Source organism: Mauremys reevesii, linkage group 24 (genome assembly GCF_016161935.1).
Source record: "Mauremys reevesii isolate NIE-2019 linkage group 24, ASM1616193v1, whole genome shotgun sequence".
NCBI lineage: Eukaryota > Metazoa > Chordata > Testudines > Geoemydidae > Mauremys > Mauremys reevesii.
The window spans coordinates 12,831,933-12,974,414 of NC_052646.1; the positions used below are offsets into that span (position 1 = coordinate 12,831,933).

Genomic DNA, 142,482 nt, shown 5'->3' on the forward strand with positions numbered 1-142,482 from the left:
CTGTTTACTCTACAACCATGAGTGCCCATGGGAGGCGGGGCAGAGCAAGGGGGTGGGGTAAGGAGAAGAGACAGTGGGGAAGGGAGGCAAGGGGAGAGGAAGGGGGAGGGGATGGGGAAGACAAGGGGACATGGGAATGGCAGGGCTGGGGGTGGGGGAAGTAGGACCCCAGCATGTGGCATTCCCTGGGTGGCAGCAGCAGCCCCAGAGCAGTGACATCACTGCAGGAGCCAGTGCCGCAGTGGTCAGCAGCAACAGCTGAGGCTCCCTGTTCACTGTCCTGTCTCCCCCAGCACCAGCAGCCCAGGCACCACTGGAGGCAGGGGGAGAGAGCCAGTGAACCAAGAGATCTGGCTTCAGCATGCGTGTGTGTGTGTGCGTGCATGTGTGTGCGTGCTCCCCCCCCCAACATAGCAGTCACACTATGTCTGTGGGAGTACCCCATGGGGCTGGCAGCTGTGACTCCATGGTCCAGCTGTCATCGTGCCTGAGGAGTTTGCAGTTGCGAGCTGGTTGGTGAAATCAAAGTGTAGATCTCACAGTTCAGTCTGCCCTGAGGTTGGTTCCCACACTCATGAGCCACTGCAGGACAGCGTGACACACCCACAATTTGTCACAACAGCCCTGTAGCAGGTCGCTGACTCACAGGCACAGCGCCTCCTGCTGGTCATCCAGGAATTAGCTCAATTCCAGCACAGAGCACCTCCTGCTGGCCAGGGTCTCTCCTGCCTCACGCTCCCATGTCCTTCCTGGACCCCACTGCCCCTTACCTTGGGGTTCTGCCCCCCCAGCAGTACCCCATAACTCTGGGCCTCCCCTCCCAGGTGAACCCCCTCCCCCATGCCCACCTTGCCTCAGTGGCTACTGCCAGTCATCATCTAGCCCCCCCTCACTGCAGCAAACTGCAGTCTGTGATGGCCACTCATCACTGGCAAGGGGGTTAGACCAGCTGCCTTTCCCTGCAGCCCCAGTATCTCCCTAGGCCTTTGAGAAGATCTCAGCCTGGGGAAGCTGCTGGGCTGGAGCTCCCCAGCTCCCCTTGCCCTTGCCCTATTTCAGGTACCATGAACTCCCAGGCAGCGAGGTCCTTCTCACTCCAAGGCTGGAGTGAGACTGACCCAGCTCCTGCCTTAGCCTCTATATCAGGGCCAGCTGTAGCCTGATAGGGTGTGGCTGCCTCCCCAAGCAGCCTACCTCAGCTGCCCTCACTCCTTGTCTCCTAGGAGCAGAGTAACTGCCCCGCTGCAAGCCCAGAATGACCTTTTTTTTTTTGCAGCAGCAGCATCACCCTATTGACTTATCTTCAATGTTCGTGAGGCTCACACCAATTATTTGTTCTATCTGGCATCTCACCATCAGAAGCATGGGTCCAGTACAGTGGTGCAAAGTCCACATGCTAGTTTTAGAGACAGGGTGCCCCCTGACCAGTCCCACATGGGCCTGAGAGATGAGCAACTGAGTGTTTGGAACGGCGCATGAAGCACCAGCAGACACAGGAGTTCTGGCTGGGATGTTACCTGGGATTTTGCTGAACTCAAAGTTCTTGGTAACTTTTCTCTTTGCAAAGCAGTGGCAGGAAATAAATCAATGGGGACATGGTTCATCTGGCCAATAGTTGATGCAAGCAGGCAAACAAAAGAGCTTTCACTCAAAGCTTCTACTTGATTTAGCCTCCTGTCCTTATACACATCTGCAATAGGTTAGCAGAGCACCCCAAATTAACCCCAGATTAGTATTTACCCAAGATCTTGAGGAGGTCTCGAGTGGATATCTGTAGACATCCAGTGGCCAGCCTTCTGTCTGCAGGGGGACTTGAGAGGTGTCCAAGAAATGTCTGAGTTCAAGTGTCTACCCAGTTCAGATCTCTTCCTCTTTTTATACCCAATTTGTTAGCATCGCATACCTTGAGCATTTAAAAAAACAACAACCTGCTGAGCAGAAGCTAAGTTAAGTGTGGAGTTTTCCAGCCTGTCAGGCGGGGCATTTCCCATCAGTTAACCAGCTGGACTTCACATAGCAATAGCTACCTATTGCCAGACTTCCCATCTTGCACAACTGGATGCTTCGGGAAAATACCTCAAGTCAGGAGGGCACAGGGGCATGTTTATGCCTTGTGCCCACTCACTTCCCCTCCCCTCCTGGCCTATTAGTTGTGCTAAAGCAGGGGTAGGTGACCTATGGAACGGGTGCTGAAGGCAGCACGCGAGCTGATTTTCAGTGGCACTCGCACTGCCCGGGTCCTGGCCACCGGTCCGGGGGGCTCTGCATTTTAATTTAGTTTTAAATGAAGTTTCTTAAACCTTTTAAAAACCTTATTTACTTTACATACAACAATAGTTTAGTTCTATATTATAGATGTATAGAAAGAGACCTTCTAAAGACGTTAAAATGCATGACTGGCACGCGAAGCCTTAAATCAGAGTGACTAAATGAAGACTCGGCACACCGCCTCTGAAAGATTGCCGACCCCTGTGCTAAAGTTTCAGAAATGGCCTGTCTAGCTGCTTTAGCCATGAGTATAACAATTGGTATTCCAGCTGTGGGCAGTGGTCTAAGCTTGTTACTGGGCTCTAGGCTATCAAAAATTCCCCCTCCTACAGGGGGAGGCTACTGTGTCTGTGAGCTATGCTCACCCCAGCCCTCCCACCCAGAGAGCTGCTTAGGCAGTGCTGAAACACTGCGCTCCAGGAGCTTGCACTGGTGGATGGCTACTGATTGGGAAGCAATCGATTTGGGACTGGCGCACCCACAGCATTGCCCTCCGGGTGGGCAAGGCCGTCTCTGGCTGTGTGGGCTTGTGACTCTGGGTGAAGGGCAGGACATAAGAGAGGGATGTGAAGCAATGGGCTGCCCCAAATGCAGGGAGGCAATAGAGGGGAGGCCCTGCCCCACTTTGCTAGTTCTCCAGCCTGTGAAAGCTGGGATGAAGGTGGAGTTTTCTGTCATATTCTAGTGAACCCTACACCTGACTTGGGGTAACCTACCCACTGCCTATGGTTACCCACTAGGGACAGACTTATTCTCCTCCCTGGGACAAGGGAGATAACTGCCATGGGGTGGAGGCTGGGTTTGGAATGAGGCAGCTGAACGAGAACTGGCTGGACTTTCCACCCATGCATGGAAGACCTGGTGTGAACAATGGAAGAGCCAAAGAGTGGGCCAGGCTACTGGGGCAGCTGAAAGCTGGCGATTGCCTCCAAAGCCCTGCAGGGAAGGAGAGTGAAAACCTGAAAACCAAGGGGGTGTCTTTTAAGGATGCTGTGGTGAACAGACAGACTCACTCGGACAGAGAGAGCAAGGATGGACCTCTGTCTTATGCTTCCCTTTCCCATGCTAACCTAAGGTCTTTAGCATGCTGGATTCCGGGTGACTGATCAAAGCCACCTGGTTTTGAAAAGTCTGGGCAGCATCACTGCAGATCCTCGCTCTCTGCATTGCTCCCTAGGAAGGACAAGCCCCTATCTGAGGTCCGATTGCAGTTGGACTAACCAGAGAGCCCCGGTCAGACCCAGGAGTGCTGGAGCCCAACGGCCTGGTCTTGGTGGCACTGAGGCTGCATGGAGCAGTGCGACCCCCCCTTGGGGTCTCTGGTTCAATAAAGGTGGGAAGCCTGTTTCAAGGCCAGGGTAGCACCCAGATGCTGTGAATCTGTGACACTGTGCTGGTGGATCACCAGGGATATTTCACTGCCGTGAATGGCAGCTGGTCTGGGAAGGCACACAGAGCTTTCCCCAAAGATGCAAGTAGGGCTATGGCATATTCACATCGGGGTTCATAGATTCCAAGGCCAGAAGGCACCATTGTGATCATCTAGTCTGACCTACATAGCATAGGCCAGAGAACTGCCCCACATAATTCCTAGTTTAGATCCTGGAATTGCAATGCCAGTGGTGATTCTGGGGCACCTGATGTGACGAAGTGGGGTTTTATTCATCTTGTTATGTTGCATGTGAGTCTTACTGCAGTGAGACTGCCAGCTATTTGCACCCTGTGTAACCTGAGACCCAGGGGACCTGACTGAGGGGTCCTGTTCTCTATACCTACAAGCTCTCTTTTAGACCAAGTTCCTGTTATCTAATAAACCTTCTGTTTTACCGGCTGGCTGAGGGTCACGTCTGACTGTGGAGTTGGGGTGCAGGGACCTCTGGCTTCCCCAGGAGCCCTGCCCGGGCGGACTCACTGTGGGAAGCGCACGGTGGGCAGGGGATGCTGAATGCTCCGACATCAGACCCAGGAAGGTCGAAGCTGTGTGAGCTTCTTGCCCTGGAGACAGTCTGCTCAGAGAGAGGAGGCTCCCCCAGAGTCCTGACTGGCTTCGTAGGGAGTAGTTCCAGAGCATCGCCCGGTGACTCCGTGACACCTGGCCTACCCTGTGTTCCCTGGTTTTTGGAACCCTTCACTGGACACCTGGAGAGCAGCAAGGAGAGGTTTAGCTTCTGTCTAGGCAGCTGCAGGATGGCTGCAGGATGCGGGTTTGGTAGACTGAAACGGGTGCTTGGTGATGCTTTCTGGCTACTCTGGGGCACAGCCAGGCAGCTGTTCTCCTTGGTATTGCTGCATGGTGTGTATCACCTCACAGCTGTGAAGCAAAGTGGGGAATCATGGAGAGGTCGGGCTGGAAGGAACCGTGGTCCAGCCCTCTGCGCTGAGGCAGGACCAAGTAAATCAAGACCTTCCCTGACAGGTGTTTGTCCAACTGTCCTTAAAAACCTCTGTAATGGGTTGGACTCACCCCTGCGGCGCCTCCTGCTGGTGACTCCGGGGAATTAGCTTGGTTTCTAGCACGGAGCGCCCTCTGCAGGCCAGTGATCTGCCTGTTCCCTGGCCCCGAATCCGTCCCTGGATCCTGGTGTGGAAAATGGAAAAAAATAATTTTTGCATTGGGCCTTGCCTGCATTAAGTTATGCTATGCTATTGCCCAAGTCAGAAAGAAAACAGAAAGCTTACAGAAGACTGGCTGTGTCTGTGTATCTATCTAAGTAAGCTTAGCTATTTTTTTTTTTGTTTTTGTTTTAGTATATGGCTCCCCAAGTGTATGCAGCTGCGTTCACATGTATGCATGTAAAGTATCAGTATCAAACAAAGTAGTAACGGATGTGTGATGTGTCCCCCCAGAATGAAGAATGACAAATGTACAGCTGTATGCTGTATCCCTCCCCAACAAAACAAATATATATATGTATCTGCATATATCCCTAACAGATGCATGATGTACACAGGGTCAACAGGTCAACCAAATGACGAGACAGCTAGGTTGTTGTTGTTTGTTTTGGGGTAAGGCAGGCCCATCTGGCCAAGGGTGTGTCTTCTCTCTGGCACAGCTGAGAGGAACACACCGCTCAGCTGACCGATCAATAAGGGTGTGGTACTTGTCTTCCGAAACGGCCCTTTTGGCTAACACTGGTGCCCTTTTACATGGGGTGCTGCCCCCCGGCAGTAACCCCTTTCTCTCAGGTCTCCCCTCCCCAGGGAACCCCCACCCTCTATCCCCACCTTGCCTCAGTGTATGGCCACTGCCAGTCACTGTCTAGCCCCATGTCCTGGGGCAGGCTGCAGTATCAGCCTATTCATCACTGGCAAGGAGGGTTTGGACCTGCTGCTTTGGTCTACCCCTGGGCTGCCTCTGCAACCCCCAGTACCTGTTAGCCCAATGCTAGGTGGCAGCCTGGGGCTTTCCAGGCTGGAGCTCCACTCAGGTAGCCGGTCTAGCTCCCTGCAGCCAGGCCCATCTCCCTCTGAATGCAGAGAGAGACTGTCTTGCTTCTGGCTTCCCTGGCCTTCTTATAAGGCCCTGTTGCTCAGTTTGAGGCATGGCCCCAGCTGCATCCACTTCCCCCAATCAGCCCAGCCTAAAGGCTGCTTTCTCCCGCCACAGCCCCTTCCCAGGGCTGTTTTTAACCCCTTCAGGGCAGGAGCAGGGGACCACCCTGCTACAACCTCCAATGACGGGGCTTCCACAACCTCCCCTGGAAGCCTGTTCCAGAACTCAACTACCCTTAGAGTTAGAAAGGTTTTCCTAACATCTAACCTAAATCTCTCTTGCTGCAGATTAAGCCCATTCCTGCTTGTCCTGTCTTCAGTGCACATGGAGAACACTTGATGCTCTTTATAACGGCCCATAACATATTTGGAGACTGTCATCAGGTCCCCCCTCAGCCTTCCCTTCTCTAGACCCAACAGGCCCAGTTCTTTCTAAAGAACTGTTCCTTTTCTAGACCTCTGATCATTTTTGTTGCTTTCCCTAGGACTTTCTCCAATATGTCCTCATCTTTCCTAAAGAGCGGCAGCTGGAACTGGACCCAGGACTCCAGCCGAGGCCTCTCCAGTGTTGAGCAGAGCAGGACAATGACCTCCCATGCCTGACCGATGACACGAAGAAGAGCTTTGTGGAATTGGAAAGCTCGTCTCTTTCACCAGCAGAAGTTGGTCCAACAAAAGATATTCCCTTGCCCACCATGTCTCTCCAATACTACGCTCCTGACATGCTCCTGGACGGGTGGATGGGCAGAGTGGAAAGGCAGTCTGCCGATTTAGGACAGCCAGATGCGAGGGCAGGAATCAAAGCCCATGGAGGGGTGGTAGGGCTGAGGGTGGCCTTGAAAGATCACATCGCTTATGTGCCAGAAAGATCACTTGGCCCACAGAGCACAGCACTGCTGTGTGCTGCTTTGTGTAGTGTACTCCACCGTGGGATGTGTGTGATTTCGTCCAGAGAAGAGAAGGTTGAGGGGGGCCGTGATAACAATCTTCCAATATGTCAATGGCTGTTATACTGAGTGTGGGGATCAATTTTTTCTCCACGTCCATCAAGAGTAGGACAAGAAGGAATTGACGTAGCAGGTTAGATATTGGGAAGATCTTTCTAACTCTAAGGGATGGGTGATGGGTAATGGAGATTGGGGGAGGCTACGTCTCCTCAAACTTCCGCTATTGCTTCCTACCGCGGCCCCCTGGCCAGGCCGCTGTGAGGCTCAGAGCTCCTTTGGGTGGCCCGGGCTTAGGGCTCAGCCCTCCGGACTGCTCCAGGCACCAGCAGTTCTGGCTGGGATTCAGGGCTGCTCTGGGCACTGGCAGGGGTTCGGGGCTGCGCTGGTGGGCCAACTGGCAAGAGCAGAGTGGGGCGGGGCCTTGGGTGGAAGGGGCGGGGCGGGGGGTTAGCCTCCCCGAAGGGGGGGTGCATGAGTCATCCATGCTTTCAGGCTAGGTCAGCACTGGGACAGGTGACCTAGGGAGGTTGTGGGATCCCCGTCCCTGGAGGTTTTAAGAACAGGTTAGACAAACACCTGTCAGTGTGGTCTTGGTTTACTTTGTCTTTCTTGGCGTGAGGGACTGGACAAGGTGACCTCTCAAGGCCCTTCCAGCCTGACATTTCTCTGATCCTATAAATGTCTGCTGTGAATGTGATAGTTGGCATGGTGGGGGAGGAAGGGCAGGGGACATGGGAGATTTGGTTTGGGACACGTCTGACACCCAATCAAACAAACAGAGATTTTCAAAAGCAAACTTTATTGAGTGCAAAAAACCAGACGGCTTAAGAACAGCAAACACTGAGGGGTATCACCAGCTGGAAAACCTCACATGCAGCCTTATTAAAAGGTAGACCACTCACTGCGTTATTTGGGATCAGGAAGGAATGGTCCTCCAGGTCAGATTGACAGAGACCTTGGGGTTTTTTCACCTTCCCCTGCAGCATGGGGCACGGGTCATTGGCTGGTGTAAACTAGTGTAGATGGTGGATTCTCTGGAACACTAAATCTTTAAATCGTGATTTGAGGACATCAGTAACTCAGCCAGAGGCTAGGGGTCTATTACAGGAGTGGGTGGGTGACGTTCTGTGGCCAGCGATGCAGAGGAGTTCAGACTAGATGATCACGATGGTATCTTCTAGCCTTAAAGTCTATGAGTCTATTACACACCCCAAACTGAAACTCACTGGGAGCTCATTGTCTGACCTGGCATGGTTCACAACATGCATCGTGGCAGTTCTCTACCCATCTATCTTCCATCCACATGGAACGGGAGGCCGGCCGTGCAGGCGCCATGTGCACATGTGGCATGACCATCAGAGGAGTGCAATTCTGGAACAGCCTACCAAAGGAAACAGTGGGGGCGAAGGACCTCCATGACTTTAAGATTAAGTTAGATAAGTTTATGGAGGGGATGGTATGATAGGATAACTGGCTTAGTCAATAGGTCAATAAAGTGCCACACTGGTAATTAGTACAATGGGTCAATGACAGGATATTGTTAGCCTTTTTCCAGAGGGTCTGGCTGGAGAGTCTTGCCCACATGCTCGGGGTTCAGCTGACCGCCATATTTGGGGTCGGGAAGGAATTTTCCTCCAGGGTAGATTGGCAGTGGCCCTGGAGGTTTTTCGCCTTCCTCCGAAGCATGGGGCAGGGGTCGCTTGCTTAAGGAGTGGGTGGATCGGCTTATGTGGCCTGCATCTTGCAGGAGGTCAGACTAGATGATCATAATGGTCCCTTCTGATCTTGAATTCTATGATTCTATGATTCTATGAATGGCTCTGTGTACATCGCGCCATCCATGGCGCAGAGAGATTTGGGGGTGGTTTGCTCCATTATGTTCTGCAGCGATTGTTTGTGCTGCTTGAGAAGAGTCCTGGGGGACTTTATGTAGCTCTCTGTCCCCTGCCTCTCTTTGCTTTTCTTGGAGCACATGCTTCTTTCACTCCTGGTTGTTCCACCTGCTGTCCAGCATCCAGGTCCTCCAGTCCTTGCCGTCCCAACTGGCAGCCTCTGAGGTCTGGAGAAGCGTAGCTAGGCTGGCACAAACCCCTTGTGTAGACCCCAGCAGATGGAATTTTTCTGGTGGGGTAGGAACGCCATGCCACCAAATGCCATTCGCTGTGTTGGCAGAAGTGCTCTTCTGTTGGTATAGCTGGGTCTACACTGGGGTTTTTGGCAGCACAGCTATGCCACGAGGGTTTTCTCACTCCTGACCAACCTAGCTAGGCCTGTATATAGTTTGAGCGAGACTAGGCCATCCTCATGTGTGCCTTGTCCCCCAATCCCAGCTTTCACACTCGCCAGTCCTGTAGAGCAGGACTTCCCTCTTAATACTTTATTTGCCAGCTTCATGTTGAAACTGCAACTTAATACGAGGAGAGCACTTAGCAAACAAACAGGCCTTTCTCAGAATTCCAGCTCGGGGGACAGGGTAAACATGGGCAGCAGCCGTGGGGAAAGGATTTGCAAGGGAGATGTCTGATTTAATTCAGTGGGGCTTTTCCACATCTGTGATTTTGAGGCATGAGGAAGACCTTGATTCTAACTTGTATGTGAGAATAACCTCCTGTAGCAGAAGGTTCCCAAGCAGCATACTGGGGAATGGTGTTGTAATCCTGGCTCTGGGCGAGGCGGGCGGCTGGGAGCCAGGACTCCTGGGTTCTATCCCAGCCCTGGGAGGGGAGTGAGGGCTGGTGGTGGTTAGCTCAGGGGGGCTGAGACTCAGGACTCCTGGGTTCTATTCTGAGGGCTGCTACTCAACCTGTGGCTGTGTTACTCCTGTAATGCGTGAACCAGCTGCAGCCTTGGCTCTGGGCCCTAGGGTGTCTTACACTGTAACATGAGTAGGTAAAGTGCTGGGGGATTATCAGATTAGGGAAAAAAGATGAGTTTGCTCCAGGTCATCAGATAAATGCCTGAAATCTGGCAGATGAGGTGTCAGTGCAGCTGGAGTAGCTGCACCCCAGCCATAGGGATGGAATAAAGCAGTGGGGCCAGATCCCAGCTGGGGTCAATTGACTGTAGCGCCACTGAAATTAATGAATCCTTTTTGATTTACTCCAGCTGGGGATTTGGCCCTGGTTCTCATGGGGGACTTCAATCACCCTGATATCTGCTGGGAGAGCAATATAGCAGTGCACAGACAATCCAGGAAGTTTTTGGAAAGCGTAGGGGACAATTTCCTGGTGCAAGTGCTGGAGGAACCAACTAGGGGCAGAGCTCTTCTTGACCTGCTGCTCACAAACTGGGAAGAATTAGTAGGGGAAGCAAAAGTGGATGGGAACCTGGGAGGCAGTGACCATGAGATGGTCGAGTTCAGGATCCTGACACAAGGAAGAAAGGAGAGCAGCAGAATACAGACCCTGGACTTCAGAAAAGCAGACTTTGACTCCCTTAGGAAACTGATGGGCAGGATCCACTGGGAGAATAACATGAGGAGGAAAGGAGTCCAGGAGAGCTGGCTGTATTTTAAAGAATCCTTACTGAGGTGTCAGGAACAAACCATCCCGATGTGTAGAAAGAATAGTAAATATGGCAGGTGACCAGCTTGGCTTAACAGTGAAATCCTTGCTGATCTTTAATGCAAAAAAGAAGCTTACAAGTGGAAGATTGGAAAAATGACCAGGGAGGAGTATAAAAATATTGCTCAGGCACGCAGGAGTGAAATCAGGAAGGCCAAATCACACTTGGAGTTGCAGCTAGCAAGAGATGTTAAGAGTAACAAGGAGGGTTTCTTCAGGTATGGTAGCAATAAGAAGAAGGTCAGGGAAAGTGTGGGCCCCTTACTGAATGAAGGAGGCAACCTAGTGACAGAGGATTTGGAAAAAGCTAATGTACTCAATGCTTTTTTTACCTCTGTCTTCATGAACAAGGTCAGCTCCCAGACTACTGCACTGGGCAGCACAGCATGGGGAGGAGGTGACCAGCCCTCTGTGGAGAAAGAAGTGGTTTGGGACTATTTAGAAAAGCTGGACGAGCACAAGTCCATGGGGCCAGATGCGCTGCATCCGAGGGTGCTAAAGGAGTTGGCAGATGTGATTGCAGAGCCATTGGCCATTATCCTTGAAAACTCATGGTGATCGGGGGAGGTTCTGGATGGCTGGAAAAAGGCTAATGTAGTGCCCATCTTTGAAAAGGGGAAGAAGGAGGATCTGGGGAACTACAGGCCAGTCAGCCTCACCTCAGTCCCTGGAAAAATCATGGAGCAGGTCCTCAAGGAATCAATTCTGATGCGCTTAGAGGAAAGGAAAGTGATCAGGAACAGTCAGCATGGATTCACCAAGGGCAAGTCATGCCTGACTAACCTAATTGCCTTCTATGATGAGATAACTGGCTCTGTGGATGAGGGGAAAGCAGTGGATTTGTTATTCCTTGACTTTAGCAAAGCTTTGATACGGTCTCCAACAGTATTCTTGGCGGCAAGTTAATGAAGTCTGGGCTGGATGAATGGACTATAAGGTGGATAGAAAGGTGGCTAGATCATCGGGCTCAAAGGGTAGTGATCAATGGCTCCATGTCTAGTTGGCAGCTGGTATCAAGCGGAGTGCCCCAAGGGTTGGTCCTGGGGCTGGTTTTGTTCAATATCTTCATTAATGATCTGGAGGATGGTGTGGACTGCACCCTCAGCAAATTTGCAGATGACATAAAACTGGGAGGAGTGATAGATATGCTGGATGGTAGGGAAAGGATACAGAGGGACCTAGACAAATTAGAGGACTGGGCCAAAAGAAACCTGATGAGGTTCAACAAGGACAAGTGCAGAGTCATGCACTTAGGATGGAAGAATCCCATGCACTGCTACAGACTAGGGACTGAATGGCTGGGCAGCAGTTCTGCAGAAAAGGATCTAGGGGTTACAGTGGACAAGAAGCTGGATATGAGTCAACAGTGTGCCCTTGTTGCCAAGAAGGCTAGTGGTACTTTGGGCTGTATACATAGGGGTACTGCCAGCAGATTGAGGGATATGATCATTCTCCTCTATTTGGCATTGGTGAGGACTCATCTCATAGAATATCAGGGTTGGAAGGGGCCTCAGGAGATATTTAGTCTAATCCCCTGACAGATTTTTACCCCAGTTCCCTAAATGCCCCCCTCAAGGATTGAGCTCACACCCCTGGGCGAAGTAGGCCAATGCTCAAACCACTGAGCTATCCCTTCCTGTGTCCAGTTCTGGGCCCCACACTACAAGAAGGATGTGGAAAAACTGGAAAAAGTCCAGTGGAGGGCAACAAAAATGATCAGGGGGCGGGGGCACATGACTTATGAGGAGAGGCTGAGAGAACTGAGATTGTTTAGTCTGCAGAAGAGAAGAATGAGGGGGGATTTGATAGCTGCTTTCAACTACCTGAAAGGGGATTCCAAAGAGGATGGATCTAGACTGTTCTCAGTGGTAGCAGATAACAGAACAAGGAGCAATGGTCTCAAGTTGCAGTGGGGGAGGTTTAGGTTGGATATTAGGAAAAACTTTTTCACTAGGAGAATGGTGAAGCACTGGAATGGGTTCCCTAGGGAGGTGGTGGAATCTCCTTCTGTTACAGTTTTTTAAGGTCAGGCTTGACAAAGCCCTGGCTGGGATGATTTAGTTGGTGTTGGTCCTGCTCTGAGCAGGGGGTTGGACTGGATGATCTCCTGAGGTGCCTTCCAACCCTGATAGTCTATGATGGTAAGGTGACTGGTCCCCAAATAAACATTGGCATTGAGAAGAAGTAGAAGTTGGACTTGTGGGTTCTGGTCTCCCTTCTAGGAGGGGGTTGGGAGCCTGGGTTCTAGCCCCAGCCCTGGGCAGGGAAGGGTGCTTCCTGGTTAGAATTTGCCGTAGTGGCAGAGCTGACATCAGCAAGTATTTTGCACACGGAAGTATCATTCCTCTGAAGGTGCCATGAGTAGAACAGTATCCGCAAATATTTGACTAACACCCTGGGCTAACAGGGGTGTAATGTGTGCACAGGGCTGTGGGCTGCTTACACACACAGAGCCCCAGGGCTGAGTTCAGGAGCATGAGCATGACAACGCTCAGCATGGCTCTTCCATAGCCCAGTGAATACAGCCCCTGAGTCAGTTACACTGCAGGAATCAGGAGTCACTGGGTCCAACTCCCCCTCACTCACCCTGGTGTAAATCAGGAGTAACTCCCCTGGGATCAATGGGGCTCATTCCCTGCTCATTCATCTTGGATTAACTCTCTGGTAATTCCATTCAGTTAGCTAGTATCAGAGGGGTAGCCGTGTTCTTCACTTGCATCCGAAGAAGTGGGTATTCACCCACGAAAGCTCATGCTGCAAAACGTCTGTTAGTCTATAAGGTGCCACAGGATTCTTTGCTGCTTCAGTTAGCTAGTCCATCTCTGGACGGAAGTCAAGGTCGTGGAGATTAGCATCTGGCGCTACTGCTACTGGGGTGAAAGGGGTGAGGCTGATTGACACCAGCATAATGGACATCAGAATCTGGATTAAAATCTGTGGAGTTCCTCCTGGTTTCCTCCAGGCAAAGCATGACCCCATCACAGACCGTGAGCTACACCAGATTTACCCTGTGCGATTGAGAGCAGAATCCGGTGGTGGCTCCATTGCGCTCAGTGGGAGCTGAACCCAGGGTCTGTCTGTCCTGTTGGCACACAGCAGCACTAACTGCACTGAGACAGCGATGCCTGGATGGGGCGCAGGCAGGCATCGGAAGTCGATAAATGGTAATTGGGCATTAGCTGCCCTCGCTTTGTGCCTGTGTATATCTAGCTGGGGGAGATAAAAGTTACTGGCCTTTATAGGAGGGTAAATAGTGAGTGGAGCGAGATGCAACACTGACAAATCCTGGTGTAAATCAGGTGTGACTCCACTGTGGCTCATTCTCCTCTTGCTCATCCTGGTGTAAATCAAGAGTAACTCATGGTGGTCAGTGGGGCCGATTTTTCTATTGTCACTCCTGATTTACACGGGGGGGAGTAAGAGGGGAATTGGCCCCAGTGACGCCTGTGGAGTCACTCTGGATTTACCCCAGGGGGAGCAAGAGGGGAATCAGCCCAGTGACCCCTGTAAATCAGGAGTGACTCCACTGGGAGTCATTTCGGATTCACCCTTTGTGAGGGAATCCAGCTCCATAGCATCTCTATTACTCACTAAACATATTGAAACAGCTAAAAATAACCCTCAGGCCTCCCCTAGGGTTGTGCCTGGCCGCCTCTGCCCCTGTGGGTTTTGGGCCTGTTTCCCAGCTGCTGGCAGTCGGCCGTAGCGCCTCCGGAGTCACGGAAGCAGGGCTGATTCACACCTGCAGGGGATCTGGCCAAGGCCGTGGGAGGCAGGGGCACGCTAGCCGGGTGAGGGGGAACTCCCTGTGGTTGGGCTGTGAGAGGAGCTGCATGGGAACGTGGGCTCTCCTCCTTCTCAAACACCACACCAGGCAGGGGTTAGCGCTGAGCATACAGCTGCTGAGCCTCACCCACCTGCAGACAGGCAGGGGAGAGATTGTGTAAGGCTGGGCTGGGCACTGGGCTGCAGGAAGGGGGGGGTGGGGGCTCAGCAGGGGGTGCCATGCTGCAGGAAGGGGGGTGGGGGCTCAGTAGGGGCACTGTGAGCAGGTGCTGGGCTCAGTATGGGGGCATGCTGCAGGGAGCATGTGGAGGACTTAGTAGGGGGCACCGTGCTGCAGGGAGAGGGGTGGGGGGGTCAGTACAGGGCACTGTGCTGCAGGCAGTGGGGTGGAGGCTCCACAGGGGGCACTGTGCTGTGGGGAGCGGGGCGGGAGTCAGTAGGGGGCTGTGCTGCAGGGAGGGTAGCAGGAGGGGACTCAGCAGGGGCTGTGCTGCAGGGAGCAGGGCGGGGTCAGTAGGGGCACTGTGCTGCAGGGAGCAGGGCGGGGTCAGTAGGGTGCTGTGCTGCAGGGAGCAGGGCGGGAGTCAGTAGGGGGCGCTGTACTGCAGGGAAGGGACTCAGTCGGGGATGCTGTGCTGCAGGGAGCAGGGCGGGGGTGGCCGGGGGCGAGGGTCAGCAGGGGGCGCTGTGCTGTAGGGAGCAGGGCGGGGGTTAGTAGGGGGCGCTGTGCTGCAGGGAAGGGACTCAGTCGGGGATGCTGTGCTGCAGGGAGCAGGGCGGGGGTCAGTAGGGGTTGTGCTGTAGGGAGCAGGGCGGGGGTCAGTAGGGGTTGTGCTGTGCTGCAGGGAGCGGGCGGGGGTCAGTAGGGGTTGTGCTGCAGGGAGCAGGGCGGGGGTCAGTAGGGGGCGCTGTGCTGCAGGGAAGGGACTCAGTCGGGGATGCTGTGCTGCAGGGAGCAGGGCGGGGGTCAGTAGGGGTTGTGCTGTAGGGAGGGTGGCAGGAGGGACTCAGCAGGGGGTGCCATACTGCAGGCAGCGGGGTGGCGGCTCCATAGGGGGCTGTGCTGTGGGGAGCACCGTGGGGGCTCCGTGGAGGTGCTCATTCCACACCTCCTCTCATGGATGCTCACAGCCCTGGCTCCTCACAGCAGCGCCCCATGTCCCCCCGGCTGGGGGCAGGGCATGGCCCTGGTGCGCTCCCTGCAGTCAGGCAGAGAAGTTCCCCAAACAGAGGTGTTGTGCGATATAGTGTCCAGGCCGCGGGATCCCCTGAGCTGTGACGGACCACGGTCCGCCTGCCATTCACTCAACTGTGGCCAGTTTGCAGGGAACCGGCTGTGCCAGCGATGGACATGTGGGGCCTGCCGTACCCACTGTGTGAAAGGGCAGTGTGCTGGGGTCCCCAGCCCCGCAGCGACACCAGGCAGGGATCCTGGCAGTGGAGGAGGTGGGCAGCGCAGGCTGGGAGGGAATGGGGGGAACCTGGCAGCGGGGAGGCGGGCGGTGTGGGAAGTGCAGGCCGGGGAAGGGAATGGGGATCTTGGCAGCATGGGAAGTGCAGACTGGGGTGAAGGGGATCGGGGGCTCCTGGCAGCGGAGGATGTGGGTGGTGTGGGGAGTGCAGGCTGGGGGGATCCTGGTAGTGGGGGAGGTGGGTGGGGTGGGGAGCACACACGGCGGGGGGAGGGGAATGGAGGGATCCTGGCAGCGGGGGAGGTGGGCAGCATGGGAAGTGCAGACTGGGGGTGAAGGGGATTGGGGATCCTGGCAGTGGGGGAGGTGGGCAGCATGGGAAGTGCAGGCGTGGGGGGGGAGAAGGGGATCAGGGGAACCTGGAAGCAGGGGATGTGGGCGGTGGCATGGGGAATGCAGACTGGGGGTGAAGGGGATCGGGGGATCCTGGCAGCGGAGGATGTGGGTGGTGTGGGGAGTGCAGGCTGGGGGGATCCTGGTAGTGGGGGACAGGGCCGGCTTTAGGAAGTGCGGGGCCCAATTCGAACATTTTTGGCGGGGCCCCGGCAGGGATGACTAAAAAAAAACATGTAAAAAAAAGCCTTTCATTTCTTAGCAACCGGTTCCCTGTAAAAAGTTCTGCTTTAAGGGATGTGCCACAGTATGTATTTTTTGTACCAATAGGGTTACCATACGTCCGTATTTTAAAAAATTCCTCCCGGATGGCGATTTAAGAACCAAAAAGCTGGACATGTCTGGGAAAATACAGATGTACGTTAACCAGACCTAAAGTTCTTTTTTAAAAAGATGAGCCTGAACTAGAACTGAGCTCCGTTTCATGTGTGTGGATCCCGCCACTCCCTGGGGTGTGCTAGGTGTCCAGATGTCCAGATTTTATAGGGACAGTCCTGATTTGGGGTTCTTTTTCTTATATAGGCTCCTGTTACCCCCACCCCTGTTCCAATTTTTCACATTTGCTCTCTGGACACCCTAGGTGTGCCCATGTGTGGGTCCCAGCTGCTCCCTGCCCCCTCATTGAAGCAGGGTTACTGCCCTGGGAACTGCAGGGCAGCAGTGGACATGGGGCTGGCTGGAGGCAGGGCAGGGCGGGGTCAGTAGGGGTTGTGCTGTAGGGAGGGTGGCAGGAGGGACTCAGCAGGGGGTGCCATACTGCAGGCAGCGGGGTGGCGGCTCCATAGGGGGCTGTGCTGTGGGGAGCACCGTGGGGGCTCCGTGGAGGTGCTTATTCCACACCTCCTCTCATGGATGCTCACAGCCCTGGCTCCTCACAGCAGCGCCCCATGTCCCCCCGGCTGGGGGCCGGGCATGGCCCTGGTGCGCTCCCTGCAGTCAGGCAGAGAAGTTCCCCAAACAGAGGTGTTGTGCGATATAGTGTCCAGGCCGCGGGATCCCCTGAGCTGTGACGGACCACGGTCCGCCTGCCATTCACTCAACTGTGGCCAGTTTGCAGGGAACCGGCTGTGCCAGCGATGGACATGTGGGGCCTGCCGCACTCACTGTGTGAAAGGGCAGTGTGCTGGGGTCCCCAGCCTCGCAGCGACACCAGGCAGGGATCCTGGCAGTGGAGGAGGTGGGCAGCGCAGGCTGGGAGGGAATGGGGGAACCTGGCAGCGGGGAGGCGGGCGGTGTGGGAAGTGCAGGCCGGGGTGGGGAAGGGAATGGGGATCTTGGCAGCATGGGAAGTGCAGACTGGGGGTGAAGGGGATCGGGGCCCCTGGCAGCGGAGGATGTGGGCGGTGGGGGGAGTGCAGGCTGGGGGGGATCCTGGTAGTGGGGAGGTGGGTGGTGTGGGAGCACAGACTGCGGGGGGAGGGGAATGGAGGGATCCTGGCAGCTGGGGAGGTGGGCAGCATGGGAAGTGCAGACTGGGGGTGAAGGGGATTGGGGATCCTGGCAGCTGGGGAGGTGGGCAGCATGGGCAGTGCAGGCGGGGGAGAAGGGGATCAGGGGATCCTGGAAGCAGGGGATGTGGGCGGTGGCATGGGGAATGCAGACTGGGAGTGAAGGGGATCGGGGGATCCTGGCAGCGGAGGATGTGGGTGGTGTGGGGAGTGCAGGCTGGGGGGATCCTGGTAGTGGGGGAGGTGGGTGGTGTGGGGAGCACAGGCTGCGGGGGGGGGGGACTGGAGGGATCCTGGAAGCAAGGGAGGAGGGGAGGCATGGGGAGTGCAGGTTGGGAGGGGGATCAGGGGATCCTGGCAGTGCTGGAGGTGAGTGTCATGGGGCGTGCAGCCGGGGGCGATCAGAGAAGGATCCTGGCAGAGGTGGCTGCACAGGAAGGGGGAAAGGGGGCTCAGGGAGAAAGTCCTGGCAGTGGAGCAGCTATGACAGTGCCTGCCCTGCCTCCACTGGTGTCAACGGTGGGATGAGGAAGCTATGTCTGCGGTGGTCCTGACCTGACCCAGCCTGTGTGAAAACAGTCACAAATATTGACACTAATGCAGGAGTGCTGGGCCAAGGGGTGGGGCTGCATGGGGGTGGGTGGGGAGAGGATGAGGATTCAGGGGGGCAGAGGGATTGGGGGGCTGGGAGTCAGGACTCCTAGGTTTTATCCCTGGATCTGGGAGGGGAATGGGGTCCGGTGGGTTAGAACAGGGGGAGCTGGGAGTCAGGACTCCTGGGTTCTATCCCTGGATCTGGGAGGGGAATGGGGTCCGGTGGGTTAGAACAGGGGGAGCTGGGAGTCAGGACTCCTGGGTTCTATCCCTGGCTTTGGGAAGTGAGGGGGCTCAAGTAGCTGGAGGTCAAGCAGTGGCTTCTTTAATCGTGGGTGAATGGAGAGGAAAGAAATTGATGAAACATTTTCTCTCAGGAGAGGCATCCAACCCACATCCCCTGTCTCTGCCATGTCCACCCCTCACAGATGCTGCAGGGACCCATTACCTCAGTATCCTGTCTCTGGTGGTTTTAGGATTAGGGTTTGGCACAAGAAGGTAGAAACCTGATAGTGGCATTTGGGGGGGGCATTTCTCTTTAACCCAAAGCATTGTGGGGTTCTATCCCATAATACTTTGATGCTTCTTCCTCAACTGCAGCAACTGCATAAGAACTCTGCCCTTTTTGCAAGCCTTGCTGAGTCCTTGATCCCAGGGGCACCCTGTGGCGAGGAGTTCCACAGGCCTCTGTTGCATTGTCCCATCCCCTCGTTCTTTGAATTACAGGGCAAAGGGACCTGACTCTGCCTTCTCTCCCAGTCCAGAGATTGTAACCCTCTGACACAGCCCCTCCTATTTGTCATCTCTCTACACCTCATTCTCCAGCTCCCTTTGCCGACTCTGTGTAGAATTGCTCTCCTCCAGGAAGCTGTGATGAAACTCGACCCATTTGCCTCACCCATGGGTGTCACCACCCGCCCGGGGGAATCCCTTGCCATATAAGCCCCTCAGGCTCTGCTGCTGAGCTAGCCAGGTGCTCCCAGCAGGTGAGTCCAAATTCTTTCCTTCCTCTCTTGCCCCAGCCACTCACTCTGCAAAGGGGTGGGGTGGGGGAACCGGAGGGGACATTTGGGGGGCAGGAGATTTAATGCTGCTGGGATTCAAATTCAGTGGCCGTCAGATAGAGGGTGTGTATGGGGATGCGGGAGGGAGAGTTTGTATATAGGGATAGATAGAAGGTGTATATGTAGATAGATAGATGATGGGCTCACATGGGGATGGATGAGTGGCTAGCTAGCCACATGACAGGTATGAATGGACATAGACAGATCAATGGACAGACAGATGTGCACTGAGGCACAGCGAGAGAGACAAGAGGGGAGCAGATACTCAGCTAATGGAGGGTGACAGAGGAGACCGTGGGGTAGATGGAGAAGGGGGTTGCTCTGGAGCAGGACCAGAGAGATAAGCGACAGACAGGGATGTTTTGGGGTGGGGAGCATACTGCAGGGCCCATATAAGAGCACCTCCCTCTAGACCCAGCGGAACAGATCAGACCAATGGGCCCATCTACCCTGGTATCCCGTTGCCAACAGTGACCAATCCCAGGGCATTAGAGTAGGTGCAGGACACCACGTGATAGCCAATGAAGGAATGACGTGCCACAGGGGAAGTTGCTGATTGACCTCATGCCAGGAGGGATGGGTCTCAGGGGGATCTGTCTATATGGGACCACATGCCTGGCGGTCTCCAGCTCCTCCTCCCACCTCCATTACCACTTTGCTGTGGCTGGTCCTATTTTAACCCTTTGTGGTTGGGACAGTATTGAGGTGCGAGAGAGACTGAGGGAGGGTGAGTTTCAGCTGCATTAACCTGTAACAGACAGGAGACCCCCCGAGAGCTGGGGATAGAACCCAGAAGTCCTGGCTCCCAGCCCCTGTCTCTAACTCAGTAAGCCCCATTCCTCTCCCAGAGCTGGGAATAGAACCCAGGAGTCCTGGCTCCCTGTCGCCTTGGGAATCCCAATTCCCCATCAGTGCTGCCTCTCCCCATCCTCAGTAGGTCCCCTGGTCTGCCCACCTCCGCTCCCCCCCAGGCTCCCCAACTCCTGGGGCAAAGGTGACCCCAAGCCTCCCACTCTGTCTCCCCTGATTAACCCCCTGATTAACCACCTTGTGTTTCAGCCATGGTGACAAGGAGGATGCTGTTGCTCTGGGCCGGCCTGGCGCTGATGGCGGGTGAGTGGGGATCCAACCCAGGGCCAGGGGAGCTCAGGGTGAGGGAGGGTCCCGGGAGCGGAGCAGGGCATGGGGTTACTAGACTGGGAGTGAGGCAGTAAAGAGCACCCAGGGGCTGGGACCTGGGCAAGTGGGGAACCACAGGGCAGGGAGGGACGGAACATTCTCTAGTCACCCTGGGTAAATCAGTGGGGCTGATCTCTCTTTCACACACACTGCTGTAAATCAGGAGTGACTTCACTGGGGTAAATGAGGCTGATTCACCTCTTGCTCACCCCCGTATAAATCTGGAGTAACCCCACTGGAGTCGATGGGTCAGATTTTTCTCTCTGTGTAAACTCAAGCTCACTGTTGGGCCAGCCCCCCGAGCCAACCTCCCCGGTGCCCAGCACAGCTGGGGTTCTAGGGGTGCTGCTCCAGATCGGCACAGTTCACACAGCCTTGGGGCTGCTGTAACGTTTGCAAACTGCTCCTGCTTCAGGGGGTGGGTGGCTGGGACCACGCCCCGTTACCTTAGCCATGCCCCTATGTTGAGGAAGGGGTGTGGCATAACTTCAGTTACTGCTACACTCTACCCCCTCCGCCCACCCCAGCTGGGACCATGCCCCAGGTGTGCAAAGCTCACGTGGCTCCAGTTTGCACACTTGGAGGGTGCATCACACTCACTTTTCACATGTAATAGGGGAGAGGGAGCTGCACAGAGCTCATCAGCGTGTGTGTGCGTGCTCATGCACGTGTGGGCACGTATGCTATCATAGATATGTATGTCAGTGTGTGTAGGTCTTCGTGTTTGTGTGTCAGCATGTGTCTGTGTGTTTGTGTATGTCAGTGTGTCTGTGTGTGTCAGTGTGTGTGTAGATCTGCGTGTTTGGGTGTGTATGTGTGTCAGTGTGTGTGTGTTAGTGTGTGTGTCTGTGTGTGTGTCAGTGTGTGTCAGCATGTGTCTCTATATGTCAGTGTGTCTCTGGATGTTTTATGCATGTCAGTGTGTGTGTGTAAGTCAGCATCTCCGTGTGTATGTCAGTGTATGTTTCTATGTGTGTGTACGTTAGTGTGTGTACATCAGCATGTGTGTATGTGTGTCAGCATATGTCTGTGTGTCTCTGTTTGTGTGTGTCAGCGTGTGTGCATGTCAGTGTGCAGGGGTGGTTTAGCTCTTCCCTTCTGCCCTGCCCCTCCTGCAGCCTGGTTGCCTCCGAGCTGGGGAAGGGGCTGCAAATACAGCGGAGGATGGGCACAGAGCAAGGGTCTGCTGGCAATGCCCTGCTTCAATTTGACCACACCCCCTTTGCTCTTTGGCCACCCCTTTCCTCCCTGAACTCTCCCCTTTGCCTGCTGGTCACTCTTGCATTTCCTCTGACCACACCCCTTCTGCTGGCCACGCCCCTTTCCCCTCTGACCACACCCTTTCCCCTGGTCACTCTTGCATTTCCTCTGACCACACCCCTTCTGCTGGCCACGCCCCTTTCCCCTCTGACCACACCCTTTCCCCTGGTCACTCTTGTATTTCTTGTGACCACACCCCTTCTCCTGCTGACCACGCCATTGTCCATTTGATCTGACCACACCCATTTCCCCTTTTTGCCACCTCTTTTCTCCTCTGGCCATGCCTTTCCCACCTGGACACACCCGCCATTCGACCATGCCCCTTCCCCTCTGGCCATGCCTTTTCCCCGACACTCAGCCTCACTTGCCCACCGCGGTGCTAGTGGCAGGGAGGGGCATGGTGGTCCCTCCCAGAGCTGGTTACCCCAGATTTAGGGGTGTTTCCTGCCAGGGTTGAGCTGCAAGAGTGGTGGAGGGCCTGGGAGCCAGGACTCCTGGGTTCTGTCCCTGACTCTGGGAGTGGGGTCTCTTAGTTAGAGCAAGGGGTTGGGAGCCAGGTCCCCCCCCCCCCCATCTCAGAGCTTCGCTGTCTGAAAAAAAAAAACAGCCCTTGCCTCTCTCCCTTGCTTGTGCTGCCGGCTGCCTGCCACTGCTTCTGCCTAAGGCTATAGAGAGCAGTGTCTGGCAGACTGTTGGAGCACCTCAGGAGGAGGAGGGGGAGGGGGAGAGAGGAGGGGGGGAGGAGTCACGCCCGTGCTTGGGATCCCTCTCTCCCGTCCTCTGGCACCCACCTGGAGGAGGCGCCAAGGGGACTTCCGGCCAGGAGATGGACATCTGGAGTGGACCTCACTCACCTGAGCAGCTGCTGGGGCTTCAGTGAGGTTTGACCCTGCGATCCACCGCCCCCCTCCCCCGCAGCCCGCACTCCTGCCCCATGCAGGGCAAGGGGCAGCCCCATCCCCAGTGAGGCAAGGGGGAGGGGCAGCAGGGGAGGAAGGAAGCCACATGTGATGGCATCTTGGGGGGTTGGGGTGCCCAGCCCCAAATTCTGGGCCTCTCCCCATTTCCCCAGCCAGCTCCAAACTGACACTCGCTCCTTTGGCCTTTGTGTCTCTTCTGGACAAGGAGGCCACCTGATCTCTTTGTCCCCAACACCTTCAGGTGGCACCTTGCAGGGGAAACTGAGGCACCCACACAGTATTCAGAGAAAACATTAAGAACGTTCCCACTTTGTCACAACAGGTGCAACAAAATGTAATACTGTATATTGAAGCAGGCAAGTGCTGCTTCTGACTTTCCACTTTTAATTGACCCTTGTAATCTTGTGGTGCCGACGCGTTGTAGCTTCATTTTATATCGTCTTACAGGGCGGGAGCGGGGAGGCACCACCATTTTGGGCATCACCAAAAATTATACAAACCTGCCGCCTATGCTCCCACTCCCTTTATCCAGAGGCCTGCCTGACCTCAGGGGCTCCCCTTCCATCTCCTGTGTGGCAGAGTCCTCGTAACCCCAACAAGGCTGGGCCCAGGGTTCCTGAGGGTTCGACCCCCAACCTTGTCATGGTCACTTATGGCAGGGACTAGGGTGTCCCCACTCCGGGGTGCTCTCTCTGCACAGGGATGATTCACTGACCCGCTGATCGTTACATACAGTTCAAAGCAAATGCCATTTATTAAACCACAACCAATTTAAAAAAAAAAAGGGAAAAAACAGGAAAGGTTAAAGGAAAACCTGTCACCCTGCTCTGTGGCACAGGGACATCGCAACCAGCGTCTCTGGGATGTCGGGGAAGTTTGGTCTGTTCCTCACACATCCCAGGGGCCTGCCCAGGCCCTGGCAATGCTGCAGGGATGCTGCAGGTCAGACACTTGCTCTGGTGGTGGCCACACGCCCTCAGGCACTAAATGGCAGGACCCTTCTTCCCAGCGTCACCCCCGCCTCGTTGGGGTGAAGATCCCCCTCTGAGTCTGACCTGCAAGGCCTTTTGGCTGGGGGTGTCTCCCTGCGCTGGGTCTGCTGCCCAGGGTCCCCCTCGCTCTCCCCAGCTGCTCACTGCACCCGGCTCCGTATGGCTCCAGCCCCAGCTCCAGCCCCAGCTCCACTCTGCCTCTGTGCTGCTGCTGCTCTGCCTCCAGCTCCCTGGGCTGCTTCTCTGGCCCCTCTGGCTCTGGTTGCTGCAGCTCTCCCCATCCCAGCACAGGTCTGCTCCCCAAGCTGCTTTTGTGGCCCTACTCCCAGCTCTCACCTGCTCCCTGGGCTGCTTCTCTGGCTGGCCCGGCTCTGCTCCCCAGCTCCACTCGGGCCCCTGCTGTCTCCTTAGCTCAGCCCCACTCCGTCTGACCCAGATAATTCCAGCTCATGCGGAGAACGGGACCCCCCTGACCTCCTGACTCCCTCATTAGCCTGCCTGCCCTGTCAATAAGGCTGACCTGGAGCATTGGCCTCTCCCCATTGACCCTGGGGAGTGTCAGTCTCACGGTCCTGATTTCCCATCGACCCCTCCCCTTTTAGTACTGGGAGCTAGCAACCAAAAACCCCACTGAGTTTCCCCTTACATTTGGAATCTGAAATCTGGTTTCCCAGCTCACTGGGGGTAAATCCACTGGCTTTAGAGATGAGCTGGCCCCACTGCTGGCCCCACAGCAGCACCTGGACTCAGCTCTCACACACCCGACTGTAACTTCCGTGGGGTCAATCCTCATCACACTTACACTGAGTGAGAGGTGAACTGGCCCCACTGAGGGCCAGCAGAGCTGTGTGAGGGGCTGCCCACGGCTGGGGTCTACAGGTCAGGACTGAGGGGCGCTGGCAGAGCAGTGTATGGGTTACTGAGAGCTTTAGCCATTGCTATTCGCTCTTTTCCATCACTAAGACACATAAAAGCAGCTGCAAAACCCACTAGAGCTGCCGACTTGGTGACCCCTCTCTGTCCCTCTCCCCTCAGGCCCCGGCACGGCCGCCCCCATGGGCCGGGAGTTCATCACGGCCTTCATGCAGAATTACCAGATCAGCTACTCCCAGGCTGACTTCCAGCTCTTTGTCTCCGGCTACTCGCCCTCCACCACCGTCACCGTCGAGGTGAATAAGTCCCCGTTCCGCCACAGCTTCCAGCTCGGCCAGGGCCAGACGGTCTCGGTGAAGATCCCGGCCAACGCTGAGATGTCCGGCACCACCAAGTTCTGCAACACCGTCCTGGTGCAGGCGGACAAGGATGTCTCGGTGATGTCGCTCAATGCCAAGGAGCTGACGGCTGACATTAGCGTGGTGTTCCCAGTCCAGAGCCTGGGCGTAGAGTACTACATCGTCACGCCAGCTGGAGACGTCTCCGGGACCTACAAAGAGTTCTCCGTCATGGCATGGCGGGAGCCCACCACCGTGGAAATCTACCTGAAGGGCAGTGTGAGGTTCCAAGAGCAGGTCTACCCAGCTGGCAGCAAGATCACTGTCTCCCTTTCGCCCTACGAGGCTGTCCAATTCCAGAGCAGCCAGGACCTGTCTGGCACCCGGGTGGTGTCCCTGAAGCCAGTGGCAGTGCAGAGTGGGCACAGCTGTGCCCAGAAGAACACCAAGTGCAACCACGTGGCCGAGCAGCTGTTGCCTGTCTCCAGGTGGGGCACAGCTTTCTTCGTGCCACCGATGCCCTTCCAGGCCGGCTATGACCTGGTATACGTGGTCGCCTCCCAAGCCACGCAACTCACCTATCTCTCTGGCGGGGCCCAGAGGAGCCAGGGTCTGGTGTCTGGGCAGGTCCTGCAGTTGGAGGTGAGTCTGGCCAAACCACTGTACATCTCCGCCAGTGCTGGCATTCAAGTCTTCTTCTTCTGCACTGGCGGGACTCAGGGCATCATGCGTTACGACCCCTTCTTGGTCAGCATCCCGGACGTCTCCAGCTACTGTGCCTCCTACTCCATCGCTGGCCAGCAGGGCTTCCAGAACTATGCCATCATTGTGGCCAAGACTGCATCGGCCGCCGGCATCACCATGGATCAGCGACTCCTGAGCGGGGTGCGCTGGAACCCGATTCCTGGCACGGAGTATTCCTGGGGAGAGTTCAACCTGGGAATCGGGGCCAGTGCCCGCTCAGTGGAGCATCCCAGTGCCACCTTTGGGCTGCTGAGCGTCGGCATCGCTCAGCAGAATGGCTACGGTGTGGCCGCCCTTTGCCAGAGTGGTGAGTGGGGGGTATCTGAGGGAAAAGGGGGCTATGGGGTGTATCTGGGTGCTTGTCCTGTTGTAATTGTGAAATCTTAGGGTGGTGAGCAGTGTGAATAGCCCCTATGGGGGACCCCATGCATGGATGGGCGTGGGGTGTCTCTAGGGCAGGGGTGTTGCACGATCCTGCTATGGTCACCCCAACGAGCATTCACAGCAAAATCCATCCATCCACCCATCCACCCATCTCCAATCAATTCCACCAACTATTCTTCCCTTCCATTCATCCCTCCATACTTCACCATGTTATAATACCCTGTCTATGTGCTCTAAGCCACCAGGTCAACCCACTGGACCCTACGGGTTGACCTGGTGGCCAGTTTGCTTCCTGTTATAATGTCCTGTCTATCTCTCTGCTCGCCCTTTCCTTCCCATCCTGTCCCCAGCAACCCCAGTGCCCTCCTGCAGCTCCGTGCAGTGCCGGAAGAAGGAGACCTGCCAGATGACTAATGGCAGACCCGGGTGTGTGGCCACCTCCGTGGCAACTTGCTGGGCGCTTGGTGATCCCCACTACCGCACCTTCGATGGACGCAACTACGACTTCATGGGCACCTGCACCTACACCCTGGCCAAGACCTTCAGCTCGGATTCAGCTCTCCCAGCTTTCCACGTCACGGCTAAGAACGAGAACCGGGGCAACCAGAGAGTTGCCTACGTGGGCTTTGTGACCGTGCAGGTCTATGGCTACACCATCTCTGTGGTCAGAAATGAATACGGACTCGTGAGGGTAAGAGTGTACCCATCCCCTTCCTTATCTATCCATCGGCCTTTTCTTTGCTTCTCCCTCTTCAGTTCTTTATTTTTCTTCCTTGGTTTCTCTTTCTCCCTTCTTTTCTTTTTTCTTTTTTTCTTTTTTCTTCCTTCATATTTCTTTTTCTTTTCTAAAATAAAAAAATAATTTCAGGTCAAAACAAAAATAAATTAGAAATTTTTGGCAAGTTGAAAAGTTGATTTTTTTGGTTTGTGTTAAACAAAAGTTTCATTTTGATTTCAACATATTACATTTTAAAAAATTAAAGGAACTTTTGAATTGAGAAGTTGTCTTGAATTGAAAGACAAACATTTTGATTTTTTCCAGAATTTTTTTTTGAGGATTTTTCTTTTTCATTGAATTGTTTTGGTGTCACCAAATCTGCTTTTTTTGGGGCTGAAAAACTATTTCAGTTGAAAATCTCCCCTGGCTCTATTGCCAAGCAGGGCTGAGGATCCACCTATCAGGGTCCCACCTCTAGCAGCTGTAGATGTTCCAGGGAACCTGTGGGAGGTGGTGACAGAGTTACCTGCCCTGGGAAATATCTCTTGTAAACACCAGGTGACTCGGGTTAGAATCATAGATTATTAGGGACCTCACGAAATCATCTAGTCCAACCCCCTACTCAAAGGGAGACCAATCGCCAAGTGGCCCCCTTGAGGATTGAACACACAACCCTGGCTTTAGCAGGCCAATGCTCAAACCAGTGAGCTATCCCTCCTCCCACTTGGCCTAGGTGGGCTTTGGACTTGCCTGGTTTTTAAGGGAGAGGTTGCTGGGACTAGGACATGAGCTGAAAGGTTTGCCTGAAACGATGGCCATTGCTTGTGGTTGCCCTCCCAGGTGAATGCCCAGCACTCCCGCCTTCCTATCTCCCTGATGGAGGGGAAACTGAAGCTGTATCAGAGTGGGGGCTCTGTGGTCATCGAGACTGACTTCTCCCTGAGGGTCACCTACGACTGGGTCAGCTCCCTGGTAGTGAAGATCTCCAGCAGCTTCTGGGAGAGTGTGCGTGGCCTGTGCGGCAACTACAACGGGGAACCTGGGGATGACTTTGCCACCCCCACGGGGGCGCTGGCTGCCAGCCCTGTGGAGTTTGGGAAGAGCTGGAAGGTGGAGGATGGGGACAGGTTCTGCTGGGACGACTGCCATGGGGTGTGCAAGAGCTGTTCCCCAGAGCTGGTTGGCAGGTACAAAGCTGAGCCCTTCTGTGGCTGGATCACCAAAGGGGCGGGCGGCCCCTTCAGCCGATGCCACTCCGTGATCGACCCCAAAATCTACCTGGACAACTGCGTCTATGATCTGTGCATGAACGACGGCCTCAAGGAGATGCTGTGCCGGGCGCTGACGAGCTACGCCGATGCCTGCCGGAGAGAGGGAGTGGATATCTCTGAGTGGAGAAGTCTCACAGGCTGCAGTGAGTGGTGTTAACCCCTGGTTTGATCATGGCAGCTAGTGCCAAAGAAATTCAGAGCACTGGCTGCTCAGGGGATGGGGCATGGAGTCTTCCCCCTCTAGGGGGCAGTGGCTCCCATCTGGCCCCAGGGTGGGGGACTGGCTGGCTCTGCAGGGGCTTGGAATGGGGCATGTGGCCTTTCCCCTCTAGGGGGCGTCGATGGGAGACGGGCTGTTTTAGGGAAGTGGGAACATGCTGGTCCGTTTCTGGAAAGGAATTTGTGGCAGATCCTTGTTACACAGATCCATTTACTAGCACACCCGGTTTGGGGAGGAGACCTGGAAGCCACGTCTGTCGCCCCTCAGAGCTGCAACAGTGGTTCTCAACCTATTTACCATTGTGGGCCGCATAACAATGTGTTATGTGGGCCATAGACGCCGACTTCTAATGGCGCCAGTGGGTGCTCGATCTCCCCCTCTGCCCCCGGCCCCACCCCAACTCCACCCCTGCTGCGCCCCCTCCCACTCCCATTCCAACCCCTTCCCCAAAGTCCCCGTCCCAACTCTGCCCCCTCCCTGCCTCTATTCTGACTCCTTCCCCAAATCCCTGCCCTGTCCCCAACTCTTCCCCGCCTCGTCCCCTGAGGGCGCCACATTCCTGCTCCTCCCCACTCCCTCCCGGAGTTTACTCCAGCTGTTCGGTGGCGACAAGCGCTGGGAGGCAGGCGGAGGAGCGGGGACGCGGCGCGCTCAGGGGAGGAGGTGGAGGAGGAGGTGAGGCACGGCAGGGCGGGGAGCTTGGCTGCCAGTCGGTGCAGAGTGCCCACTAATTTTTCCCCATAGGAGTCGGCTAGGGTGATCAGACAGCAAGTGTGAAAAATCGGGACGGGTGTGGGGGGTAATAGGAGCCTATATAAGAAAACCCCCCAAATATCGGGACTGTCCCTATAAAATCGGAACATCTGGTTACCCTGGAGTTGGCACTTATGATATGGGCTGCATCCAATACGACCTGTATGGCCATGAGGGTGTCACATGGGCCGCAGCTGTGTGCTGATTGGGCGGCAGGTTGAGAACCTGCGTGCCATAGTATCACAAAGTTTCCCTTAATAAATAAGGCAGCAAGCCCCCCCATCCCTCCAGTGGGACTGACACCAGGATGTGCTTATAGGGTTCTGCTTCCAGGCAATGGGGGATGGGAGGATAGACTTGGAAGATGGTTAATTTGGGGGACAAAGGAGGCAGCAGGGAGGAGACTAGGGGGCAGGCAGATGTGGGAGGCAGGAGAGAAAGGAAAAGGGTCTGGGGAACAGAGGCATGTTGGGGGAATAATATGGGGGACAAGGAGGGTTTGCGGGGGAGAGTGTGGTGGGGAGAAATGTGGGAGAGCAGATGAGTGGAAAGCTGAATGTTTGGGGTCCAGAAGGATCTGAGGTTGGGAGGCAGGGAGGAAAAGATGGGGCAGAAAGGGGGGCAGCAGGGACACACACACAGATCAGTGTCCATACCCTCCAGCAGAGGGCAGCCTACACACACACAGCAGGACCCATCCCCTCCAACAGAGGGCAGTGTTCACACGCACACGCACACGCTGTCTCTCTCTCCCTTAACCTGAGACTGTCTTGCAATGCACTCTCCCCCACCTCCCTCAGGACAGGGCTGTTTTCTCAGGACTCTGGCCTCTGCCGCGTTGCAGATAACTCCTAACAACAGTTGGTGGTGGCGGTGGGGAGCTGCAGGTTACAGAAGCTGGAAATCACCAATGCCCGCCTGACACAGGATATTTATTTAATTTAACCTACAAAAATTTTATGAGTTTTGACCAATCTCTCCATTTTTTGGTGGGCTGGCAGGGGGATTATTTTAAGTGTCATGATTGGCAAGAGTGCAGGCCTCTGATGCTTGAGCTAAAGGAGAGCTCCCTCAGTGGGCAGCAGTAGTAGAGCTCTTATCTATCTCTGAGGCTGATGCAAGAAGCTGGTGGTTCAAGCTGCAGCATGTGTTGAATGTAGCGATATTTCCAGTGACCCGTGTCCCATCCCTTTGACAGCTCTGCCCTGTCCGGAGAACAGCCAGTACCAGCTCTGTGGCTCTGCATGTCCTGCCACCTGCAATGACCGAGCGGCCCCTAACAACTGCTCCTCGCCCTGCGTGGAGACCTGCCAGTGCAACGAGGGCTTCGTGCTGGATGCTGGGAAATGCATCCCCAAGGCCGGCTGTGGGTGCGAGTTTGAGGGCCGCCTTTATGCCCCTGGAGAGCAATTCTGGGGGGACGGTGCCTGCATGAGACGCTGTGTCTGCAACCCGCAAACCAGGCAGGCGAGCTGCCAGGTCGCGGGGTGCAGGACTGGGGAGCAGTGCCGGGTGGAGAAAGGCATTCAGAACTGCTACCCCATCAGCTATGCCAGCTGTGCGACCAGCGGGTATTCCCACTACCGCAGCTTTGATGGGCAGAGGTTTGACTTCCAGGGCACCTGCCAGTACCAGCTTGCCGGGCTGAGCAAGAAGAGCCAGGAGCTGGTGGATTTCCGGGTTCTGGTGCAGAACGCCCGCCGGGGTGGCCGATCGGTGTCCTTCAGCAAAGTAGTGCAGCTCCACGTCTACGGAGTGGAGACCACTGTCAGCTGGGCCTATCGGGGCAAGATCATGGTGAGTCTGTGAGCCTGGACTGGGGAGATGCCAACCAGTCAAGCTCAAGGGCTGGCTCCCCAGCTGGTCTGCTTCTACGTCAGCCTGAGTTTCTACACTTCCTGTCCTAAACTCTCTGTCCAGTAGTAAAAAGCGACAAAGAGTCCTGTGGCACCTTATAGAAGTATTGGAGCATGAGCTTTCGTGGGTGAATACCCACTTCGTCAGACGCATGTCCAGTAGTAGCCTCCGCCCGGCCCTTTCAGAGAAGTCCAAAGCACAGACGTCGACACAACCCTTTCCTGAGGCTGGGAAGTGCCCATTTCACAGCTGGGGAAACTGAGGCATTGACAGATTAAGGAACTGTCACACAATCACCCAGCAAGTCTGGACTAGAACCTATCATTACCCCGGCGCTGTAACCAGTAGACCCCACTCACCTGAAAGATGGGAACAGAACTCAAGAGTCCTGGCTCCCAACACCCCCTGCTCTAACCAACTAGACTCCACTCCCCTCCCAGAGTCAGGGAGAGAACCCAGGAGTCCTGGCTCCCAGCCCCCCCTGCTCTAACCACTAGACCCCACTGCCCTCCCAGAGCTGGGGAGAGAACCCAGAGCTCCCAATACTGTGCCTTAACCTTGAGACCATCTGTCCTCCTCAGTAACTTGTGGTCTGTGAATCAGCTGCCCTACCCCAGATGTGGCTGCATCTCAGAGCCGGGCGAACCATCCCTATGTGGCATTACGTGTGGCTGTTCCCCAGCTCCCCCACCTCAGAGGCAGTTGCATTTCTGCACTGGGGCTCAGTGAACACTGCACAGTCTTGTATCAAGGTGTCTGTCTTTATCCCTAGGTGAATGGTGTTTTGACCAACCTGCCATACCAAGTAGGCACAGGGAAGATCTCCATGTACCAGAGAGGCTGGGATGCTGTGATCCAGACAGATTTTGGCCTCACTGTCACCTTTGACTGGCACAGCCGGGCCACCGTCACAGTGCCCAGCACCTACGCCGGTGCCCTGGGTGGTCTGTGTGGCAACTTCAATGGGGACAGGAGTGACGAGCCGGCTGGGAAGGACGGCGCGGGTGCCGGGCGCAGCTGGAGGGTGGCCGAGCCCCAAGGCTGCGGTGAAGTCGACGTGGGGGCCTGTCCCGACCTGGAAGCCCTCGCCAATCGCCAGCGGGGCATCAACACCGAATGCGGGATCATCCTGGAGAAAACTGGCCCCTTCAGAGAGTGCCACAGCAAAATTGACCCTGAGGGCTTCTTCCTTGACTGCGTGTCCGACTACTGTGCGTCCAAGGGGCAGTTGGCTGTGCTAGGGCAGGTGATCGCTGGCTATGCCTCAGCCTGCCAGGCTGCTGGGCTGACTGTATATCCCTGGAGATACCACGTCTTCTGGAGTGAGTGTCTGCTGGGCAGGGTTCCTGAGCCGGGCTACTGCACAGGGCAGGCTGGCCAGCATGAGGCGCCCTCCTGGTCTCCAATGCATGATCCTAGGCATTGCTTTATCTCTGATGAGGGAGAATATTTATAAACCTGGATAAGTCCAACCAGATCCCAGCTGGGATCTATCAGCCGTAGCGCCATTGGAGTCAATGGGGCCAGATCCCAGCTGGGTCAATCGGCCATAGTCCCATTGGAGTCGATGGGGCTGGATCCCAGCTGGTGTGAATCTGCACCATTGCATTCAAACCAATTGTGTTACACTGACAAACAGCAACTGAGGTTTTGCTCTGTTTTTATCCCCTGAGCTGGCTGAGAGAATGGGCCTTTCCCCTCTAGGGGGCGCTGTCTCCAATCCTGCCCCAGGGTGGGGGACTGGCTGGCTCGGGGGTGGGGGAGCGAGGAATGGGGAAAAGGGCAGACAAATAAACAGTGACAAGTTTTAAAGTGCTTGTACACAAATGCTAGAAGTTTAAATAATAAGATGGGTGAACTAGAGTGCCTTGTGATAAAGGAGGATATTGATATAATAGGCATCACAGAAACCTGGTGGAGTGAGGACAATCAATGGAACACAATCATTCCGGGGTACAAAATATATCGGAAGGACAGAACAGGTCATGGGGGGGTCATGCGGCACTATATGCAAAAGAAAATGTAGAATCAAATGAAGTGAAAATCTTAAATGAATCTACATGTTCCATAGAATCTCTGTGGATAGTAATTCATGCTCTAATAAGAATATAACATTAGGGATCTATTATTGACCACCTGACCAGGACAGTGATAGTGACGATGGAATGCTGAGGGAGATTAGAGAGGCTATCAAAATAAAGAACTCAATAATAGTGGGGGATTTCAATTATCCCCATATTGACTGGGTACATGTCACCTCAGGACGAAATGCAGAGTTAAAATTATTCAATACTTTAAATGACTGCTTCTTGGAGCAGCTGGTACGTGAACCCACAAGGGGAGAGGCAACTCTCGATTTAGTCCTGAGTGGAGCGCAGGAGCTGGTCCAAGAGGTAACTATAACAGAACCACTTGGAAATAGTGACCATAATTTAATAACATTTAACGTTTCTGTGGTGGGAAGAACACCTCAACAGCCCAACACCGTGGCATCTAATTTCAGAAAGGGGAACTATGCAAAAATGAGGAGGTTAGTTAAACAGAAATTAAAAGGTACAGTGACTAGAGTGAAATCCCTGCAAGCTGCATGGACACTTTTCAAAGACATCATAATAGAGGCCCAACTTAAATGTATGCCCCAAATTAAAAAACACAGTAAAAGAACTAAAAAAGAGCCACCGTGGCTTAACAACCATGTAAAAGAAGCAGTGAGAGATAAAAAGGCATCTTTTAAAAAGTAGAAGTCAAATCCTAGTGAGGTAAATAGAAAGGAGCATAAACACTGCCAAATTAAGAGTAAAAATGTAATAAAAAAAGCCAAAAAGGAGTTTGAAGAACAGCTAGCCAAAAACTCAAAAGGTAATAACACAGTGTTTTTAAGTATATCAGAAGCAGGAAGCCTGCTAAACAACCAGTGGGCCCCTGGACGCTCAAGATACAAAAGGAGCACTTAAAGATCGTAAAGTCATTGTGGAGAAACTAAATGAATTCTTTGCTTCAGTCTTCATGGCTGAGGATGTTAGGGAGATTCCCAAACCTGAGCCACCCTTTGTAGATGACAAATCTGAGGAATTATCACAGATTGAAGTGTCACTAGAGGAGGTTTTGGAATTAATTGATAAACTTAACAGTAACAAGTCACCGGGACCAGATGGCATTCACCCAAGAGTTCTGAAAGAACTCAAATGTGAAATTGCGGAACTATTAACTATGGTTTGTAACCTGTTCTTTAAATCAGCTTCTGTAACCAATGACTGGAAGCTAGCTAATGTAACGCTAATATTTAAAAAGGGCTCTAGAGATGATCCCGGCAATTACAGAGTGGTAAGTCTAACGTCAGTATTGGGCAAATTAGTTGAAAGAATAATAAAGAATAAAATTGTCAGACACATAGAAGAACATAAATTGTTGGGCAAAAGTCAACATGGTTTCTGTAAAGGGAAATCGTGTCTTACTAATCTATTAGAGTTCTTCGAAGGGGTCAACAAATATGTGGACAAGGGGGATCTAGTGGACATAGTGTACTTAGATTTCCAGAAAGCCTTTGACAAGGTCTCTCACCAAAGGCTCTTACGTAAATTAAGTTGTCATGGGATAAGAGGGAAGGTCCTTCCATGGATTGAGAGCTGGTTAAAAGATAGGGAATAAAGGGTAGGAATGAATGGTAAATTTTCAGAATGGCGAGGGGTAACTAGTGGTGTTCCCCAAGGGTCAGTCCTAGGACTAATCCTATTCAACTTATTCATAAATGATCTGGAGAAAGGGGTAAACAGTGAGGTGGCAAAGTTTGCAGATGATACTAAACTGCTCAAGCTAGTTAAGACCAAAGCAGACTGTGAAGAACTTCAAAAAGATCTCACAAAGAAGTGGGTATTCACCCACGAAAGCTCATGCTGCAAAACATCTGTTAGTCTATAAGGTGCCACAGGATTCTTTGCTGCTTCACAAAACTAAGTGATTGGGCAACAAAATGGCAAATGAAATTTAATGTGGATAAATGTAAAGTAATGCACATTGGAAAAAATACAATACAATATGATGGGGGCTAATTTAGCTACAACTAATCAGGAAAGAGATCTTGGAGTCATCGTGGATAGTTCTCTGAAGACGTCCACGCAGTGTGCAGCGGCAGTCAAAAAAGCAAACAGGATGTTAGGAATCATTAAAAAAGGGATAGAGAATAAGACAGAGAATATCTTATTGCCCTTATATAAATCCATGGTACGCCCACATCTTGAATACTGCGTACTGATGTGGTCTCCTCATCTCAAAAAAGATATACTGGCATTAGAAAATGTTCAAAGAAGGGCAACTAAAATGATTAGGGGTTTGGAGAGGGTCCCATATGAGGAGAGATTAAAGAGCCTAGGACTTTTCAGCTTGGAAAAGAGGAGACTAAGGGGGGATATGTTAGAGGTCTATAGAATCATGAGTGATGTGAAGAAAGTGAATAAGGAAAAGTTATTTACTTGTTCCCATAATATAAAAACTAGGGGCCACCAAATGAAATTAATAGGCAGCAGGTTTAAAACAAATAAAAGGAAGTTCTTCACACAGCGCAGAGTCAACCTGTGGAACTTCTTACCTGAGGAGGTTGTGAAGACTAGGACTATAACAGGGTTTAAAAGAGAACTAGATAAATTCATGGAGGTTAAGTCCATTAATGGCTATTAGCCAGGATGGGTAAGGAATGGGGTCCCAAGCCTCTGTTTGTCAGATGGTGGAGCTGGATGCCAAGAGAGAGATCACTGTTAGGTTCACTTCCTCTGGGGCACCTGGCATTGGCCACTGTTGGTAGACAGGATACTGGGCTGGATGGAGCTTTGGTCTGACCCAGTCCGGCCATTCTTATGTTCTTATGTTCTTTCCCCTCCAGGAGGTGCTGGCTCCCATCCAGCCCCAGGGCGGGGACTGGCTGGCTTGGTGGGGGTGGGGAGGGGGGTGCCGGCTCCGATCCCGCTCCAGGTTGTTGGGCTGGCTGGCTCAGCGGGGCGGGGAATGGGGCAGGGCCTTTCCCCTCCGGGGGGCACCAGCTGTGATCAGAAGCTGCTGCAATGACACCTCATTCTGCTCCTGTCGCAGAGCCAGCCTGTCCCCGGAACAGCCACTACGAGATCTGCGCCTGGGGCTGCCAGCCGACCTGCAGCAGCCTCTACGCCCCAGTTCAGTGCTCGGCCCAGTGTTGGGAGGGCTGCGTCTGTGACGAGGGCTTTGTGCTGAGTGGCGACCGCTGCGTGCCCATGTCCCAGTGCGGCTGCATCCACCAGGGCTTTTACTACCAGGCCGGGGAGACCTTCCAGCCGACGTGCCAGGAGCAGTGCGTCTGCCGGGCCGGCGGCGATGTGGCCTGCAAGGGCTTGTCCTGTGGCCCCAACGAGGAGTGCAAGGTGGCGGGCGGCATCCGGAGATGCCACCCTGTGGGATCCGCCACCTGCACTGTCTCCGGCAGCTCCCGTTACATCACCTTTGATGGCACTGCTGCCAACTTCCAAGGTACCTGCACCTATGCCCTGGCCACGACCTGCGCCAATGCTCAGAAGCTGACGCCCTTCGCCGTCCACCTGGAGAACAAGCCGTGGGGCACCAGGCAGGTCTCCGTGGCCAAGCTGGTGTCCATCCGCCTCTATGGGACCACCCTTGCCCTGCTGCAGGGCATGAGGGGGCTGATCAGGGTAAGTCTTGCTCATGGGATGGGCCAAGGAGGGGTGGACTCCGTAGTGGGGTGGACAGAACAGCAGGGCCGGTCCCTACATCTCAGAGACAGCAGAGTGTCTGCTTGCTAAGAGGGATGCTCCCAGCTGAGTTCTGTCCCCCCATCTGGATCTGGGACCTGCCCCTCCAGGGCTGTAGCATTAGACCCCCCCTACACGGGTTCAGAGACCTGGGGCAGGGGAAGAGAGGGGTTGATCCTGAGTGACTCTGGAGTCATGCCTCTGAAATCTGTGAGCTGGCTCTGGATTTATCCTGGGGAAGCTGCAATAAGAATCCAGCCTTGACCCTATTTCAGTCAGGGGTGACTCTGGATTTACACCGAATCTGGCCCTGGCTCTGTTGGGATTTACGTGCGTAGAACAGAGTGGAATTCAGCCTGCATGCTTTCCTGTTGCATCTCTCCTTCGCCCCAGTGTCCACTCCCCACACTCACAGGGAATGCTCTCTCTCCCAGGTGGACGGGGTGTCCCACAACCTGCCTGTGGTCGTGGCCGACGGGCGGCTCTGGGCGTATCAGCACGGCGGGAATGTCCTGGTGCAAACTGACTTCGGCCTCACCGTGAGCTACAACCTCCTGTACAACGTGAGAGTCACCGTCCCAGGGAACTACCAGGGCCAGACGTGCGGCCTGTGCGGCAACTACAATGGGCGTCAGGACGACGAGTTCCTGCTCCCCGATGGCAGGGCGGCCCCTAACGTGGCAGCATTCGCCTCCGCCTGGAAAATCCCAGTCCCAGGAGTGGCCTGTGCAGACGGATGCGCCGGGAACAGCTGCCCGGTTTGTGAAGAGACCAAAAAGGACGTCTTCAAACAGCGCAACTACTGCGGGCTGCTCACAGCCCCTGATGGCCCCTTTGCCACCTGCCAGAGCACGGTCAGCCCCAGTGTGTATTTCAACAACTGCCTGAATGATCTGTGCCTGGGCAACGGGGATTCCCAGCTCCTGTGCCAGAGTATCCACAGCTACGTGACAGCCTGCCAGGATGCCGGGGCCCCCATCCAGCCCTGGAGGAGCGCCTCCTTCTGCCGTAAGTGCCACGATGCTGATGGGGTGGGGAGGGCTGTCCCGCTCACCCCTCTTGATCTGGGGCGCATCAGGTCTGGGCATCTCATTCCAGACCCTTAGCTTATCTGTCTCTTCTCACCCAGTCTCTCCTCGTCCTCCCACTTTGGCTCCATTTCCATCCATGCTGGTGCACAGAATAATCTGAGCCACATGTTCACTTAGTCCTAAAGTTCTGCACAGAGGGATACAGCCTGTGGGTCAGATTCGCAGACTGTGGGGGCGGGGCTGTACCCTGGAAAGCAGCTGCCCATGAGCTGCCTGGGCGATGCTCTGGCCAAGAGGGTTAGCATGACCCTGATCTGGAGAAGCAGGGGATAGTGAGGAGAAGCCGGGAGATGGGGTCCCCTTGAGATACAGCATTGGGGAGTCCATGATTGGAGACTGTGCCCAGCTTGTCAGACAGAACATCGGAAATGGGGGAGGGGTCAGAGAAGAGTTACGGGAATGATCTGAGGGCTGGAAAACCTGCCCAAGAGCCAGGGACTGAAGGAGCTTGAACTAGTGTGTTTAACCCAGAGAAGGCTCAGAGGCTAGTCCTGGTCTATCAGCACCTACCTGGAAAGGAGATTTGGGGGAGCGGAGGGCTCGTTAACAGAGGCAGAGCGAGAGTTGACGGTTGGTGGGTTGGGGGATGAAGTCAGAGAAATCGAGATTGGAAATAAAGGGCAGATTTTCCCCAGGGAGGGGAACTGACCCTGGGAATGGCTGCCCCAGGGACAGGGCAGTTTCCAGGCCTCTGCGTCTTTCTAGGGAGACCTCTCTCTAAAAGCTGTGCTCTAGCTCGACCATCAGATCTGGGCTGGGGCAGACTGGTTGCTCATGATGATTCCTGCAAATCTATGGCTCTGTGAATCAATAATTTCTCTCTTTATTTTAGCTCTGAGTTGCCCAGCCAACAGCCACTATGAGGTGTGTGCCGACCTCTGCACTGCGACCTGCGCCGGGATCACCGAGTCCACCCCGTGCCTGGAGACCTGCGCCGAAGGCTGCCAGTGCGATGATGGCTTCTTCTTCGATGGCCAGGACTGCGTGACTGTGGAGAGTTGTGGCTGCTTCGAGAAGGGGAGATACTACAAGGTACTGCCCCCTGCTGGTAGACGAGGATCTGATCCTGTTACCCCGAACTGGGAACCTAAGACTAGCTCCTCAGTTGCAACGAAGCAGATCTACAGCCCAGGGGCGCGTATGCTGGATCAAAACATTGGTCCCCTGGGCTTGGCATCCAACCCATTGGCCATGCTTAATTCCCGATCTTTAGAGACAGGCAAAGAACCCTAAGGTGCCGCTTGTCGCTGCATTCTGTAGTCAGCTCCTTGATCGCACTTTGATGTGTTGTGAAAGATACTCAAGAGATCAAATCACCAACATCAGTTAGCTTTCTCGATAACAGGTAATAGCAGTAGAGCCAGGCTGATGCAGTGTGGGTGTAGCTGTGTCTGTCCCAGGATATTAGAGAGGGGAGGAGTTTGTAGAGTTTCTCGTGGAGTTGTTTGGAGAAGGATTTGATGATCTTCTTCAATTCCTGGGTAAACTGTGGTGTGAGGTCTTCTCGGAGTCCTTCATAGGAGTGTAATCACCCCCTTGCAGTTCAGCTTGGCAGAATTCAGTTTTTATGGTTTTATAATTTCAACCGATAATATTGAGGTTTATGTTTAAGCATTTTTTGTTTTTATCAATTTAAATTTTCACAATTTGCAAAATTGTGGGTTTTAAACATTTATTTTGTTTTGGCTTATTTAAATTTTCACAGTTGCGCAAAGCTGTGGGTTTTAACCATTTTAATTTTTTGTTTTGATTTAAAGTTTAACAGTTGCACAACATTTGTAGATTTGATGCATTTTTAATTTTTTTAATGGATTTAAGTTTTCACAGTTGCACATAATTATGGGGGGGAGTGTCAGACTATAATTAATTAATGACAGTAGCTGCTAAGATTAAAAAAAAACCATTAAAACACAAATTGTCAACCTCACATCAAAATACACAAAGTGAACAGCCTTAAATCAAACTCTGATAAGACGCAGCATTTTTCTTACTTCGCCTAGCTGTGAATTTCGACTATTATGGATGGAAATATTTTTGTCCTTGGTTTGTGTGTATGGTGAAATCAATGTTTGTCGACATTTGCCGGTACAAATCTAATCATTCCAAGCCTAAAAAATAGTGCAGGAAAAAAGAGTTCAATACAATAGAAATTTCTGGGAAGCTGTCGCATACCACATTGTTGAATTCCCCTTAGAAAGAAGGTGTGTGTCCAAAGTCACTGCTCCTTTTTACACCCATCCTGTTTACAAATAAAAAGCTACTGTAACCATCATCCGGAGGCTAGAAGTAACCAGTCATCTTTGTATTTTGTTTTTTGGGTACCGTGGTGTACCTCTTATCCCTGTGTTCTGACACATGGGCGGGAAGGCATCTCCTCGGCTTGTACCAGGGTAACACCCCTATCTTAATCCTGACAGTTTTTCCATCAGCTTCAGCCAAAGTCAATGCAGGGCATTATGTGATACTTAGCACAAGTAAACCGGTTTATAGGATGATGTAGGTCAGTTCAGGCCTGGTAACTGCTAGAAATATGCCCAGAATATAATGTTATAGTGCTTTGTCTGCTAAATGCATAGTCATAGATTAATCGATTTGTATAGTCCAAGGCAAGAAGGGACCACTGTGGCCCTCTAGTTGGACCTTCTGCATAACAAAGGCCAGAGAGCTGCCCCCAGACCATTCCTAGAGCAGATCTGTTAGAAAAAAACATCCAATCATGATTTAAAGATTGTTAGTGATGGACCTCACCCTTTGGGAAATAGTTCCAGTAGTTAATTGCTCTCACCATTAAAAATATACGCCTTCGTTCCCGTCAGAATTTGTCTAGCTTCAAGTTCCAGCCATTGGATCATGTTAGATCTTTTTCTGCTAGAGTCAAGAGCCCATTATTAACTAGTTGTTCCCTGGGTAGATACTTATAGACTGGCATCAAGTTACTCCTTAACCGTCTCTTTGTTAAAGTAAAGAAACTGAGCTCCTTGAGTCGATCCCTAGAAGCCATGTTTTCTAAAGTTTTCATCATTCTCCTGGCTGCTCTCTGTCCCCTCTCCAATTTATTAACATCCTTCTTGACCTGCAGACCAAAACTGGACACAGGATTCCAGCATCGGTCACACCAGGGCCAGATACAGAGGACAAAATAATCCCTCTGCTCCTACTTGAGTCTCCTCTGTTCATGCATCTCAGGATCACATTAGCTCTTTCGGCCACGGCTCATGTTTAGCTGATTATCCATCCTGACCCCCACATATTAATGTGCGTGGTGAGAATAATACATATCATTAATGTGATTTTTTCAATGTTAGCCCCATGTATATTGATCAACACTATCCCACAGCGCTGGGGTCATCTCCCTGATCGGCCTGTTCCCTGAAAGAGACTGGTGCTTCCTGTAACTTGCTCTTTCTTCTTGTCATCACCAGACAAATTCAGATCGGAAATAAGGCACAGCTGTTTAGCAGCGTGGGTGATTAACCAGTGGGACAAACTCCCAAGGGAAGTGCTGGATTCTCTGTCCCTTTGTGTCTTCCAACCCCGTCTGGCTGCCTTTGTGGAAGATGCTTTAGCCAAACACGAATGATTGGGCTCAACCCGGGAATAACTGGGGGAAGTTCCCTGGCCTGTGTTCTACAGGAGATCAGATTAGATGATCCAGTAGAAATCTAAGCAAGCTCCCACTGCAGCATCCTCTCTCTAACCTCCTGCAGCAGTGGGTTCCACAGGTTGATGAAGCAGAACTTGATTTTTCTGCTCTGTGACATGGGATTATTTCCCCTTTCTCAAACAGCCCAACGAGACAGTGCTGGTGAGCGAGTGTCAGCAAAGATGCAGCTGTAGCCCGGCCCGAGGGCTGAGCTGCGAGTCCCACAGCTGTGCCAGTGATGAGACCTGTGAGATCAAAGATGGTGTCATGGGCTGCATCAACAAAGGTAAAGGACAGTGGCTGATGTAAACATGCCGTGAGGGGTTATCGGGGCCAGAGTATATAGATGATTGTCAATGCTACCAGCTAAGAATGGGGTCTAAGGGTTAGAGTGGGGGCAGGGCTGGAAGTCAGGACTCCTGGGGTCTATCTCAGCTCTAGGTGGGGAGTTGGGGTGGGAGGCTGGGAGTCAGGATTCCTGGGTTGTATCCCAGCTCTGAGCAGGGAATGAGGCCTAGTGGGTTAGAGTAGGAATGGAGGCTAGGGGCCAGGACTCCTGGGTTCTTTCCCCAGATCTGCTACTGCCTTGCAGTTATAGAAAGTCTAGCCCTGACCTCTGCTTTGTTCTGCTGAACATTTTGGTTGGACACCTCCTTAGGCTGATGGGGGTGGCTCTGAGCGTACCCCATGCCAGCTCCCCAACCAGTTCTCACCCTCCCATCCTGTCCCGGCTGGGCTCTCTCCCTGCAGACCCCTGCAAATCCCTGAGATGCCGGACCAAGGAGACATGTAAGGTCGAGAACGGTCGTGCAACATGTGTCCCCGACTACAAGAAGACCTGCTGGGGCTGGGGGGACCCGCACTATCACACCTTCGACGGGCTGAACTTTGACTTCCAGGGTACCTGCACCTACACCCTGGCCAAGTACTGCGGGACCGACCCCACCCTGGAGCCCTTCACCATCGACGAGAAGAACGATAACAGGGGGGGCAACCAGGCTGTCTCCTATGTGCGCCTGACCAACATCTACGTCTACGGGTACAACATCTCCATCTACAAGAAAGAGGTCGGCAAAGTCCGGGTGAGTCTCCCGGGTCGGGTCGGGCTTCCAGCCAGACCAAGGGCAACACACCGTGCTTCACACCAACACAGCACAACTGCAACACAACATACTTCACACCAACACAGCACAACTGCAACACAACGTGCTTCACACCAACGCAACACAGCATAGCACGACTGCAACACACAAAACCTCATGGCAACACAACACAGCTTTGCACAGCGCAACTGTGGCACGAGACAGCACACATAGCATCACGCCACCACAACATGCTTCACAGCAACACAACATATTCTTATACACCTGAACCCCCAACACAACACACAGTGCTGCCATTGTATTGTGTATAGTATCTTCCATAGCACCTGCAACACAATATACCACAACAGACAACAATGACGCAATATTCTATATAGTGTTTTCTGTAGCACGGGTACCCGCAACACGCTACAACACCCAGTGCTGCAATGATATTGTAATAGTATCTTCCAATAGACCAGTACCCTCAACACAACACAACACCACAACATTGCCGCTGTATTGTGTATAGCATCTTTTGTAGCCCTGGTACCTGCAACACAATACACCACCACTGTATTGTGTAGCATCTTCTGTAGCATCTGTACTCCCAACACAACACACAATGCTGCCACTGTGTGCTATATAGCATCTTCCGATACACTGTACTTCCAGCACAACACTATTACTACATTGCTTATAGCCTCCTCCATAGCATCTGTACCCCCAGCACGCAAGGCCGCCACTGTATTGTGTATGGCATCTTCCAATACACCGTCACCCCCAACACACAACGCTACCACTGTACTGTGTATTGCATCCTCCGTAGCACCTGTACCCCCAGCACACAAGGCCGCCACTGTATTGTGTATGGCATAGAATCACAGAAGATTAGGGTTGGAAGAGACCTCAGGAGATCATCTAGTCCAACCCCCTGCTCAAAGCAGGACCAACACCAACTAAATCATCCCAGCCAGGGCTTTGTCAAGCCTGACCTTAGAAACCTCTAAGGAAGGAGATTCTACCACCTCCCTAGGGAACCCCTTCCAGTGCTTCACCACCCTCCTAGTGAAATAGTGTTTCCTAATATCCAACCTAGACCTTCCCAGTCTTCCAATACACAGTCACCCCCAACACACCACGCTACCACTCTACTGTGTATTGCATCCTCCATAGCACCCGTACCCCCAGCACACAAGGGCCACCGTGTATTGTGTATGGCATCTTCCAATACACCAGTACTCCTAACACAACACATCACAACACACAATGCCAACCTATATTGTATAGAGCATCTTCCGGAGCACCCATACCCTAACGCGCCCCGCCCCGCCGCTACATTGTCATGCACGCCCTTTGCTGTCCCAGGTGTGGATGGCCGCGACCCTAATGCCCCCACCCTTCCCCTTTGCAGCTGAATGACATCGTCACCAGCCTGCCGCTGACCCTGGCCGACGGCAAGCTGCGGCTTTTCCAGAGCGGCCTGAGCGCTGTGCTGCAGACAGCCTTCGGCCTGGAGGTCTCCTTCGACTGGAACTGGCTGCTGGAGGTGACTCTGCCCAGCAGCTACTATGGTGCCACCTGCGGCCTGTGTGGGAATTACAACCAGGACCCAGCAGACGACATGGCAACGCCGGCCGGCGCCCGGCTCAGCTTGGTGGTGGAGTGGGCTGCCAGCTGGAAGGTGAGGGACCGCGACCCATTCTGCTGGCACGTCTGCCAAGGGAAATGCCCGACCTGTGAGGAGGAGCAGCGGCAGCGCTACCACCGGGACGAGGCCTGCGGGCTGATTGCCAAGGTGGATGGCCCCTTCCGCGAATGCCACCGCAAGCTCAGCCCGGACAACTTCTTCGACAGCTGCGTCTACGACGTCTGCCTCAACGGTGGTGCCAAGAGCATGCTGTGCCAGGCGCTGGGTGCCTATGCCGCCAGCTGCCGCAAGGAGGGGGTCGTGGTCCGCGATTGGAGGATGCAATCCGGCTGCAGTGAGTGTGGGGCCAGTGGGGAGAGGGTTAGAGCGGGGGGCTGGGCTCCTGGGTTCTATCCCTGGCTCTGGGAAGGGAGTGGGGTCTGGTGGTTAGAGCAGAGGGTGGCTCAGAGCCAGGACTTCTAGGTTCTATCCCATCTGTCAGAGGGGAGTGGGGTCTAGTAGTGGGTTAGAGCAGGGGGCTAGGAGCCAGGACTCCTGGGTTCTCCCCCCAGCTCTGGGAAGAGAGTGGGGTCTAGTGGGTCAGAGCAGGGTGGGCTGGGAGTCTGGATTCCTGGGGTCTATCCTCAGCTCTACATCTCCCATGATGCACCAGGGCTATTGACTCCCATGATGCACTGCTTCCCCTTTCCAAAAGGGGAGAGCATGGTGCATCATGGGTGATGCAGTCCAACCCAGAGCTTGGTCTATAGATGAGAACTATAGCCCCCAGGAGGCACTAGGACAGCATTTCTGAATAGAACTTTCTAGATTTCTCTTTCTTTGTTGTCAGCTGAAATTTTCACCCAAAATTGACATTTTCCATGGGAGGAAAACCCTCATTTTTCAATCAGCTCTCAGGTTTCAGGGTATGACTGACTGCAGGGTCAGGAAGGGATTTTACTCCAGTCTGCAGCTAGCTGCTGCGTGTGTGATGCTTGAGTGTGTAGCATCCTCAAAGGGAAGTGGGATACAGGATTGGCTGGACCACAGTCTTATGCATCGGGATAGCTGTTCAGTCAGTTTGGCTATTGGTAATTCTCGCCCAACTCTAATCCCAGCCCTGCCCTGCCCTGAGAACAGCCACTACGAGGCCTGTGGGAACGCCTGCCCAGCCAGCTGCTCTGACCGAACTGCCCCTTCCTCCTGCCGGGAGCCCTGTGTGGAGACCTGCCAGTGTAACGATGGTTACGTCCTGAGTGCTGGCCAGTGTGTCCCTGTGGGGAGCTGCGGATGCGACTATAACGGCCAATACTACAAACCCAGCGAGGAGTTCTGGGCTGATGAGAACTGCCGCTCTCGGTGCAGGTGTGACCCCCGCCTGGGCATGGTGGTTTGCCAGGAAACCAGCTGCAAGGCCAGCGAGAGATGCGCCGTGGTCAATGGGGTCCGTGGCTGCCACGCAATCAGCTACTCCACCTGCACGGCCTCCGGGGACCATCATTACACCACCTTCACTGGGAGAAGATATGACTTCCAGGGCACGTGCATCTACCAGCTGGCTGGGCTCTGCTCCAGGGACCCCACGCTAACCCCATTTAACATCACAATCTGGAACAACCGTGGCAGCAGGGCCTTGTCCTTTGCCAAGGTGATGACCTTGGAGGTGTACGGCAGAACCATCGCTGTCAGCCAGCAGCACCCTCGCAGGATCCAGGTAGGGACGCAGCCATGGCCCTCTGAAGAGCGGGGATCTTGGGGCCAGATCCCCAGTGGGTGGGAATGGGCTATCGCTGAAGTGGAGTCAATGGGGCCAGATCCCAGCTGGGGTCAATGGGCCGTAGCTCTATTGGAGTCAATGGGGCCAGATCCCAGCTGGGGTCTATTGGCTGCAGCTCCATTGGAGTCAATGGGGCCAGATCCCAGCTGGGGTCTATCGGCTGCAGCTCCATTGGAGTCAATGGGGCCAGATCCCAGCTGGGGTCTATCGGCCGTAGCTCTATTGGGGTCAATGGGGCCAGATCCCAGCTGGTGGAAATCCACAGAGGATGTGAGTTCTGGTGTCTGTGTAAACCAAGGAGTCCATAGTTAAGCAGGTATCTGGTATGTTGGAAAATTTCAGTGCCATGTTGTGTGCATGATCCACAGCTACATAATGGGGGTGGGGGCTCAGTAGGGGGCACTCTCCCCTCAATGTCAGTGCTCAGCCCAGCTGCCCAGCGCAGAGCTGTGGTGCAGGAAACGGGGAGGAGATTACTGTTACAAAGCTCAAGGCTTCTACTCAGCCGTTCCTTGGTGATTTTCAGGCACAGGTTTCCAGGCTCTGTAGAAAGAATATGTACCACTCCTGTTTAATTAACAGGGAAACTGAGGCATACAGCAGGACAAAGACTTGCCCAAAATTACATAGACAGTCAGTGGTAGAGCTGGGAATAGAGCCCAGGAGTCCTGGCTCACAGCTCTAACCACTAGACACCACTCCCACCCAGAGCTGTGGGTATGTCATGGACTCACAGGACTCATGCTCTCTCAGCTCCATATGATACCTGGGGGCAACTCCCGTCAGTGCGATAGCCCTTCTCGGGGGTCAAGCCGTAGGCTCCTCCTCCTCCTGGAACCACACCCCTCTGAGCCCTCAGCACGTCTCTCGCCATGGGCCCCCTCAGGGAGTCCACTCGCTCTGGACCCCCAGGGCCTCCACTCCCAGAGGGAATAATGCCCCCCTGCTCTCTAGACCAGAGCGACTCTCAGCCAGCGTAACACAGGAGGGTTTATTGAGCATCTGAACCCAGCACAGGAAACTCTCAGGGCCTCAGGCCTGGCCTCCCTCAGCACAGAACATCTAAGTCTCTCCTGCATCCAGGTGGGCTCTGCCTGCTCTCTCTCTCCAGTCCAGCAGCCCCCTTCTTCCAGCTGGGCATCCTATATCCCCTCCCCCAACAGCTCCTCCCCCATCTTTTGTCCTCTGTCCCAGGTAAACAGGTCGCTGGGGCCCTCTCTCTTCCATCCTTTGTTCCCCTCTGGCTGGAACTGGCTGGTCAGGTCACCAGGGCCCGCTCTCCTCAGCCCTTTGTCCTCCCACTGGCCAGAACCAGCTGACTGCCAAGCTGGGGTGGGCCTCTTAGTCACCAGGTCACCAGTTGTTAGGGTTCCCCAGCTCCAGGCCGTTGTCCGGGGGTTCCGGCTGCGAGGTCACCCCTGGTCCTTTGCAACAACAAACCCTCTCCCACCACCGTGTTAAACAGGCAACACAGGGAAACTGAGGCACACACATGCTATTCATGTAAAACACTACAAAAATCCCCAACCTCGTCACAGGATAGAACTCTGGAGTCCTGGGTCCCTGTCCCCTGCCCCCAACTAGTGGTGTTCATTCAAAATTAAGCCCAGGCTCTGCCATGTCTGTTCCAGGTGGATGGAGTCTTTATGGACCTGCCTTTCTACCATGAGGAGAAGCTACAGGCCTACGTCAGCGGAGCCCAAGTCCTCATCAAGACCGTCTTCGCCCTGACGGTGACCTTCGACGGGAGCGGCCTGCTCCGGGTCACCGTGCCCAACACCTACGCCAACGCCCTCTGCGGTCTGTGTGGCAACGGCAACCAGAGCTCTGGCCAAGATCTGACCATGAGGGACGGGAGCCGGGCCGCCAACGCCGTCCAGTTTGCAGAGAGCTGGAAGGTTGGTGACGTCCCGGGGTGCTCGTCTAGCTGCACCGGGGACTGCACAATCTGCAGCGAGGCTCAGAGACAACCCTACAAGGGAGACCAGTACTGCGGGGTCATCACCAGAGGGGATGGGCCATTCAGACAGTGCCACGGGGCCATCGACCCAGCCCCCTTCTTCAATGATTGTCTCTCCGACACCTGCCAGTACAAGGGGCATCACTCGGCTCTGTGCGACGCGATCGGCGCCTACATGACAGCCTGCCAGGCTGGGGGCATCCAGATAGGGCCTTGGAGGACGGCCTCGTTCTGCAGTGAGTGTCGCCTGCGGGACTCTGCTTTAGGGACGGGCGCGTGCTCACCAGCCCCTGCTGCTGGGGACGCGGTGGGTGTGTGTCAGAATATCTCACCCACATGCCACACACATTTGTGGCTTATTGCTATCTAATGGGGATTGGCCTGAGGCTCACGCAGCCGGGCCAGGGATAGAGCACAGGAGTCCTGGCTCCCAGCCCCCGCCCCCACTCTAACCACTAGACACCACTCCCCTCCCTGAGCTGGGGATAGATCCCAGGAGTCCTGACTCCCAGTTTCACACCCACCGCAGTTCTGTCCACTGTACCTTAATGGGCCTTTTATCTCACCTACATCTGCACGTTCCCTCTGATCTTCTCCTGCAGGCCCCACCTGCCCCCGTAACTCCCACTACGAGCTCTGTGGGAGCGGCTGCCCTGCCACCTGCCACGGGCTCTCGGCACCGGACAACTGCGATGCCCCCTGTGCCGAAGGGTGTTTCTGTGACGCCGGGTTCCTCCTGAGCGGAGACCGGTGCGTCCCCGTCGCGCAGTGCGGCTGTATGCACCAGGGCAGGTACTACAGGAAGGGAGAGGAGTTCTACGCCAGCGCCTCCTGCCAGGAACGGTGCTGGTGCCAAGACAACGGGGTCGTCAAGTGCCGGGAGGCCTCCTGCGGAGCCAACGAGCAGTGCAGGGTGGAGAATGGAATCCTAGGCTGCCAAGCCATGGGCTGCGGCAAATGCACCATGGCTGGCGATTCCCACTACCTGACCTTCGATGGACGGGCCTTTGACTTCCAGGGCTCCTGCACTTACACCTTAGCCGAGCTCTGCAGCAGCAGTTCCCGACTGGCGAACTTCTCTTTGGTGGTGGAGAAGGAGAGCTCTGGCGATGGTCGCGTGGCTCGGACGAGGTCACTGGTAGTCTCTGTCCGTGGCTACGCCATCACCGTGGAGAGGGGGAGGAAATGGGCAGTCGTGGTAAGGTCCCTGTGTGCTTTGAGCCCCGTTGCTGGCCAACGCCATGTTTGCTGGTTGTTCCGCAGCCTGACCCGGGTGCCCTGACGTCCAGAGGCAGCATAGCTTAGTGGCTGGAGTGGAGGGGAGGGATGGCCCCCGTGGGGAGGGTGCTTGGGAGATTTGGGTGCCAGTCCCTGCTCCATCACAGGTTTGCTGTGTGACCTTGAGCACGTCCCTATACATGTAACCTGTGTGTTAGCCCAAACCTTTCTACTGTCCACATGGAAAAACCTCTGACCTGGGGCTTTAAACCCTGGCTAGCGGACCCAGCTCCTGGTGGGTTAGAATTTCAACGTGGGCTGGAAGCTGACGCAGGCTCGGTCATTCAAGTGTGGATGGTCCTCCAGTGCCTTCCCACAATCCCTGCCTAAGGACAGGCAAGTTCTCTCGCAGTTGACTGCGAAAGGATCCCAGAGTATCTCATCACTCAAGCTATGCCCCCAGGCAGACAAGGGCGAGCCCGGTGATGGCAAGGGCACGGGAATATGGGGAGGGACACACCCGGGCTCGGCTAAGCTCAGAATCGAGTACCAATGACTCGGATGAGCTGTGCAATGAAGACAGATTCTTTGTCTGTCTGTGCCTCAGTTTCCCCAGTTGTACAATGGGGATAATGGCACTGCCCTGCTTCCCAGGCAGATTGTCACAATAAATACACCTCTACCCCGATATAACGCGACCCGATATAACACAAATTTGGATATAACGCAGTAAAGCAGCGCTCCGGGGGGAGGGGGGGGCTGTGCACTCCGGTGGATCAAAGCAAGTTTGATATAATGCGGTAAGATTTTCTGGCTCCCAAGGACAGCGTTATATCGAGGTAGAGGTGTATGCTAAAGGGATGCTCAGATACCAAATTAATGCAGGCCAGATAAGGACCTAGAATAGAGCAAGGGCACCTGGGCTCTATTCCCAGCTGCTCTGCTGGTTGACTGTGGGCAGGTCCCTTCCCCTTTACGTGCCTCATTTCCCCCGACTGTATAACAAACTCCCCTGCGGCACCACGGCAGAAATATTTTGGTGTTTTGCTGAAAAAAGTTGAAATTTTCCTTGGGGCAGGGGTGGGAAAAAGCCCATTTTCAGAGCAGTTCTACTAACTCAGAAATGCCGATGGTCTTCTACGCCGAGACTAGAACTAGTCTAGCCCCAAGCGTGGGGCAAATAATGGTGGTAGTCTGGGTTACGTCTTCGCGAACATTGGGGCAGCCTCTCCCCAGAATCCACCCAACCTCTCCCAACTGCATTTAAATCAAGATCCTGCATTAAGCTAAGGCAAGATAAATAAAGAAATAGACGGCAATGAGAGAGGCCTTGGTGATTTGTCTCGCCCAGGTGTGTGTCCTGGAGGACTAGCTAGAGGAGAGACCCTAGGAAGAAGAGCCAATATGGGCTCGGAGTCCCAGGAAGCCCCAGTAGATCAGCCTATGGAAGCTACATGACAAAGTTCAGGTCAGTCTTTCTGGAATCTAATGCAGTGATGGGCAAACGTCCCTTTCCTTGGCACAGGTGAACGGGGAGCTCTATGCTCTGCCACTGGCCCTAGACAGCGGGAGAATCCGTGTGAACCAGGAGGGGAAGAATGTCGTGGTCCAGACCGATTTTGGCCTCAAAGTCCTTTACGATGCTTCCTACTACGCCTTGGTGTCCGTCCCCAGCTCCTACAAGGGACACGTGTGTGGCTTGTGTGGCAACTTCAGTGGCGACAAGAACGACGACTTCCTGCTGCCCGGTGGGAAAAGCGCACGGAACGCGGATGAGTTCGGGGCCTCCTGGAAGGTGCCCGTTGATGGTGCCACCTGCGCCGATGGCTGTGGTGAGAGGTGCCCCGTCTGCGATGCAGCCAAGACAGCACCGTACCAGGTCGAGAGCTCCTGTGGGCTGATCAGAACTGCCTCGGGTCCCTTCAGAGACTGTCACTTGCTGGTCAGCCCCGCCGAGTACTTCAACCATTGTCTCTACGACATGTGTGCCACTAATGGGGCGGGAGAGACCCTGTGCCAGAGCCTCCAGGCCTACGCGGCCGCATGCCAGGCAGCTGGAGCCAAGATCAGAGCCTGGAGAACAGCCTCCTTCTGCCGTAAGTTTATAGAGCAACCTACAGCCCTGGGCTGAGGTAACTTCCCAGACCTCTTCCCTCCTCTGTCTGCCCCCACCCCATCATCCCCACTCCCTGGGACCCCAGATCTCCTGATCCCAACCTTCTCTCCACCCTCCCTCTGCCCCACCCCCCAAAAAACCTGCTCATCATCAGCAGCTTGGTCATTAAAAACCCAAACAAACTAGGAAACATCCAGAAAAATAACTTGACTTGCTCAGGCCAAGGAGTCCCTGGTGGAGCTGGGAATTGAACCCAGAATATTGGAGTCTTAAAAGATGCATCTCCATGGCAACACAACCACTCAACCAACCCAGCCACAAAACCAGACCGCCGGCGGTGAAAAGGATTGGGGGGTGGGTCTCAGAGCACCGGTGGGAACATCTGCACTGCTATTGACCCATGTAGCTATGTCGCTATAGGTATATGGGCGTACGCTACATAAGATGTAGGTGTGGCTGAAGGCAGTAACGGAAGAGCCTACAGGACCCTGTAACAGTAGCATAGCCAAACTAGCTAAGGTGCAAGGCCCAAAGATTTGATACAGGTAACTAACCCAAAGGTGTCTTGTGACCGTCTGTGTCAGGATGTCAAGAGTGCTGTTTTAAGCTAAAGTGCCAACCAGCTGTAGCAGCGTAGGCGACCTAGCTATGCCAGTGTACACACTACAGCCTTGTCCCACAGGCGTAAGTGCCCGACTACACCGACATCATAACTCCACCTCCATTAGCGGCGGCGGGCTTTTGTCAGTGTAGTCAGGGCAAGGCCGTGTCCGTGTAGACACTGTGCTCCTTACAACGGCTGTTGGCTGTCTTCCGTTGAAACGGCTCCCTGGAGAACGCTGGGCAGTTAGAGCCTGCTCTGAACCAGGCTGTGCCTGCCCAGCTCCCTACTCAGGGAGGCGAGAAGCCCGAGTGGCTGCCCCCGCTCCTGGCTGGGAATGGGGAGGCGAGAAGCCCAGGTGGCTGTCTCCCTAATCCCAGCAGGGAGCCAAGAAGCCCAGGTGGCTGGTCCCTGCTCCCAGTTGGGAGCTGGGAGCCCAGAGGGCAGATGGGCTCCCAGTAGGGAGCTGCAGGGAGCTGAGAGCCTTGGCCCTCTTCAGTAGGTGGAAGTGCTCCCGGTGAGGACGCGCATCACTGACAGAAGGAGGGTAGCGTGGACATCAGCCACTGCAGTAATTACATGGGTCGGCTTAAATCTGTAGTGTAGCTAGACCCTTATTCACCTGGCTTTGCTGTACCAGACCCACTCCCCTATGTGTGTGGGTGGGTGCCGGTGATGGATCTAAAACACATGGCTTTGCTGCAGTGTTGCTTGAGCATTTACTCTGTTTCTCTCTCCAGCCCTGGCCTGCCCAGCCAACAGCCACTACGAGCTGTGCACTAGATCCTGTGATTTCACCTGTGCTGGCTTGTCCACCCCTGCCCAATGCACCAGCAAGTGCTTTGAAGGCTGCCAGTGCGATGTGGGCTATGCGGCCGATGGGGAGGGGTGCATGTCCATGGACAGGTGCGGCTGTGTGCGCGATGGACGCTACATCAAGGTGGGTGCTGGGTTATCAGGGTGTGAAGTTTCTCAGGCTCGCTGCTGCCGTTGCTACCTGCTGACCTGCAGGGATGGTGCATGTGAGGTCACATTGTGCAGAGATTAGAACAGTTTTGTTGTAGAATGTGTGGTTGTGGGCTGGATGGAATAGTCCTGGAGGCTGGATCCGTCCCATAGGCTGCCAGTTGGACCAGGTTTTTTGTGAATTCTGGGGCATGCGACTGAACCAATCGCAAATGTTTTAACAGGGTCACCTGTGAAACAAAACATTTCGATTTTGGGGGGGGGTGTGTGTGTCCAAATCAGCTTTTCTGTTTCAAAATTTCCTTCAGTTGTCTGAATAAAGCCAATCTCGAGGGTTTAAAAATGGTGGACATTGAAACAAAACATTTTGATTCTGTTGAAACAAAATAGTTGGTTTGACCTGAACCGATATATTTTGGACTTTTCAATGCGCTGAAAGTTTTGATGAATTTCATTTTCAGTTTGACCTGAAACAATTTCTTTTGGAGTTGCCAGCAAGGCAAAAAAATTGCTGTTCACACAGCTTACTCGTGTCTGTGTTGCTGTTTTCTGTTTGCTCGCTGCTTCGCTCAGGGGGGTGTTTTGATACCACGGAGTCCAGGGATGGTGAGATTTGACTCCCTTAAGCTGAAAGATGAAGGGAGGGACAAGCAGCTGTTTGAGAGGCTGGGAGTGGGCGCCTGAAATCAGGCCTCTCCCAGCCGATCTGGGCAGTCTGTCTTGGCATTATCAGTGCTTCTGCATCTGTTCTTAGCAGAGTCCCCATCCGCTGCCTGCTGGGGAGGGAGATGTGGCTGCTTCCCGCTGCTGATATGGAGACTTGACACTCTCTCCAGTGGAAATTTAACCAAGTTGTATGGGAATTTCCCTGCAGGCCGGGGAGAGCTTTGTCTCCAGCGACTGCTCCGAGAAGTGCACCTGCCGTGCCACAGGCGGGCTTGTCTGTGAGCCACACAGCTGCCCTGCTGGAGAGGCCTGTGCGCTCCAGGATGGGGTGCGCGGCTGCGTGAAGCGGGAAGGCCGGTGCACGCTGGGTCCCGGAGCCCGGCTCACCTCCTTCGACGGCGCCTCGGGGAAGATCCTCGACAGTGGGGCCTATGAGCTGGCTTCACTCTGCAACAGCAGCGCCCCCTCCTGGTTTAGGGTGGTGGTAGAGGTCCAGCAGTGCAGCAGCGGGGGAGTGGTGGCTGGTGCAGCCATCTACATCTTCTTCCCGGAGGCTTTTGTCGTTGTCAAGAGGAACAAAGAGACTTGGGTAAGAGGGGACCGGGTCAGAACTGGCTAAGGCACAGGGGAGAGCTTCCTTCTATCAGAGCCAAGCTCTAACTAAATAATAAAATCCAGGAGTCCTTGCTCCCAGCCTCTCCCCCTATGCCGCTCTAGCCCACTAGACCCCACCACTCCCCTCCCCAAGCTGGGGACAGAACCCAGGAGTCCTGGCTCTCAAACTCGCCCCAGCCTACTAGAACCAACTCTAGGCAGACCCAAGAGCTCCATTGCCCCTCCTGTTGTGCATGGACATAGAGGCTTTTTACAGTTATTGCAGACAGAGCTGCTGGAAATTAAAATCCTGGGAATATCGAACATTCACAGGAAGCGATTTTTGTGCTGCCCGTTTTGGAAACGGGCCAGATTTTTCTTGATGTTTTCTGATTTATCCAATTGTTTCTATGCCCAAACCGGTCATTTTCCGAATGGGAGGGGAGAGGAATTCCACATTCTGACGGAACCAGCTGATCCCACTGTCCTGCAACGTGGCCCATGGACTCCAGGCCCCGCTGCCCTGCAATGTTGACACTCCATCTCACTCATCCCCGTGTCTTCCTGACCTCCCCGTCTGTCTGTTCCAGGTGAAGGGGCGCCCGGTGCCGCTCCCGGCGAACGTCTCCGATGCTGTGTCTGTGAGCGAGTCTCAGGGCGGCGTGGCCGTGGTCCAGGCCTCGGGACTGCAGGTTCTGTTCAGCCCCAGTGGGGAGGTGACGTTGAGAGTCGGTGAGAGCCTGGCTAACAAGCTGTGCGCACCCTGTGGGAACTTCAATGGCAACATGTCTGATGACCTGCGGCTGCCCAGCGGGCAGGTCACGGGGAACCTCGCGGAGGTCGTTGCTGCCTGGAAGGCCAGAGACTTCTCCGGGTGGTGAGTGGCTCTGCAGACAGCCTATTTTGGCAACCTCAATGCCCCATTCTGTGTCTCCAGAGGATCCCGTTGATTTTCAGACCCACACCCCACTCGTTCCCAACCTCTCTCAAGCCATCTAGCCAACATGGCTTCCCACCATATCTCAGCTTTAGTCATCGGTACTCTGGTAGTGGTGGTCCACTGCAGAGCTCACTTCCAGGATCCCTGGCAATGTTGCCCCCCATCCCTCTGGGTGGGGTTTGCGTTTCATTTTGGCTTTCCCTTTGTCACCGGGTCAGGCACCTCCTGCAATTGCATGAGTTGCAGGTACCTCCTGCCACATAGCAAGAGAGCTCCCTGCCCCAGTGTCTCTAACTAGACAGACAGAAGGATGATCATGCCTGTTTCACACGTCGGGAAACAGAGGCCCAGAAATTGTGGTTTACAACATGGCCCAGAACAGGAGCGGAGACACTGCTGTAGCATTTGAGAACCTAGGAAGCCTGTTTCCCAGCTGGGGACTGAAGTGAGATCTCCCACATCCAAATGCAGTGCTTTAATTACAAGGCCATTGTGTGGGGATGGGATGAGCCTTGTGTAAAGATTAGGATAGGTTGAAAAATTTCTACTAAAACTGATTTGAAAAATTGGGGTTGTGTTGAAACTATTTCCTCTCTCTCTCTCTCTCTAAAAGTGTCCGTTTCTTATGACAAAGTTAGATTAATTGAAAACTGAGTACTGGAAAACCAAAATATTTAGATTTTGAAATGGTGCTGTAGTGCCTGATGGGAGTTGTAGTTCAGGTGCCTCATGTCACCATTCTTATGTATAGACTGGGCTCCCTTGCTGGAGTATATCTCCCATGATTCAACACAGCCAGGTGACTGCCATGATAGACCCTCTCCCTCCACCAAGAGGGAAGACTGGTGCATCATGGGAGATATATTCCTGCCAGGGAACCTGGCCTATAGATGAGAATCGGTATATGAGGAACCTGAACTACAGCTTCCATAAGGTACTGCAACAACATTTCAAAATTGAAATATTTCAGTTTGGGAGCTTTGTTTTTTTTTTTTTTTTGAACTAAAAATCCCAAACATGTTCGATGGACAACAAGCACAAAAGTCATTCAGTTTTCCGGGAAAATTTTTTCACCCAACCCTAATTTGTTGTTGATTTTCTGTTTGCCAAGACCCCAATGAATTTATCCATTTTTTGTCATTTTTCCATTTTAAATGTGGCCACAGACTCTTCTGATTTGGTCAAAACAAGTTGTGTTCCAGCTAACACCAATTTTAAGTTTTCATAGAATCATAGAATCTCAGGGTTGGAAGGGACCTCAGGAGGTCATCTAGTCCAACCCCTTGCTCAAAGCAGGACCAAACCCAACTAAATCATCCCAGCCAGGGCTTTGTCAAGCCTGACCTTAAAAACCTCTAAGGAAGGAGATTCCACTACCTCCCTAGGTAACCCATTCCAGTTCTTCACCACCCTACTAGTGAAAAAGTTTTTCCTAATATCCAACCTAAACCTCCCCCTCTGCAACTTCACTGTTCTTGTTCTGTCTGTTCTGTTCTACAAACTAGATCCAGATCCATTCCATCCCCCTTCCAGGTAGTTGAGTTGAAAGCAGCTATCAAATCCCCATCTTCTCTTTCTTCTTCTGCAGACTAAACAATCCCAATCCTCAGCCTCTCATCTCTCAGTGCTCCAGCTCCCCCCCTCATTTTTTTTGCCCTCCGCTGGACCCTCTCCCTCTTTATCCATATCCTCCTTCTTGTGGGGTGCCCAAAAAACACACACAGTACTCCAGATGAGGCCTCACCAGTGAGTAGAGTGGGAAATGATCACACATCCTGATCTGCTGAAATGCCCCTACTTATACAACCCAAAATGCATTAGCCTTCTTGGCAACAAGGGCACACTGTTGACTCATATTCAGCTTTTCGTCCACCGTAACCCCTAGGTCCTTTTCTGCAGAACTGCTACCCAGCCATTCGGTCCCTAGTCTGTAGCAGTGCATGGGATTCTTCCATCCTAAGTGCAGGACTCTGCACTTGTCCTTGTTGAACCTCATCATATTTCTTTTGGCCCAATCCTCTAATTTGTCTAGGTCCCTCTGTATCCTATCCCTACCCTCCAGCGTATCAACCACTCCTCCCAGTTTAGTGTCATCTGCAAACTTGCTAAGGGTGCAGTCCACACCATCCTCCAGATCGTTAATGAAGATATTGAACAAAACCGGCCCCAGCACTCCACTTGATACCGGCTGCCAACTAGACATGGAACCATTGATCACTACCCGTTGAGCCCGACCATCTAGCCAGTTTTCTATCCACCTTACCGTCCATTCATCCAGCCCAGACTTCTTTAACTTGCTGGCAAGAATACTGTGGGAGACTGTATCAAAAGCTTTGCTAAAATCCAGAAATAGTACATCCACTGCTTTCCCCTCATCCACAGAGCCGGTTATCTCGTCATAGAAGGCAATTAGGTTAGTCAGGCATGACTTGCCCTTGGTGAATCCATGCTGACTGTTCCTGATCACTTTCCCCTCCTTTAAGTGGTTCAGGATTGATTCCTTGAGGACCTGTTCCATGATTTTTCCAGGGACTGAGGTGAGACTGACTGGCCTGTAGTTCCCTGGATCTTCCTTCTTCCCTTTTTTAAAGATGGGTAGTGATCAATGGTTCCATGTCTAGTTGGCAGCCGGTATCAAGTGGAGTGGGACCTAGACAAATTAGAGGATTGGGCCAAAAGAAAAAAGCTACATTAGCTTTTTTCCAGTCATCCGGGACCTCCCCCGATCGCCATGATTTTTCAAAGCTAATGGCCAATGGCTCTGCAATCTCATCGGCCAACTCCTTTAGCACCCTCGGATGCAGCGCATCCGACCCCATGGACTTGTGCTCGTCCAGCTTTCCTAAATAGCCCCGAACTACTTCTTTCTCCACAGAGAGCTGGTCACCTCCTCCCCATACCGTGCTGCAGAGTGCAGCTGTCTGGGAGCTGACCTTTTCTGTGAAGACAGAGGCAAAAAAAGCATTGAGTACACTAGCTTTCTCCACATCCTCTGTCACTAGGTTCCCTCCCTCATTCAGCAAGGGGCCCACACTTTCCTTGACTTTCTTCCTGTTGCTAACATACCTAAAGAAACCCTTCTTGTTACTCCTAACATCTCCGGCTAGCTGCAACTCCAAGTGTGATTTGGCCTTCCTGATTTCACACCTGCATGCCTGAGCAATACTTTTATACTCCTCCCTGGTTATTTGTCCAATCTTCCACTTCTTGTAAGCGGTTCGTTTTCAGTTTGTTGAGAGCATGAACATTTTTGCTCTGACCCCAGATGAATTTTTGGCCTGTGGACTCCCTGCCCACAAAGCAGCAGCAGCCCAGCTCTAGTTCATGTGTGTTTTTGGCTCAGTGTAGATGCTAATTACTATTTTCTCTCTTTTAGCAAAGAATAGCTCCACCTGGGACCATCAAAGATCAGCGCTGCACCGCCATTGGACTCAACAATTGTCTAAACAAATGCGCAAACCACCCCAAGGTATTTGTGATACCTGAGGGCCAGTTATAAGACACGGTAATATCAGTCAGTGTATCTAGAGCAATAAATCCTTGCAATCCTTTCAATACCCTTGTGCAGCTTTGTTGTCTCACCCTGCGCTCGTGTTATCCCTCTTAGCAGGGCACGCGTGGAAGGTTTTGGCAGAGCGTTCAGAGCACCGGGGCATTAGTGAAGTGTGATTTCATAGACAAGCCCAGACCATTGTAGTCATCTACACACTCTAGCATCCTGCATAAAACTGGACTTCACTGAATTTAATTCCCACACCAGTTAATTGAATGAGAGCAGATCTCTTGGAAAGAGCATCCAATCTTGATTTAACAGTGTATGGAGAATTGCCCAGGACCCCTGGTAAGATGTTCCCCATGTTAGTTACCCTCTCCCTTAAACATTTTGCACCTTATTTCTGAACATGTCAGCTTCCATCCCTTGGATCTTGTTAGGCCTTGGTTTGTGAGATTGGAGAACCTCCACCAAGCTTCTACTCCAGCACACAGAGTCCTAGACAGATCAGAACCCCACTATGTCTGAACAGGGCCAACCATGCCGATACCTACCCTGCTGAGCCCATGGTATAAGTGATCATTTCACCTATTTATGTGGAACTATGGCAGAGTTCCTGATTCTTAGATGGCCATCAGCAGCATGAAGTCACCTTGACTGAAGGAAGCCCCAGGATAGATCTGGGATTCAAACCAGTACAGCCCACTGCCTTTCAGTCCAAAGCCATCTCAAAGCACTGCTAGGACAACTGTCACTGGCTGTCCAGGCTACAGAAGGAAACTGATGGATGTTTTTAGAAGGCAATCAATGAGTCTTTGCATCAGGCTGTGTTTCCATTGACTAAGCACAATAAGGCCTTAAACAACTTTTAGACACCACAGTAGGTCAAGTCTTAGTATCAGGAAGGGTTCTGGCAGCCCTAGGCACAACCCTAGCCATTTTGGTTCAAAATGGATGGGGGTGGGGGGAGGAAAAAAAAAAGACCCTGGCATGGGGAAGAATGGAGATAAGTGTGTGTGTGGGGGCACACACATGCTTCTATGGTGGAGGAGGATGACAGAGTCCCTCAGACAGAGGGGGATGGGAGAAGGAGCAGTGCGCTGAGCTCAGCCTCCATCTTCTGGAAGTTGAGATTCTCAGTTTGAGGGTTTGACACTTGAAGATCCCCGACTTATGCCCTAGAGCAGTGGTTTTCAGCTTCTCATTTGCAGCCCTGCTAAAAATCTTTGGAAATCTGAGACAGTCTGCAGCCCCCCACACTGAAAACCACTGCCGCCCTCAAGAGATTGAAAAAAAAAAAGTCTTACACGTGGGGAGGAAAAAAAGAGCCACTGAAGACAAAAAACACCAAGCCCCAAAGTGTAGCTTGTTCCTTAGTTTCTTCCCACCTCCCTGGGGTGGGAGAAAGAGGCTGAATAACTTAAAGGCTCCTGGCTCCCAGATCCTTCCTTCCCCTGTGCCCTACCCACTAGGCCTTTCTACCAAGAGGAGGGCATTACACAGGAAGTGAGCAAGGGGTGGAATCACCAGATCTAGTCTGCCCTCCTGTATGCATGTCAGGAGCCACCAGCACCTTAAAAAAAAAAAAAAAATCAGACCAGACCCATCTCTTACAATGCGCCTTCCTCTCCAACCCAGCCAACACGGAGAATGGAAAAGAAGCTGAGCATTGCCCCTGACTGCAAAGCTTTAGTTTTGGCTAAGATAGCCAGAGAGTCATTCCCCCTCAGTTTTCTTTTGAGAAAAAAAAAAGTTGCCAAAAGCCCCTAGATGTGTTTGACAGAGGCTCATTACTAGGCAGAAGCTGGAAAACCTCCACCAGCTGTATGGATGGTAGAGAAGGGTACTGAAGTTCAGAAACTCACCTTTCCATGAGGGTCTCATCTCTGGGCAACACAGCAGAGATCACCCTTTGCATGGTACATGGACACCCCAGTTCTCTGGTGTAAATCCAGAGTGACTCCCATTAGAGTCAGTGTAAATCTGGATGAGTCCCCTAAGATCTAGTTCACAGTATGTGACAGGCTTGGCGAGCACTATATATGGACCTGAACTTGCCTCAAAGTCAGGGCTGGCCCCAGTGTGAGGGATACTGTGCTGGGTGGCATCTGTTACCCGTGTTCGTGAATCATTCACTATTTCCTTGTATTAGGTCCTTATTGACAACACGGCCCTGGCACCTGAAGGTGACAGAGGAATACACAAGGGACCAGACTGTTCCAAGAGATTTCAGCTTTATTTTGTTACATTTGAACACTGAAGTCTTAGTCTGCAGCTCCGAGCCTCTGATCTGGACTGGACCCTCCAGTTAGGATTCTGCCACTGCTGGGACGGACAAACAAACAGGAATATAGATCAGTGGAGAGCAGTAGATCTGACATGGCTGGAACAAGTGGCCTCAGGAGGTGCCATAGCAGGTCAGTTGAGTCCCCATGCAAGTGGAAGCTTTTCTTATGCCTGGATTTGGAGCATGGCTCTAGTCCCAGTGCAACTTAGTTGCAGTCAGGATCATATTCTGTGTAGCCAGATTTCAAGGAGCACCACACCTAGCAGCCCCCCAACCCCATGAGAATTAAATAGAACCCAGGAATTCTGATGCCCAGTGCCCTCACCCATCCCCCGGCTCCAACCCACTCCCCTCCCAGAACTGGGGATAGAACCCTGGAGTCCTGGCTCCCAGATCCTTCCCTCCCCCTGCGCCCTACCCACTAGACCCTTCTACCAAGAGGAGGGGTAGGAACTAGTGGTAATGCCCGTTCAAGGCTGATGTGGAGGGCATTACACAGCAAGTTAACCAGGCACCAGTTGGTATTGGGTTGGGGTTGTAGGTCTCAGCTCCAGCTGTAGACACACGAGCCTGGGTCAGGGAGGAAGCCAGCAGCCAAGTGGCCCTCTGCTATATAAACATGGACAACACCCTCATCTAGTGGCTGGTCCACAGAGCCAGCTGGAGAAGTTGCTTCATAGATTTAAGGCCAGGAGGGACCGTGATGGCCCATCCAGTCTGAGCACCTGCATGGCACAGTCTGGATATCAGGCAGGGATCCTGTGCCCAGACCATAGCTTCTTAGGAAGGAGAAAGCCCAATGCACAGCTACAAACCAGGGAGTTACTGCGAGGTGGGTGCACTGCTGACAAGAAGCTGGGTGTAACAGGTCACAAATTGAATCTGGCCCAATGTGATGCAGTTGCAAACAAGGCTAATATCATTCTGGGGGTGTATTAACAGGAGGGTTGTAAGACAGACATGGGAGGTCACTGTCCTGCTCTGCTCAGCCAGAGTACTGTGTCCAGTTCTGGGCACCATGCTCCAGGAAAGAGGGAGCCAAACTGGACAGAGACCCGAGGAAAGCAACAAAAGATCAAAGGATTGGAAAACCTGACCTATGAGGAAAGGTTAAAACTGCACATGTTTAGTCTTGAGACAAGACTGAGTGGGGACCGGAGAACACAGCTGAAGGCTAAGGGCTGAGAGAGGACAGTGATCAATTAGTCTCCGTGTCCACTGAGAGGAGGACAAGCAATAATGGGACTTGAATAAAAATCTCCCTTCCTGCAGATAGTTAAGGAAACAAAAAATTAATTCTAAGGCAAGTTGGAAGCCTATTCCAGAGCTTAAGGGAGGTTGTGGGATCGCTGTCATTGGAGGTTTAAGGACAGGTTAGACCAGGGGAGGGCAAACTACGGCCTGGATCCAGCCCATCAGGGCTTTCAGTCCTGTCCACGGGATTGCCAACCCTGGGGTGCAGCACGGCAAAGGCAGGCTCCCTGTCTGCTCTGGCCCTGCTCCTGGAAGTGGCCTGCACCTTGTCCCTGTGGCTCCTAGGGGAGGGCAGAGGGCTCTGTGCATTGCCCCCACCTGCAGACACCGCCCCCCGCAGCTCCCATTAGCTGGGAACAGGAAATTGCAGCCAATGGGAGCTTTGGGCGTGATACCCACCGGCAAGGTCAGCGTGTGGCCGAGCTGCCTGCCCCACCCCACTCCCAGGAGCCCTGCTGGCCACTTCCGGGAGTGGCGCAGGGCCAGGATAATCAGGGAGCCTGCCTTACCAGAGCAGCTCTGGGGTGGCAGCAGAGCTAAGTGGTGCTGGGCTGGAGCCTGCACCTCCAACCCCTGCCCAGAGCCCCCTTCCACACTCCCTTTTGCACCCCAACCCCCTGCCCCAGCCCTACATTCATTGCCCTGCATACAATTTCCCTACCCAGATGTGGCTTTTGGGACAAAAAGTTTGCCCAGCCCTGGGTTAGATAAACCTAGGCCATCCCTGGCAGGTTTGCTTGGTCCTACCGCAGTGCACGGGCTGGACTGGGTGACCTCTTGGTCTCTTCCTATTTCTATGTTAGCCTCGCAGTGCCCCATCTGTACCACAGAGCACCAACAAAGAAACTAAGGGACTTGCCCAAAGTCACATGGAGCTTGTGGTAGAGCTGGGGAATTGAACCTGGGTCTGAGTCCCTGAAGACAGCCATCCTGCCTCTATAAGTAGCTTGTATAGCAGCCCTCTGTCATCCCCACCCCAGAGGGGATGGGTCACCCTGTTAGCTAGGACTTACCATGAAGAGGAGAAGTCCTCAGCTGCCCAGGAAGCCAGAACCTCCTGGGTGTTGGAGGCTGGTGTCCCTCCACGTGTCATCAAGTCATCCATGCTATCACCATTGAAGTTCCCACAAGCGCCACAGAGCTGAGCAGCATATGACCCATTTGCAATCACCTCCAGCACCCCAGTGGCATTGAGATGGACCTCCACTTTTTCCAGCCACTGGACCACAATGCCCTGCTGGGACCTGGTTAGAGACAGCTCAGCATTGATGGTGGTGGGTAGTGAGACCTCTTGGCCATTGACCTAACGGGGTAAGGAGAAGTAACAGATTAGAAGGTGGTTGCTCAGCTCTGGTCTCTAGAGTGTTGTAAGATGCCTTAGCATAGGGGGCTGGATTTGGGGTCCCTTCCAGTGCTTCACTTCTGATTCTCTAGATGTTGGCTGCTGTTGAGTTGCTTGCACCTTTGGAGACCAGATACCACAGTAAGTGGGCCCCAGTGACCTTGGTGCCCCAGTGACCTTGGTGCTCATGTAGGAGATCTTCCCTCACCATTCAGGTGAGCAGCTCATGCAGTAGTTTTCATGTGACTAGAGATGGCCTGCTAGTGTACTATTGCCATCTACTGGCTGGAAAAAGCTGTCCAGCCATGTTTCATAATCCCTATACTGCAGGGAGCCAGGTGATTTCCCTGATGCTAGAGTGGCTCGATCTGTGCATTTGGGATAAAGGCAATCTTAAATTACATCCCCATGGATCAAAGGGATCATCTAACCTGCCCTGCTGAGGCAGTCCTTACCCAGGCCATGCCCTCTGTGTCAGTGGCAATGAAGACCGCACTGAGGAACATGTACACTATGGCCACATGTCTGGCATCTGGCTGGCACTGCCAGCTCTCCAACACGATCCTGAACCAGCCCGTGGTGTTCTGCTCGCAGACCCTGCTCACATCATGGGCCCCACTGGTTGGGGCTGCTCCGGACAAGCCATCGAAGGTAGAGAGGAGCTGCCCAGGGGCCACCAGGCAGGGATGCCACTCTGCGTAGCAGCCTCGCACACCATTCCTCAGTCCGCAGGGCTTCCCGCTTGGGCACTGGTGAGGGGTGCAGGTCAGATTCCCCGAGGGCAGGCAGATGCACTGCAGGTTGCAGGAGGCAGAGAGGAGCGATTCTCCCAGCTGGAGAGAAGGGGAGAGTGGTAGAGGAGGGAATTGAAGGCAGGCTAGTGCCATCTACCTGCAGAGAGACCTAGTGCCAACCCAGGCAGAGCTAGCATAGCCTGTTGGGTTAGAGGGTTGCCTTTAACCCCATCTCCAGCAGGGCTGGCTTTGCCTAGAGCTATGCTAGGTGAGAAAACAGGCCAACACACCATTGCTTGGCTCCAGTCTGGGATCCTGAGGCCAGAAGGCAGCATCAGTTTCACCTACATGCCTTGGTCTTGGGCCCAACAACTGCAGTTAGACCAAAGTGAGTCAGTCCTCAGGAGGAGTGTGCACGCCACATGCAGAAGGCACCTCTGTTTCTCCTGTTGCCACTGCCCAGGAGATCCCAGGAGAATCTGTGCCCCTGGGGGCAGAGCAGGCTGCTAGCTGTGTACTGAGCTGTTGTAGTTAAAGAGGTGCCATTGGAAGGGGGTGGGATAACTCAGTGGTTTGAGCATTGGCCTGCTAAGCCCAGCGTTGAGAGTTCAATCCTTGAGGGGGCCATTTAGGGAACTGGGGTAACAACCCCCCCCACCTGTCTGGGGATTTGTCCTGCTTTGAGCAGGGGGTTGGACTAGATACCTCCTGAGGTCTCTTCCAATCCTGATATTCTATGATCTACAATGGAGAGTCTGGACTCAAGTCCCATTCTTCATACAGGCCTGCTCTAAACCTAGCTGAGAGGCTGACTAGGGGGTTATGGGGGGGTGGGGTTGGAGCAAGGACTCCTGGGTTCTATCCCTAGGTCTCACTTACAAAATTCTCCATTGCCTTCCTTGGGCAAGCTGCTTCCCTTCCATGCCTCATCTCTAAAATGGTGAAGCTTAACTACTTAATGGGGCTGTTGAGGCTAGCGTCTCAATAGATAAAATCCTCTAGCTTGTCAGCTTAGCCCAGCATCTCAAGAGCATTTTCCTTCATGAAAGGCTGGGTAGCTTCGGGAGGCTGTTCCAGAACCTCACTCTGATCAGCAACCTTCTCATTTCATGCCCAAACTGACTCCTGGCCCAAGAACAATGAGGCTTAACTGGCCAACGTTAATGAAATGTTGGCCAGTTCTCCCTGCCTGGCCTTCCCCACTGCCGTATGTATAGGCAGCAGTCAGATCCCCCTCTCAGCAAGCGTCTGGCCAAACAAACCAAGCCTTCTCGCTATCCCCCTATAGCCCTTCTCTGCACCCCACCCCCGTCTGAATGCATCTCTCGAGAGTGTGGGAACTAGAATGGTGCACAGTATTCTACATGCCATTGTCCAAGGCACTGATAAGACCAATCTATAGAAACAGATCCCAGCCACAGCATTTATTATAGAAGAGATCCTGCTGTTTAGCCTTTTCTATTCCCTTCCTCTCCTGTTAAAGCTAGTGATGTCACTCTTCTGTTCTCTCCCATCCCATACTTCAGTAGTGGCTGCTACTTGAGGAGTTTGGGGAGCAATAGTTGCTGTCAGGTCTTCCAGATCCTATTGGTAGGAGCAATGCCCATGGGTAGTCCAATAGACCTGTGTATTTAGACTGACTAGCACCACAATTAGGGCTGGTTGGCTATTCACTCCACCTTCCATATCAGAAAATCATTTGTCAAAAAAAACAAAAACAAAACAAAAGCCACACCCCAGATGTTCCGCAGAATTGACCAGACATTTTATCTGGGCGCAGGCTGCAGTGCCTCATGGGAGATGGAGTCCCAGTCCCACCAGTTGCACTACATCTCCCATGAGGCACCCACAGGTGGCCCCAGATTGAAGTCAGCTCAAACACTGATGTTCCCAGACTCATTCTGGTACTTCCTGTTTCCATGGAAGAGGTTGGTGGTTTTGGCCTCACCCAGCTTTTCCCATAGGATGAAGAGCACCATCAGCTCCCTCTCAGATTCCCAGCTGCAGCTCTGGGAAAGGCTGGGACACTGCCCCCATGGTGACAGCGCCATGTTTGTTCCCTACCTTGTAGGTGGTGCCGTTGCTGTAGCAGCTGCAGTTTCCTGGCCTTATGCAGGCCTGGCCGTCCCAGTAATAGCCCTCGTGGCACTCACAGCCTTCCATGCAGCCTCGCTGACACGGGACCCCAGCCTCCTTCGCCAGACAGGCCGCAGAGCACGGGTCCATGCACAGAGCATAGCGGCTGTTCTCAGGGCAGTCCAGGGCTAGGCGGAAGAAGCCAGAGGTACATCAGTCTGCAACTCTAGTGTACCAGGACATGCCACTGTACTGATTTCACCTGTTCCAGCCACAGGACTCTCCCTCCCAGAGCTAGGGACAGAACCCAGGAGCCCAGCTCCCACTCCCTGCCCACAGCTGGACATAGGACCCAGGAGTCCTGACACCCAGCTCCAACTACTAGGCAGCACTGTTAGCACCTACATTCATAACACCCAGCTCTTCTATAGCTCTGTTCATCCACAGATGTCAAGTCACTTCACAAAACAGGTCATGATCCCCATTGTACAGATGGGGAAACTGAGGCAGAGAAGAGCTATACCTGCCCAGCATCATTTGGCAAGTCAGTGACAGAGCTGGGAATAGGTCTTGGGTCTCCTGCATCCCAGAGCCCTATCCACTAGGCCACACTGCCACCCTTTTGGTGGTGCCTCACTGCCCAGGTTACTGGTGTGATATCAAGTGAATCCTTGCCAGCCTGAGCCAATAAACGCTTCCTCTACACTGCAGGAAGATTCTCTACACCAGAGTCTTTACTAGAGCGATCTCAAAGCCAGTTCTCCCCTGCATGGGCAAGTGTTGATCTAACCAACTTCAGAAAAAAGTTACATTAAAAAAAAAAACCTCTCCTATAGTTCAATTTGGCTTTTGTTGGACAGGAAACAGTTCTGATCAAGGCAGAAGCTTTGTGAAAGTGAACACTCAGGCCCCATATTTTTGATGCACATTTGACTGGCTCCATACAGGCATGTCTAGACTACAAAATTAAAAGTGGACCAACTTGCTGGTACAGCTGCATTTACATGAGTGGCTTCTTCCAATGTTGGAAGAAGGGATCACACCTCTTCACACCCCTGACACAGCTACACCTACACTTAACATGGCATCAGCACAGCTGCGGTGCTTTTATGAGGACTATGCTGATAGGAGAATGCTCCATCACTGTAGTTAATCCTCCTCCATCAGAGGCAGTAGCTATGTTGACAGAGAGGCTCTTGCTGTCTACATAGGGTATAAAAAAATCCACAGAGTAACATACTTCTGTTATAAGCCAGTAGTATAGGCCAGACCTTAGCCATGGCCTAATTCAGGGGGAGTTTAGAACATGTCACACCTTGCCTAGGTGAGCCGCAGAGGCCGTGTCTACACAGGTAAGCAATAGGGCTTGAACCCTGTGTCTCAGCTGGACTCAGGCTTGAGCCAGACTTGAAACCCTGGGCTTACACTGCTGTGTAGCACCATACCCAGAGATGGGACCTTCCTTTAGTCCTTGCCTGGGGAGAGGCCTCGCTGGTTCTGATCCGGCCGAGGAAGGGTTCCACTAACCCATTCCCTTTTGCCCACCCACCATCTAGTCCAGGGAAGGGGAGGGTGAACTCACAGCAGGAAGCCAGGTCCCTCCAGTGGCCAATTGCGACCCCGGCAGCTTGGCACATGGTTGCGTAGCTGGCCATCACACTGCAGCGTATGGCTGTGCTGTTCCCCAGGCAGACATCAGAGAGGCAGCTGTTGACGTAGGCCGTGGGTTCAACAGCAGAGTGGCAACTGCTGAATGGGCCGTCCCTGGCCAGCAGGAGGTGGCAATGTTGGCTTTCATGGCTGGAGCATGGGGGCTGCCAGCCCTCCCCTTCTGTGTAGCAGTCCTGTCCCACGCCAGCTCTCCAAGCAGAGGCAAAGGCAGATGCACTGCGGGAGACCGAGCCATCCAGCAGTGTGAAGTCATCACTTGACACACCATTGTAATTGCCACAGAGACCAGCCATGTGCCCCTGGTAAGGTCCCGGGATGCTGATCATTACAAGCGAGGCCCCATCATAGGCAACCTGGAGGCCGAAGTCAGTCTCCAGGCGGAGAATTCTGCCGTGCAGGAAGATGCGCACTGAGCCACTCAGATCCAGGGGCAGATAGCCCCACACGCCATCCACCTGGGGAGGAACAGGCACCGGTGCTCAGCAAGGCCATGGGCTATAAAAACCTCAACCCTCAGGTCACCAGCAGGGTCCAAATCTGAACTTCGGCACAGGCTGACCACTCGAGCTAGCAGGGGGCAGCTGTTCTTTGCGGGAGCAGCCACTATGAGCTATGGACATGGGCCCTAGTACTTGTGGTTGCCTTGGCCATCTCCTTGCTAGCCAAGGGTGTGTGTGTGTGTGGGGGGGAGAATATCAGTCTCTTCCCCCCCTCTCCCCAACATTATCTACAAGCTTAGCTGGTGGGAAGCCTCCTGCACCAGGTTTCGCAAACTCTCACTTCCTAGGCCTTCTGCTCCATCAGTTTTGTGGGGAGGGCATGCGTTGGACTGCTGGTATCTCAGCTAGGAATTAACCCCATTTTAGTGAGGGGGAACCCTGGGTCCCAGAGGGCTCAACCTCATTTCAGGGACCAGGCTGGAATTCCCACCCCCACAAGCTTGGGATAATCAGCCCATGCTCCCTTCCTAGAGTGGGACCCAGGAGTCCAATACCCTGTTCTGGCAGCAGCTCCCAGCCCCTTCCCAGACCAGGAAGAGAACCCAGGAATCCTGATCCCCTGCTCCAAGCCACTAGCCCCCCCTTCCATCCAAACCAGCATCAGAGCCCACAGAACATGCTTGTTACTCACCTGGATGGCTGCAGTGCCCCGGGACAAGGTAAGTCTATGGCCATAGACCCTGACCTCTGGCCATGTCTCCTGGTTAGCTCCTCTCAGCAGCCAGACAGCAAAGCTGGTCAGGTTACCTCCGGCCTGCATCTCAGCCAGGACATGGCTGCAGTTCCACCGGAGGATGAACGCTGTCTGGTCAAAGGAGATGATGTTGCTCCTGCCAAAGGCTGAGCAGGTCCTGAAGAGGGCAGGGTAGCAGCTTCGCACTCCTGCCTGGATGCTGCACTCCTCATGGGCCCTGCAGCTGTGGGGCTGGCATGCCACCCTCCCAGGGGCCTGGCAGCTGCACCTCTCCTCGCAGGCTGCTGTGTAGAAGGAGCTGCCCAGTGGCCAGTACAGTCCCTGGTGCAGGCAACCACAGCCTGCTGGGGGTACACACTGGTCCCCACTGAGCACATGGCCTGGGGTGCACTGACAGCCCTCCTGGCATGGCAGTGGGCAGGGGTGTGGGAGGGAGATATTGCAGCAGGTGGCAGGGCATGCCGCGGCACAGGGGTCATAGCGACTGTTTGGAGGGCAGTTGGGACCTGCAGGAAAGAGAGGCAGAGGGTTGGGTGAAGTCCACCCCAATAGCTTCAAGGATGCTGCCTGACCATCCCACCATGGGCCTGAGCCCACTGAGCCCAGGGCCTTTGACACTGGAGCCAGAGGGGCAACTGTTATCCCCACCCCCAGCCTCTTGTATGGCCAACAGCATCCCCCTGTAGCCACCGTGCCACCCTCTTCCAGCACTGGAGGGATCCACTGGTGTCAGGGGAGGTGGCTCTCTCGAGCTTCACCACCCCGTTGGGGGGCCTGCAGAGAAGAGCCACGGTTGTCTAGGTGGATATTGCTCAGACCCCTGTTCTTATCTCCAAAGATGAGCATTGCCCCTCCCCCAAAAAATGTACAGAGGCAGAGTCAGATCTGGGCTTGCCACTGATCCACCCATGTTCCCATCTGTTGTGCAATAACAGCACAGCTGGGAGGTGGATGCAGTGATCAGAACCTATATAATGGAGGGGAAGTCTGGATTCTATCCTCTTCCTGCTCCAGCCAGCCCATCACTTTCATGCTGTCATGTAGGTGGGAGGCTCTGGGCCACCCACTAACTGCCCAGCAACAAAATCCAGGCATCCTGGCTCCCAGCCCCTCTGCTCTACCCACCAGACCCCACTCCCAGATCCAGCTGTTCTCACTTACTGCAGAAGCTCCTGTTTCTCCACAGCCCGACAGGAACCCGAGCTTCTTGACAGGCGGCTGCATAAGCTGCCAGAGCACGACACAGAACAGTCTCATTCCCCTGGTGGGAGCAGAGGTCAGAGATGCAGGCCTGGAAATACCCGCTGGGGTCTATGGTGCTGTGGCACCACATGAAGGGCCCGTTCTCAGCCATCATCATGCCACAGCGGTCCCTGGCCCTGTATCTCTGAGCCCCTTTGCAAGCAGTGCAGTTCCCATAGCATGTGGCAGGGCCACACTCGGGGGCAGTGCCTTGCATGCCTCCAACTCCTGAGGCTGCTCCTCCGCTCCCAGACACGTTGCTGCACAGGCCACACACCCCGGCAACGTGGGCAGCAGGGAGGCTGAGCCGGAGCCGACTGTCCCAGTCGAAAGCAACTGTGAGGCCAAAGTCAGTCTTCACCAGCACATCCCAGCTGGTGCAGAAGACCACAAGCTGGTTCTTCAGGATATAGGGCAGGTGGACCAATATCCCATCCACCTGGAAGGTCAGAGGGACATGATTAGCTGCAGGGGTTGGGAGCAGAGGAATTCTGTTTGAAGGGCTTTTTCCTGCTTGTTGTAGGCCCCTTGCTTAGGACTAGCAGCTGCCAGGGCACCTCTCCAGCTGCCTAAAAACCCATCCTGTTTTGGTTCTCTAAGCCAGTTTTCTAGCATTTGCTGCCTGTGAAAAGTCTCAATGGTTTTTCTTCATTCTGATTTGGAATCAGACATTTTGGAGTTGCTCAGAATGGGAGAGCCTTTTCCTGCACAGCTCTAGCCAAGGCAATAAGGAGGTGCCTGCATGAGGCTTTGCCACTATTAGACAGCAGCATGTCCCAGCATGCTGGGCCAGCTGCCTGCACACAAATATGGCGACTGCAGCTGGAAGCCAGCCACACACAATGGAAATGAAGGTACAGATCTTAGAATGGCTTCCCCTGTAGGTGAAATTTGATTGCAATGTTTGTCACCAACAGAAGTTGGTCTAAAAGATTACCTTACCCATCATCACATGGAGACTAAAAACCAAGATTTGGAACAGACTAGGTGGGTGAGGTAATATTTTATTGGACCAATTTCTGCTGGAGAGCTCTGAAGCTCAACTGTCTCTCAGGTCTGGAGAAGGTAATCAGTGTCCAGCCAAGACATGTGGTGGGATAGACATATGAACCCCTTGTGCTTAAGTGTTGTAGGAAGGCACTTAACCCTCTGCAGTTGTAGGACAATGGAGGATTAGCAGGCAGCAGGGTGAATTTTAAGATTAATAGGCCATAAACCCCCATCTGCCAAGTCCATGGTGTTTAGCATCCAGCTGAACTATGGATTTAAGTTCCCAGGCTTGTCCCACCTTGTATTTAGCTTGGACACTCTGGTTACTGTCCCCAGAAGTGAAGTGCAACAGCTTGTCCCTTCCACCAAACAGAAGCTGAGCCAGTAAGAGCTATTACCTCACCTGACTCAAACAAAACCAAGACCTGATCCAGCCTAATAACTTGATGCAGGAATGACTGAGAAACTGGCTTGGGTTTGGAGGTCAGACCAGGTTAGCTGTGGTCCCTCCTGAATTTTAAGGCCAGAGCAACCAGGTGGGTTGTAGGTTTATGGGGTTCTTAAACAGGGGCAGGGGGCTCCAGGCAAAAGCACAAGGGCAAAAGGGCGGGGGGCAAAAGGGGGGGGCAAAAGGCTGGGGCCCCAGCTCTGCCGCTGCTGCCGAGGCCGAGCCGCGGCCGCCCTGGGGGGGGGGGGGGCGCTGGCGGCGGCGGCGGCTGGGCGCCTGTCCTGAGGTCGTGCCTGGAGGCCCGAGGGGACCTGCCGCAGGCATGACTGCCGGGCGGGGCGCCGCGCTGCGCGCTCGGCTCGGCTCGGCGCAGACATCCGCAGCGCAGAGCGCGCCGCCGCCGAGCCGAACGGACCCGCGCCGGAACTGCGCGAGCCAGGAGCAGCCGCCGGACCAGCAGTCCCCAGTGCAGTCATGCCCGGTGGAGGTCTGCTGCTGCGCTCCGGGCGGGGGCGCGCCCTCCGGGGCGGGCGCCCGCGCATGACCTGCTTGGGGCGGCCAAAAAGGTAGAGCCGCCCCTGTTCTTAAAACTGGATTAAGGTAGGGATTCTGTAGGACTGAGTCACAGGTCTAGTGACAAGATCAGCTGCTCAGCTTTAGTTGAAGCAGCTTTGAGGACTAATCAGAACATATGTCCTCACCCAGAGGTTATGAAAAACCCTACAATACAACCCACACCCCACAAGCAAACATTTCAGGTTTAGTCAAAAGTTGACTTTTTGGCTGTCAACTTTCCCATTCGATCCAACTTCTATACAAAAGATTGTAAGGTTGAAGTTGATTTTGACAAGGAAATGTTTTGATCCACTTGTCTTGCAGGAAGGTTGTTTTCATTCCATTCCAAAACTCTGAAGTCAATTCCTGCCCATCCTCCCCAGTGGGAAATCCAGTTTCTGCCCTATCTACTCACCAGGACTGCCCTGCTCTGCTGCTTGCTCAGGGAGATAACCTTATCATACACCCCAATCTCAACAGACTTGGTGGCAGTGCCAAGTGGGCTCATGCCAGGGTGAGTGTGGATTTGGATGTAGAAGGGGACCATGCCAGAGAAGACATCATCAGAACAGGATCCAGCCAACTGGTAGCTGCAACTACCCTGGTATTCAAAGCTGTGCCCATCGAAAGTGACGTAGTGATAGTCCCCGTAAGCCAGGCAAGATAGATAAGGAAGAGGATGACAGTCCCATGCCCCATCCACCAGCTGGCAGCTCTCCTGTGCTCCACAGCTGGCATTGTGGCATTCCATCTCCCCTGTGTCCTCCTGGCAGGTGCAGATGCTCCGGCAAAACTCCCCCCAGATCTTTCCTGCCTCCAGAAAACGTCCCTCTAGGGCACAGCCACACTCTCCATGGGGGACACAGGCTGCAGCACGCTGGACAAAGCCATTCAGGCAGATGCAGGTCTCCTGGCAGGGGGCAGGACACTTGTCTGGGGCAGAGAGATTGGAACATGCTGCTGGACAGGCAGAGGCGCAGGTCTGGAGGCGGCTGTGTGGGGGGCACTGGAGCACTGAAACGAGAAAGGACAAGGCAATTGGAGGAGGAGGAAGAGAAGAAGCAACAGCCATCAGCTGCTAGTAGGAAATGGCCTTGTCTAGTAGAGACCACCTCTCCCAGCTTGTGGGGTTCAGATGGTGAGAACTTAGGGACACCACCCACATCTCCTACAGGGCCAGAACTGAGCCTTTGACAGCACAGGCCTCTAGTGTGCTATGGAGCAACTCCACCAGCTAACAGCAATAGCAGGCTCTTATCTCAGTCTCTAGGAGAGGGACATGACCCTTGGAAACCTGAGGGCAAACCTTGCTCTCCATTCTGCAGTCCCAGAGGGTTCATGTACTGATTCTCCAGCACCCTCTTCCCCCCCTTTCACTCCCCCCCCCCCCGGTATTCACAGAATTATAGGCCTGCCCTTGTTTGACAGCCAATCAATTGTGAGATCCACATAGTCACCATGCTGCTTCCACAGGTCAGCTGAGTTTCCCAGGCGAGAACAGCCAGATCCTCCTGCCCGAGCAGCAGAGGCCCCACCACTTCAGCTAGAGCAGAGGTCACCCACAATCTAGACCCACAATCAAGCTGCTCCATTTCAACCCACTTCACTAGCTAGCAGCCTACCCAGGGTTATCCCCAGATGGAAGCAGAGAGAGGGCCAGCCTGTGGTCACCCAGCAAAGTGGAAACAGGGATAGAACCCTGCTCCCCGCAGGGAGGCTGGTTCACACTCCCACCTATAGGAGGATTTAAATTTCACATAGGACAAGAGGCATCTGGGTTTAGTCATCCCCTTAAGGCAATACCAGTTTTGCATCCCAGTGGAGTGGGGCTGACAGGACACCAGCCATTACTGGCTGGTAGAGAAGACAGCTGGGAGCCCGGACTCCTGGGTTCCATCCCCAGCTCTGGGAGGGGTGCGGGAGCTGGTGGGTTACAAGGGGGGCCCCCATGGCTGGAAGCCAACACTTCTAGTTTCTAACCCTGGCTCTGGGAAAGGAGTAGGGTCTAGCACAGGGGTGGGCAAACCACAGCCCACGGGCTGGATCCAGCCCACCAGCCATTTTAATCTGGCCCTCTAGCTCCTGCTGGGGAGTGGGGTCTGGGGCTTGCCCAGCTCCAATGCTTCAGCTGGGGAGTAGGGTTGGGGGCTGCTCCACGCAGCTCCCAGAAGCAGCAGCAGCATGACCCCACTCCAGCTCCTACATGTAGGAGCAGCCAGAGGCTCCACTCTGCATGCTGCCCCCACAGCTCCCATTGGCTGCAGTTCCTGGCCAATGGGAGCTGTGGGGGAAGTGCCTGTGAAATGGGGCAGCATGCAGAGCCACCTGGCTGCACCTCCGTGTACGAGCTGGAGAAGGGACATGTTGCTGCTTCTGGGAGCCACTTGAGGGCAGCACCACCCAGAGCCTGCACCCCTGAGCCTCTCCTTGTGCCCCAACCCTGATCTCCCTCCTGCCATCCAAACCCCTTGGTCCCAGCCCAGAGCCCCATCCTGTACCCAAACTCCTCATCTCTAGCCCCATGCTGGAGCCTGCTCCTCCAAGCAGAGCCCTCACTCCCTCCTGCTCCCAAAATTGGGGTTGAGATGCATTCATGACCTGCCATACAATTTCTATTCCCAGATGTGGCCCTCAGTTCCCTTCCCCCCCCCACAAAAAAAAGTTTGTCCACCCCTGGTCTAGCAGTTGATCCAGGACTCCTGGCACTTTGATGGAGGCGCTCCAGGCTCAGTGAGCTCCCTGGGTAGCAGGTGTTATGGGAGTGTAGCATATTGCCAGCTGCTGGCAGTGAGTCCTCACACACACGGGATACTCACTGCAGTGCGATGCCTCCCGCCAGCCATCCAGGGTGACTCCCTCAGCCTGGCACACAGCAGCATAGGCTGCCAGAGCTGGGCACAGGGACTTCTGGGCTCCATCACTCATGCACAGGTCATACAGGCAGCTTTCATAGAACTCCTGGGGGGGAACCACCAGATGGCAGGGGCCAAAGGGTCCCTCTGTAGCTCTAACTATGCCACACAACTCCTGGCCTCCAAGCAGAGTGGAGACATTGGTAGAGAGGCAGCTACGGCATCGCCCCATGCATTTGCTCCAGCAGGGCCGCTCCTTCCCACCAGGCACCCTCCAGGTGTTGCCAAAGGCAACAGCATCTGGAGCCTGAGCGCCCCCTGGTGTAACCGAGTCATCACTGGCATTGCCATTGCTGTTCCCACACATGCCCTGGACCAGCCCGTGGTAGCTGCTGGGAATGCTGATGGTTATGTGGTGCGGCTGACTGAGGAGGACTCGCAAGCCAAAGCTTGTCTTGAGAACACTGGACTCGCCGTGCTGGGAGACCCGGACCTTCCCTCCTTCCACGGAGACAGGCAGGGGCTGACGCTGGTGGTTGACCTAAGGACAGCAAAAGCCGAGCAGTCAGGAGGCGTCATGGAACTCTGGAAGGACTCCCACCATCAGCCGCACTGGTACTGGGGTGGGGTCTCAGCTCATCCAGTATCAGCTGACCCAACCCATGAAAGCCCAGTCTCTCCCCAGCCCAGGGGAGCCTGGGACATGGACACTTGGCATTAGGGGATGCTGAGAGTCAGGGCCATGTTCCCACCTCGAGAGCCCAGCATGAGGGGGAACCCCCTGGTGCTGGACAAGCAGCTGGGTAGTTGGTCTACAGTGGGAGGACCATAGGGTGCTGATCAGCACCCAGCTGCCACCAGCTCAGAAGTGCAATGCTCAGACCCAGTAGGTCCAGAAAGGGTAGGGTGACCAGACAGCAAATGTGAAAAACTGGGACAGAGGGTGGGGGTAATAGGAGCCTAAATAAGAAAGAGACCCAAAAATCAGGACTGTCCCTATAAAATTGGGACATCTGGTCACCCTAAAAAAGGGACTGGAGCTCTTGCAGAGATGCCCCTGTATCTGCTTGCACAGGTGGTGCTGCCTCCACAGCAAGGTATGCAACAGCACCCCACCCCTCTAGTGGGACACTGGGATCTGTACTGAGGGGAGAGCACCATCTGCCAAGCTTCCCCCGCCCCACCTTGCAGCATGCCCCCCCCCAGCACCATGTCAGTACTGACAAGGAGAGCAGCCCCACCCTGCAGAACCTGGAGTGGGCTTGATTTCTCCCATCTAAAACCTAGCCAAGCCCAGCATCCCCCATGCAGCAGAGTTGCCAGCCCTGTGCACCCCTGGAGAACTCACCCAGGCATGACTTGCATCCAGCCCCATTAGCTCAACCACAAGCTCATCATCAGGCAGTTCCAGCATCACCAGGGATGGCAGGCCAGCCAAGCCCTTCCGGGAAGTCACAGTGAAAGCTGGTAGCCTCTGGCTGAGTCCATCTGTCCGGACCAAGATGACTGTGCAGCGCCCAGGGAACTCGTAGCTCTGCCCATCAAACGTGCGGTAGTGGGAGTAGCCAGAGACCCAGCAAGTTCTGCTGGAGGTTGCATAACAGAATGCTTCACCACTGGTCACCTTGCATCTCTCCTCTGGTCTGCATTGCATGGAGCTACAAGGGCCCAAGACTAGAGGGATGAGAAGAGGGTTGAGGGATAGTGGCCCTTGTTAAACATTGATCCCTTAGTGTGCTGGGCACCAGGACTCCTGGGTTCTATTCCTGGCCATTACCCTAGTCTGTCTCTTGGATATTGAGCCATCGGGAGCAGAACTGATTTGGCCAAGGTCTGGACTAGATCCCAGGAGTCCAGACTCCCAGCTGCCCACCCTCCCAGCAGCAGACCCATCAGCAACCCACCTTTGTCGAGACACACTGCCGTGGAGCTGTAGCCATTCATGTGTGATATCCCCACACTGGTCAGCCCGAAGGGGGCATGGGGATGAGCCACGATGTTGTAGCCAGAGTCTGGGGGCAGCACCATTCCAGCCCAGGAAAAGCTGGTGTTGGCAATGCTGTGCCAGTCCAATGGGGGCATCTGCTTGCCATTGTATGATAGCCCAGAGACAGCAGAGGTCAGCACGACGAGGAGAACATAGCTGGTGAAGTAGGGGTGGGAGATGGCCAGGTAGGATGTACAGTAGCTCCCAGCTGCTGGCACGTTGAGCAGGAATGGGTCAAAGGAGAAGTTGCCCAGCAGCCTGGCCCCAGTACTAAAGAAGAAGACCTGGACACCTGCTGTGCTAGTGATATACAGCGCCTGAGCCTCCCCAACCCACTGCTCCACCACGTGCCCTCTGGTCATGTTCGTGACCTGGACGTTGGCTCCCCTGTGGACAGTGACTTCTGTTTGCTGGGCTGCTGTGATGTACACCAGGTCGTAATGGGGTTGGAAGGGCAGGGGTGGCACCAGGAAGGAGCTGCCCCAGCTAGGCACTGGCAGCAACTGCTGGAAGACATGGTTGCACTGGCTGTTCCGCTGGGCACACGTGTTGCCAGATAAGACAGCTACAGGTCTCTGTGCTACCACGCGGCTGCCTGAGAGGTCGTCTTTACTTTGGAGCTGCACAGCAGATAGCTCCCTCATGGAGAGACGGAGCCTGGTCCTGGCCCGGTATCGGATGTTCTCAAATATCACTGAGCCCTTCAGGTAGATGTCCACCAAGTTGGGTTGGCCATGGTTGACAATGGCCATTTCCTTGAACGCTACATCTGGCTCCCCAGATGGGGTGAAGACGTAATACTCCTGGCCCCACTCCCGCACTGGGTACAGAATAGAGGCAGCTGTCGTGTAGAGCTTGTCATTGAAGGCTACAACCGAGACCTCCTTATCTGCCACCACCAGAACTGTGTGGTTGGTCCTGGAGCTGCGTAGCATCTCTGTGTAGGAGGGAAGCTGGATGGAGACTGGTTCCCCTGGCTGGAGCAGCAGCCGGCTGTGGAAGGAGGAGCTACTCACTGTGATGTCAACTGTGGTGTTAGGCGAGTAGCTGGCAATGTGCAGTTCCAGGTTGGGCAGGCCGTAGGAAGAGACAAAGTTCTGCATGAAAACAGTGACGAACTCCTTGCCCAGTGGGTCTGCCGAGCAAGGACCTGGAGGGAGGTGAATTGGGTCTGTTACTGGGGTAAAGTTCCTCCCTGCCCTATACAGGGGCCTAGCAGGAAAAGAGTAGAGCCCGATAGACATAATGTGGGTCATTGGCAGGGTTTTGATGAGAGCTGGTAACGTTCTCAGCTAATTGAGAAAGGGTTCTGAAATCTGACAATGTGTGTCAAATTGACCTGAAAACTGATTTTTCTTCCTTCCCAGAAGAGGCAAAGTGTCATTTAATTTCAAAATTTTGCCAATTTTTAAAGCCAAAGAGGATGAAAGACCCTAGTGCTGGTCAAACTGAAAAGACAAACGTAGACCTTGTTTTGAGGCAACCTAAATGTTTTGACCAATTCAAAGTTGAACTGAAGTTTTTTTTATTTCAAGTTGATTTTGATTTGAATCCAATTGGATCTCTCAGTTTGGTTCCCAAACAATAAAAAAAACCTATTGACTCAACTCTATCAATTCAGACCTAATAGCCACAACCTGGACCTCTAGGACTTAGAGGGGATTAACTCCACTAGCCAGCAGCAGTAGACTGTTCACTTTGGCTGGCTCTGAGGGGGAGGCACACGGCCTTTTGCAATATGCTCCATTAGCTTAGGGGAGGCCGTGTGGCCCAGTGAATAAGGTTGAGAATCAGTTCACCTGGGTTCTCTTCCCAGTTCTGCTGGTGACCATGGGTAGAGTCACTGCCCTGTCTAGGGTTTTTATTAAGCTCAGACTGTAGCAGCAGAAATCCATGTGCTCAAAATGTTATGGTGGTTACAACCCTGTCACTGCTCAGCAGCGAGTGAAATAGGACCTGGCTCACTTAAACGAAAACCACCACGAGATGTTACACTGTAGGGACCATGATACAGCTGAGCAGGCCCAGGCTTGTCCTCTCCAGTGGAGGCACTAGCCCGTTCATTAGCACACTTAACGAGTCAGTTTCAGACCCTTTACTCACCCAATAGCAAAGCCAGGATAAGCCACAGTAACAGTCTTTTGGCTGGCACGTCTGGAAGACAAGAACATTAAATCCAGTAGGGCCAACAGCTAACGGTGTCTGTGCCACCCCATTACCATAGCACTGGGCCACCTCACCTTCCTTAGTGTCTGTATCCCCACAACCCCCCTGGGGGAGGCAGGGCAGTAATATTTGTACTGTTCTACAGATGGCAAAGGGAGACAGACTGACTTGCCCAAGAAGGCAGTGGCAGATGAGGTCTGCCAAGTCTTCAACTACTGTCCTAGCCCCTGGGCCAGCCTGGATTTCCAGGCATGGCTAGCAGTTCTGGGGGAACAGTTCCAGAAGAGGCACAGAAAAAACCCAAACCCCATAAAAGTCTGAAATTGGGCACCAAAAAACCCAAGCCTATCAAGAGAAGTTTGCCCCCCCCTTCCACTTTATTTACAGAGAGGTCTGGGGGGGTGCTCTGGTACCACCATCTTGCCTGCCTCCACCCACATCTGCCCTGCCAAAAGTAGTAAGGCCTCAGAGTTCAGGCACTTTGGGAAGTTGTGACTTTTGCGCCTCCTCCTATAAGCAGCCACTTCCTGGGCACAGCTGGGTCCAGAGTAACCATGGCTACTAGCATTACACAATGCACCAGGTCTTGTTAGGTACAGTAACTCCTCACTTAAAGTCATCCCAGTTAACATTGTTTTGTTACTGATCAGTTAGGGAAGATGCTCATTTAAAGTTGTGCAATGCTCCCTTCTAACATGCAGCCACCTGCCTTGTCCACTGCTTGCAGGAAGAGCAGCTTGTTATAGTTAGCTGGTGGGGGCTTGAACCAGCAGCCCCCCCTCCCCCTCCCATCAGCTCCCCTAAGTTCCCTGCACAGCAGCCACCCAGCAGGCTACTAATTGCCAGCAGTTCAGCTGTCCCTCCCCCCACTGCCATGTGCGGCTCCTGCCCTCTGCCTTGGAGACTCCTGCTTGCTGTGCAGGGGAGTGGGAGAGAGAGAAGAAGGGGGCTAATGTCAGGGTGCACCCTGCTTACCCCATCTCCATAGAACAGGGGGACAAATGACAAAGCTCAAGACAGAGGAAGCTTCCTGGCAGCAGCTGCATCTTAGCTTGCTGATTAATTTAACAAGGCAATGTACTTAAGTGCAGTCAGCATACTTAAAGGGGAAATGCACATCTCTCTCACACACAGTGTGGGTCTCCCCTCCCTCCATTCATGCTGCCTTGTAGAGTGTGAGGCTACATTAACAATGAGTTAAGCCTTGAGGGCTCAGCCAAATGCTAGTTCACCATTTAGCAGTAAGGCATTCCCTGGGAAATATCCTACCCTCTGACTCCACCACCTCAACCAAGCTTCACAATCACCATTGCTGTGTACAGTATTCAATTGTTTAAAACTTAGAGCATGTATATCTCTCTAGCTCATCTGGCAAAAAGAAAATTTTCCCTGGAACCTACCCCCACCCCAATTTACATGAATTCTTATGGGGAAATTGGATTTGCTTAAAGTCTCATTTTTCAGGACCATAACTACAGCATTAGTGAGGAGTTACTGTACACTCCCAGCTTCCACTGCTCAGAACACAGCAAGCACCACTAGAAGGCTCACAAGTTATTTAAAGCAGGGGGTTCTCAAACTGGGGGTTGTTACACAGGGAGTCATGAGCTGTCAACCTCCACCCCAAACCCCACTTGTCTCCAGCATGTATAATGGTGTTAAATATATATAAAATAAGTGTGTTTAATTTATAAGGGGGGTCGTCACACACAGAGGCTTGCTGTGTGAAAGGGGTCACTAGTAAAAAAGTTTGAGACCCACTGATTTAAAGGGATACCAGCCTAGGACATTGGGCTAGAACTCTGGAGACCTGGGTGATCTTGGGCAAACCCCTTCCCTCAGTTCTCTCCACCGCCCCCCGGAGGGCACCTGGAGATCAATGGGTGAAGAGCCAGGTGTTATCGCTCTCTCCCTCCCTCCCCCATCATAGCAGGGTCAGCACAGAAAACCCATTAGAGGGAATCCAGACCCCCTGCCTAGAGATGTTTCCCCCACTTCTGAGTGACATTTCACAGCAGGAGCCGCTGATCTGCAGTGGGGAGAAAGGGGCAGCCATTACCATTAGCCAGAGCAGTCCCCTTCATACCACATGGTAGTTGCGTCTGATGAAATGGGCTGTAGCCCACGAAAGCTTATGCTCAAATAAATGTGTTAGTCTCTAAGGTGCCACAAGGAGTCTTGTTCTTTTTACAGTAGTTGCTGTGTCCCACCCCCAGGGCTCTCCCAGAGCAGAACCATGACAGCCCCCCCTGCCCCAGCTAGGCCCCTCACCTCCCAGCCCCATAAGCATCACAGAGTCCCCTTCCCCCAACTATTTACCTGCATAAGCTGGAGGAACCCCAGGCTGGCCCCACACAGAGCCATCCTTTACCCAAGCCCCAGGGGGCAGTATCTTCCTTCCCCAATCCATTGCTAGAGCAAGCCTGGAGCATAAAGGCTTGGGCCTGGTCCTGGGTGTATTTAACCCTCCCCAAACACTAGCCTGATTGGCTGAATCCTGATGGGAGTGGAGTGAAGCTGGGCAGCCCAAGACCAAACAGGTGGCAGCTGGAGGCCCTTATGGCCAAGGCTGATTACAGAGTGTTTTGGCCATTAGCTACGTGGAGGCAGATAGAGGCAGCCACACTTGCCCACTAGGGTCTCAGCAAAAAATCACACCCCCTTGTCCCACTGCCTAGGTATTTGTGTAACGCACAGGGGAAACTGAGGCATACACAGTACTCATGCAGAACATTACTTCCCACTGTGTCACAGGCCTGCAGGGGACGATCAGAGGGAATGTGCAGATCTTGGTGAGATAAATCGAAACCCAAAATATTTTCATTTGGAAATGTTGCTGTTGGAGTCCAGCTGCCTCATGAATGCTAGCGAGACCAGGAGGGGGAGGTACCAGCTTTTACTGGAGCAGCCTCTGTGGAAGAAAGGGACAGAGAAAGATCCCAAGGGAAGGGACATTGAGAAGTCATCTCGTTCAGCCCCCCTGCCCTGAGCCAGCTCTGACGGGTCTAGGGATGTGCAAACTCTTCTGAAAACCTCCAGTGACAGGGATTCCACACCCGCCCTTGGTCCCCTGTGTGACGCTGGCAGCCCAGGGGTCAGCTCATGCCCAGGGGCCCATGGGGAACGCTGACAAATGCCCTGCTGGAGCCAGTCTGGCTCACCTGTATGGTTAAAATGGGCATTTAGAGCTCTACGCATGTGTTCAGTGTTGAGGCTTGATGGACTGCTTGTGAGTTGCTGCCTGCCTTAATCTCACCTATAACATCTGCTTTCCATACTGTAAGGCAGCAGTTCTCAACTGGGGGTCCACGAGCCAGTTTCTGTGGGGACCCGCAGCTGAAGCCCAGAGCCCTGGTGCCTCCACGGGGCTGAGGCCAAGAGCTGTGGGGCTGAAGCCCAGAGCCCCATTGCCCCTGTGGGTCTGAAGCCTGGAGCTCTGAGCCCCAGCACCTCCCACAGGGCTAAAGCCCCAAGCCCTGGTGCCCCTGTGAGGCTGAAGCCCCGAGCCCTGGTGCCCCCCACAGAGCTGAAGCCCAGAGCTGCAGGGCTGAAGCCTGGAGTCCTGAGCCCCCTGCCCCCCACAGGGCAGGAGCCCCAAGCCCTGGTGCCCCCCATGGGGCAGGAGCCTTGATCCATGGTGCCCCCATGGGGCTGAAGCCTGGAGCTCTGAGCCCCAGCACCTCCCACAGGGCTGAACCCCGGAGCCCTGGTGGCCCCTGCAGGGCTGAACCCCAGAGCCCTGGTGCCCCCTGCAGGGCTGAACCCCAGAGCCCTGGTGCCCCCTGCAGGGCTGAACCCCGGAGCCCTGGTGCCCCCTGCAGGGCTGAAGCCCCGAGCCCTGGTGCCCCTCGCTGGGCTGAACCCCGGAGCCCTGGTGCCCCCTGCAGGGCTGAAGCCCGGAGCCCTGGTGCCCCCTGCAGGGCTGAAGCCCGGAGCCCTGGTGCCCCCTGCAGGGCTGAAGCCCCGAGCCCTGGTGCCCCCTGCAGGGCTGAAGCCCCGAGCCCTGGTGCCCCCTGCAGGGCTGAAGCCCGGAGCCCTGGTGCCCCCTGCAGGGCTGAAGCCCGGAGCCCTGGTGCCCCCTGCAGGGCTGAAGCCTGGAGCTCTGGTGCCATGTCCCACTGCCTTGGGCTTCAGCTTCAGCCCCTGGCAGCAGGGGTCAGCTTCAATCCCATGAAACTTCTCCCAGCCCAGCCTATGTGGGCTGTGGGCACGTGCAGCAGGCACAGCTCTGCTCACTAGGGTGGTGGGGCACAGGGTTCAGCCCCAGGAGGTGGGGCTCAGGCTTCGGCATCAGCCCCTGGGGTGGGGACCACCCAGCCTGTAGGTCATTCTCAACACCTTCCCATCCAGCGCTGGGTCCATCCCCACAGATGGTCACATGAGATGACTCCAGCTCCCCTTGGGTTCTGCCCTGGGCCCAGTGAGTCTAATGCCTGCAGGTTCTGTAGCTCCATTTACCAGGTGGAAAGGAGGGAGCTATGAGTTCAGTGAGAGCAGGACAAGTTACACAGCACAGGAAAAATAGCTGTGAACATGAACAATAAATATCTGATACAGATACACCTCTACCCCGATATAACGCTGTTCTCGGGAGCCAAAAAATCTTGCCGCGTTATAGGTGAAACTCCCGGAGTGTTGCTTTACCACGTTATATCTGAATTGGTGTTATATCGGGTTGTGTTATATCGGGGTAGAGGTGTACATTTTTAATTCAACCATCAGCTTCGAAACAACCAACCCCCCATAAGGTGATGACAGCGAACTGCCTTCAACAAGTTCAGCCACCCTAAGGACTGGAGAGCCGCCTGGAGGTGGTGTGCGTAAGAAACATAAACCCGTTAATAACCTTGCAACATTTAGGAGATATGAAGACAGCTGTTTGCATTGCGGGTTTTATTTGTTCTGGAAGTGGAGATAAACTTCAATCGCAGTGTGTAATTTGTGCACAAGTACTGTCCAATGAATGTTTGAAACCCTGCAAATTGCAGAGAAATTTCATTAGAAGACATGACATCTGTAAGTACAAGCACCATTCATTTTTTGAGCAAAAGGCCAGGGAACTTTTTGATACTAAAGCGGTGATGAAATCCACAACTACTGCAGATAAAAAGCTTTTATGGTCATCATCCTACACAGTGGAGCAGAAAATTGCTAAAACAAAAAAATAATGTATGATTGCTGAGACGTTGATAATGCCATGTGCTATTGAAATAACAAAGGAAGTGTTTTGAGAGGAGAAGGCCAAGGCTAAAATTACCGATGTCAAATGACACTGTCGAACGATGGATCACTTCTATGTCAGAAGAGAGTTTCTCAGTTCATTGATCTGTAGGGTGACCAGGTGTCTGGCTTTCGCCAGGAACACCGGGTCGAAAAGGGACCCTGGCGGCTTCGGTCGGCACGCTGGCGAGGCCGTTAAAAGTCCAATCGGCAGTGCTGCAGAGCCAAGGCAGTCTACTCCCTACCTGTCCCGGGGCACCGTGCTGCACCCTGGAAGTGGCCAGCAGGTCTGGCTCCTAGGTGGGGGGCCAATGGAGTTCTGTGCTCTGCCCCCTCCCTGAGCACCAGTTCCACAGTTCCTGGCCAATGGGACCTGCGGGGGCGGTTCCTGCGGGTGATAGCAGCATGCGCTGCAGAGCCTCCTGCCCCCCCCACCTAGGAGTCGGACCTGCTGGCTGCTTCTGGGGTGTAGTGTGGTGCCCCAGGACAGGCAGGTAGCCTGCCTTAGCCCTCCTGCGCCACTGACTGGGAGCCACCCATGGGAAGCCCATGCCCCAACCCCGAGCCTCAACCCCCTGCCCCAGCCCTGAGCCCCCCCAAACCCGGAGCCCCCTCCTGCATCCCAAACCCCTCATCCCCGGCCCCAGCCCAGAGACTGCACCCCCAGCCCAGAGCCCATACCCCTCCTGCACCCCAACCCTGATCCCCAACTCAGTGCCCCATCCTGCACCCCAGAGCCTGCACCCTCAGCCCAGAGCCCTCACCCCTGCACCTCAGCCCCATGTCCCATCCCAGAGCTCCCTACCCCACCCGGAACCCCTCATCCCCGGCCCCCCCCCAGCGTCCTCACCCCCTTCTGTACCCCAACCCCCTGCCTCAACCCATAGCCCCCTCTCACACTCCAAATCCCTCCCTGCAGCCTGGAGCCCCCTCCTGCACCCCAAACCTCTCATCCCCAGTCCCAGCCCAGAGCCAGCACCCCCAGGCCACAGCCCTCACCCCTCCCATACCCCAACCTCTGCCTCAACCCACAGCCCCTCCCACATTCCGAATCCCTTGGCCCCACCCCCAGCCTGGAACCCCCTCCTACACCCCAAACCTCTCATCCCCAGCCCCAGCCCAGAGCCTGCACCCCCAGGCCACCGCCCTCACCCCTCCCATACCCCAACCCCCTGCCTCACCCCACAGCCCCTCCCACATTCCGAATCCCTTGGCCCCACCCCCAGCCTGGGACCCCCTCCTGCACCCCAAACCTCTCATCCCCCGCCCCAGCCCAGAGCCCGCACCCCCAGGCCACAGCCCTCACCCCTCCCCTACCCCAACCCCTGCCTCAACCCACAGCCCCTCCCACATTCCGAATCCCTTGGCCCCACCCACAGCCTGGAGCCCCCTCCTGCACCCCAAACCTCTCATCCCCTGCCCCAGCCCAGAGCCCCCTCCTGCACCCTGAACCCCTCATTTCTGGCCCCACCCCAGAGCCCGTACTCCCATTTAGAGCCCTCACTCTCTCCCACACCCCAACCCCCTGCCCAGCCCATTGAAAGTGAGTGAGGGTGGGGGAGAGCGAGCCACCAAGGAAGGGGGAATGTAGTGAGCAGGGGGGTGGGGGGGGCTTGTGAAAGGTGTGGGCAGGGAGCAGGGGCTGGGTTATGGTGTTCAGTTTTGTGCCAGTAAGTGAACGGAATAACGTGAGTGAAGTATCTTATATCTTATATATCACCTCTCCTCGCTCCACGGCGATGATGTCGCTCTCCATGTGTCCGCGCCGCGCGCGCCACGCGTGGTGCGAGTTACGGAATCGGAAGAATCGTCGGGGAGGGATCGGATATATCTAGATGAGACGCGATATATCGATCCTGAAAAAAATCGTCGCTACCCCGCCCACGGGCGGGGTAGGTAACGTAGCCTAAGAAGTTGGCAACCCTACTGATCGGCTGTGTGACAATGATTTTGCCATACAACTAGATGAATCCACAGACATTTCAAAAATGCCCCATTTACTTGCCTATGTTTGGTAGGTGCGGAATATGGAAAAAAGGAGGCTTTTTTCGTTTTGCAAAGAGTTGAAGGTGACAACAAAGTCAGAAAACAGTTTCAAACTGTTAGATGATTTTATGATTTCAGCAGAAATCCATTGGACTAATTGCAGCAGGGTCTGCACTGATGGAGCCGCAGCAATGACCGGAAAACAGACTGGTGGCGTGCAAAACAAAAGCCTTGCCCTATTTGGACACATTGCTTTTTACAGCGAGAAGCACTTGCTGCAAAAGATATTGAACCAGGTCTTCACCGTGTTCCGTACACAGTGGCAACCTTGTTAATTTTATTAAATCCACAGCAACGCACTCCAGGTGTTTTGCTGCATGTAGCGAGGAGATGGGTGCAGAGCACCAGTCCTTGCTCATGCATACAGAGATGAGGTGGCTCTCTCAAGGCAGAATGATTGCCCGTATATTTAATGTTAAGGAGGAGTTATGTACTTTCTTAGCTGCTAAGAAACTTGAATTTGCAGACATAGAATATCAGGGTTGGAAGGGACCTCAAGAGATCATCTAGTCCAACCCCCTGCTCAAAGCAAGGCCAATTCCTAGACAGATTTTTACCCCAGTTCCCTAAATGGCCCCCTCAAGGATTGAACTCACAACCCTGAGTTTAGGAGGCCAATGCTCAAACCCACCTTCCCACATGCTGAAAGAGGATGTGTAGCTGGCAAAGCTGAGTTACCTCACAGACATATTCAGTGACATGAATAGGCTGAATAAAATTATGCAAGGTGGAAGCACTAATTTTATTGCCCAGCGTGAAAGAATAGAGGCATTGAAAAGAAAACTACAATTCTGGAAAGTTCGGGTCTGTGGGGCATGACTGATATGTTTGAGCTCTTACGTTCTTTCATTCAGGAGTGAACATTGACGTAATTAAACCTCAACTAGCCGCGCATCTTAACAAATGTAATGCTTATTTTCCTGAACTCGCAACGGAACAAGCTGCTACACACACGTGGACTCTAAACCCCCTTTAGTGAGAACACTGAAGCTAAACTTCTGTCCAACGTCCCATCAAAACTATTAGACGAGCTCATTGCCCTTTGGTCAGCCAGCTCCCTCAGAACCAGGTTCAATGGGATGCCGCTGGGACTGTTTTGGGGTGAGAGTTCCGATGAATACATCACTGCGTCCTCTGCAGCGCTGAAAGGTTTGATCCCCTTTAGTACCACCTACTTATGCGAAGCCGGATTTTCAGCCATGACAACAATGAAAAGAAAGTACCGAGCCGGGATGAACATTGACCATGATGTGCACATGTGCTTGTCAAAGACATCCCCACGTCTTGGCAGAATTGTTGATAGGCAGCAGCAACAAGTTTCACACTAAGTAAAACAAAAAAAACATTAATAATATTCAGTTTCTTATTTTTGTACCTATATTGTCCTTTTCTTTTTTATATTATAGATGTTTGTGTGTTTCTGTGTTTAACTGCATAGCTATCCATTTGATACAGCTTTTAATCTACTGGATATGCACAAAAACAATCGTTGTGGCACAGGGGGGCCATGGAGTTTTTATAGCTTGTTGGTGGAGGGCTCAGAAGAAAAAGGTTGAGAGAACCCCTGCTGTAAGGTAAAATTTAAGATTTGGTATTATAAACCTCTGTGACTGTGTAAATTGCCAGACAGGAGAGAGACATTAATGAGTGTGAAGTGCTGATCTCCCCTGAAAGGTGTTATGTCCTGCCACACACGGGAGGCCCATTGACACCCGATGAACTATTGTGGAACATCAAAGAGGACAAAAGACTGCTGATTGCGTTCCCACCTATGAAGTGGGAGTGAATTCCTTCCCATCAGCTGAGTTTGCAGCTCAGGGTATGTCTACACTGCAATTAAAAACCTGTGGCTGGCCCATGCCAGCTGACTTGGGCTCACGGGGCTTGGGTAAGGACTGTTTAATTGCTAAGCAGACATCCAGGCTTGGGCTGGGGCCTGGGCTCCAGGAACCGGGGAAGTGGGAGGGTCCCAGAGCTTGTGCTGAGGCCTGTGTTTGAATGTCTACACCACAGTTAAACAGCTCCTTAGCCCAAGCCCTGTGAGCCCAAGTCAGCTGGCCTGAGCCAGCCATGGGTGTCTAATTCCAGTGTAGAGATACCCTAAAAGTGCAAGCAGATAAAAAGCCCTAACAAGCATGGGCGGCTCTATGTATTTTATCAGAGGGGTAGCCGTGTTAGTCTGGTTCTGTAGAAGCAGCAAAGAATCCTGTGGCACCTTATAGACTAACAGATGTTTTGCAGCATGAGCTTTCGTGGGTGAATACCCACTTCTTCGGATGCAAGAAGTGGGTATTCACCCACGAAAGCTCATGCTGCAAAACATCTGTTAGTCTATAAGGTGCCACAGGATTCTTTGCTGCTTCTATGTATTTTGCCACCCCAAGCACAGCAGTCAGGCGGCTTTTGGCGGCATGCCTGCAGGAGGTCTGCCGGTCCCACGCCTTCGGTGTACCTGCCGCCGAATTGCCGCTGAAACCATGGGACCTCCTGCAGGCATCCCGCCAAAGGCAGCCTGACTGCCTCCCTCATGGCGACCGGCAGGCCGCCCCCCGTGGCTTGCTGCCCCACGCACGCGCTTGGTGCACTGGTGCCTGGAGCTGCCCCTGCTAACAAGGAGGAACTGTAGCTCTGTGCCACTTGGACTCTGAGGGACAAGGATTACTAAGCACAAGCAAAAGATCCCCAGTGCTTAGCCTGGGTTCGCCCTACAGGACATATAGAACTTGCTTATTATGGAAGCTGCTATTACTATTCAAAACTTAAGATTGGAATTCATTTGTGTGCATCTATGTTTACCATAACTCTTCGTTTCCTTTTTCTATACAATGAACCTGTGGATGGTTTATTATGGGACTGGCTACAAGCATAGGTACCCTATTTAAAGTTCCCAAATAGAGGACATTGATAGAAGGAGGGGGAGATGGAGGGGGGGATTGGGGGATACAGTTTCTACTGTAGTTTCTTTCCACTTCGAATATCTAACATTTATACATAACAAGTGTAATGGCCTCAAAAATAAATGGAAATCAAACATGCAGTCAGTCCTTTCCAGCACCATAGCAACCCCCCGTCACTTCTGTGCTGCTGCTGGCAGCGGCACTGCCTTCAGAGCTGGGCTCCCGGCCAGCAGCCACCACTCACCGGCTGCCCAGCTCTGAAGGCAGCGCCACTGCCAGCAGCAGTGCAGAAGTAAAGGTGGCAAACCAGTAAACACACATTCCACCATTAGGGCACGCCGGGAATTGTGGGGACGAGCAAGGAAAACTCATGGACATTTGTTTATATTTCAAAAATCCGCCTGGACAGAGATCGGAGGACGTCAGAGGTCATGTCCGGGAAAACCTGGACATATGGTAACCCTATACAAGCATTGCCTTTGGAGTGAGGTCTAAAGGGACTGGCCCTTTGGGAGTGGCAGTAACCTGAATATTGCTGGGATTGTTGGGGTAAGGGACCATCTGTCCTAAAGGTAAGCACACGTGGGTGGTGAGGTAGATCAGAGTACCCAAGGGGGCTATCTGTGACTCCATGGTTAGGCTGTTATAGGGCCTGAGAGGTTTACTCGTGATAATTGGTTGGTGAAATCTGTGTATAGCACTCACCACCAGTCTGGGGTTTGTGCTCTGGTTCCTAACAGTCTGCCCTGAAGCTGGTAACCATGGGCTTCAGTCACTGCAGGACAGCTTGATAACCATGCTCCCTTCTAGTCCAGTACTCATTCTCCACGTCCACTGGGATAGGACAAGCAGGAACGGGCTTATCCTGCAGCAAGGGGGATTTAGGTCAGATATTAGGACAAACTTTTGAACTACCAGGGAAGTTCAGCTCTGAACAGGCTTCCCAGAGAGGCTGTGGGATCCCCATCACTGGAGGTTTCTAAGCCCAGGCTGGACAAACACCTGTCAGGGCTGGCCTAGGGTTACTTGGTCCTGCCTCAGCCCAGGGGTCTGTTCAAACCTGCGCAGCCCCTTGAATGTTGGCTGAAGGGCTGAAGTCACGTCGGAGGCAGAGGAGTGGTTCGTAAGATGAATGTTCATAAGAGTAGGGCTCTACTGTACCTAGATGGGCCTGTCTTCAGGGCAGGGACAGTCTTTGTGTTTGTACAACACCTGGCACCATGGGGACTCGGGCTGTGACTGGGGTGCCTGGGTGCTGCCATAATACACCTAAGGAATAGCAATAATAATGCACAGCATCTGGCACAATGGGGTCCTTTTCCATGGCCGGGGGTACTATAATACACCTAATAAACAGCAACAACAATGCACAGCATCTGGCACAATGGGGACTGATCCAGGACTGGAGCTACCATAATGCACCAAATAAATCACAGTAATAATGTACAGAGCCAGGCACAATGGGGTACTGGTCCAGGATGGGGGTGCCCAGCACTACGGCAATAAAATAATGAAATAATTCTAATTTGGGCCGGAGCATATTATTTTAAAGACAGATTTTCTAGTTTTTGCCAACATTCGGGCATTAAAACAGATGCAATTTTTCTAAGAGAAGTTAAAAATACGAATGCAGCCATCTCTCTTTAATAAACACCATTCCTCATTCTGTGGGCTGCGTGCCGCCCCCATTGCTGGGGACCCCACCCAAATCTCCTCTCTGGCCAGCCCCTGTGATCCCCTTAGCCTGTGCTCCCCACAGCACCCTGTTCTCTGCTCCCAGGAGCCCTTCCTGAGCACGCCCGGCTCTCTATTAGAAAAAGCACATTGCCACGGTTTGTCTCTAGCCCAGACCAATGTCCAGCCCACAGGGAATGCCCAAGCTGGCCCAATCTACCACAGGAGCTGTGGGATTTCCAGAGCTCTGCAATCACCCCAGCAGCCTGGCAGGCCGTGGTGTAACTGGTGTATCTGGCACATGACGGAGGAGCAATAGTCGTACATGCCGCGTTGGAAGTAGCCCTCGGTGGGGCTTTGCAGTGATGCTCTCAGAGGTGCCCTAGGATCACTTGCTAGGATCATCCTGTGCTCCCCATGAATTTGCCTCTCTTTCCTCTAGCTAAATTGGAGCACTCACCCTTGTCAGCTTCAGCGCAGTCAGCTGTCTCTGCCACCCGCCAGCTCTGCCCGAAGGCCGTTGCATTCGGGGCCACTCTGCCGTCCCTCATGATCAGCTCATCTCCCTTGTCGCCATTGAAGTTCCCACAGAGACCGCACAGGGCCCCGGCGTAGGTGCTCGGGGCAGTGAGGGTGACCCGGCCGTACCAGTCGAAGGCGAAGGTGAGATGGAAATCCGTCTGGATCGTTGCATCCTGCCCCCTCTGGTACACGGAGATTTTGCTGTCATCAGTGCTGTATGGCAGGTTGATCAGCGAGCCGTTCAGCTGTGAGCAATTGCAAAGTGATCAGTGGAAATAAAATGCATATACAAGGATTGGTTTCCCTGGCTCTGAAATGCAACTTCTTCAGGGGTGAGGTGAAGCAGCCAATTTAACAGCTGCATAGCACCGCCGCTCACAGGTTACCCACCCGGCATTGAAATGCTTGAGGTTCTATAAAAACAAGTCTGATCAATTTTAATTGTGCTTTCACCTGGCTAGTAGAGCTCACCAAAGAAGTGGAAAGGGGAGAAAGAGCAAAAATTGAAGCATTTGGAAAGCTTTTTTTATTCCATTAATAGTTGAAGGAGTCTGATTTTTCATTTCTCAACATTTTCTGCAGAATATTTTATTAATTTTCTATTTTTGCATTTGAAAAGTATCCCAGTGCATGAAAACTGGTGATGAAGAAAACAATCAAATCCCACGATGTCAATTCTAAGCATGACAATGCAGAAGGGTGGACAACAATCATGATGACCTCATTCCATTGTTGTGTTATTATTGCCCAGCTTAACACTGCTGCAACGAAAGCCTGGGTGACAATTGCTGAACAGAAGCATGAGGACAGACCTGACAATGATGGTGATGGCCAGAGGCCAATGTGTAGAAAGGCTTGGTGAGGACACCAACCAACCACAGGATTGGAGAAACGCTGGGTGATGACAGCAAGCACAAAAATGAAGAAAGTCGAAAACCTAGCCAAGTTGGGAGGCTGTGGGCTGATCAATGACAGCAAATAAACACAACAATGGAGAGATGCTGAACGATGATGATGAAACCCAACAATGAAGAAAGGCTTGAAGGTAACTGTGATGGGATGTACAAACCCTGTCAGGAAGAGATAACAACCCTCATTGAGGGTCATTCAGCCTCAGTCTGCTTCCTTTTGGCTTGGATAGGGGGAGGGATAGCTCAGTGGTCTGAGCATTGACCTACTAAACCCAGGCTTATGAGTTCAGTCCTTGAGGAGGCCACTTAGGGATGTGGGGAAAAATCAGTACTTGGTCCTGCTCAGGGGCAGCTCTACATTTTGCCGCATTTTTGGCGCATGCGCGCGGCGCGGCGGAGCGCCGGGAGCGAGCGGAGCGCGCGCGGGACTGGCATGGGACGCTCGCTGCTCGCTGGTGGCCTGGCTGGCTCGACGCGCGCCCGCGGCCGCGGCGACGGTTCGCGGGCGGCTGCGTCGCTGCCGCAGTCATACAGCCGCGAGCCCGCAGCGCCGCGGATGAGGCGCCACAGTCATCCCCCCAGTCGGGTCGTCCGTCGTCCGGTCCTCCCCTGTCCTCCGCAGCAGGCATGGCGCAGGTCCAGGCCCAGCCCTCCCCCCGGCCCGGGGGGGCCCCCCTTTTTTTTGCCGCCCTGGGCACCAGCTTGTTTTGCTGGTGCCTAGAGCCGCCCCTGGTCCTGCTAGTGAAGGCAGGGGGCTGGACTCAATGACTTTTCAGGGTCCCATTCAGTTCTATGAGATAGGTATATCTCCATTTATTATTGGATGAGGGTGCAATAAAAAGGAGAGAGACAGATTCATTAGGACTGACCAGGAAGGGGAGCAGCCTGGTAGCTCCCACATCATGCAAGAGGCATGGGTGGGCCAGGAGAAGACTGAAGACCATGGCAGCCAGGGCCTTGCTGTATGACACCAGCTGTTAGCTAGCTTTATTAACAGGAATTGTTGGTGGGCATTGAGGAAACCACTGCATCCAGGGCCCACCTGAAAGGAAGAGGGATGAAAGTTGATCCCATTGGGTCCAAAGAGTCTTTTGGTTTGTGTTTATGTTGGACTTTGACTTGTGAACTCTGATACCCCAGGAGGGGTTGAACTTTTTCAGTGTCTAGGCTACAGCACTGAGCTACATCCATAACAGAAATGTGATGAAGACTCCATTGAGGAAACCAAGGCAGGGCTGCTGCAGTGCTGTGTCATGCCACTAAGTGGTGCGTAGGGATGGCATCACCCCACAGGGATGATGACAAAACATAACAATGAAGAAAGGTTTGAAGATGATGATGATGAGAAATCCAACACTGAAAAAAAGCTTAAAAATGCAAAACCCAACAGTGGAGAAAGGCTCAAAGATGATGACAGTGAAACCCAACAAGGAAGTAAGAGTTGTTAAGAATGACAACGATGAAACACAAAGAGGAAGAAAGGATCAATAATGATGACGACTAAACACAAACGGGAAGAATTGTTGTTGTCAGCCTAATTTTGTATGTCTTCCTTTCTGTATTTGGTCATCAAGCCTGACTTAGGAACGAAGCAAGCTCAATGGCAAGTGAAGACGACCAAACATGAAATGTAGAAAGCCTGGCTGATGCCAGTAACTAATCGCAAATGGGAAGAAAGAGGCTGAGTGACAATGACAGGAAAGAAACCCAAAGATGAAAAAGATTCAGTGATGATGATTGATGATGACAAAAGATTCACTGATGATGATGATGATGATGAAACACAGAAGGGAAGAAAGACACAGTGATGACAACAAACAAATGCAAAACTGACAAAAAGATGGATGGGACTGACAGCAAACCAACATAAAACTGAAGAGAGGCTTGGTGACTGCGACAATGATGACGACCAAACCTACAAATGCAGAATGGCTGTCATCACTGTCAAGGTTGTATTCAGATTTGTTTTTCATCATGATCATGATCATCAAGCCAAACGCTGAAATGAGGGACAGATCAACAGCAAAATGTAGAAAGACTCGATGATGATGATGATGACAAAGATGCTGATGGTAAAACCTGAAAATGAAGAAAACTGGTTGAACACTGAACGCTGAAATGAAGGAAGCCACCTTGACAATGACCAAACACAAAAACGGAGATGCTGAACTATAATGGCCACCACAAAACACAGAAGGCTGTATGAAGATGACAACCAAATGCGAATCAAAGATGATGCTGATGAAACATGAAAAGGAAGTAAGGAAATTCGATAACAATGACCACAGCAATGAGCAAACACAAAAACAAAGACTTGCTGTTGTCAATGTAACCCTTCTGCCCCTCTGAGTTGGCAGCAACAAGGGCCGGGTTCAGTATCCAGGGGTTCCGGGTCAATAACACAATGCAAAACCGGCTCGAGCCCCCACCTAGTGACCTGGGACAATTACATACCACCCCCCCGGGCGCCTCTAGGAGGCAATACTTCCCCACTCGCAAGCACAGAGTCTGAGTGTAGCAAAATCCTTTTAATAAAGGAGGGAAACAATGTGGCATCATATTGGGGAAACACCACAAACAGGATTAACAAAATAGAGAAAGCCTTGACAACAGTGACTGAACCCGAAAATGAAGAGAGGCTCAACAATGACAACAACCACATAAAAAACTGAAGAAAAACGGGCTGAGGATACAGAACAGGCTTGTTGATGGCCATGACGACCAAACTCATCAAATGAAGGAAGGTTCCACATTGATGACACACCACAAAGATGAAGAAGCTTGATGGCAAAATGGAAGAAGACATAAAAATGTCAGCACACAAAAGGTAGGGGAAAGTCCCCCTTCCCCAAGAAGCAACAAATACAAGAGAAGGGGAGAAAATACAACTGATGAACAAACACATGCGCACACAGGTGCCGACCGTGTGTGAATGTGAAAAAGAAGACATGACAACCAAAACTTAAGGAGACAGGTAAGACAATGGTTGCACATTCAAAGAACAAGAAAGACCAGAAGAAAAAAGAAGAAAATCCTGGTGATGTGATGAAAGTGGGAATTTGCAGTAATATTTTTATGAATGATATCCATGGCAGTGACGTATTTGACAAGGGTTTGCTAGCCAATGGGTGCAGAAGAATTAAACAGCCGCTGTTGGGGCAGAACAGGAGATTTGAGGTGTTTGGGTCACATAACTGTCTGCTGTGATATGAATGGGTCGTGAAGGACTGGCTGAAACCAATCCATATCAACAGAGAATCCAGTACGGCAATGGGAACCGCAAGGACTGAACTACTGACACCTAACAGTAAGAGACCAGGCAAATGGACTCAGCCTGGTGTGCAGGAGGAGGAGAATGGCACGACCGATGTCGGGTGTCTGTGGTATGAGCTGAGCTCATGGAGACACTTGTGGAAATCACCTGGGTTTGAGAAACAGAGGAATGTACACTGAGAAGAGAAGCAAAGCTGGTTCCTTCAGCAGCGTGCCTCCAGAGGGCCTTTGCCAGTCTGAACTCGGCCATAACTTTTGCTTCTCTGTGCTGACCTAGGGACTTTCAGATTCTGTAGCCAGGGGACTGATGAACGTTACCTTCTTTTGAAAAAGGCTGCCGGTGTCCCAGCAAATACTCACTGAGAGCCTTGCGCCCGGAAGGGGCAGGGACAAGCCACCCGCAGGAGTCTGGCGTGGCTGAATTCACTGCAAGGAGCCACGGAGAGGGACAGGGTTTGCTGCTCCCAAAGGCCCAGCATCAGAGTGGTGGAGGCCGTGTGCCTGCCCTATGGAACTGTGTGGACCCTTGGGGTTTGGACCTCTAAAGAGGGCACTCCTGATGGTTATGGGCTGGGGCATAGGCCAGACCCTGTGAATCCACGACAGGACAGTTAAATGACAAAGACACTCACAGCTCACCTCACAAAAAGAGTAGGACAAATGATGACCAAAGACTGAAAGAAGAACGGAGCGATGACTGAACTCACCAGGAATCTGCCCGGATAGTCCCTGCTGACCGTGATGTTCACTCCGTACACTCGGACCTCCACGGCTCTGATGAAGGACACGGCTCGGTGGCTCCTGTGGTCATTCTGCACCAGGACCTGGAAATCCACCAGCTCGTCCCTCTCTTGGCACCGCCCAGCCAAGTAATACTGGCAGCCGCCCTGGAAGTCGAACCTGTGCCCGTCGAAGCTGGTGTAGTGAGGGTCCCCGGAAGCAGAGCATGTTCCGTAGCTGATGGGGTAGCAGTTTTGGAGGCCATTCTCCACCTGGCACTGCTCCCCAGTCCTGCACCCTGTGGCCTGGCAGATCACTTGCCTGCTCTGTGGGTCGCACATGCAGCGTCTGGTGCAGGTGCTGTCCCCCCAGAATTGCTCTCCGGGAGCATAGAGACGCCCCTGGAACTCGCACCCGCAGCCGGCCTTGCGGATGCATTTCCCAGCATCCAGCACAAAGCCCTCGTTGCACTGGCAGGTCTCCACGCAGGGCAAGGAGCAGTTGTTAGGGGCCGCTCGGTCGTTGCAGGTGGCAGGACACACGGAGCCACAGAGCTGGTACTGGCTGTTCTCCGGGCAGGGCAGAGCTGTCAAAGAGACAGGACACGGGGGGTCACTGGGAATATCGCTGCATTTGGACTGCTTGGCACAGTGCTGAAGGGTCCCGGCTAGATGCTCTGCAGCAGAGCAGCCCCTAACACTGCCCTGAACCTGCCATCAGCTCTTACCCATAGACTTGGAACGGGCAGAGCCCCATGAGGTCCCATCTCCTCCAGCTCCCACAAGCTCTATTCCCCAGTTCTAAGGCTTCATAGATTTATAGATTCATAGATTAGAAGGGGCCATTGTGATCATCAAGTCTGACCTCCTGCAGAACGCAGGCTGGAGAACTGCCCCAGCATAATTCCTGGTTGAACTAGAGCAGATGTTTAGGAAGAAAATCCGAGTTTGATTGAAAAATTGCCAGTGGTGGAGAATCCACCATGACCCTTGGCAAATCGTGGTTAATTTCCCTCACTGTTAAAAATTTGTTCCTGATTTCCAGCCTGAATTTGGAGCTTACGAGACCTCAGTCTGCTAGGCCGAAGAGCCCATGTAGGCTCTGAGAGACTGGAATCAAGTCACCCCTTAACCTGTGGGCATCTGGCCGCATTTGGCAACTTTATTGCCACCTTGCTCCCTACAAAATGGAATGTGTTGGTTTTGTTTGTGTGCGGTTCTGCCCTGAAAAGTGAGGTAGCAAAGGCTCTCCCTGCCTTCTGGCCCAACCCGGGGTGGATCAGGGTCACCACTGCTGATCGGAGGGACAAACACATGTTCCTGCTTTTCGTTCTCAGGAGCCCAGCAACGGGAGAAGGGACTGGAGTTCTTTCTGTGCACTATCAACAGAATGGCTTCCTTGGGGAGAAGATCCCATGGCCCCATAGATCTCCCCATTAGCACATGCTCCCTGCTGGTTTCCCCTGCATCCATGCTCATCCTATTTCCCTTGGGGCCACCCTACACAATTCCCTTCCCCAACAATGTACTCACGGCACCCTGCCAGCGTCCTCCAGTCGGAGATATCCACCCCCTCTCCCCGGCAGGCATCAGCGTAGCTTGCCAGTGCCTGGCACAACATGTCCTTGAGGCCATCGTTCATGCACAAGTCATAGACGCAGTTGTCCAGGTAGATTTTGGGGTCGATCACGGAGTGGCACTGGCTGAAGGGGCCACTCGCCTCTTTGGTGATCCAGCCGCAGAAGGGCTCAGCTTTGTACCTGCTGACCAGCTCTGGGGAGCAGCTCTTGCACTCCCCATGGCAGTCGTCCCAGCAGAACCTATCCCCATCCTCCACCTTCCAGCTCTTCCCGAACTCCACGGGGCTGGCAGCCAGCACCCCCGTGGGGGTGGCGAAGTCGTCCCTGGCATCCCCGTTGTAGTTGCCGCACAGGCCACACACATGCTCCCAGAAGCTGCTGGAGATCTGCACCACCAGGTAGCTGTTCCAGTCATAAGAGACCCTCAGGGAGAAGTCAGTCTCGATAACCACAGAGACCCCCCTCTGATACACCTTCAGCTTCCCCTCCAGCAGGGAGATGGGGAGGTGGGAGCGCTGGGCGTTCACCTGGGAGGGGAATAGAAGGTGACAATTACACGTGTGGAGCTGGGACATAAAGTCTGCCAAAGGACAGGGCACTAGACTGGGTGCCAGGGCTCCTGGGTTCTCTCCCCAGCTCTGGGCAGGGTCTAGTGGGTTGGAGCGTGGGGGCTGGGAGTCAGGACTCCTGGGTTCTATCCCTGGCTCTTGGTCTGTGACATGTGGTACCTCAAAGTAGCACCCTGGAGCCCCCATAATCACCACTGTGATATGATTATGATGTGTTTGGTACAATACATGCCTTGTGAGGCATCATCTTGATCTGTGGAACATTAATAACCAGTTGGGTTGTATGTACTAGCATTGTATGTGAAGTTATGGGGTATTGCTACATGTGCTACTGAAATATGTTGTGAGCTTGGGAACACCCATGACCAGCCTTTCAGTTGCAACAAAGGAGGGCCAGACAGGTGTTAATGGCCCATCTAGGAGAATCAACTATCCCGGAGAGTTCTCAGAGAAGCCACCTACACTATGGGGGCCAACGAACCCATGTCACAGCTTCTTTCACAGATCTTTCTAGTGGCTGGAAGGAAGTATAAAAGAAGGGCAGTGTCACCATCAATGGGCCTCTCCCCCTTCATCTCAAGACCTGCAAGATCGCCTGGAACACTGGGACTTTGGACCAGGGAGATTGGGCCCAGGCTGGGAGGGGATCCAGTCTGTGTACTGAAGAACCATGAGCTGCCTGCACCATCTGTTAGGGTGAGAAACTGCTTGATTCAAATCTTGCTGAGTCTGTTTAAGTTAGAATTTAGACTGTGAATTTATTTTAATTTCTTAGGTAACCAACTCTAATCTCTATGCTTGCTACTGTTCAATATCTTTATTAATGATCTGGATGATGGGAGGAATTGCACCCTCAGCAAGTTCGCAGATGACACTAAGTTGCGGGGAGAGGTAGATACGCTGGAGGGTAGGGATAGGGTCCAGAGTGACCTAGACAAATTGGAGGATTGGGCCAAAAGAAATCGGATGAGGTTCAACAAGGACAAGTGCAGAGTCCTGCACTTTGGACTGACTGACATGCACCGCTACAGGCTGGAGACTGACTGGCTAAGCGACAGTTCTGCAGAAAAGGACCTGGGGATTATAGTGGACAAGAAGCTGGATATGAGTCAGCAGTGTGCCCTTGTTGCCAAGAAGGCTAACGGCATATTGCGCTGCATTAGTAGGAGCATTGCCAGCAGATCGATGGAAGTGAGTATTCCCCTCTATTCAGCAATGGAGTATTGCATCCAGTTTTGGGCCCCCCACTACAGAGAGGCTATGGACAAATTGGAGAGTCCAGCGGAGGGCAACAAAAATGATCAGGGACATGACATGAGGAGAGGCTAAGGGAACTGGGGTTATTTAGTCTGCAGAAGAGAAGAGTGAGGTGGGATTTGATAGCAGCCTTCAACTACCTGAACGGGTGTTCCATAGAGGCTGTTCTCAGTGGTACCAGATGACAGAACAAGGAGCAATGGTCTCAAGTTGCAGTCGAGGAGGTCTAGGTTGGCTATTAGGAAACACTATTTCACTAGGAGGATGGTGAAGCACTGGAATGGGTTCCCTAGGGAGGTGGTGGAATCTCCATCCTTAGATGTTTTCAAGGCCCAGCTTGACAAAGCCCTGGCTGGGATGATTTAGTTGGAGATTGGTCCTGCTTTGAGCAGGGGGTTGAACTAGATGACCACCTGAGGTCCCTTCCAACCCTGAGATTCTATGATTCTAGGACACCTGAGTTCTCTCCCCAGCTCTACCAGTGACCCATTCTGTGATCCTGGGCAAATCATTTCCCCCCTCCATGCCTGTTCCCACTATCTGTAAAATGGGGACACGGACACTCACTAATCCTCCTTTTACAAAGCTGTCTAAGGTCCACGAATGAAACACTGCTGAGCACCCTCTGAAAATCATTTTAATCTCTTACCCTCACGAACCCGGTCTCACGTCTGACCACCGAGATGGTGACGTTGTAGACACGGACTGTCACGAAACCAGCATAGGAAACCCGAGTGTTGCCCCTGTTCTCGTTCTTGGCCTCAACGGTAAAGGACGGGAGCGTCACGTTGGGCCCGCAGGTCTTGGCGACGGTGTAGGTGCAGGTGCCCATGAAGTCATAATAGCGCCCGTCGAAGGTCTTGTAATGGGGGTCTCCCGAGAGCCAGCAAGTGGCTGAGGATTGTGCCACGCACACTGGGCTGCCATTTACCATCCGGCACGTCTCCTTCTTCCTGCACTGGACGGTGTCACAAGAGGGCGCTGGGTTAGCTTGGGAGTCTGCATCAGTGGGAGAGAATAAGGCCAGAAGAGCCAGTTAGACGCACAGGTGACCAGTGTGGAAAGGGTCACGTGGGAGGCTGCCAATAAGGAAGCAATTATTTATCAGGGGATGAGGGCACCAGATTCCCCTTTGCCTGGTGCAGGGAGGGGAAGACTGTGAGAGGGGTGGCAAAGGGGCAGCACCGTCCATGTTGGGAGGATATGGACGTACTGCAGGGGTTGGGGTGGGAACCAGCTTTCACTGTGCAGAGCCAGCGTATGGGACCAGCTCAGATGCACCCCTCACCTTTGGCACAGACAGCCGCCGAGCCATACGAATTGAGCCGGGAGACCCCGAAGCTGAGGACTCCGAAGGTGGAGCTGGGGTGCTCCAGGATGTGGCTGCTGGACCCTTTGCCCAGGCTGCGTATGCTCCAGAGGTATGGCATGGCGTCCACTGGGTGCCATTGGCTACGCCCCAGTGTCTGCTTATCCAAGGTGAGCGTTGGGACCGCTGAGTTCTTGGCTATGACCACGGCGTAGTTATCGAACTCCTGCAGCCCGCTGAGGCGGTAGGACAGGCAGTAGCTAGTGACGGGTGGGATGTTCATGATGAATGGGGCATAGTTAGTGCCATAGTTCTCCCCGCCGGGCGAGTAGTAGAGGACCTGGATGTGGGCGCTGGCACTGATGGAGAGAGCTTCGGCGCCTCCCATCTCCACCTCCATCACGTCCCCGGCTGCCATGTCCTGGACCCCGGACTCCTCCCCACGCTGGTGCCTGACGTGGGTGGGCTGGGAGGCAGTGATGTAAACTCGGTCAAAGTTGAAGTAACCCGCCCCAAGAGGAGGCACCACAAAGGTGGATCCCCAGCTGGAGACGGGCAGCAGCTGCTCCACCACGTGGCTCTGACCGTACATGAGGGAGATGCAGCTGTGTCCAGACAAGACGGCCACAGGACGCTGGGCAGACACCCTGGTGCCCGAAAAGCCATCCCGGCTTTGCAGCTGGATGGCCTGGTAGGGCCGGAGCGTGACGGACAGTGGACTACTTTGGTTATAGTAACGGTCCTCGAAAAACACTAACCCTTTCAGGTGGATCTGAACGGTGGTGGAAGCTGGTCCGGCCACGACAGCAAACTCTGGGGAGTTGCTGACCCTGGCCAGTATCTCCCTGGGCGTAATGATGTAATACTCATTGCCCAGGCTCTCCAAGGGGTACACCACCATGCTGTCTGCCGTCTGGTGTTTATAGTTCAGGGCGAGGACGGCGATGTCCTTGTTGGCTTCCACCACTATTGCGCTGTTGAACAGGCCACCCCCTACCATCTCCGCCGAGGCCGGGAGCTGGACGGGCACCGTCTGGCCAGAGCCGAGGGTGACGACCTTCTGGAAGCCTAAGCTCTCCCCAGTGACGGTGACCGTGGTGGAGGGGGAGTAGCCGGTGATGAGCAGCTGGAGGGCTGTCTGGGGAGTGGACAGGTAGGGGAAGTGGTTCTCCAGGAAGGCCGTGACGAATCGCTTCCCCAGGGGGCCAGTGCCAGAGGCGGCTGGGAGCAGAGATGAATAGATAGTGAGAGGAGGTGGTTTAGCATGTGTGTATCACAGGTTCCCCATTTCCTCACACACACCTCTGCTGGTGTCCCTCAGTCCCGACCCGCAGCCCCCTGCTACCCCAGCCTTGGGCTCTCCCGACCTCAGTTCTGCCAGCGCCTCTCAGTCCCAACCCACAGCCCCTGCTACCCCAGATCTGGGGCCCGCCCAGCCCACAGCTCTGCCGGTGCCCCTCAGTCCCAACCCACAGCCCCTGCTACCCCAGCCCTGGGGTCCGCCCAGCCCACAGCTCTGCCAGTGCCCCTCAGTCCCAACCCACAGCCCCTGCTACCCCAGCCCTGGGGCCCGCCCAGCCCACAGCTCTGCCGGTGCCCCTCAGTCCCGACCCACAGCCCCTGCTACCCCAGCCCTGGGGTCTGCCCAGCCCACAGCTCTGCCGGTGCCCCTCAGTCCCGACCCACAGCCCCTGCTACCCCAGCCCTGGGGTCTGCCCAGCCCACAGCTCTGCCGGTGTCCCTCGGTCCCGACCCACAGCCCCTGCTACCCCAGCCCTGGGGCCCACCCAGCCCACAGCTCTGCCAGTGCCCCTCGGTCCCAACCCACAGCCCCTGCTACCCCAGCCCTGGGGTCTGCCCAGCCCACAGCTCTGCCGGTGCTCCTCAGTCCCAACCCACAGCCCCTGCTACCCCAGCCCTGGGGCCCGCCCAGCCCACAGCTCTGCCGGTGCCCCTCAGTCCCAACCCACAGCCCCTGCTACCCCAGCCCTGGGGTCTGCCCAGCCCACAGCTCTGCCGTTCAGCCCCGACCCACAGATAGCTAGGAATTATTTATTAAAAATGACTGGCTACCCCCTGAACACCGACAGTCGGTAATGAACCATTCCAAGAGTTAATAAACCATTCAAATGATCATTAGCAATAACAACTAACTAACTGGAAAGTAATTGCTGCTCTGGGGTGATCTGGTTAACTATCCGGTACTATCCAGTGCTTGCTAATCAGTAACGTGCATTTCCCCAGGATGAATCCCAGCTGAGTGGAGCCCGCGTTGGTGATCTCAGACTCCCTGATCCAAACTCCGTCTTGATTTGTAACACACTGAATGAGAAAAGAACCAGCCCCCAGGATCTCAGTGGAGTCACTCCTGATTTACACCGGGGCAGCAAGAGGGGAATTCCCTGTAACCCCAATGGAGTCACTCCTGATTTACACCGGGGCAGCCAGAGGGGAATCCCCTGTGACCCCAATGGAGTCACTCCTGATTTACACTGGGGCAGCCAGAGGGGAATTCCCTGTAACCCCAATGGAGTCACTCCTGATTTACACTGGGGCAGCCAGAGGGGAATTCCCTGTAATCCCAATGGAGTCACTCCTGATTTACATGGGGGCAGTGAGAGGGGACTCAGCCCCTGTGACCCCAGTGGAGTCACTCCTGGTTTACCCAGGTGAGTGGAGAATTCTCCGTACCTCCCTGCCCTGCGGTTTCCTTCACCTGAGGCTGGTCCCAGTCCTTGGATGCTCTTTACTGTTCCACTCCCAGCTCTAGTAACCCCACATCCCCGCTTTGCCCCTGTGATCCTCCCTCAACCTGAGCTCCCCCAACCCTGTGTCAGATCCCCACTCACCCCCAAGCAGCGCCAGGCCAGCCCAGAGCAGCAGCAGCATCCTTGTCACCATGGCTGAAACGCAAGGGGCAGGGGAGAGGGTTAATCAGGGGAGATGGGGTCACAGCCGCCAGCCCTGGAGCCAGAGGGGGGAGGGGTCCAGGGATGCCTTCACCCCCAGGACACCTCCTTGGAATGAAGAAGGGCAGACAGGGGGGCCCACTGGCTCTGGGAAGGGGAGGAGACAGGAATGAGGTCCGGTGCTTAGAGCAGGGGGTCTGGGAGTCCGGACTCCTGGGTTCTATCCCAGCCCTAGGAAGGGATTGGGACCATTGCTTAGAGCAGTGTGTGGGGAGAGGGGCTTGGAGTCAGAATTCCTGACTTCTATCCCCAGCTCTGAGAGGGGAGTGGGGTCTGGAAGGTTAGAGCAGGGGGAGCTGGGAGTCATGACTCCTGGGTTCAATCCCTGGCTATGAGAGGGGAGTGGGGTCTAGTAGTTAGAGCAGCAGAGACCCTACACTTTCTTTCTCCAGTTGCTCTGGAGAATTGCAGGGGTCTCTCCCCAGAATGAAGCGAAAGGGGCTGGGGGCTGAGTACAGGAGAGGGGTCTCCCCCACCTCAGAGCCCCATGGGCAGATCAGATGATCCTTCTGGAAGTCAGAGCTGCACGTACCTGTTGGAAGCTCCTGGCTAGCACAGCGCCTGAGCTTGCTGGGTTTATATTGGTGGGGGACACCAGGGGCAGCCTGGTACCATGGGTGACACCCATGGATTAGGGGGCATCAGAGAGGTCAGACTTTATCGCAACTTCCTGGAGGAGATAATGTGCATCTCCTGCTGTGAGTCACGCCCAGGTGTATTTTATGGCTGCAATCATCTTTCCCGCTATAGCCCTTATCATCAGTCAACTTCAAAGTACTTTACAAAGGAGGGAGGTATCATTACCCCTATTTCATGGGTGGGGAAACTGAGGCACAGACCAGGGCAGGGACTCATCCAAGGTCACCAGGAGTTCTGAGTCCCAGCATGGTGCTCTACCCACCAGGTAACACTGCCTTTAGGACAGCTTAGGGCTAACTCTAATTATCAGGGCATCCTCACCTGGGATCATGGTGATCAACATGGGTTGGGAATCCAGGACAGATCCCAGTGAGGTGGGAGGGCATTTCTGAGGCAGGCATTCCCGGGGCCAGCATTCCCAGTGCAGGGAAGACTGAGAACCACTATCTATCTATCTATCTGTAGATTTGTCTGGAGATAGGTAGATGGATGGATAGATGTGAATGGGGGTGGATATATATGTATGGGGATAGGTAGATTGATGGATAGATATGAATGAGGGTGGGTAGATCTGAATGGGGATGGATAGATGTGAATGGTGATGCATAGATCTGTATGGGTACTGAAGGGTGTGTGCACATTAGACAGGGTAGGTAGATATGAATGGGGATGAGTAGGCCATAGAAGTGGCCAGTGTGGCCTCCTGGACAAAGTGCTGGGCTGGCACTCAGGGACCGGGCTGTATTCCCAGCTCTCCTACTGACTTGCTGGGTGATCTTGGGCAAGTACCTTCTTCTGTCCCGGACTCTGTTTCCCCTCCCACTTTTTGTTCATCACAAACAAACACTTTTTGTTCATTGGGTGAGCACAGAGGGTGAGCTGGACTCTTCTTCCACCCCTGGGGACCTCCTGCTCAGATGTTGGGGCAGCAAATATTTCAAGGAAATGTAGATCAGAAATGGTGCCACCTAGAGGGGAAAGTCCCCATGTCCCATTTCCTACCCCCCCAAGTCAGCCACTTCCTCAAACTCATTGGTTTCAACTCAGGGTGGCTGGAAGGAATGAGCCCAGCGTGTTTACACTGCAGCAGGCACACTCCAGCTGGTCTCTGAATGAGTTTATGGCTCTGCATTAATTATGTGCATAGTATTTGTATTTAAACAGAGCATTGACCCTAAATAGGCCAATAAAGTAACTCAGACAGGTGGGATGCACAGCTAAGTCCCATAAAACTATCTCAGGTGAAAAATGAAACAAGAGAGATAGGGAGAGCCAGACTTCCTTGTGGGCAGTCATTCAAGCCCCATCTAGTCCAGTGGGCATTTACAGGTACTACCCCTTTAAATCGTGCAGGACTCCATTATCTGCAGGGACAGGTTGCAGGGGGATGCTTTGGAAGGAAGGAGGAGCTCCTCTAAATTCTGCCCATAAAATAAACCCCACCCATGTGAGGCTCCAGAATGAAGTGCCCCTGGGGGTAGGTTTTGCATATGTTTGATGATGTGGCTGCTAGGTCTGTGGGCTTAGCTCCCCCTCAGTGGGTCTTGAACCTGCATCATGGGCTCTATTGCTGTATGGCGAGAAAAACCTGAGTGGTGGCATCACCCTAATACCACCCTCACGGGGCCTTGGGATGAGATAGTGAACTGGGACCCTCCTGCCTCCTTCTCATTCATGAGGGATGAAGCAGTTGAGGGTGTGAGCGTTTAAATGATCATCACAGGGCATCTGAGTTAGCATTGAGATCAGCAGCGAGGCAAATCACACCTCTCCAAGCTCTTATTCCAGACTCATCGCTGCATGGGTCACACTTGGGCAGCTCCCCGCTCTCACAGTGTCAGGCTCAGGCTCTCTGCAGACCCAGGCAGCATCTCTCACACTAGGGGCGGCTCCCCGCTCTTGGAGTGATGTATTCAGGCTCTCTGCAGACTCATCCCTGTGTCAGTTACACTCAGTTCACATTTCTGAAGTTTTCCTCACAACTATAACTACCAGAAACTTAATTTTATTTTAACTGAACGCTGAGATTCTGGAGAACTGGATAATACATTTGGAGCGGGGGACAGTGGATCATATGGAAGCTTACTGGCCTAACTGGCCTTAATTGACCTAACGAATAGAGGGAAGAGCATCTTCGCAAGCAGGCTGGCTAACCTAGTGAGGAGGGCTTTAAACTAGGTTCACAGGGGGAAGGAGACCAAAGCCCTGAGGTAAGTGGGGAAATGGGGATATTGGGAATAAGCACGAGCAGGAGAGCACAAGGGGGAAGGACTCCTGCCTCATACTGGGACACCAGGACGATCAGTGAGTTATCTTACATGCCTATACACAAATGCAAGAAGCCTGGGAAACAAGCAGGGGGAACTGGAAGTCCTGGCACAGTCAAGGAATTATGATATGATTGGAATAACAGAGACTTTGTGGGATAACTCACATGACTGGAGTACTGTCATGGATGGATATAAACTGTTCAGGAAGGACAGGCAGGGCAGAAAAGGTGGGGGAGTTGCATTGTATGTAAGAGAGCAGTATGACTGCTCAGAGCTCCGGTATGAAACCGCAGAAAAACCAGAGAGTCTCTGTATTAAGTTTAGAAGTGTGAGAAACAAGGGTGATGTCGTGGTGGGAGTCTGCTATAGACCACCAGACCAGGGGGATGAGGTGGATGAGGCTTTCTTCCGGCAACTAACAGAAGTTACTAGATCACAGGCCCTGGTTCTCATGGGAGACTTCAATCACCCTAATATCTGCTGGGAGAGCAATACAGCAGTGCACAGACAATCCAGGAAGTTTTTGGAAAGTGTAGGGGACAATTTCCTGGCACAAGTGCTGGAGGAACCAACTCAGGGCAGAGCTCTTCTTGACCTGCTGCTCACAAAACAAAGCTAATGAGAACTAGCCAGGGTAGAAGGAAGTTGACATTTCCTGTTGCGGCTGACACCCTGGAGTGACTCCCTCTGCCACGTATCCTGATGAGGAAGGGCTGCTCCCTCTTCTTGGAGCTGGGTTTGTTCCTGCCTAGGGTATTTCCCCGGCTCAGTTGCTAACACCTGCCAGGCGCTGTGACGTTATTAACACAAACTGGGACCATATAGATCATTATTGCAACCAAAGTCCTGTAGTGGCACCAAATCTTGTATAAAGGGGGTCAAATAAGGTGTCTAAGACAAGGTTATGGTTTGCTGGTTTTGATTACACTGTCTGTATGCAGGTATCATTTTTGTATTTAAAGTTACAAGTATTGGCTCTGTACTATCTGTATTTCAAACTTATGCTCTGCTTCTGGGTAACACCCCAGACAGTTTGGCATCAGCACTGCCTAGCCTGCTTGATGGCCCATTAAGGAACATCAGCTGTACAACTGATCCATTGAGAGAAGGCGGATACACCTTGTGACTCAGCAGTGAACAGCAGAGGCTGACAGAGGGAGTTTGCCTGGGATCTGTCCAAGAGGAGGTACGCTAAGTGCTGCATTGGGGGGCTGTGTTGGTGAGTATCTGAGTGTCTGTTGCGGGGACAGATTGTCAGTTTGAACGTGTGCTTGATTGTTTGTTTGAAAAGTGTGAATTGAGAGTGCTTTGTTCCAGGTGGGCCTTGACTGGGCCTGCCTGTTATAAAAAGGCAGTTAGCAGCAAACCAGCTGAGCTGCGAACAGCGGAGGCTAATACTGGGAGTTCGCCTGGGGAGAGCCCACTGAGGCTTTCGTCTTGCGGGCTTCTCTGAGTAGTTTCTGCAAGAGCTGAGTAAACTCTTAGAAGGAAGGTAATCTGGAGGGTGAGCGTTCAGCTGTTGTGATCTACACAGGATGTGCCATGTTTGTCTTTCTTCACAGGACAGAAGCGACTTTGTCTGTACAAAGTGCAAGCTGGTCTCCATATTGGAAGAGAAGGTTCGAGGTCTGGAGAAACAAGTATCGACCCTGCATTGCATAAGAGAAAATGAAGATTTCCTGGACAGACGTCAGGATATGCTTCTATGGGCACAACGTTCTGAAGAATCAGAGCAGGCTACGCAGCGGGGACAGAAGGATGGTGAAGAAAATTGGCAGCATGTGATCTCCAGAAGAAGAAAGAGGAGTGTCCATGTACCAGCAATGGAGATACAGGTGAGCAACCGTTTTCATCTTCGCAAGCAGGCTGGCTAACCTAGTGAGGAGGGCTTTAAACTAGGTTCACCGGGGGAAGAAGACCAAAGCCCTGAGGTAAGTGGGGAAATACGATACTGGGAGGAAGCATGAGCAGAAGAGCGCAAGAGGAGAGGACTCTTGTCTCATTCTGGGAAAGCAGGATGATCAGCGAGTTATCTTAAGTGCCTATATACAAATGCAAGAAGCCTGGGAAACAAGCAGGGAGAACTGGAAGTCCTGGCACAATCAAGGAATTATGATGTGATTGGAATAACAGAGACTTGGTGGGATAACACACATGACTGGAATACTGTCATGGATGGATATAAACTGTTCAGGAATGGTAAGATGATGAGCTAACTTGCTCTGTGGATGAGGGGAAAGCAGTGGATGTGTTATTCCTTGACTTTAGCAAAGCCTTTGATACGGGCTCCCACAGTATTCTTGCCAGCAAGTTAAAGAAGTATGGGCTGGATGAATGGACTATAAGGTGGATAGAAAGCTGGCTAGATCATCGGGGTCCAAGGGTAGTGATCAATGGCTCCATGTCTAGTTGGCAGCCAGTATCAAGCGGAGTGCCCCAAGGGTCAGTCCTGGGGCTGGTTTTGTTCAATATCTTAATTAATGATCTGGAGGATGGTGTGGACTGCACCCTAGCAAATTTGAAGATGACACTAAACTGGGAGGAGTGGTAGATATGCTGGAGGGTAGGGATAGGTTACAGAGGGACCTAGACAAATTGGAGGACTGGGCCAAGAGAAACCTGATGAGGTTCAACAAGGACAAGTGCAGAGTTCTGCACTTAGGACGGAAGAATCCCATGCACTGCTACAGACTAGGGACTGAGTGGCTAGGCAGCAGTTCTGCAGAAAAGGACCTAGGGGTTACAGTGAACGAGAAGCTGGGTATGAGACAAAAGTGTGCCCTTGTTGCCAAGAAGGCTAACGGCATTTTGAGCTGTATATGAAGGGGCATTGCCAGCAGATCGAGGGACGTGATCATTCCCCTCTATCTGACATTGGTGAAGCCTCATCTGGAGTAATGTGTCCAGTTTTGGGCCCCACACTACAAGAAGGATGTGGAAAAATTGGAAAGAGTCCAGCAGAGGGCAACAAAAATGATTAGGGGGCTGGAGCACATGAGTTATGAGGAGAGGCTGAAGGAACGGGGATTGTTTAGTCTGCAAAAGAGAAGCATGAGCGGGGATTTGATAGCTGCTTTCAACTAACTGAAGGGGGGTTCCAAAGAGGATGGATCTAGACTGTTCTCAGTGGTACCAGATGACTGAACAAGAAGTAATGGTCTCAAGTTGAAGTGGGGGAGGTTTAGGTTGGATATTAGGAAAAACGTTTTCACTAGTAGGGTGGTGAAGCACTGGAATGGGTTACCTAGGGAGGTGGTGGAATCTCCATCCTTAGAGGTTTTTAAGGTCAGGCTTGACAAAGCCCTGGCTGGGATGATTTAGTTGGGAATTGGTCCGGCTTTGAGCAGGGGATTGGACTAGATGAGCACATGAGGTCTCTTCCAACCCTGAGATTCTATGATTCTATGAAGGCATGAAGAGACATGCCTATGGATAGAACTCTAAGGTTTTTCCATGCCATGTGCTGGATAGCCTGTCTTTGGGACAAAGAAAGCAGAGACAACATGGCAAGAGACTATAAAAGGCTGCTGCATCTCCTCCATCTTGTCGTCAATCCTGCTTCTGACCTCTGGAGGGACTTTGCTACAGATTGAAGCTCTGAACAAAGGACTGAATGACCCATCCCAGCAGGGGATGTACTCCAGAGACTTGATTTGAATCTGCAGTTGATTCTATCACTGCTACAAGCCTGAACCAAGAACTTTGCCATTACTGTGTGTAATTGATTCCATTTAACCCATTTTAACTCTCATCTATATTTCTTTCTTTTTATGAATAAACCTTTAGATTTTAGATTCTAAAGGATTGGCAACAGCATGATTTGTGGGTAAAATCTGACTTCTATATTGACCTGGGTCTGGGGCTTGGTCCTTTGGGATCGGGAGAACCTCTTTTTTTTTACTGGGGTGTTGGTTTTCATAACCAGTCATCCCCATAACGAGTGGCGCTGGTGGTGATACTGGGAAACTGGAGTGTCTGAGGGAATTGCTTGAGTGACTTCTGGTTAGCCAGTGGGGCAAAACTGAGTCCTCTCTGTTGGGCTGGTTTGCTGTGCCTTAGTAGTGAATGACCCCCAGCCGTGGGCTGTAACTGCCCTGCTCTAAGCAATTTGTCCTGAATTGATACTCTCAGTAATGTTCCACCAAAGGCAGCATCGTTACAGGCACCCACTGCCAGGGGCGGCTCCAGGCCCCAGCACGCCAAGCGCGTGCTTGAGGCGGCATGCCGCGGGGGCGCTCTGCTGGTGGCCGGGAGGGTGGCAGGTGGCTCCAGATGTGCCTGCAGAGGATCCGCTGGTCCTGCGGCTTTGGTGGAGCATCCGCAGGCACGCGGACCCTCTGCAGGCACATCTGCGGGAGGTCCGCCGGAGCCGCGGGACCGGTGACCGGTAGAGCGCCCCCCCGCGGCATGCCGCCATGCTTGGGGCGGTGAAATGGTTAGAGCCACCCCTGCCCACTGCCTTGTGTCAATATTGGTGCCGGGGAGGCCGGTCTAGCTGCTGGGTTACAAGCAGGCCCTTGGGTGCGGGGATCCTGGGAATATCAGATCCTGGACACAGGGAAAGGTGTCTGAGGAAGTGGTGAGGGGCTTAGCTCCACATCTGTCTATTTTCATACTCAGCCATAGCCCTTCTATCTATCTATCTATCTATCTATCTATCTATCTATCTATCTATCTATCTATCTATCTATCTATCTCAGTTGTGTACTGTTATCCATCACCCTAGTATCTATCTGCCTTCCACATGAAGTCAACATCAATAGTGAAGTCTCCAGTAGACTTCATGGGGTCTCTGGTACTTCTCCCTCTGCCGAGGTGGGTGATTTTGGGAGCATAGAGCTGGTGGGGGGTTGGGGAAGGAACCGGGTGTTCATATTATGGGTGTTACTTATAGTGAAAAGGCCTGGTCAAAGGAGAAGTTTCCTAAAGATGGTGAGATGTTAGCCAGCTGTGCCGTGAGACTTATTCTTTTGTGAGAGTGCTTGGTACTTCTCAGCTTCACGACATTGTGTCTGAATGGTGATGCGAACCATCCAAGGTCTGGAAAATGTCCCCTATTGGGGGAGACTCAGAAGACTGGGATTGTTCTCTCTAAAAAGGAGAGGGGCAAGAGGGGAAATGATAACAGTCTATAAAACAACATCCGGGATCGAGGCAGCAGATTGGGAGTTTCTGTTCTCCCTGTCCTGTATCACCAGAACCAGGGGACACTTAAAGGTGGCAAACTCAGAAATGACCCATGAAAAGACTTGTTTCACACAATGTGTTATTAGCCTGTGGAACTCATTGCCACATGATGTTGCTGAGGCTAAGAACATAGCCAGATCAAAGAGGCCAGGGGCGGCTCCAGGCCCCAGCACGCCAAGCGCGTGCTTGGGGTGGCATGCCACGGGGGGCGCTCTGCCGGTCGCTGGGAGGGCAGCAGGCAGGGTGCCTTCAGCGGCATGCCTGCGGAGGGTCCGATGGTCCCGCAGCTTTGATGGAGCCGCGGGACCAGAGGACCCTCTGCAGGCATGCCTGCGAGGGGTCCACCGGAGCCGTGGGACCGGCGAGCAGCAGAGTGCCCCCCGCGGCATGACGCCGTGCTTGGGGCGGCGAAATGTCTAGAGCCGCCCCTGAAAGAGGCACTGACATTTCAATGGATAACAAAAATAGCCAGAGTTAGAATAGTTAATCATAGAATCATAGGACAGGAAGGGACCTCAAGAGTTCTTCTAGTCCAGTCCCCTGCATCCATGGCAGGACTAAGTATTATCTAGACCATCCCTGACAGGTGTTTGTCTAACCTCCTCTTAAAAATCTCCATTGATGGAGATTCCACAGCCTCCCTAGGCAATTTGTTCCAGTGTTTAACCACCCTGACAGTTAGGAAGTTGTTCCTAATGTCCAACCTAAACCTCCCTTGCTGCAATTTAAGACCACTGCTTCTTTTCCTGTCCTCAGAGGTTAAAGTGAACAATATTTCTCCCTTCTCCTTGTAACAACCTTTTATGTACTTGAAAACTGTTATCATGTCCCCTCTCAGTCTTCTCTAAACAAATCCAATTTTTTCAATGTTCCTTCATAGGTCATGTTTTCCATGTTTTAATCATGTTTGTTGCTCTTCTCTGGACTTTCTCCAATTTATCCACATCTTTGCTGAAACGTGGCACCCAGAACTGGACACAATACTCCAGTTAAGGCCTAATCAGCACGGAGTAGAACAAAAAAATTACTTCTTGTGTCTGGCTTACAACACTCCTGCTGATACACCCCAGAATGATATTCTCCTTTTTTGCAACAGGGTTACACTGTTGACTCATATTTAGCTTGTGATCCACTATGACCCCGGATCCCTTTCCACAGTGCTCCCTTCTAGGCAGTCATTTCCCATTTTGTATGTGTGCAATGGATTGTTCCTTCCCAAATAGAGTACTTTGCATTTGTCCTTATTGAATTTCATCCTATTTACTTCAGACCATTTCTCCAGTTTGTCCAGATCATTTTGAATTTTAATCCTGTCCTCCAAAGCACTTGCAGCCCCTCCCAGCTTAGTATCATCTGCAAACTTTATAAGTGTACGTGCCATTATCTAAATCACTGATGAAGATATTGAACAGAATCGGCCCCAGAACTGATCACTGCGGGATCCCCCTTGATATGCCCTTCCAGCTTGATGGTGAACCACTGATAACTACTCTCTGGGAACGGTTTTCCAACCAGTTATGCACCCACCTTATTATGCTCCATCTAGGTTGTATTGCCCTAGTTTGTTAATGAGAAGGTCATCGGAGGCAGTATCAAAAGCCTTACTAAAGTCAAGATATACCACGTCTACTTCTTCCCCCCATCCATAAGGCTTGTTATCCTGTCAAAGAAAGCTATTAGGTTGGTCTGATACAATTTGTTCTTGACAAATCCATGCTGACCGTTACTTATCACCTTATTATCTTCTAGGTGTTTTCAAATTGATTGCTTAATTATTTACTCTGTTATCTTTCCAGGTGCTGAAGTTAAGCTGAATGGTCTGTAATTCCCCGGTTGTCCTTATTTCCCTTTTTATAGATTGGCACGATATTTACCCTTTTCCAATCCTCTGGTATCTCTTCCATCTTCCATGGGTTTTCAAAGATAGTCACTTATCTTTGTGTATTCTAGGATGTATTTCATCAGGCCCTGGGGATCTGAAGACATATAACTTGTCTAAATTATTTTTTCCTGTTTTTTTCCCTATGCTGGCCTCTGATCTTACCTCATTTTCATTGGAGTTAGACGTCCAATTGCTACTAACCTTTTTGATGAAAACCAAAACAATAAAGTAATTTACGACTTCTGCCATTTCCACATTTTCTGTTAAGTTTCCCCCCCTCTCATTGAGTAATGAGCCTGCCCTCTTCTTGGTCTTCCTCTTGCTTCTAATGTATTTGTAGAATATTTTCTTGTTACCTTTTATGTCTCTAGTTAGTTTAATCTCACTTTGTGCCTTGGCCTTTCTATTTTTTTCCCTGTATATTGATGTTGTTTGTCATTAATGCTAAATAAAAACTTTGTAAGGGATAGTAACCCTCATGCTTCAGGGTTTAAGCCAATCTCTGACTGTTAATGGTCAGGATGAGAGTTAATGTGGGGGGCAGATTACCCCACACTGCTCCTATGGGCTTCTTCCACCTTCCTCTGGATCATTGGTGCCTGTGTGATGCTGGAGCCAGGATACTGGTCTAGCTGGACCTCGGTTTTGATCCAGTCTGGCCATTCCATTGCTTCTTGGTCCCTCTGTTTCCCTTTCTCTCTTAGTGACTCCTAGCATCTTGCTTTCCCCCTTCTTGTTATTTTGGGGGCAGGAGCCCAGAAGCAGCAGCTGGGTAAGCGAAAGGAAGCAATTGGCCTGCCTAGCTTGAGACCTGGACAGCACACGAGCACTGAGCCAGCAAAACGAAGGAAAGGTTTCTTTGTCACTCAGTGCCCAATGCCCCGTATTTCCTTTGATCAGTTTGCATTTGCTACCTCTTGGTTTCATTGACCCTCCCTGGTTCTGGAGCGACAGGACAGGGTGAGCGCATGAGCCCATTTGTTATTTTATAGACCAGGGGTAGGCAACCTATGGCACGTGTGCCAAAAGCGGCACGCGAGCTGATTTTCAGTGGCACTCGCACTGCCCAGGTCCTGGCCACCGGTCCGGGGGCTCTGCATTTTAATTTAATTTTAAATGAAGCATCTTAAACATTTTAAAAACTTTATTTACTTTACATACAACAATCGTTTAGTTATATATAGAGACTTATAGAAAGAGACCTTCTAAAAACATTAACATTTATTTCTGGTACGCAAAACCTTAAATCAGAGTGAATAAATGAAGACTCGGCACACCATGTCTGAAAGGTTGCCAACCTCTGTTATAGACTTTGAGCACGTCCCCTCTGACCCATCTCCTTTTCTACGTGAACAGTCCCAATCTTCCCAATCTCGCTGCCCAGAGGAGTTTTTCCAGGCCTGCATTGTTCTCATTGCCCTGGCAATATCCGTTAGGACATGGGGGTGTTCACTTCCCAGTGAGCTCACACCATTGATTAATGTAACACCACGACAACAATCTCTGTATTATTCTCTCTCCATTCCCTGCCACCCCAACATAGAATCAGAGAATTCATCAAGTCCAACCCCCTGTGCTAAGGCAGGACCGAGTAAACCTAGAGCTGCCCTGACAGGTGTTTGTCCAACCTATTCTTAAAATCCTCCAGTGATGGGGCTTCCACAACCTCCCTTGGAAGCCTGTTCCAGAGCTTTATTCCCCTTGGAGTTAGAAAGTTTTTCCTAATAACTACCCTAAATTTCCCTTGCTGCAAATTAAGCCCATCCCTGCTTGTCCTGCCTTCAGTGGACACAGAGAACAATTGATCCCCCTCTTCTTTATAACAGCCTGTAACTTATTTGAAGACTGTTACCAAGTCCCCTCTCGGTCTTATTTTCTCTAGATCGGTGGTTTTCAACCTTTTTTCATTTGCAGACCCCTAAACAATTTCAAATGGAGGTGCAGACCCCTTTAGAAATCTTAGACATAGTCTGCAGCCCCCCAGGTGTCCATGGACCACCGGTTGAAAACCACTGCTTCTGCTGGTGTTCTCACCCTTTCCTCAGAGGACAGGTTTTCTAAACCTCTGAGCATTTCTGTCGCTCTCCTCTGGACTCGCTCCAATTTGTTCACATCTTTCCTACAGTGCAGTGCCCAGTGTAGCCTGGAGCATGGGCCCTGGGGCAAGGCCTGAGGCCTGAACCAGAGGCTGTGAACCAAAGTCAGGCCATGGATCCAAGCAGATATTTACAAGTTCACTGCGCGGGTACACGCCTGGGTACACGCCTTGGCAAAGGGACTATGAGTGTGGCTGGCACACAGGCACTCTGGAGAAGCAGCAGATACTGGGTATGTGTGTGAACACACTCCACACGATTAGCCCGGGACATCCTGACCTAGCATGAGACATGAGGTTGGACAGAAGTGATGGACAGGGCTGTTTTGCCCGAGACACCTGGAGTAAGGTACCAGGGGCGGTAACAAGCTGCTGTCATGGAACACGTGAGGTGGTACATAAGTTGTTTTTTCTCAGTCTGTGAGTGTCCGGGTACCTCACCTTTCCCCTTGGTCTGGCCTAGGGAGCCACAGAAAGTCCCGCTGCTGACTGAGCTGTTCCTTGCCACTTGGCACTCGTGTGTTAGTGTAGCTCTGGACACTGATCTGGGAAGCTAGTACTGTTTCCCGAGGCCAATAAACCTGGCCGAGCGCCTTCGCCACTGAACGTGCCTGTGGTCTTTCTGGGTAGTGCTATCGAGGTCTGCTGGGTTGGCTATCAGCATAGGGCTGGCACAGCATGTGGAGAGAGCACACACATGCACACCAACTGACAACACCCAGAGTTGGGTGCAGTACTCCAACTGAGGCCTCACCAGGGCCCAGCAGAGTGGGACAATGACCTCCCATGTTTTACATAAGATACGCCTGTTGTTGCACTCTAGAAAGGAATTAGCCTTTTTCGCAGCTGCATCACATTGTTGACTCATATTCAATGTACTGTCACCCCCAGATCCTCTTCAGCAATATGACCCCCTAGCCAGTTATTCCCTATTTTGTAGTCGCGCATTTGATTTTTCCTGCCTAAGTGTCGGACTTTGCACTTGTCTTTATCGACTTGTTAGCTTTTATGACCCCAGCTGTGCACTGAGCAGAGGTCTCCACTGAGCTGTCTGCAATGACACCCGGCCTCCTTCTCTGAGTCCAGTTTGTCACCCTTCCCTGAACCCCTCTAATTCTGCCCCCTGTCTGTGGCACCCGCTGTCCAGTTCTGCTGGGGGAGAGGGTGCCACATTAATCACTTCAGTCTGGGAGCGGGAGTGTCTGGTTATTGCTGTAGAGTCAATTATATATTTGGGTGAGAATTTGGGAAATATTTTTTTACGAGTCCCCTCAGTTTCCCTCTGGGCCGCATGCTGCTATGCACTGAGTGTAGGAGTCAGGCCTTGCATTTTAGGTTTTTATTTTGTTTAATATTTCCCAGGAATTTATCAGTGCTTATTACAATTCTTTTAAAAAGGGTGAAAATTGGTAAAAAATGAAAATAAAAGGCTGTAGATAGCCAGTGCTCATGGGGTGGTGGAAGGGCAGAGGTCACTGTACTCACAGGAAATGGTCTTGATGCCTCCAGCTGAGGAAACATCCCGCACACTGTGGGCCTGCTCTTAGCTGCCAGGACCCAGCTCCCTGCCTGTCTTGTGCCCCGCCCCCCATGCAGCAGCAACCACCCACTGGCAATTCCTCTCCTTTGCATGGCCATGCTGAAAAGTCCCATTAGCCCTGGAGAACACACGGAGTCAGCGCCTATGGTTTCTACAGTGCTACAGGTGTGCATGTCACTTCACAGAGAAATGAAAGATATGTAATCTGCCCCCCAAAAGCTCACAATTTATGTGCTGAAAGTTTGGGAAAGAAATGTCTTTGAGAAGGTCCAGGTTGCAATGCACTAGCTTTTATGAAGTCCAGGTTTGTATAGTGCAAGATTTCACAGAGTGAAACAAAGTGCAATGTTTGGACATCGTGGGGTGATCTTGTTAACTTTTGCAGGTACAAGATGTGGGCAGCAGCTGTTCCCGTAGAAATTATAGTCCATCAGAGACACTGCAGCAGAAAGAACCCACTTTACTGAGGACAGAAAGAAATGCACCACAACTACCACACAGCATTCTTCAAGATTTCCTATACATTCAGTTAACAGAACTGGCAAAACTATTGTAACGGCGCCATCTTGTGGCTGGCCAATAATATTATAAAAAACAATAATTCAGAAGCACAATGCACATGCACCCATGTAATGGATAGCACCACAGAACACATTAAAACAAAGCGACTGCAATGCTAGCTATAAATCATATACATTCTAACTCGTCCGTTGTTGGGTGCCATGGCCCTCACTATTCTCTCTCCTTTGTGCAGCTGTGCGTGCCGTTCTTGAGCATGCAGATCTGTCTGGGCTCACAGGCAGCTTTCTGACACACAAGGTTGCTTCTAAGGTAGCAGGTGCAATTCTCAGTGCAGTTGGCAGAAATCACAGTCTGCATTGACTGGGGAAGAGAGTGAGAGTCAAATGTGAAGCATTAGTTCTTGGTCAGAAACATGGGTTAACTGTCTCCACTCGACTCTTTCAATGCTGTAAACGTAACTGCCATTCCCACCACCAGTATCCAGTGACATCACTTTGAACTACACCTGATTTGCGCTAGAGCCCAGTCCCCTCCCAGAAGGGTGACTAGAATCTTGGAATCCTGATTCCCAGTCCATCCCACCCCTTATGTGATCCACTAGACCCCAGTCCCCTCCCAAAGCTGAAAATAGAACCCAGGAGTCCTGACTGCCAGTCCTGTTGCTTCCTCACAAGACCAAGCTTCTGCAAATGGCGAGTTACCAAAGACATTATTCTTTGACTGAACATGTTAACTTACACTAGCTCAGGAAGAACTGGGCTCTAAGAGGCTGGACTGTGTGTAGTAACTGATATTTAGCTCCAAAGGCATGTCAAAAAGGGTTCTTTAGTGCCCGACAGGATTTTGTTTTAGATTAACTGCTCGAACAACCTAGATGCCGGGATTCTGGCAGCCAGGATAATCTTAACTAGACACCGGCTTCACTGGAACCAGAGGAGATCGGTGAAATTTTTTTGAATGAATAATTTATTTGCCAGAAATGCAGCTTTGGGTCCACGGAAACTCTTGGGAAATTAGGGGTGAATTTGACAGAGTTCTGGGCAAAAAAGAAAAAAAAAGTCTAAAAGTCTAATTTCAAGCTTTTCAAAATGAGACATTTTGACCTTTCGTTTTGAAACACCATTTCATGTAGAAATTTATTTTTTAAAAGATAAAAACACCCTAAAATGAAATGAAACTTTTTGTCCCACCCAAAATAATTTTTTCTCCAGTTTTTAATTTTGGCACGAGAAAACAAAAAAGTTTTCCATTTGACCTGAAGCAATTCCCCCCCCCCCCGCCCCACAAATTATTTTGTCGGTTATTTGCTCAGCTTTAGTTACCAGGCGCCTACCTTGATGTATCTCCCGTATCTGAAGCATCCACAGCCACCCGGAAACACACAACTCTCCCCATCAAACAGCAGCCTGTTGTCGCACTGGCAGCCTTCGAAGCATCTCTCCGTGCACTGGGGTGAATTGGACAGGCCGGCACAGGTGAAATCGCAGGAGCGGGTGCAGAGTTCGTAGTGACTCTTAGCTGGGCAGGTGAGAGCTAGATTGTGAAACAAATGAGATGCAGAGATCCATGGAACACAAACTCCATCATAGATAGTAACCACACTCCTCTCCACTGACTTCTCCTATAAACACCCTGGTTAAGTGTGTGCACTCTGTCTGCCTCTAGAGGATAACAGCCTACTATTGATGCCAGTTTTCCATTAAGAAATACTTATTCCTGCAAGATTATACATGTAGGAACAAACAATGCGGGCCACACCTACAGAATGGAGGACTGTATCCTCAACAGCAAAGGATCTGGATGAGCAGCCAGATGCAAACTTCCAGAGTAATGCTGTGGCAAAGAGGCCTAGTGTATCCCTCGGATATATAAACGGGGAGTAGAAATTAGGCACAAGAAGGGGATTTTACTTCTGTATAAGGCATTGGTGAGACTGATACTGGAACACTCCATCCAGCTCTGGTGCCCACATTTTTTAAAGGATGTTGCAAAACTGCAGTGCGTGCAGAAAAGAGCCACAAAAATTATTCGACGGCTGGAAAAAAATGCCGGACAATAAGATACTTAAGGAGCTCAGTCTGTTCAGCTCATCAAATGGTGACCTGATTACGGTATGAAAATAACTTCAGGAGGAGAAACTAATGGGTATTAAAGTCCTCTTTAATCTAGTGGAGAAAGGCAGAACACAAACCAACAGCTGGAAGTGAAAGCCAGACAAATTCTAATCAGAAATAAGGCACATGTTTTTTTAACAGTGAGGCTGTGGGGAGATTAAACACTGGAGCCAACTCCCAAGGGAAGTGGTGGATCAAGACTGGATGCCAACGTGTTTAGGCCAACACAAGTTATTGGCCTCCATTCAGGCATAACTGGGTGAAATTTAAGGTCTTGTGATTGACTGGGCAGACTAGAGGATCTAATGGTCCCTCCTGGCCTCAGCATATATGAATCTCTGAATTAGCGCAAGTGGTAGCACTCAAGTGGTAGCACTGTGCAGAAGGCCCCAGACCTGAAATGTGGTGACGACTGAGGATAGAGTCATTTCCCTTTCCTCCACAGTTCAGTCTGGCCCAGCTGGCATCCTCCCCCACACTCCCTGGACTGACATGCAGTTTGGACATGCTTTAAGTGACACGCAACAAGGCGAAATCAGGGCTACAAGTTGCTCTATAAACTCACGGCAGAAGGAGGATGTTCTCCAAGCTCTGATCTTGGCCCCAGCTGCCTGGCATGCGGCTGTGTAGCCCTGCAGGCTCTGGCAGAGGGTCTCTCCCGTCCCGTTGGTAGCACACATATCGTAGAGACAGTGGTTGAAGTACTCGGCAGGGCTGACCAGCGAGTGACAGTCTCTGAAGGGACCCGAGACGGCTCTGATGAGACCACAAGACCTCTCAGTCTGGTACGGTGCTGTCTGGGTTGCATTACAGATAGGGCATCTGTCATTGCAGCCATCGGCGCACGTGGCACCATCAACGGGCACCTTCCAGGAGCTCCCAAACTCATCCGCGTTCTGGGCGCTCTTCCCACTGGGCAGCAGGAAGTCGTCGTTCTTGTCTCCATTAAAGTTGCCACACAAGCCACATACATGTCCCTTGTAGTTGCTGGGGATGGACAGTAGGAGGTAGGATGCGACATCGTAAAGGACTTGTAGGCCAGAGGCTGATTGGACAATGATGTTGTTCCCCTCCTGATTGATCAGAAGATTCCCCTTGTCCATAGCCAGTGGCAGATTGTAGAGCTCACTGCCCACCTGTGCCAATAAGCGGAAAATCACCTGTCACTGGTGGGAACTCAGCAACTGTGTCCTGGCACCACACACACGCACAGGATTACACATATTGTCAGAACTACACTAGAGTCAGCTGAGTAACACAAGCGTCAGTGGAGTTATTGTGGATAGATACTGGCCTGCATGAAGTTATTCTGGATGTACAGTGGTGTCAGAATAACTCCAGATCTACACTGGCATTAATGGAGCTATTCTGGATTTACACTGGCGTCAGTGGAGTAACTCCAGATATTCATCAGTGTCAATGGAGAAACTCGGGATATACACCGGCATCAATGGAGTACCTCCAGCTATACACTGCTGTCAATAGAGTAATTGTGGATTTGCATTGAGGTCAATAGATTTACACTTGTACAGGTGTGAGCAGAATCTGGGCTGGAATTAGGCCCTGTCTACACTAGCACTTCTGTTCGCAAAACTTTTGTCACCCAGAGATGTGAAAAAAACAACCTCCCTGAGAGACAAGTTTTGCTGGCATAAGCACTCGTGTGCACAGTGCTATGTCGGTGGGAGACCATCTCCCGCCTTCCCGCCAACATGGTTATTGCCACTCATTAAGCTGGTTTTATTATGGCGATGGGAAAGCTTTCTCCTATCGGCATAACATGGCTACACGGTACAGCTGTGCTGCTGTAAGCTTATAAGTGTAGATGTGGCCTTACAAACACTTCCCTCCCTGATGAGGCTTTGAGTAGCTGCAGATGAGGTCACCTGGGTTGACCTCACCCATTAGACCCTTTCATTTGCTCTCCACTTTCTGAACTGAATAAACTTTATTTCACTGGGGGACGTTGGGTCAGTCATGGAGTAGACCTCAGATGTTGGTGACATTAATCTGAAATGTAAACTTACCATGACCTTCCACTTCCTCCCTCTCTCCATGGTGATGGTGTAACCATGAACGGAGACCATCACTGTCCTCATCCGAGCCATGCGGCCATCACCAGCATTCTCCTTCTCTACTACCACGGAGAAGTTCACCAGCCCAGCATCGCTGCTACAGACTCTGGCTAAGGTGTAGGTGCAATTGCCATGTAGGTTGAAAGCCCATCCATCAAAGGTCAGGTAGTGGGAATCACCAGCCACAGTGCATCTGCCTGCAGGATAGCAGCCCAGGACGCCGCTCTCCACCCTGCACTCCTCACTGGCTCCGCAGGAGGCCTCCTGGCACTCGACGACCCCGTTGTCTTGGCACCGGCACCGCTCCCAGCAGGAGGCACTGGAGTAGAACACTTCTCCCTTCCTGTAGTACCTGCCCTGGTGCACACAACCGCACTGCTCGATGGGGACACACTGGTCTCCACTCAGGAGGAACCCAGCATCGCAGAAACACCCTTCGGCACAGGGGGCGTCACAGCTGTCTGGCGCCGAGAGGCCGTGGCAGGTGGCAGGGCAGCCGCTCCCACAGAGCTCGTAGTGGGAGTTACGGGGGCAGGTGGCGTCTGCAGGAGATGATGAGAGAGAATGTGCAGATGAGGGTGAGAAAAAGCTTGTGGAATCAATGAGTTTGTCAGAAAGAAAAATCCCCCCCCGAACAATTTCATGTGAATTTAAAGCACTTTGGTTCCATCCATTTTTAAAATATTTTTTCTGTTGATTTTTTTAATTATATTAATTTGTTTGCTTCCAAAATTGATCATTTTCTGAAATGAATATTTTCTGCTTGGTAAAATACAAAGATCAAGCCCTTCAGTGAAAGATCAGGGTCCGTGGTCCAAGCAGTCCATCAAGGATACACGATCTGCATGAAGCCAAGTGATGAAGGGATAGAGTAAGACAAGGAGGGAGGAGAATATAACCACCAGAGACATAAAAGAAGGACAATATAATGAGGAGAAAGGAGAAGAAAAGAAGGCAATAGCAAAATTCAAACACCTAGAAGAAGAATGATAAAATCATCAACATGAAGATGAAGGATGACAAAACTGGAGGGCGTCAAGAATTTTCCACCAGAGTGTTTTTCTGCTGGAAGATGCCATTTTGTTAAAATTGAAACTTTCTGTGGAAACCCAAATGTTTTGATTCCTATACAACTGCCCTGCTTTTACCATTAGGCTCTATAAAAATCAAGGGTGATGTCATGGTAGAGGTCTACTACAGAGCACCTAACCAGGAAGAAGAGGTGGATGAGGCTGTTTTTAAACAACTAACAAAATCATCCAAAGCACAGGACTTGGTGAGAAAATAACACAGCAGGGCACAGATTAGCCAACAAGTTCTTGGGATGTATTGGAGACACTTTTTCATTCAGAAGGTAGAGAATGCTACTAGGGAAGAGGCTTTTTATAAATAGGGACGACCTGGTTGAGACTTTGAAAGTGGAAGGCAGCTCAGGTGAAAGTGGTCGTGAAATGGCAGCGTTCATGATTCTAAGGAACGGTAGGAGGGAAACAGCACAATAAAGATAATGGATTTCAAGAAGGCCGACTTCAGCAAACTCAAGCAGTTGATAGGTAAGATCCTATGGGAAGCAAGTCTAAGGGGAAAAACAGTTCAAGAGAGTTGGCAGCCTTGTGGATGCGGGGTATGTGGTAGACGTGTTGACTTTAGCAAAAGCTTTTTTTGTCTCGCATGACCTTCTCCTAGACAAACTAGGGCAAAACAACCTAGGTGGAGCTACTATAAGGTGGGCGCAAAACTGGTTGGAAACCCCCCCACCTCCCAGAGAGTAGTTATCAGTGGTTCACCATCAATCTGGAAGGGCATAACGAGAGGGATCCCGCAGGGATCAGTTCTGGGTCCAGTTCTGTTCAATATCTTCATCAATGATTTAGACAATAGCATGTACATGTATAAAGTTTGCAGATGATACCAAGCTGGGAGGGGTTGCAAGTGCTTTGGAGGATAGGATTAAAATTCAAAATGATCTGGACAAACTAGAGAAATGGTCTGAAGTCAATAGGATAAAATTCAATTAGGACAAATGAAAAGTACTCTATTTGGGAAAGAACAATCAGTTGCACACATACAAAATGGGAAATGACTGCCTAGAAGGGAGCACTGTGGAAAGGGATCTGGGGTCATAGTGGATCAAAGCTAAATATGAGTCAACAGTGTAACCCTGTTGCAAAAAAAGCAGACATCATTCTGGGATGTATTAGCAGGACTGTTGTAAGCAAGACATGAGAAGTAATTCTTCCGCTCTACTCCAAACGGATTAGGCCTCAAATGGAGTATTGTGTCCAGTTCTGGGTGCCACATTTCAGGAAAGATGTGGACACACTGGAGAAAGTCCTGAGAAGGTCTAGAAAATGTGACCTATGAGGGAAGATTGAAAAATTGGGTTTGTTTAGTCTGGAGAAGAGCAGACTAAAGGGGGACATGATAACAGTTTTCAAGTACATAAAATATTGTTACAAGGAGGAGGGAGAAAAATTGTTCTCCTTAAGCTCCAAGGCTAGGACAAGAAGCAATGGGCTTAAATTGCAGCAAGGACGGTTTAGGTTGGACATTAGGAAAAACTTCCTGTCAGAGAAGTTAAGCACTAGAATAAACTATCTAGGGAGGTTGTGGAATCTCCATTGTTGGAGATCTATAACAGCAGGTTAGATAAATACCTGTCAGGGATGGTCTAGATCATGGTGGGCAGCCTGCAGGCACGGCCTGTCAGAGTAATCTGCTGGCAGGCCGCCAGACAGTTTGTTTACACTGACTATCCGCAGGCACGGCCGCCCGCAGCTCCCAGGGGCCGCGGTTCGCCATTCCCAGCCGCAGGTTGGCCACCAGTGGTCTAGATTTAGTCCTACTGTGAGTGCAGGGGACTGGACTAGATGTCCGCTCAGGGTTCCTTTTAGTCCTACGATTCTTTGAGACCACTCCCCTCCTGGAGTTGGTGATAGAACCCAGGAGTGCTCATTCTCAGCCTTTCTTCTCTAACCACTCGACTCTCCTTGCAGTGCTGGGGATAGAACCTGGAAATCTCCTAGTTTCCCCTGCTCTAACCCACTAGACCCCACTCAACCAGGGATAGAAGATGGGGATTGGTCCTGCTTTGAGCAGGGGGTTGGACTAGATACCTCCCGAGGTCCCTTCCAACCCTGATATTCTATGATTCTATGAGTCCTGACTCCCAGCCTCCTCCACCCCCAGCTCTTACCCAGATCCCACCCAGAGGACTCTTTAAGGATCTTTGATGACAAGTTTTCCCTTCACCCTGAATTAGTGTTCATCCCAGAAGAAGAAACCAAGTTACCACAGAAGTTGTTGGATCGCCATGGCTCTATAGTCACCCCAGCAGCCTGGCAGGCTGCGGCATAGCTGGCGAGGCTCTGGCACATAACAGCCTGCTGCCCCTTGAAGAAGCAATAGTCATAGATACAATCTTGGAAGTAGCCCTCAGGAGGGACTTTGCCATGGCACTCTCGGAAGGGCCCAGCCATCGCTAGGATCATCCCGCATTCCCCCTGGATTTTCCGCTGGTGTCTCTCGACGGCTGCTAGGTTGGAGCACTTCTGCTTCTCAGGTTCAGTGCAGTCAGGTGTCTCTGCCACCCGCCAGCTCTGCCCGAAGGCTGTTGCATTCGGGGCCACTCTGCCATCTCTCATGGTCAGCTCGTCTCCCTTGTCACCATTGAAGTTCCCACAGAGACCACACAGGGCCCCGGCGTAGGTGCTTGGGGCAGTGAGGGTGACCCGGCTCTGCCAGTCGAAGGTGATGGTGAGATGGAAGTCGGTCTGGATCGCTGCATCCTGCCCTCTCTGGTACATGGAGATTTTGCCATCGTCGGTGCTGTACGGCAGGTTGATGAGCACGCCATTCACCTGTGAGAAATGGGCAAAGGACCGGTGAGAGTGGCAGAGACATCACCCTGCAAAGCCCCAATGTGCCTTCCAGCAGTGGAATGCAGCTGCCTGTGGGGTGGAGCATGTTTAACAGCCGTGCAGAAATGCTGCACAGGGATCATCCACCCAGCACTGAATGCAGCCCCTGCTGGAGTGGGACATGTTTAAGCTGTGCAGAATCACTGCATGGGCATCACACACCAAGCACTGAAATGCTCAGAATTTTCAGTGGAATATGTTGGTTTTCTTCTCCCCACCCCGCATTTTTGAATAAATTCTGCCTTGTGCAAATCAGCAACAAGCAGCACCACAATGAAACCCCACAACATCCCAGGAGGACAATGATCAAACACAAACTTGAAGAAAACATTGAGAATGTTATTAAAATATAAAGCAAAGAAAAACTCACTCGTCTCCTTTCCGTACCCCGTTAACTTCCAAGGTCAGGTGTTCTTTGTCAGTTCCTCAAAACGTGGCACCAAGTCAATGATACATTTTTGACTCTTATGGTAAATGTAACAGGGGTGTGAAAATCTCTGACTTTGAATAAGGGATTGACAGTTGGAAGAGGCTTGTGGGAAAAAGTTTCAGAGCAGTTCTCTGGGCTGTGTTGTCAGGACATCAGCCTAAGTGACCACAATGGTCCTTTCTGGCTTTGAAATCTCTGACAATGTGAACTAGATGATCACAATGGTCCCAATGACGACACGTGAATACCTGAACAAAGGGGTGACCGTGGCTGACCCTTAGGGCTGATCACAACTTTCCTGGGAAAACTATTTTTTGATGGAAAATTGATTGGTTTATTGAATGGCATTTTCTGCAAAAGTGCCGGCCACAAAAAATTGGATTTTTTTTTGCAGCAAAACTTTTTCAACCCCATCAGTCAGTTTGTGCCTCAAACTGAAATATTTTGTCCAAAAAATGAAATAGTTTGCTTCTGAAATACCACCATCCTGCTTTATGGGAGTTGTAGTTTGGGTTGCAATTTTCCTTGATGTGCTGAGCCCCCCAGCTGACCTCCATCTCCCATGATGCCCTGTGGCCATGTGCTGCCATGATGCATTGCCTTTCTTCACCAAGAGGAGAGCCCTTGATGCATCATGGGAGATGTAGTCTGACCTGAAGGCCCAAACTACTGAGGAACCCAAACTACAACTCCCCTGAGGCACTGCAGTGGCATTTCAGAAAGGAAATATTTTGGTTTTGGGGCAGAATGTTTCAGATTTAGATTTTTTTTGCCAAAAACTTGAATTTTTCCCAGCAGAATCTCCACCCTCTCCCCATTTTCCACCCAGCTTCACTGATGACACATGCAGAAGGAAGATGAAAAGTGCAATGATGAGTGAAGACAGTAAAGAAGATGACAGGGGAAAATTGGATAATGACCTATACCAGGAAGCTGCGGATATAATGCAATGCAAAGCAGAAGCTCTAATGAATGGTGTCTCAGGATTGGGCGATGACTGAACTCACCAGAACTCTTCCTGGATAGTCCCTGCTGACCGTGATGTTCACTCCGTACACTCGGACCTCCACGGCTCTGGTGAAGGACACGGCTCGGAGGCCCCTGTTGTCGTTCTGTACCAGGACCTGGAAATCCACCAGCTCTTCCCACTCCTGGCACCGCCCGGCCAGTTGATACAGGCAGCTGCCCTGGAAATCGAACCTGTGCCCGTCGAAGCTGGTGTAGTGGGGGTCCCCGCTGGCCATGCAGCTGGCGTAGCCAGTGGGATAGCAGTTTGGGAAGCCCTTCTTCACCTGGCACTGCTCCCCAGTCCTGCACCCTGCAGCCTCACAGCTCACCTGCCTGCTCTGTGGGTCGCACACGCAGCGTCTGGTGCAGGTACTGTCCCCCCAGAATTGCTCTCCAGGAGCATAGAGATGTCCCTGGAACTCGCACCCGCAGCCAGCCTTGTGGATGCATTTCCCAGCATCCAGCACGAAGCCCTCGTTGCACTGGCAGGTCTCCACGCAGGGCAAGGAGCAGTTGTTAGGGGCCACTTGGTCGTTGCAGGTGGCAGGACACGCGGAGCCACAGAGCTGGTACTGGCTGTTCTCCGGGCAGGGCAGAGCTGTCAAAGGGATGGGACATGGGGGGTCACTGGGAATATTGCTGCATTTGGACAGCTTGGCACAGTGCTGAGGGGGTCTGGCAAACTCTGCAGCAGAGCAGCCCCCAGCGATGCCCTCGAATGCACCATGAGTTCTGACCCACAGAACTGAAGCTGACAGAGCCCCTCAGGTCCCATCTCCTCCAGCCCCCTTGGCCAGGGCCGGTCTGTCCCCTGTTCTCAGGTCTGTCCATCTAGCATTAAATGTCCTCAGCAATGGGACTTCTTTGGGGAGAAGGTCCCCTGGCCCCATAGATCTGCCCATTAGCAAGTGTCCCCCGCTGGTTTCCCCTGGCTCATACTCATCCCATCACCCTGGGACCACCCTACACAATTCCCCTCTACCAGGGTGTACTCACAGCATCCCACCAGTGTCCTCCACTCAGCGATATCCACCCCCTCTCCCCGGCAGGCATCGGCATAGCTCGTCAGTGCCTGGCACAGCATCTCCTGGAGGCCGTCGTTCATGCACAGGTCGTAGACGCAGTTGTCCAGGTAGATTTTGGGGTCAATCACGGAGTGGCACCAGCTGAAGGGGCCACTCACCTCTTTGGTGATCCAGCCGCAGAAGGGCTCAGCTTTGTACCTGCCGACCATCTCTGGGGAGCAGCTCTTGCATTCCCCATGGCAGTCATCCCAGCAGAACCTGTCCCCATCCTCTACCTTCCAGCTCCTCCCGAACTCCACGGGGCTGGCAGCCAGCACCCCCGTGGGGGTGGTGAAGTCGTCCCCAGGGTCTCCATTGTAGTTGCCACACAGGCCACACACATGCTCCCAGAAGCTGCTGGAGATCTGCACCGCCAGGGAGCTGCCCCAGTCGTAGGAGACCCTCAGGGAGAAGTCAGTCTCGATGACCACAGAGCCCCCACTCTGATACACCCTCAGCTTCCCCTCCATCAAGGAGACGGGGAGGCTGGAGCTCTGGCCATTCACCTGCAGGGTGTACAAACCAATTGTTGACTATCCAAGCTGCTGAGACCCCAGGTCCACCAGCTCCATTTAGCTTGGCTACTGCAGCTCCCCCCTTTAGCAGCCTTCCAGACAGTCCCGGCTCCAGACCGGGTTGACCTCTCATGGGCATTTATCCTGTGGTGCTTCTCCCCCAGGGACCCATGGAATCCAGCCCATTTTGATCCATGATGAATGAGGCCACCCAAGAATTCATCATTCCCCTTTGGATACAGGCTGCAGATCAGGAGTGAGGGGCACCAGCAGAGCTCTAGGGTGGGGGAGCCGAGGGATAGGATAGCAGGGTGCACTGAGATTCACAGGACCACAAGGAAATCCAGAAATAAGGCCTACCACACTGCGGACTCACCTGCACCAGCCCCTTTGTGAATCTGTCCATCAAAATGGTGACATTGTAGACATAGACTGTCACGAAAGCAACAGAGGAGAGGCGTGTGTTGCGCTGGTTCTGGTTCTTGGCCTCGACACTGAACGATGGGAGAGTGGTGTCCGAGCCGCAGGTCCTGGCGATGGCGTAGGTGCAGGTGCCTGTGAAGTTGAAAGCCTGCCCGTCGAAGGTGTGATAATGCGATTCTCCCTGCACCCGGCAGGTGGATTCTGACTCGGCGATGCATGCTGGGCTGCAGTTCGTGATCTCGCATCTCTCCTTCTTCCTGCACTCAATGGTGCTGCAGGAATGTGGGCTGTCTGGAGAGAAAGGTTTGCCAGGCCACAAAACCCCCCACACCAGCTGTGATAGATGGACTGCATTGCGTCATGATTGACCCACGTATCTGTCATCACACCAGCTAGCAAAGAGCAGAACTGGTCCTGAGCTGAAGAAGAGCTTTGTAGCTCAAAAGCTCATCTCTTTCACCGGCAGAAGTTGGTCCAATCAACGATATTTCCTCATCCACCTTGTCTCGCTAACAAACACAGGCTTGGCAGGGTTCGATTTTTATTGTTTTATAATTTTGACGATAATATCGATTTGCTTTCAAGCATTGTTTTCAATTAGTATCAATTTAAATTTTCAAGGTTTTAAGCACTTTCCCCTCTATTTATTTAAATCAATTTCTATTTCCACAGCCATGGGAAATTATGGCGGGGTGGGGGGAAGACGCTAATGATTTAATGACCGTAGATGTTGAGATTCAAAAAGCTTTAGAACCAATAAAACAAAAATTGTCCACATCGTTTGTCCAGCTCTACCAAGGGACTATCTTCACATTGTGGCGAGGGATAGCTCAGTGGTTTGAGCATTGGCTTGTTAAACCCAGGGTTATGAGTTCAATCCTTGAGGAGGCCATTTAGGGATCTGGGGCAATGATCTGTCTGGAGAGTAATCCTGCTTTGAGCAGGGGGTTGGACTAGATATCTCCTGAAGTCCTTTCCAACCCTGGTATTCTATGAAACTCTAATAAATTCTCAAGTAGCATTTTTCTTACATTGCCTGTCTGTACATTTCAATGATCATCAATGGAAATATTTTCTTGTTGTTTTGGGTGTGTAGTGAAATCGACGTTTGCCAGCAACATTTCCTCATCACAATCTAGGCCTTCCACGCCTAGTTATATGTTGTTAGTGCATTTGGTAGCATAGAGCTTGGCTTGGAAGGATTCGATTTTTTTATCAGTAAATGTCAATAAATGTCCGTTTCCCCTTACACTCAGGAAACTAACGAAATAACATTTCCATTGATAATCATTGACGTTTACAGACAGGCCAAGGGAAAAGATGTCTGCTTGCGAACTGATTGGAGATAGACTGACAGCTATTTACTTGGCAGATTTTGACAAGCGCTGTTCACAAGTTGTGTCTGAACAGTTCTAAAGGTTTAACTTTTTGAATCTCAAAGTCTGTCGTTAAATAATTAGCATCTGCTGCCCCCATCTTTTCCCACAACTGCACGCATTTAAACAAATAAAAAAGACCTTAACATGGATAATTCTCTGCAGCTCTGAACATTTAAATCAATAACAGTAAAATAAAAAGGAATTAAAAAGTACAATTGATGTTCTCTAGGAAAATTGTTATACAAGGCATTGGCCAAAGCCAAAAATGTTTGGTGACACCTCCTGACAGAAAAGAAATCAGCATGAGATTCCTTTTACTGAACACTTTTTACATCGTTAGCGTATTTGGTAGCACCTATAATAATACCACCACCACCTAGCTCCTCTGTAGCACTTGTCATCCATAGATCTCCCTGGGCTTTACTGAGGAAGTCAGTATCATTATTCCCATTCGACAGATGGGGAAACTGAGGGAAAGAGGGGCGAGTGACGTACCCAAGGTCACCCAGCAGCAGAGCCGGCAATAGACCCCTAGGACTAATGAGGGGCCGACCAGTGCTCTACCTATTTACCCATGCTATCTTACCCCACTCTAGAGCCTCCAACCAAGGCTGAGGCCCAGTTGTGCTAGGTGCTGTACAGATACATACTAAAGAGTCAGTCCCCATGGTGAAAAGCCTAAAGAGGGGCAGGGATGATTGCTATTCCCGAAAGCTCTTTGGAACAGGGGCTGGCTTTTTTACTGTGGCTGTAGAACCACAGGGTCCTGGTCCATGATGGAGCTTCTCGGTGCTACTAGCACACTGATAATGGCCCCATTTTTAAAATGGGGAAACTGAGTCACAACTCATCGATGACTTGTGTGAGTGTGAGTTAGGCACTGAACCTGGGACTCGGGGCTTTGTGACCGCTGAACAGAGGAAATTTAGGCAGCTGAGGATGTCAGTGGTACCTAAATGTTGGATTTCAGCCTCTGAAGACTCAGCCAGGCACCTAAGAAGGGGACAGACTGGGGTGTTAGGTGTAAAAATCTCTAAGTCTTGGTGGATCTGGCTTTTGGCACCTATTTTCATCCTCAGGTGCCTAAAATACCTTTGGAAACATGGTCTGTAGCCTCTCTGGGAATGTCTACACTGTACCCTAAGCCGGGACTCTAACTCAGGTTTGACCCCAAGTTCCTTTTCCATCCAAACACAAATCAGTCTGACAAGGGTCAGCAAGAGTCCTAGGACCCTACTGGGGGTGGGAGCAGTTAGAGCCCGAGTCCTGCTGCCACTTTGCAGTGTGGACGCAGCTCAAGCCACAGACCTGAGTCAGAAGGTCGGTACCATGCAATATGGACACACATGCACAGCTGTGAGATCTGCGTCCAGCAACTGTAAACCCAGGTTTACAGAACAAGGCAGATGCTCAAGCGTGGGCTTGGAAACACTGAGTCTGCAAGCCCAGATCCCACAGACTCAGGTTTACAGTACAATGTAGACGTACCCTTTGTGTCTCAGATCCTCAGCTGCCCTGTAACAATACCTAGCTTTTATACAGCCTGTGTGACATAACAGGGCTTGGCTGGATTCGATTTTGGTTGTTCAATGTCAACGACACGGAACAGACGATCCGCTGGAGAATATTTCCATCGATAATAATCGAAATGTACAGCTAGGCAAAGAAAGAAAGATGCAGCCTGAGACCACCTTAGAGTTTGGTTTAAGATTATTTCCTTTGTCTATTTTGACATGTGACACGGGCAATAGGTGTTTTGATGGTGATAAAGCTTTAACTTTTTATATCTCAGTGTTATATAACAGTGTTTGCTGTTTGCTGTTATTACATAATTATTGTCTGACCCTCACCCCATAATTTCTCGCAACTGTGAACATTTACATGAATGTAATGTTTAAACCCTTGATTTTGTGCACCGGTGAAAATTAAAAATTTAAAAATAAACTTCAGTATTATCTGTCAAAATTATAAAACAATAAAAGTTGAATTCTGCCAAGCTTAGACATAATACAACCATTAAAATAGTCTGTTTTATTTAAAAAAAAACCCATGCAGGTCAGCTGCTTAGTACAGAATGAAACATTTGATCTTCTTTTCTAGATCAAAGTGTGACCTGTTTGCCTTGCAGTGAGACAGGCTGACACAGTGTCAGAGTGTTTCCTTATAGCACAAGCAGGAGCCATTTCGATCTAAAGAATGAGATAAGCTATTTCAGTCTGTACTTGGTAGCAGCCTTCTGGTTGGGTTGGTTTGGTTTGGTTCCCTAAAGCAAGGTTGTCACCCATTTGGTGTCATAGAGAAACAGAGCCCAGCAGGAGACTCTGATCTGGAAAAGAAGATCAGATGTTTCTGTATCTATTAAGTAGCAACTGCACTTGCAGCTTTTTTTAAAATAAAAGATAAAAATAAAATGGAATATTCCAGTTTTTCTGTTGTGTCATATTATGCACCGTTACTCCTGTGATGTCTTGAAATAACATAAAAATAATCAAAATAATATTCAAAAAACTCTAAAATAAATCGCAATACGAACATTTCATGTTAAACCAAGTTTTGCAATTTCCCCCAAATGGAAGATTTTTCTGTCTCACCCAGGCCAGAGAACTGCCCCCAAATCATTCCTAGAGCAGAGCTGTTAGAAAAAAAGCCAATTTTGAGTTAAAAATGGCCAGTGATGATGAATCCACCACAATGCTTGCGAAATTGTTCCAATAGCTAATTACTTTCACTGTTAAAAAGTTACACCTTATTTCCAGCCTGAAATTGTTTAGCTTCAACTTCCAGTCCTTGGATCATGTTAGCCTTTTCTCTGTGAGACTGAAGAGCCCGTCATTAAATATTTTGTTCCCCAGGCAGGTGCTTTAGGTGTATGGAACGGCTTGCGTATGGGGAGAGATTAATAAGACTGGGACTTTTCAGCTTGGAAAAGAGACGACTAAGGGGGCGATATGATAGAGGTCTATAAAATCATGACTGGTGTGGAGAAGGTAAATAAGGAAGTGTTATTTGTGCCTTCTCATAACACAAGAACTAGGGGTCACCCAATGAAATTAATAGGCAGCAGGTTTAAAACAAACAAAAGGAAGTATTTCTGCACACAACATACAGTCAGTCTGTGGAACTCTTTGCCAGAGGATGTTGTGAAGGCCAAGATTATAACAGGGTTCAAAAAAGAACTAGATAAGTTAATGGAGGATGGGTCCATCAATGACTATTAGCTAGGATGGTCAGGGATGGTGTCCCTAGCCTCTGTTTGCCAGAAGCTGGGAATGGGCGACAGGGGATGGATCACTTGATCATTACCTGTTCTGCTCATTCCCTCTGGGCACCTGGCATTGGCCACTGTTGGTAGACAGGATACTGGGCTAGATGGACCTTTGGTCTGACCCAGTCTGGCCATTCTTATGTTCTTATGTACTTACAGACTGTAATCAAGTTACCCCTTAACCGTCTCTTTGTTAAGCTAAGTAAATGGAGTTCCTTGAGGCTATCATGTTAGCAAAGGTTTTCTAATCCTTTAATCACTCTCGTGGCTCATTTCCCAGCCCTCCCCAATTTAGCCTGGTGGTGAACGTGCTCACCTGGGAGCAGCCCAGCTTGCATTCAAGCCCCGCCTTCCATGAATGTTTAATTATTTATACCAAATGGAACCACTTCAACATTGAAACATTCCCCCAGCACCAGCTCAGCCCACGGCTTTGGGGTTAGGCCATTCACCTCTCCGTAGCACAAGCCAGGGTTAAATCGCTGCCCAGACTGGGAGGTGTCTCCCCCATCTCAGGGGAGCGGCATAACCCCTGGGCTCCAGCTATCACATGGATGGTTTCAAAAACCCTTTGTGAATCTCACCCAAATGTTTTTTATTTGTCAAATCTGTGACTGGTTTTGGGTCATCCTAAAACTGCCTTCTTTGGCAAAAAAAGTCATTTGTCTGGAAACTCTCCCCGAACCCCACATACAAGGAACGAAGATAGAAAAAATTGGACTTACTGCACCTGCAGAGAGCCTGCGAGCCGTACCCCGCAAACTCCGTTGAGGTCCCAACGCTCAGCACCCCAAAGGCGGAGCTGGGGCTCTCCAGGGAGTGGGAGCCAACCCCTTCACCCACGTCATACTCTGCCCAGGAGAAATCCGTGCCCTGGATTGGTTTCCATTGGATGTTGCCAAGCAATTGTCCATCCGTGGTGATCCCATCAGCTTCGGAGCTCTTTGCAATGATCAGTGCGTAGTTCTGGAAGCCCTTTATCCCTTCCAGGTGGTAGGACCTGCAGTAGCTTGTGATGGGAGGGATGTTGATGATGAAGGGGTCATACGTGAAGCCCTCTTTGCTTCTGCCCGTGAAGAAGAAGACAACTTGGATTACAGCACTGGAGGTGATGTACAAGGGCTTGGAGCGTGTGATATCAAGGGTCATCACTTCCCCAGCCACCATGTCCTTCCCGGAGATCTCTCTCCCCCAGTCATAACTCAGGTGGCTCCTCTGGGAGGCTACGATATACACCAAGTCATACTTAGGTTGGAAAGACAAGGGCGGGATGATGAAGGTGGTGCCCCAGCTGGAGACAGGCAGGAGCTGTTCGACCACGTGGTCACACGAGCTGTGTTTGGAGGTGCAGCTGTGGCCGCTCAGGACGGCCACATGTTTCCAGGACACAATCCTAGAGCCAGATAAGTCTTCTCGGCTTTGGAACTGGGCAGCTTCGAAAGCCAGGAGGAAAACGGTGAGTCTGCTTCCTGCTGCGTACCTGACCCCTCGGAAAGTCACCGCTCCTTTCAGCTGGATGCTGACCGTGGTGGGGAAGTGCCAAGCCAACACAGCAAACTCCTTGTAGGGGTCGTCTGCCTTGCCGCTTGGCGTCATGGCATAATACAACCTCCCCATGCTCTCCACAGGGTACACAACAGTGGTTTCAGACGTATACTGCTTGTAGCTGAGAGACAGGACAGTGATGTCTTTATTGGCACAGACCAGCACGGTGCTGTTGAATGTCCCGCTGCCCACCATCTCCACGGAAGGCGGCAAATGCACCGTCACCGTCTGCCCTTGTTCCACTGTGATCTCTCTCCGGAAGGTGGAGTTGTGCACGGCGACTTTGACCAATGTGATGGCAGAGTAGCCGGTGATCAGCAGCTGGAAGTCAGGATCTTTGCCTTTGCCACTGTTCTGCATGAAGGCGGTGATGAACTCCCGACCGAGGTGGCTGGATTCACAGAGGCCTGGAAGGAGCACACACAGCAAACTAAACCGAAGGCAATTCCAGACACCACCTGAACACATAACGCACCAACAGCATCTAGCACACAAAGGTCTCATAAGATCCAATGGCCAGAAGCTGATGCTAGGCAAATTCAGACTGGAAATAAGGTGCAAATTCTTAGAGGGTAATTAACCATTGGAGCAACTCACCGAGAGTTGTGGGAGATTGTCCATCACTGGCCATTTTTAAACCAAGATGGGCTGTTTCTCTGAAAGATCGGCTCTAGTTCAAACAGGAATGAATTCAGGGACATTCTCTGGCCTGTGTTGTACAGGGGGATCAAAGTAGATGATCACAGTGATAGTTTCTGGCCTTTGAATATAAGAATCTCTGAATATGAAGTAATTTTGTGGCAAGCAGAGATTTGCCAGGGGGGTTAGATTGTATCTCACAAACTTAGAACATCAAGAGTTTCCAGAAGACTGGAAGAGTGTTAATGACATCATGGCTAGAGGCTGGTTAGTTTGACAACAAGCCTGAGCAAAATAATGGAAAAGTTGACACAGGATTAAAGAATGAGGCTATAATTCTTGCCAATCAACCTGATTTTAGGAGATTAAAAACGTAAGAACGGCCATACTGGGTCAGACCAATGGTCCATCTAGTCCAGTATCCTCTCTTCTGACAGTGGCCAATGCCAGGTGCTTTAGAGGGAATGAACAGAACAGACCAATTACGGAGGGAATCCATCCCCTGTCATTCATTCCCAGCTTCTGGCAGCAAGAGTCTAGAGACACCCAGAGCATGGGGTTGCGTCCCTGACCTATTGGCTAATAGCCATTGATGGACCTATCTTCCATGAATTTATCAAATTCTTTTTTTGAATCCAGTTACACTTTTGGCCTTCACAACATCCCTTGGCATGGAAAATAAGTCTGGTCAAACACACCAATTTCATTCTTTGATGAGATTACAAGTTTGGTTGATGGAGGTAACTGTAGATGTAGCAGACTTTTGTAAGGGTTTGACTTAGCAATGCATCATGTGCTGATTAAAAAATTAGCCCTATTCAATATCAACAGAGAACATGTTAAATGGATCAAGAGCTGGAGAACTGGTGGATCATGGTCGAACTGGGTTGGGGGTTCTGCAGGGATCGGTACATTTTCACCAGTGATCTGGAAGTAAATAATCACTGCTGATAAAATTGGCAGATGACACAAAGTTTGGTGGAATGGTAAAGAACAGTGAAGGTGGGGCTGTTACCCAGAGCAATCTGGGTCGCTTGGTGAACTGGGCCCATTCAGGCAAAATGTGGTTTGATATCTCTGAATGCCAAGTTCTACATTTAGGAAGAAGGAATGCAGGCGAGAGCTCCACGCCGGGGAACTGAACACTGGGAAGCAGTGACTCCGGAAAGGATTGAGGGGGCCATAACGGACAAGCCACTTGATATGAGCTCCCAGGGCTACTGCAGTCCTTGGCTGTATAAACGGGACTCGTGAGTAGGAGTCGAGAAGCGATTTCCCCTCTGTGTGTGGCTTTGGAGAGACTGCCACTGGGATCCTCCTGCATCCAATTCTGGTGTCTGCGTTTTAAAAAAGCCATTGAAAAATTGCATAGAGGACAGGGAAGAGCCAGCAAAAGGATTCAGGGCTGGAGAAAAATGACAGCAAGAGCCGTACGGAGCTCGCTGTGTTTAGCGGATCAAAAAGGAGATTGAGAGGTGCCTTGACTCCAGTATATAAATAACTTCCTGGTGGGGAGGAAAATAGCCTTCCTTTAGCCCCTTCCTGGTGGGGAGGGGCTAAAGGAAGGCAGAAGAGTCAGTGGCTGGGAGTCCAAGCCAGACATATTCCAACTGGAAAGTAGGCTCAACTTTTTAACAGTGACGGCATTGAGCCGTGGCATGAACTTGCAAAGAAAGTTCTGGCTTCTTCAGCTCTTCTTCAGCCACGTCTGCACAGCAGAGAAAAACCCGTGGCTGGCCTGTGCGAACCGCTTTGGGCTTGCGGGGCTCTGGCTGCGGGGCTCTTTCATTGCTGTGTAAACTGCCCGACTTTGGCTGGGCCTGGGATCCTCCCATCTCGCAGCGACTGGGCTCGGTACGGAGGGTGGGGGGAGATGGCCGGGTGATTTCCCCTGGCCTGTGATATGGCCTTAAACTCTGTGAATCATGAAATCCACTTATGCTTTAGCAGAGACACCTCCACTACCCCTTGGCCCTTCAGCCAGGAGCAGCTGGGCAAAAAAGCACTCCGCCAAAGCATTGCCTAGCAGAACTGAGTGTGTGTGTGTGTGTGTGTGTGTGTGTTTGTCTGCTGCCCCCTGCTGGAGGGGATGAGCCCTGCTGTGTGTGTGGGGCAGGGGGTGGGGGAGAGGGAATTAGCTGTTGGTAAGGATTAGCAGCAATTGCTGCCTCCCATAGGAGCCAAGGGGAGGGAAATGCACCGCTCAGAGCTTGTTCCCACCCCTGCTTTAGTGGGAGTGCTGAGAGCCATTGACTCACACTGCAAACCTATGTATGATGGAATCCACTTCAAGGCAGGGGCTGCGGCAGCACCTCCAGCACCCTTAGATCCAGCACCTATGCCTGCCACCGGCCCGTGCTCAGGGCTTGTGGCCAGGCTCCGTTCAGCCCCGGGCGAGTTCCCTCCAGCAGAGTTTCAGCCCTGGGCAGAGGGCGGGCACCAGGCAGCACCTCAACCCCAGTTAGGGGCTTGGAACTCTGCCCCCCCCCCCAAGAGAGGCCTGGTTAATTCTATCCAGCAGGGTAGAGCGCTCACTCGCCCACCCGCCCCTCTGAACCTAGCCAGCAGGGTACAGTACAGCCCCCCCCCCCACACACCTGAACCTAGCCAGCAGGGTACAGTACAGCCACATACACCCCCCCCCCCCGAACCTAGCCACCTAGCCAGCAGGGTACAGTACAGCCACATACACCCCCTGCCTGAACCTAACCAGCAGGGTACAGTACAGCCACACACACACACACACACCCCTGAACCTAGCCAGCAGGGTACAGTACAGCCACATACACCCCCCCCCCCTGAACCTAGCCAGCAGGGTACAGTACAGCCACATACACACACACACACACACCCCTGAACCTAGCCAGCATGGTACAGTACTCTCTCTCTCTCTCTCTCTCACACACACACACACACACCCCTGAACCTAGCCAGCAGGGTACAGTACAGCCGTGCGCGCGCGCGCACACACACACACACCTGAACCTAGCCAGCATGGTACTGTGCTCACGCCCATACACACACACACACAGAGGCATGTCTGAACCTACCAGCAGGGGGCAGTGTGCTCTCTCTCTCTCTCTCACACACACACACACATACCCCTGAATCTACCAGCCAGGGCAGTGTTCTCTCTCTCTCACACACACACATGCGCACAACTGAACCTACCAGCAGGGGGCAGTGTTCTCTCTGTCTCTCTCTCTCTCTCTCTCTCTCTCACACACACACACGCACACACACGTCTGAACCTACCAGCAGGGGCAGCGGTCAGCAAGATGGGGTTGAGCTGCTGTTGGGCAGGGCTATTGCTCCCTGTGGCTTTACTGGTTCATTCCCAGCACTGTGACTCAAAGAATTAATTCCGGGAGAGGCGGGCGGATTCTCCTCTGCCCTCCATGTTGGGTCCCCAGTGACACTAGTGCAAACTGGGTGTGCAACACAACCATGCCAGAGCCCTCCACTCACACTGGCAGGAACAGTTTACTGAGGGAGGGGAAGATCGTAGCTCTCGGGGTACGTGAAAGTCACAGTCCTCCTGCGCTCCCACCAAACCAAGGAGCCAGGGACCAGGGTTGGCGGAAATGTGGGGCTGGGGTTTGGGCCCTAGAGTAGGGGACGTCACAGCATGAGTCACTGGCAGAACCAGGAGTCCTGGCTCCTAGCCCCTCCCACTCTACCCACCAGACCCCACTGCCTCCCAGAGCTAGAGATAAAACCCAGGAGTCCTGACTCCCAGCCCCCTGCTCTAACCACTAGACCCCATGCTCCTTCTAGAGCTGGGGACAGAACCCAGGAGTCCTGCCCCACAGCCCCCACAGTAGACCCCATTCCCCGAAATCTTGAAAACTTTCCTGGGATGGGCAAACTGTTTCCCTGCTAGCTCCAATCCAGTCCCCTTTGGCAGCTGAGAATGATGCCCAGAAGGAGGGGGCTGCATCTTCTCGAGCAGAGTCACCCACGTTGCACCCCCAATGCTGGGATCCCTCATGCCCCACATGTCACACTCACCCCCCAGCAGTGCCAGCCCGGCCCAGAGCAGCAGCCTCCTCCTGGTCGCCATGGCTGCAAAACAAGGGGCAGGGGAGACAGTTAATTTGGGGAGACAGGCTGTGGCTTCCAGCCCCTGGGGCCCCTAGGAGAAATTGGGGGCCACCTTCACCCACAGGAGTTGGGGAGCCCCTTGAATTCTCCCAGGAGCCCCTGGGGAGTGGAGATGGGGATGCTAGGGGTCTCAGTGACTATAGGTATGGAGGGTAGGTACCCCTGACAAACCCAGACACTTTCTGATCTGATCTGATGTGAGGGTATCACAGAGTATCTAATAGTTAAAGCAGGGTATGGGGGGGGGGCTGGGACTAAGGACTCCTGGGTTCTCTCCTCAGCTCTGGGAGGGGAGTGGGGTCTAGTGAGTGAAAGGAGGGGGGCTGGGGGCCAGGTGTCCTGGCTGTACCGCTGACTCACTGTGTGACCTTTATATATGTCTATAAAAACCTATGTATCCCTCCCCATGTAGACCTATCTATTTGTCCATCCTGGCCTCCCCATGTACACCCTTCCATCTGTCTACCTATCCACCTACCCCTACCCCCCCAACACACCCCTCTGTGGCTCCGTCTAGCTGTCTGTCACAGGTTTCAGACTCAATGTCAAACTCCCACCCCCTTATTTTGGCCCCTCATTCAGTGACCTCCCTTTGGGGGCTCTGGGTGACCTGTGGGTATCCAACAAGGCCATTCAGTGAGGTGCCAAACCAGGGATTTGGGATCCTAATCTGGCTGGGTTTAGCCTCCTCTCTCTCTGCGATGTCCATCTCTCTGTCCTGTCTCTGGTACCGGCTGTCTCTGCACAGTGCCCATCTGGCTACACATTGCCTAAATCTGCACCGGCTTATCTCACCCTGCACCTGGCGCTGCTGTCCTGGGCAGCCCATTTGACTTCCCCGGAGCTCAGAGAACTGGGGGTGGGGGAAGGAATTCCAAATGCCAAGTTTCCAGCCCCTGCCTGGTGAGACAGAGCCGAGGGGTGGCTGGTGGGGTGAGACAGAGAGGAGAAAATTGGACTTACCTCTTCTGTGCACCTGGCCAGCCCAGAACCGGAGCCTGAGGGCTTTATATAGCAACAGACACTCTGCTCCGTGTCTTAAGGTGACACCTATGGAGCAAGATATTAGTCACAGCTTCCTGGAGTGCCAAGACATGCAGGGTATGTGTCTGCTGCAGCTGGCCAGCCTGGGGAGACATGCACGTTGTAGATCTCCTCCAGCTAGTGGGCTAAAGGAGTGTGGACATTGCAACCCAGGTGAGCTACTGGCCTGAGCCCAAACTCTCCTGCTCCCCGGGGTCCAAGTTCGGGTGGCTAGTACTTGTGCCACAGCATCTACATGATTGTTTTATAGCACGCTGTCTGAGACCAGTGTCTCATTGCGCCGGGCACTGCACAGATACACAGTAACCAAGATCAGGCTCTCGCTGCGCCGGGCGCTGCACAGACACACAGTAACCGAGATCTGTGTCTCATTGCGCCGGGCGCTGCACAGATACACAGTAACCAAGATCAGGCTTTCGCTGCGTTGGGCACCGCACAGACACGCAGTAACCGAGATCAGTGTCTCATTGTGCCGGGCGCTGCACAGACATGCAGTACCCAAGATCAGTGTTTCATTGCACCAGGCGCTGCACAGACACACAGTAACCGAGATCAGGGCTCCATCATGCCAGTTACTGCAGAGACACCCACTGAGAGACAATCCCTTGCCCTAAAGAGCCTACAGTCAACAGTGACATAGTGGGATGGAAGATATAGGCACCGAGGGGAGAAGAGACATGCCTAAGGTCACAGTGTACATCAGTAGCACAGCTGGGAATAGCAGCCCATCATGCAATCTATGGTAGCTCTGTCTCGTCTGCCATTAGTCCATTTTGTGACATCAGCACCGCTGGCTGCCAGTTTCAAAGAAAAACATTTTTCACCCCCAAATACCTCCCCTCATTGGAATTTTTCATGAAAACATTTGGATTTCTTTCTCCATCCCCAAAAAATTATTTTTGGGGAAAATTTTCTGTGGAAATGTTAAACAAAAATGTCCTGTGGCACCTTATAGACTAACAGACGTATTGGAGCATGAGCTTTCGTGGGTGAATACCCACTTCGTCAGTGGGGTCTTTGTCGCTTTTTACAG

General features: G+C 52.4%; 2 protein-coding genes across 2 annotated transcripts; one reads left to right on the top strand and one right to left on the bottom strand.

The window, feature by feature from the left end:
- Window positions 1-18,837: 18,837 nt before the first annotated feature.
- On the top strand, window positions 18,838-58,107 carry LOC120390518 (IgGFc-binding protein-like). Its single transcript, XM_039513249.1, has 21 exons — window positions 18,838-18,949; window positions 20,087-20,140; window positions 24,414-25,640; window positions 26,068-26,408; window positions 27,276-27,849; window positions 29,878-30,476; window positions 31,309-31,858; window positions 35,619-36,208; window positions 36,703-37,276; window positions 38,192-38,391; window positions 41,147-41,288; window positions 41,753-42,084; window positions 43,499-44,069; window positions 44,833-45,428; window positions 47,123-47,687; window positions 48,054-48,649; window positions 50,195-50,765; window positions 52,127-52,326; window positions 53,227-53,622; window positions 54,086-54,489; window positions 57,929-58,107. Exons 2-21 carry the CDS (start codon window positions 20,089-20,091, stop codon window positions 57,936-57,938), a joined length of 9,090 nt encoding a protein of 3,029 aa, XP_039369183.1. The 5' UTR covers window positions 18,838-18,949; window positions 20,087-20,088; the 3' UTR covers window positions 57,939-58,107.
- Window positions 58,108-60,262: 2,155 nt separating this feature from the next.
- On the bottom strand, window positions 60,263-81,292 carry LOC120390196 (IgGFc-binding protein-like). Its single transcript, XM_039512614.1, has 13 exons — window positions 81,163-81,292; window positions 78,781-78,831; window positions 76,595-77,827; window positions 76,039-76,364; window positions 74,655-75,231; window positions 72,254-72,852; window positions 69,765-70,284; window positions 68,541-69,109; window positions 67,321-67,864; window positions 65,727-65,926; window positions 63,384-63,761; window positions 62,600-62,889; window positions 60,263-60,370 (listed from the first exon to the last, which is right to left on the bottom strand). Exons 1-13 carry the CDS (start codon window positions 81,251-81,253, stop codon window positions 60,310-60,312), a joined length of 5,439 nt encoding a protein of 1,812 aa, XP_039368548.1. The 5' UTR covers window positions 81,254-81,292; the 3' UTR covers window positions 60,263-60,309.
- Between the last annotated feature and the right edge of the window lie 61,190 nt (window positions 81,293-142,482).

Bases quoted from the DNA above. Each gene is read 5' to 3' on its own strand.
- LOC120390518 (XM_039513249.1), top strand. From the start codon at position 20,089: ATGGTGACAAGGAGGATGCTGTTGCTCTGGGCCGGCCTGGCGCTGATG. The intron at 31,859-35,618 runs GTGAGTGTCTGC...CTCCTGTCGCAG, and splicing joins GAGATACCACGTCTTCTGGA to AGCCAGCCTGTCCCCGGAAC. The intron at 36,209-36,702 runs GTAAGTCTTGCT...TCTCTCTCCCAG, and splicing joins GCATGAGGGGGCTGATCAGG to GTGGACGGGGTGTCCCACAA.
- LOC120390196 (XM_039512614.1), bottom strand. From the start codon at position 81,253: ATGGATTGGGGAAGGAAGATACTGCCCCCTGGGGCTTGGGTAAAGGAT. The intron at 76,365-76,594 runs GTGGGTTGCTGA...TCATCCCTCTAG, and splicing joins GGCAGTGTGTCTCGACAAAG to TCTTGGGCCCTTGTAGCTCC. The intron at 75,232-76,038 runs GTGAGTTCTCCA...TGCTGTCCTTAG, and splicing joins TGGATGCAAGTCATGCCTGG to GTCAACCACCAGCGTCAGCC.